This window comes from Callithrix jacchus, chromosome 5 (genome assembly GCF_049354715.1).
Source record: "Callithrix jacchus isolate 240 chromosome 5, calJac240_pri, whole genome shotgun sequence".
NCBI classification, from domain to species: domain Eukaryota; kingdom Metazoa; phylum Chordata; class Mammalia; order Primates; family Cebidae; genus Callithrix; species Callithrix jacchus.
This window is the reverse complement of record NC_133506.1, coordinates 55938283-56082461: the sequence shown is the minus strand read 5'-3', so window position 1 is coordinate 56082461 and position 144179 is coordinate 55938283. Positions and strand designations below refer to the sequence as shown.

At 42.0% G+C, this 144179-nt stretch overlaps 1 long non-coding RNA gene across 1 annotated transcript; it reads right to left on the bottom strand.

Annotated features, from left to right (window-relative positions):
- Nucleotides 1-34167: 34167 nt before the first annotated feature.
- Nucleotides 34168-131847, bottom strand: LOC108591712 (uncharacterized). Its single transcript, XR_001911551.4, has 4 exons — nucleotides 131587-131847; nucleotides 54904-55063; nucleotides 45032-45120; nucleotides 34168-37750 (listed from the first exon to the last, which is right to left on the bottom strand). It is a non-coding gene; the product is annotated as an uncharacterized LOC108591712 (long non-coding RNA).
- Nucleotides 131848-144179: the final 12332 nt, after the last annotated feature.

Here is a 144179-nt window from a genome sequence, read left to right as displayed (position 1 = left end):
GGCAAAAAACCATAATTCATGACCCTGGATAGTCACAGAGGTTCCTGGTGCAACAGAATTTGACAATTTCCATCTGGCCAGACACAGACAAAGAGAAGAATAAGGGAGAGACTCTAACTGAAATGAGTCTCCTCTCTCATTTCCCAGCAGGTACCAGTGTGGCAGACTCATGCCTCATGCTCACAGATAACTAAAAAGGAACACATTTCAAGAGGGTAAGAAGAAAAATCCCAGTTGAGCTCCAGGAGGGACTGGGCTCTGTGAACCTTTAGTCCTCCCTGAATTCACCTGCTTCCTAGAAAACAGGCATAGCTCCCAAAAGTTTCCAGAGGGAGGCTTTTGGTGCTTTCAAGACAGAAACCAGCGTGGAATATGTTCACTAGGAATTGGTTAATTGCATCAGAGATCAATGCAAACACAGCATCCTGGCCTACACTCAGCAATGTCCTCTGGCTTTTGCTGCTTTCTGAGTTCAGCACCTGATGTGGGGTGGGATGGTCCACTCCTGCTTGCTGAGTCACCTCTAGTCTTTTGCTAACACTCCCAGTGCTACTGTGCTGAGAGGAAAGGCTCTGGGAACAAGGGCAGAAAGTTTCTGTGGGTGGTGACACTTCCACCAGAAGGTCAACTTGCACCAGTAGAAGAAATTCCTGGGCAAGAAATGACTGAGTGAGCCACTCGATGAGGACAGTCTGTTCTTTTGGAATAATGCACTGGTCATTGTGTCCCAGATCACTCAGTGTGCTTTTCCTCCCTTCTGGTTAACTTACTTAACTCTGCTGCATTTAGAAGAGGTTCTTTGCACTTGTCTTTGCTCTGGTAAACAAAGAAGGAACAAGGTATCCCAGCTGACAGATGCTGGTTTGAACTGTGTTCCCTTTGATGGCAAAGGAACAATCCTTCTTTATCAAGGCAGTTGTATTAGTTCATTTTCATACTGCTATGAACAAATACCTGAGACTGGGTAATTTATAAAGGAAAGAGGCTTAATGGACTCACAGTTCCACATGGCTGGGGAGGCCTCAAAATCATGGCAAAAGACAAAGGAGGAGCAAAGGCACATGTTATATGGCAAGAGGCAAGAGTGTGCAGGGGAACTGCTCTTTAGAACCATCAGATCTTGAGACCTACTATCATGAGAACAGCATGGGAAAAACCCACCCCCATGATTCATTTACGTCCCATGATACATGGGGATTATAGGAGCTACAAATCAAGATGAGATGTAGGTGAGGACACAGCCAAGCCATACAAAAATTATCAAAAGAGTAGAAGGCTGGGGGAATGATCCAAGATGGCCAATCACTAACATCTCGGGATTGCAGCTCCCAGTGAAAGCTCAGACAACGAGAGGATGCCACACTTTCAGACAAATTTTGGTTGCTCACGGAGCAGAAGATTCCCAGTGGAGGAGCTCCATGGGTCGCCAGCGCGACTCTTGTGGCCGGTGCAGCAGTTTCATTGGCACCTCAGCACGGCAGCTCTCGGTGCAGAGTAAACAGGACTGGTTCCCCTTCTGACCGAGGTTTAGAGGAGCCACACGGGTCGCCAGCGCGACTCTTGTGGCCGGCGCAGCGGTTGTGCCGGCACCTTGGTGCAGCAGCTCTTGGTGCAGAGTAAACGGGACTGGTTCCCCTTCTGACCGAGGTTTGGAGCTCCAGGAAGGCAGAGTCGCCTATTACGGACTCAAGAAGGAAGCCAGACTGGAGATTCCCAGGCAGAAAAGCACCATCAGTCTTAACGCCGCTGTTTTGGCTGGCGCAGTGGGTTGCTCATATTTCAGCCCTGGGAATTAACAACTTGGACATCCACTCAGAGACCTAATTTGAAAGTTGGTAATTACAAAGACGACAGGTGGATAAATTTACAATGATGGGAAGAAACCAGCATAAAAAGGCTGAGAATACTCAAAATCAGAACGCCTGTCCCTCTAAAGAGGATCACAGTTCCTCATCAACAAGGGAACAAGACTTGATCGAGAATGAGCGCATCCCATTAACAGAATCAGGCTTCAGAAGATGGATAATAAGAAACTTCTGTGAGTTAAAAGAACATGTTGCAGCCCAATGTAAAGAAACTAAGAACTTTGAAAAAAGGTTTGACGAAATCCTAATGAGAATAGACAACTTAGAGAGGAATATAAGTGAATTAATGGAACTGAAGAATACAATGCAGGAACTCCGAGAAGTATGCACAGGTTTAAACACTCGAATTGTTGAAGCAGAAGAAAGGATATCAGAGGTCGAAGTCCAACTTAATGAAATAAAATGAGAAGACAAGATTAGAGAAAAAAGGATAAAAAGGAATTAGCAAAGTCTCCAAGAAATATGGGACTATGTGAAAAGACCAAATTTACATTTGATAGGTGTACCTGAATGCAACGGAGAGAATGAATCCAAGCTGGAAAATATTCTTCAAGATATTATTCAGGAAAATTTTCCTAAACTAGCAAAGCAGGACAATATTCAACCCCAGGTAATACAGAGAACACCACAAAGATATTCCTCAAGAAGAGCAACCCCAAGGCACATAATTGTTAGATTCACCAGGGTTGAAACGAAGGAGAAATTTATAAGGGCAGCCAGAGAGAAAGATCAGGTTAATTACAAAGGGAAGCCTATCAGACTTACAGCAGATCTCTCAGCAGAAACCCTACAAGCCAGAAGAGAGTGGGGGCCAATATTCAACATCCTTAAAGAACAGAACTTTCAGTCCAGAATTTCATATCCAGCCAAACTAAGCTTCACAACTGAAGAAAAAATAAAATATTTTATGAACAAGCAAGTACTCAGAGATTTTATTACCACCAGGCCTGCTTTACAAGAGCTTCTCAAAGAAGCATTACACATTGAAAGAAACAACCAGTATTAACCTTTCTAAAAATATACCAAAAAGTAAAGAGCATCAACATAAAGGGAATTTACATCAATGAATGGATAAAACAGCCAGTTAACATCAAATGGCAGTAATCCTAAATTTAAATTGACTAAATTCCCCAATCAAAAGATACAGCCAAATCCCAACGGCATGTTATATCCAGACCCATTTCACTTGCAAGGATACATAAAGACTGAAAACAAAGGGATGGAGAAAGATTTACCAACCAAATGGAGAGCAAAAATAAATGAATAAATAAAAAGCAGGAGTTGCAATTCTCATATCTAATAAAATAGATCTTAAAGCAACAAAGATATAGTGGTAAAAGGATCAATGCAGCAATAAGAGCTAACGATCCTAACACCCAGATACATAAGACCTATAAAGAGACTTAGACACAACAAGACAGAAAATTAATAAGGATATCAAGGACTTGAACTCAGATCCGGAACAAGTAAACTCAATAAATATTTATAGAGCTCTCTACTTTAAATACACAAATATACATTCTTGTCAATACCACATCACACCTACCCATAGGTTTAAATGAAACATTGATTGGCCATTATTAATACCCATTATTTTTAGAATAAAGCAACATTTTCCTTCTCTCTCCCTCTTTTTCTTCCTCTTTCTTCCTCTCCTTCACTTCTTATTTTTCTTTCCTTCTCTCAAAAAAAGAAAAAAAAAAAGTAGAAGGCTGAAGCCAGGATCACTGAGGTTCTCTAGGTCACAAACCTCCCCGCAGAACTTGAGCACCATGACCTGCTTGTTAGTCCTACCTCTTGGGAAGCTTCCTCCCTTCAGTGGTTCTCCTATTTTTCCCCGTGGCCAATTTCACATAAAGGAAATTCCCTGGGTCAGTCACAAGGAGAAGTCTTTCATGGGAGAATTTTCTGGACATAGATATTTTGACCTTATCTCCTCTACTTATGTATTTATTCCATAAAGTTCATCAGTTTAGTCAAGACATACTGGGGCTATACAGAAATTCTTCAGTAACTGGCACAAGTCATGACAAAGCATTTTGTAAACCTGTGAATGACTTTAGAATGTCTTCCCTTAGAAGGGTGACCAAGGGGCTGTAGATACACGTGTCTAAGCTTTGTGTTAGCTTTGATTAGGAATAAGATTGTATGAAGTTCAGTGACTGGGAGTCCATATAAAATGAAGTTTTTACCACTGTAAGCAAGTGGGACTTCTTTTTATGCTTTGTTTTCAAAGAGAGAATATGCATTCTGAGTAGTCATCTGTTTTTGGGAAACACAAGGTTTTATCATTTATAACTGGTGGCCTTGAAATAGTGTTCATCTCCCTACCTCACACCAAATATATATATGTGTGTGTGTGTGTGTGTATATATATATATATATATATATATGAAACTAAATCTAGGGTGGCTAAGAGAGCTAAGTAGAAGAGGGGGCACTCTTTATATACATGTAGAAATAAAATACTAAGAAATATTAAAAATGAATACTAATGTTGAAGATGAAAGGACTTAGTAATTAAAACATAAAGGCTAAAAAGCATATTAGAAATCAATATTTCACCTTTCATTCAGTTGAACAAAATTTCACTGATGTTTAAGCATCCAAAATATGTGTTATGTATCTTATGTACCTCAAGGAATGAACATATTTATTTTTACCCTATGAGTCATCTGGATCTTAAGACATTGTTAGGTAATATCCTGATTTCTCTCATTCTGACAGGAAATGAAAATGAAAAAGTAAAAGACTGCTTCTCATGCCTGGCTCACATCCCTCTGGAAACACAAAGGGAAGCTCAGCAGAGCATGACCGAATGACTGGATGTTCTCATTCTGTGAACTGTGGGTAAGGCGAAGTGCTGCTTCAATACAGGAGACATTCATTGCTGTGGGCTCTGCTACTTATTCGCTTCTCTCTGAAGGCATTATCCATTTTGCATGATGGAACTGTCATCAACAGATTCAATGCAACCTATTTTGTGGTCTTCCATATCTATTTTCAGAAAAACAAAACCATCCAGGATAGAATTTTGATGTTTGGGCACTATTTTACACCTGGCTTGTTCCCCCTCCTAACCGCCCCCACCACCACTATTTCTATCTTTTAGGTTCCTGAATGGTGAATCCAAAGCCCATACAACACCCAAATCCAGCTGGAAAGTGGAAAATTAACTGTTTTCAAAATGTGAATGGTTTTTGTGTGCCATGTGTTTAAGGCTTGCAGCTATAAAGCTCAGGAAAGAAATAAGTTGGACACGATAATGTGTGTGGTGTATTCCAACTCTAAAATGTTAGAATCCATCCAACAATAGACATTGGCTAAATAAATTATGTTCCATACATAAGATAGAATATTAGCTGGGCATATAATGTGATGTGGGAGAATACAAAATGACAATGGGAAAATGCTCATGATATAGGAAGGGGGAAAACAGATTATAAGGCATTATGTACTGTATAATAACAGTTTTGTCAAAAATGAAAATACTGTCTGTGTGCATACACCATATGCACATGACAAAACAAACTGAAGGATTCGACATTTTAAAAAATCACTGTAGTTAATTTTTAGAATACAGGTACATTTCATTTTTCTCTTACTCCTTTCATGTGTCTGAAACCTTTCACAGGGAACACATAGTGCTTTTATAAGCAGAAAAACACACAGTTCAGTGATATTAAGTATATTCACATGTGCAACCATTATCACTCTCTAGCCCTAGAACTTTTTATTGTCCTAAAAGGAAATCTGTACCTATGAAGTTGTCACCTACCATCACTCTCTACCCCTAAGTTTCGAGTAACCACTCATCTACTTTGTCTCATTCGATAGGCCTGTTCTGGACATTTCATGTAAATGAAATCCTGCAACATGTGGCCTCCATGTCTAGCATCTTTCACATAGCATAGAGGATTGGAGGTTCATTACTGTTTCAGCTTTTATCAGTAATTCCTTTGTTTTTATGGCTGAATAGCATTCCATTTTGGGGATACACATTTTACTTATTCATCCATTAGACATTTGGGGTTTCTGCCTTTGGCTATGGTAAATTCAACAACTGTAAATATTTATGTACAAATTTTTGTTCAAATGCCTGTTTTCAATTCTTTGGAGTTTGTACCTAAGAGTGGTTTTTCTGGTTCGTATGGTAATTCTGTGTTAAACTCACTGAGAAGTTGCTGGACTGTGTTACAACAAAGTGACTGCATTGCTCTACTTTTCCACCATCAAGGTATGAGAGTTCCAGTTGCTTCACATTCTCACCAACACTCGTTAGGTTTTTCTCACCATTACTATTATAGTTGCTACCTTAGTGGGTATACAGTGGTGTTATCTTATTGTAATTTTGATTTGAATTTCCCAGATGACATCGATGGTGAGCATTTATTCATATACCTGTGGACCATTTGTACATCTTCTTTGGAGAAATGTCAAGGCTTTTGTCCATTTTTAATTGGGTTGTTAGTCTTTATGTTGTTGAATTATAATAACTCTTTGTATTCTGGGTGCTAGACAGTTATCAGATATATGATTTCAGAATGTTTTCTCATTCTGTGGATTATCATTTTACTCTTGATAGTGCCCTTTGATGCAGAAAACATTGTGAAACTGATAAGGTCTAAATTATCTATTTTATGTTTTTGTTGTTTGTACTTTTGATGTCACATCTGAGAAACCATTGCCAAATCTAAGGTCATAAAAATTTACTGCCTTGGTTAAACTGATTCCAAAGTATTTCATTGTATTGATGCTATTGTAAATGGAGTAATTTTTCTTAATTTCCTTTCAGATGATTCATTGCTATTCATTATTTCTGTGTTGATCTTAATAAGTTCATTAATTAATTCTAATAGTTTTTTTGTATATTCTTTATTTTTAAAAAATATATAATATTATATCATCTGTAATTTGAGATGGTTTTATTTTTCCGCTCCAATTTGGGTGTCTTTTAATTTGTTTTTTCTTGCCTAACCTCTCAACAGAATTCCAGAACAATGCTGGAAAGATAGTGAAAGTGGGCACCCTTGTTTTGTCCCTATTCTTAGGGAAAAGCGTCAGTCTTTCACCATCGAGTATGACGTGAGCTTTGGTTCTTCATAAATGCCCTTTATCAAAAGTTGAGGGAGTTCCTTTCTAGTTCTAGATTAAGTTGTTTTTTGATTTTGTTTTTATATTTTCCTGACAGGGTGTTGGATTTCATCAAATGTTTTTCTCTTTTTGCATCTATTGAGATGATCTTGTTTTTCTCCCTCCTCCTTCTACTAATGAGGTAGCTTACATCGATTTCGTTTGATATGTTGAATCTCCCTTTTTTTTCTGAAATGAATCCCACTTGGATAAGTGGATAGCCTTGTCAATATGTTGCTAGCTATAGGTATTTCATGTCTATATTCATGGAACATATTGGTCTGTTTTCTTTTCTTTTGATGTCTTCCCCTGACTTATATATCAAGGTGGTTCTGGCCTCATAGAATAAGTTGAGAATATTCTCATATCTTCAATATTTTGGAAGAGTTTTAGAAGAATTCGTGTTGTTTCTTCTTTAAATGTTCAGTAGAATTCACTAGCAGAGCCATCTGGTCCTGGGCTTTTCATTGGAGGTTTTTGTTTAATCATTCACATAGTTAAACTTTTAAAAAGAATGTATCAAAACAGAAACTGAAGATTTTACTTCAAAGGTACAATTCAATCACTTCTAACTTTGGCCATGACTCTAAGCTCAAATTATTTTTCCCTTTGGATGGACAATCTTGTCATCCAACCAAGCAAGCTTCCTTATCAATCATGAATATTGCCTTTTCCAACTAGTTCATCAGATTTTGGAAATACAAGTTTTCTCTGGCTTTTCATTTTACACTTAAGTCCTCTTCATTCTGTGGACCTGTTTTAGAGTAAATAACTCACTAAGCAAGAAAAAGGAAAGATAAACAAAATATGAATCACATATAATGTCAGGGATTGAAGATAAATGAATAAAAATGTGATTCCAACTTTGAGAAGTGAGGAGCGAAAAGAAGGCCAAAGTCAAACTTCAAACATTACTCCACTCTGTATGTCAGTATGGGATATAACTGTTTATTCTACTGAGTACCACAGACACTGTGCTGAAATGCTTGTGCTATTTATAATCCAGTGCAAAGCTGATATGTCCTTGGCATCTTGAACCAATCACCACCACTCATCAGATCTTTACACACAGGAGAAAACTCACACTCCTGAACTATTAAAACACCTCTTAGCAATGCTGCTGCTGTTTGTCATTGAAATCATTTGGTTATTTTGGTACTTATCAGTCCCTCTCATGCAGTTTCTGATTTTATAATTTTATAATTTTCTTAGCAGTCCAATACTAGGGCATTTTTTGGTGCAAATATAACTATTTTGAAAATATGTCTTATATCTTTGGTTGCAATAACATTTGTGAGAAATCCAATTCCAATACAGAAGGCTAACTTCCTACAAAAACAACCATTCATCTCACTACCTAGTCAATTTCTCAAAAAGAAGATACATTTTCCTTCAAAGCAAAATGAACTAAAGACACGATTCTCAAATAGACAGATGAGATAATACATTTGTAAGCACAGGGATTAAAATGGTGGGCTCCCCACGGTCCACTTCCTAGCTGTAGACTCCTAGCCAGTCACTTGAACATTCTCAGACTCTGTTTATTTCTTTGTAAAAGAGGTACAACGATAGAACCAGCCATATTGGATTGTGGAGAGGATTCAATGAGAAAAGCCAGATAAGTCAGTTTGTTTTGTATGTGGCATGTGGTAAACAGTCAATACATAACTAGCGGGAGGAGTATCAGCAACAGCAGCAATAGGAACCTCAGAGCTTAGCATTTTCTACATAGCAAACCTTCTGCAAAGGTATTCCAGCTGTGTCCAGTGTCTGGCGTTAGTGCTCATCTTCTGTGCCTGTGTATGCAACAGTCATTCATTCATTTACCCATTCAACAAATAGCTAATAAATGGTTACTGCTGGGTACCGTCCCAGGTCATGATGATGAAATAGTGCTGGGGTGTCTGACCTAATTGTTGCTAGCAGAGATCAGCAAACTTATTCCGTCAGTGGTCAGATAGTAAGTATTGAGATTTGTGGGTCATATATATCCTGTCACAACCACTCTGCCACAGCAGTGCAAATGCAGCCACAGATAACATAAACGGGCATGGTGAATATGAGTTTACAAAAATAGATTTGGCTGAAGTCCATAACTTATAGACTTCTTTTTTTTTTTTTTTTTTTGAGATGGAGTTTCACTCTTGTTACCCAGGCTGGAGTGCAATGGCACGATCTTGGCTCACCACAACCTCCACCTCCTGGGTTCAGGCAATTCTCCTGCCTCAGCCTCCTGAGTAGCTGGGATTACAGGCATGCGCCACCATGCCCAGCTAATTTTTTGTATTTTTTTTTTTTTTTTAGTAGAGACGGGGTTTCACCATATTGACCAGGATGGTCTCCATCTCTTGACCTCGTGATCTACCCGCCTCTACCTCCCAAAGTGCTGGGATTACAGGCTTGAGCCACTGCGCCTGACCAACTTATAGACTTCTATATATAGCCTAATAAAAAAAGATAATCAGATAGGTATAATAAACCATGAAAAATACTCTGATGGTCTCCATGAGGGTCAGGGAAGGCTTCTCAGGGGAAGTGACATTTAATCTGATTCATGGTGGATTAAAAAGGAGACAGCCAGGCAAGGAGGAGAAGAATGGGATTCTAGGCAAGGGGGATAGTGTGTAGAAGCCTGGGAGATGCAGGAGGAAACGAGACAGAGAAACAGAAGGAGATGGAGACAGAGACAGAAAGAGGCAGAGAAGAACACAGTGTTCTTAAGGAGCTAACCAAATTGACTAAGGCTTGAGTGCTGGGAGAACCAAATCAGGGCATCCCAAGATGAGGTTAGTAGCAAGTAGGAGTCAGGTTGTGAGGGACCTGGGCATCGGGGTTAAAAAGTATAGACTCAGTCCTAGAGATAATGGAAAGTCCTTGAAGGCTGGCGATGGAGCAGGGCAGGATGAGTTTTGTATCTCTGACTGCCACGTGGAGAATGGGTTAGAGAGCAGCAAGTGTATAGGAACAGAGACTGGAGAGAAGGCTGCTTCAACTACCCAGGAAGGAAGGAGTGGTGGTGGCTGAGCCACGATGCGGGAGGAGGATAGTTCACAAGTAGGTGTGGTCATGAGATGCTTGAGAAGTAAAAAGTTAACAGATAAACTGGGATGGGGTGAAAAAGGAACATTTCTGCCTTGGGCAACTATATGTGTTAAGTCTCTCTGAAGCTTGCCTGACCTTCAAGGCCATTCTTTGGCTCTGCTTTATCCCAAGACCCCTCTCTCGGACCTCTTTTGCACAGAGAGATGAACACTCATCTGGACCACTTTGCTCCTTCCCCTCACTCCTGGGGTAGACCTCTGACCAGTGGGCAGCACCTCTCCAGGTGTGACTGTCATGGTGGTCAGGAACCTGCATTTTTAGCCCTCAGTAAATGGTTGGCTATCATATCTTAACTTCTGTAATGGAGAATGAGCTTAAGTAAAAATTAAAAAGAGATTAATTAAAGGCTAAATATTCAAGAAAGCTGATTCCAGTTTCAACCAAAGTGTAATTTTTGACAGTGAGATAATTGTATGCCATAATCTTTTGGTTTTACAGGACCACAGACTAAAAAAAAAATCTCATTGTGCTCATTAAGGAAAAGAAAATAGATTTGCAAGATTAGCATCTTCTACTTTCAGATGAATCATTTTCATGTTCATTATTGGCCAACACAACAGTTCATTCCCAAGAAGGATTAAATGGTTTACTTGATATTTTGAGCTAAAGAAGTCTCTGAATATCAAGCCTGAGGAGACATGCATTGCCCTGTCACTTGGAACCGGGTTAGCTTTGCCCTCAGTGTACAGGAGGCCCCATAAGTCATCTTAGCTCTGCGGTGAGCCCACGTGGCCGTTGTCATTTATCCTTTTCACGGTCCCAAAGCCTGAGAAAATGCGGGTGGGAACATGAAGATGACGAGGAAATTTGAAGGTAACAATAATCAAAGCTGGATTGAAAATATTCTGGTGGTGGTGATGAAACCGTGCTCACAAATAAACCTCAAGAATACAAACCTATGAACAACCCACAAAAGCAGGAAAGAGGGTAAATTCCAGCATGGGAAACTGACTTTTCTCCTGAGGCCCTCCAGACCACCCCAATTGGATCATTTTCCCAATGTATATGTAGGCCTATTCTCTTTACCCTATTTCCCTGAATTTCAAACCTAATTTAATTTCTAGATCATTGTAGCCAACTCATACATTCTAACAAAATGATGGAAACAAAATCACTCCAGAAAATACTTCAGTGACACTTCCACATGTAAAGAGCTGTAAGTACATCAGAACTAGCCTAACCTTTTATTCTTCTAATGGCATCCATGCTGAATCTGGATAGCAAAAAGTCAAGTAAGAAATTTTGTTTTCATGGAAACCTATTTCTGATGCATGACATTCATACAAGGCTAAATAAATACAGCATCACTAGAAAATAAATCCAAATTTAAAGTCTGAAAGGGCAGTCATATATCCTGAATATTCTGAATGTCAACTTTTTGATAGAAAAAGTAATACAATAGCAGTGACTGCAGACACAGGTCCACTCTGGGTGTCTCTGGCGCATGTTACAAAGTTTAATTTGTTGAATCCTTATGTTTTCTGCTCCCTGGTGTCTAGTGGCATTTATTATGTTCTCCTAAAACTGAAGCTCATGAAGGCACCGGAAAGGTCACTGTTTCCTGGTTGTTTTTGAAAAGAGGATAAGTTAATGTATGTTCTCCAATAAAAGATGATCTTTCATGTGCATTTCTTTCTGAAATTGAAATGTATCTTGTTCATGTTCTCTGGAAGCCATTGTTCATCCTCTGAGTGTCTCTGAGAGCTTCATACAGCGGCAAGTGCCCCTGCACATCTGTAACGAAGGCCGGCTTTGTTCCCACTTTTGTCTGCTGACAGGAAAATAGCACTGAGGCTCCAAGTGGTCTGGGTCCCCATGAGACTCTCTTCTGAACGCAACTGCACTAAAGGCCCCTGTCGCGAAGAAAGACAGAGGTCATGTAAATTAGTGCCTCACAATCCTTGGTTAAGAAATAAAAGAAATCATTTATCTTCTTTAAGTTTTGTGGGCTTATGATATTCTTTGGCCCACTCTGAAAAAGAGAACTCCACCATTGAGCTTTACTGCAACCAGGAATGTTGCTATTTATTTTGTATTTTAAAATTCTGCTGAGATGGTATTTTTACATGCTGGTCATTTCGGTTTTAATTGTTAGTGGGTTTTTTTCTTCCTTAACATGGGGGACGATGACCATCTGTCCTCTGGTTTCACTGAAAATGGAGCAGGAAAAAAAGAGCGTAGTTTTTGCAGGCTGGCTTTCTTCTCAAGAGGAAAAAGTTCTGTGAAATGCCACATCCCACTGCTAGATGGGCAGCAGGACAAGGCCGCTGTGGGAAAGGCAGTGCTGACAGAGAAAGGACAGTAGCCAAGAGGGCTGTACTGTCACCAGGTAGACCAGCTGTCCCGTACAAGAACACTGATGAAGACGAAAATACCAAAGGAGGCTTGGGGTCTGATCTGGGTGCAAGACGTGGGCAAGGACAGGATCAGGGAATAAAGAGGAGATCAAAGGGGTGGAGTCAGACACAGGGCTCAGTCACAGAGAGGACACAACAGAGGATGGAGAGCCCATCCCTCCAGGAGTGGAAGTAGGTGGGAGGCCTGAAGCGGGCCAGGTGGAGGCACTGAAAAGAAGTGGACTCGAAGTCAGGTGGTGAGGTCCAGATACGGGCAGGGTATTTTACAAGACCTGCCTTGGACCCCTCAGCTCACATCAACAGCATGCAGACAGTGCCCTCTCACGGGGCTTCCGGCATTTCTAATGTGTCTCTTGGGTCTGAGCTCTGACATGCCTGCTCCCTCCATCTGGAGCACTTTTCCTTGTTCACCTTCATCATCTCAAAGTTCTTCAACACCCACGTGCAACCTTTCCTGAAGGCCCCATGTACTCAGGGACTTATCTTGGGCATTGTCCAATTCATCATTCAGTGCAAAGGAACAGGGATGGAGAATCGATGTCGCCACTTCAGATCAGCTCAGGGACACCTTTGAAAACATGTATTTATTGAAATAACAAATGCGATGAATTTTCTCAAACTGCACAAACCCATACAACCAGCACCCAGACCAAGCAACACAACATTACTGGCCACCCCTAAAAACTCCCCTCAGTCCACACAAGGACAGCCACTCTCAACTTCAGGAATGAATCAGAGTGGACACTTGCAGACACCCCATGGCTCCCAGGACCTTAGAAGCATAGGCTGTTGGCTGGAGGCGGAGACGCCGGACCAGCTGGGATCCAAGCTGAGCAAGATCCCACCATGAATCTGGCCTGGAGCAGTGTCCTCCCTTTCATTACAGTGCTCTGGCTACAAAAGCAGGTATGCAAGGCTGAGCTTCAAGAGGAGAGGAGAACAGCTGGGACTTCAGTCGTGCTCAGCTGGATAAAGCCAGGGGCTCGAGCGCAACTTTTTCTTCAGGCTTCAAATTGCTCATGACAAAGCTTACTGCAGCTGCCCCTAAGCCCACGAGCAGATTCTACCAATCCTCCTGCATATGATTATGTGTTGCTTGTTTCTTGATTTAGCCCCTTAGTGTTCACATTCAAGAGGAAAAGACAAAGTTTTGCTTTTCTCCCATCTCAAGCAAAAAGATACAGAAAGCACCCTCAAGTGCTTGTGTTTATTATCTCTGAGGCAGAGAACAACAGAGCTATTGCCTCCCAAATGTCAAGGAGCCCTGGAAGACTGCGGGCCTCTATTATGCAGCAGCCTTTGGTCCAAAGAATACTTCAGACATTCTGAAAACGAACACCAGATTGCAGGTAAACACACTGCACTCAGAGAAAGGTGCTTTGTTCTCCAGGTCAAGGCAACTCCCACCAGGCACTTTCGTCCTTCAGGGAAGGGACTGTCATGGCCATGGTTCCTACAAGCCGCTGTGCGAGTGGTGAATTCCAAGGCACCTGCAAATCTCACTGCCCTTGGGCTGGGAGAGCCTCTCCAAGGACTGTGTGTGCGCGCATGAAAGCCAGCTCCCGTGTTTCTGAAGCTGACGTTTGTGGCCCATGGGGAATTGGTTGAACAAAATCAGACCTGCCACAGGGCCCTGGGAAGCAGAAGGCATCTGCTAGGGAAATTATGGAGGGGGGAGTTTGGGAAGGTCCCTCAAGACCATGTGCTTATTCCTACTGCCCTAGTGAGTACCCTGCATGCTCTGCAGCTATGCGGGGCACAGCACAACCCTGACCTTTACCAACAGGATCTCTGTGCCATGGCAGAGCACTGTCCTGTGAGGTTCCACTGCCTGCGGGCTCACTGGGAATGTGTCAGGCACAGTGCTGGGTCTTTACATACCTGTGTTCCTAACCCAAACAACATTAACAAGAGGAAGATTCTGCCTTGCAGTGTGGAAAACGAGGCTTGGAAAAGCCTAGAAAGAACTGCCTGTCTGGGAGGGGCCTGGGCTGGATCCAAGCCAGAGCCTGAGCTCTCTGCTACTCTTGGAGGTGATACCATTGGCATCGATCCTTCGTACTCGTCCCTGAAGGGCCCACTTCCACTGACAAGTGGCCAATTCAGACCCCAAGTCAAAATTTGCAGGGATGCCCACCTGGTCCTGTTGAAATCTCACAGGGTGGCAACAGGTTAGAACATGGCCCAGGCCTTGCCAGTGCAGAGAGCAGTTGGCCTTACTTCTAACTGGCCAGATTAGAGGGGAGTTCTATTGGTTTCCTTTTTAATTGAGGCAAAATTCACATAACATAAAGTCAACCATTCAAAGAGTAAAATTCAGTAACGTTTAGTATATTAGGATATATAGTATATTAGCATGATCTTCACTTCTACATAGCTCCAAACATTCTCACTGCCCCAAAGAGAAACTCATACATTAGCAGTCCCCACCCATTTCATTTTCATCCAGTGCTGGGCCACCACGCACCTTCTTTCTGTCCCTGTGGATTTGCCTGTTGTTGGTATTTTGTTGCAATGAAAAAACACAACATGTGACCTTCCACACTGGCTTCTTTTACTCAGCATAATGTTTCCAGGGTCCATGTGCACTACAGCATGCATCCACACTTCACTCCTTTTATGGCTGAATAATATTCCACACAATCTGCTTTCTTAAAAGTGAGAGACAATGTATCGTCGTGGAAAGAATACTGACCCCAGAACCTGTGGAATTCTTGTCCTCATTATGGGACTCCATGCTCTACATCAGACAGAACTGGGTCCAAATATCAGCTGCCCTACTGTGTGGAGTTACTGAAGACATTTAATTGGTATGTAATCAGGATACATAACATAATAACTTTGCTTCCCCTCCCACTCATGAAAAATTAATTTCTGCTTCTATAGATGTAAATTGGGCATTCAGCTGTACACAGTAGATGTGTGCCTGAGTTGCTCATGTAAATTGACTTTGAAGGAATCAAATCACATTTCATATGCACTCAGTAAATGAATTCTTAGGTGGACAAAATCTATTAACTAAGGAAATCTACTGTCAATTCAAGATGCAGATTAGGGACTTGAATAAACATTTTTTTCCCCAGTGTCTGGCACAGTGACTGGTGCATACAGGTGGCCAACGTGTGTAGAGGGGAAAAAGGAAAGCTGGGCTGATGAACCTGCTAAGCTTCAAAGGAAACTTCTCCCAAGCCCAGATCCTCAAAGGTCAGCACTGCCAGACTATGGGGAATGTGGTGGGTAGCAGATACAAATCTCTTTCTAATCAAGCCAACAAAGATGTACATTGAACGTCTGCTTTATGCCTGGCACTACAGGGTGAGGTTAGAAAGGGAGCAGGAGCTGTGGCTGTTTGTTGCCCGCAGTTTTACTCCCTTTGGAGAAGCAGAAGTGACAAATAGACAATGAGAGGAGAAAGGCTCTTATGGCTCAGATCACAAATTCTGGCAAAAGCTAACAAGTCTAGACTTGATCAGAGAAGACCCAGCAGTGCCACAGGAAGTCAGCTGGGGATAGGCCACCCATTGTGCCTCTTCCATGGCTGGAATAATCAAGAAGACACCGTTGGAGACTATTAGGCTTCAAGCATAAGTGTTCCTCACAGCCAGGTTGTCCTCACTATGCAAAAGCCAAATCTTTGTTACAGGTGTCACCAAGCCTCTCTAGGGGCCCTTGGGTTCTGAACCATGGACTTGGATATTTTCTGTCCCCATCCAACACCCCCACTGAGCACACTGAGCAGTGGTACTTGAGACCGTTCTGGAAGATCATGGGCCTGCCTCTTGCTCAATCATAATGCAACATTTGGTTTGGAATTCACACCAATGATAACCCACACATATAATTCCTGAAAGAAGTGAACAGGCTTTCTTTCTATAGAATTCAGAATATAAGTACACAAAATCTTAAATACATCAAAATATAAATAACTGAAAAATAGTGGTGTGATTCAAAGCAAAAAAAAAAAAAAAAAGTACCAGATAGAATTTGACATGTAAGGAAGACTTTATCAAGGCTATCACAACTGGGGAGAGGCCAGAACTCAGTATGAGCTTAACCCAGCTGAAACAAAAGGCAGGAGGATTTTTGGCACTGGGCTGCCCTCGTGGAAAGGTGGTGGTGGAAAGATGGTGTGGGAAAGAGTTGATCAATGCGATGTGTCCAGCACGTTGACTTATTCCTGAGTGTACGTGTTTTTTTTCTAGGATTAGGCCATCTGTATTGGCAAATTGGAACCCATTGAATGTAATCATTGAAGTTACATTCATACTCTCTCACAGAAACTGGGAGACAGGGGTGCCATCTCCTTCCATGGTTCCCCATCCAAAGGATGGCTCCCAGGTTCTTGGGAAAGGCATTCCTGGGTTGTAAAATTGGCAAAAGACTTTTAAAAATATTTACATCTCAATGGGAAAAGAAAGATTTTGCAATTATGAGCTGTCCACAGTAGATGCTCTAGAAAAACAGGGAGCTCAGGACCTAGTGGTGTGAAGAGGCCCCTTAAATGTCTAGTCAAGCTGGGGGAAGGTTAAGGCCCTCTTGCTTAGGGGTTTCCAAAGCCCTGTTTCTGACAATAAAACTCTTTTACAAAAGCACTTGCTAGATTGTATGGCATAAGTCAAAATGCTTCTTCAAAAAAAATGACTTCCCCAAAATGTTTAATTTTTTCAACAATCCCCCTGAAAAACTGAGAGGAGATAAAAGCTCTTCATTTCCAGATACTTATTAATGCTATAAGCTCTGGCTAAATAAAGTTGTCTAGACACCACCGCCGGTGGAGGTACTGCATATTTCAACTTTCAAAGTATTTCTAAAGGCTACTGAACTGTGTTAAACAGAATGAATAAATAAGCATTGCCTTTGCAGCTCAGAGTCAGACCCCAAAAACCTCTGAGCATTGTCGGTATCCGGCATTTATAGTCTTTGTTTGGGATCTCTGGTCAGCAATTCCTAATTTCTGAAAATAAGACACTGTTTCCTAATGATGCCATGAGAGGGTCAGCCTGGCTGGGCTTCATAGCTTTGCATACAGCTGCGGGATGGAAATGTTCTTTTCTGAAGTCACCAACAGAATGCGAAGCAGTGAGAGGCGAGTGAAAAGCGGGTTGGCAAGAGGGCATGCTTCTCATTGCTTGGACTCTGTTGCATCCCAGCATCAATCAGGAACTAGCTCTCATCCCAGGAGTAGCATGCAGGCAGTGCATGGGTGGAGTCCAGCTCACAGAGATTGTGTGTGGCTCATCCCAGTGTTTCCCAAATAAGGAAACTGTATATAGTTATCTGGATTTCCGGTTTCTTTGGGGCAGTGACATCCTTTGATGAGCAGAAGAGCACACCTTCTGTGGGCTCCCACAGTCCCCACTATCCTCTCATGTCTCCTATGCCTGGTTCATCGTACAGAGCTGCTGGCTGTTTGCATACTAAGCCAACCCTAACTTAGTGGTATGAAATAATACCAGTCATTTGTTGTTGTTATTATTATTTTTATTATTATTATTTTGAGACAGAGTCTTACTCTGTCACCCAGGCTGGAGTGCAGTGGCATGATCCCAGCTCAGTGCAATCTCTGCCTCCTGGGTTCCTGGGTTCAACCCATTCTCCTGTCTCAGCCTCTGGAGTAGCTGGTATTACAGGCATGTGCCACTAATCCTGGCTAATTTTTGTATCTTGAGTAGAGATGGCATTTCACCATGTTGGCCAGGCTGGTCTCGAACTCCTGACCTTAGGTGATCCAGCCACCTTGGCCTCCCAAGGGCTGGGATTACAGGCATGAGCCATGGCACCTGGCCTATTATCATTATTATTATTTCTCACAAGTCCTGGGGGTTGGTTGGAACCAGCCAGGTGTTCCTCACATGGGGTTTCTCATGTGGTCACAGTCACAGAGTGGCTGGGAATGGAGGAATCTGAAGCTTCCTGGCTTACAGGTAATGATGGACACATGTCCTGAACAGGAACCTCAGCCAAGCCTCCTTGCTGGAGCTGCTGCACTTGGGATCTGCACCAGCCTGGGGTTGTAGGATAGCAGCTTGGTTCCAAGGGCGATCTGTCTTTAGAGAGATCCAGGAAAGCTATATCACATTTTCCAACCTAACCTCAAACGTCACTTTGACTACATTTTATTCACAAAAGCAAAGGCCCTAGCCTAGTTCCTATTAAAAGGAAAGGGATCAGAATCAGACTCCACTGCTTGATGGAAGAAGCGTAAAGAATTTGGGAGCATGTTCTAAATCCTCCCCAGTGTTACCTCTGGCCACAAAGCATTCATATTTCTCCCACATGCACAATTCATTCATCCCATCAAGACCTCCAAAGGGCTGTTGTTATGCTCCAGGTTCAAGCTGGAGAAAAAGATGTCAACTTCTAAATAAGTTCAGGTTCCAATGAGGCTGCTCCTGGGTCACTCTTGAGTCCAGCTCTTGAAGCATCCTTACCCTCAATCTGAAGACCCATGAATGGAAATAAATACATCACTGGCCACCCATCCACTCAACACAGGGGTGGGCAGGCATAAAAACCACCACTGGAGACATTCCTGCTCCAAAAGAAGGAAAGACCCAGGAGTCACTGGTACACATCAATCCTGAAGTCCAGCCAGGCATGTGTGGCAGTTCTTTGTGCAGGGCTAAGGCCAACTTCCCGGAAAAGCTTTCCATGGCTCTTGGCTCGGCCCTGGGCTCTGGAATTCACTCTCTGAACGGTCCTTCCTTCACCATGTATATGTGGTACTTGTCTGCATCAGGACTGTTTTCTCTTCTAGCTTCTTAAGTGTAAACATTTGAGAATCTAAACCCTCCTTTCATTCTTTATTGTCCCCATTCCCTTTAGTCCCAGTGGACAGTGTTTCTCTCAATAGGATTCTTTAACAACTCTGCAGGTATCTTCTAAAGCTTAGCGGATTTCATGCCATTTGATGAAAGCCACACCCACATGTCTCCTCTATGCCAGGCTTCCCAGGATGCTGCTGAGGAACAAGATCCCAGAGATGGCTGGAGATGCCACTCATCCATAGAGACGGTCCTGGAGATGGCTTAGATGACCTCTGTCTCTTTGAAAGCATCTTCAGGTGCTACCCTAAACATTTCTGAGATTCTCAGAGGCTACCATCCGATCTGTGCTCTCTTCTTCCACCAAGCTTTACCCACAGAGCCCTGGATCGGGGCACTTTGCCCAGAGGTGGTTCCATTATTTGAGAACCATTTGCTCTCTCAACAGGCTGGAATAAGAAACAGTTTAATTTTCAGACTCATCATGTACTGACTCCTCTGTATTTAACAGACTATTCTTTAGCTCCTCTATTTCCTCTCTCATTTTATCATAGGCAACTAGAAAAAGGCCAAGTGGCACCTTCAACACACTGCCCAGACATTTTCTTAGTAAATCATCTCCTTCATCATTGCCTATTTTTCTGTGAGCAGCAATGAGGCCAAACCTCCTGCCACCTCATATCAAAGGTCTCCTTTCTCCAGCTTCAGGCATTTTCCCTTTAACCCTCACAGCTCCCTCAAGTCCTCCAGCCTCTGCTGGAAGCCCACGACCCTTCCTGGTCCCTGGCCCCTAGCTCTGAAGCCAATGACACATGTACTTGGCTTCCCTGTGCCAGCACTCCATGCTGCCCATTACCAGTTCTGTTCTAGCTACCTTGCTGCATGACAAACCACCACAAATGCAGTGATGTAAAACAACAGTCATGTGCTATGATGAGCTCTCTGGCTTCAATGTCAACCTGGTCAGCCGGGTAGTTCTCATTGGGGGTTCCTCATGAGTTTGCACAGTGTCTGGGGCTGCAGTAATCTCAAGGACCTCCTCCTTTACATATCTGGTGGTTAATGTTGGGACCAGATAAAGGGTGGTCTGTTGTTTTGCAAAGAAAATAATCACTTCTAGTTGTCTTGAGATAATTTGAATTGTCATGTGTTTGCCAGGGTGGTTCTTCTGAACCACCAAAGTATGTCCTTTTCATTGACTTGGAATCATCCAAAGTAGATTGAATTCCTCAGTCGGTCAATAACGCAATGTGCAACCACAGATGTAACAAGCTAACCCAAGTCCTTGTGCAGATTGCTCATTAGTTTGTCATTATTATAATGAGGCTGACAGACATTGCTCAAGACCATGACAAGGCTCCCGTTCTAGGATTTTAAGATAATTGGTTTTGGGTACGAGGTTGTGCATTGGTTGCCATAAGCACACGTTTTTAAAGAACATCTAAGAGCATCTAAGTCAGCTACTGTTTTAGATGCCAGGACAGAGTGATGAAGAGAAGTCTTGCCCTCACAGAGCTTAAATTGAAAACAATGTACTTTATATAAAAGAAATGCATTTGAATAACAATAAAAACAACAACAAAACTCTACGTTTTCTCTGAGTTAAGGGTGGAGCAGACACAGAAGATGGGGACAGACTCCTGGTGAGAACACCCTAGACAGCAAATCCTAGGCTCCATAATAGAATTTTACTATTAGTATGTATGGTTTATGTCCAGTCATGTCAGAGTAATTGAAATCTAAAACAAAATAAAACAAAGACCAAATGTTCTATGAGCCCAGAGACAAACACGGTATAATGTATATTACTCAGGAATCTTTATTAATATTAACATGGATTTTCTTAGGAAGATTGTTTTAGTGACCTTCGCAGGTGGTGATGTTAGAATGTCACAAAGACAGCTTTAAATGAAAATGTTTGCAAATACCATAAAAATAATTGTCTTATTACTGTTCAAATTATGTACCATATAAAATATTCACAAAAACTGGGGTGCTTTGCAGTAGAGTATAGAATGGAATAGGGGCTTCACATTTCCTAGTAAACACATCAGCAGACACTTCCCAATGCATAGTACCACTTCACTACACATGCATTTGATATTCAAATCTATCTTTGCCAAGCATTGGTATTAGTGTATGCCTTGCATCTAACTTTTTCTGAAAAAAAAAAAAAAAAATGAATCAAGATTTCAAGATTGATCCTATTTTTAAGAAGAAGTTAACTAGGTAAAGCCACAAAAATAGAAATATTATGAATATCAGCATCATTCCTTCATTACTTCTAAACAACTCTTTGCAAACAAACTTACTGAGATGAGATGTTGTGGGAAAACCAGTAACTTTGACATAATGTTGAGCTGAGATATGTGTGTGTTATCAACACTCTGTCCAGTGCTTAGCAGGGACAGGGAAGAGGGACTCTTCATACTGCATCATCTTATTGGTCATAATATTTGTAAATGCAGTGGGCTTCTGTGTTTTTGCCTGGTGGACATCGTTCTTTCTCCTTTGTATAATAGCACTTCCATCTCCCACTGGGAACCTCATACACTGTTGGGGCATTATTGATAGGATTATCAATCAGTGTGCAGAGTAGACCCTACTCAAGGGATGAGCCCATGATCCCAGCTAGGACTATGGACTTTCTGATCCTTGATGATCAACACAAGAAGAAAAATAGCTTAGTGATTGTGACCCCTCATTACTAAGCTCAACAAAAACATACATTTAGTTCTATGTTAATTTATATTACTGCTTAACTCCTACCTTTCTGCAAACCATTACCTTCGGTATTATATTAGTCTATTCTCATGCTGCTATGAAGAAATACCTTAGATGAGGTAATTTATAAATATAAGAGGTTTAATTGACTCACAGTTCTTCAGGGCTGGGGAAGCCCCAGAAAACTTACAATCATGGCAGAAAGGAAGCAATTCTTCTTTACATGGCTGCAGCAAGAAGTTCTGAGAAAAAGGGGAGAAAGCCCCTTATAAAACCATTGGATCTCAAGAGAACTCGCTATCACATGAGGGTAAAATGCCCCAAGGATTAAATTACCTCCCATAACATGTGGGGATTATGCAAACTACAAGTCAAGATGAGATTTGGGTGGGGACAAAAAGCCTAACCATATCAGGTTAGACCATAAAAGTCTAACACCTTTACAACCCAGAGGATCAAAGTTACTGTGGTGGGGAGGAAGGCACTTCCATTTAGAAACAGTGATACCTTTTACCAGCTTTGTTATTGAAGCCCTTTTCTATTATCAGAGAAATCAACTGACAGGCTTATTAAGAAGGGGTGCCAGCTTTCAAAGTCAAAAGTGTATTTGGAAGGATAGAGAGGGAGACAGAAAAGAAGTACCTACCAGCAACGGAAAGTGACCTGGGTTTCCTTCCCTAGATTATGAATTTCCTGAGAATGGGACCTACACGATCTATGTGTTCTGTATCTACATGTTTCATGTGCCCAGCATAGTGCCGCATGCACAGGATTTAGACTGAATCTAGAGATCAAGAGGCAGATTTCACAGTCAGAAAATCTTATTTTTCTACCTACAGGATTTAAGTGTGAAAGCAATGTGAAATATTTAGTTCCAAAGAAATATTACATACAGGAAAATAAAGGTAAGATGATGGCAGTTTTCTCACTAAAAGACAACAGGTGAGAAGACAGTGGAAGAAACTCCGCTGAGGGAAAACAAACAAAAACCAACCTGTCAACCCAAAATTCTATTCAGATCCAAAATGTGCTTCAACAATGAGAACAAAGATTCTTTTATACATAAAGAAGCTGAAATGATTCATCATAAGAAGAGTTAGTACAAGAACTGTTAAAGAATGTACTTAGGCAGAAGGAAATGATAATGGATGGAGATAGGATTTTCACAAAGAAATGAAGAGCACCTCAAGTGGTAAACATGTGAAAAATTATACACTATTTCCTTATTTTTTAAATATTTTCGAAAGGTAATTATCAACAATCTAGAATGTAACAGCAATGGGGAATGGTGTTTACAATATATATTAAAGAAAATGTAAGATAACAGCACAAAGGCCAATAAAAGAGAAATGAAAGTATCCTATTATAACATGCTACCTGTAAAAAGGCATCATTTTGCTTAAAGGTAGATTGTGATAAGTTAATTTTATACAATATAAATGTAAAAAGCAACATTAATGTAACAAAAGAAAGAATTATAGGTAATAAGCCTTTAAAGGAAGTGAATTGTATCATGAAAACACATCCAATGCAAAAGAAGAAGGAGCAGGAAGAAAAAGAATGAGACAAAAGATGAAGCAAATAGAGAACAAATAGAAGGTGGCAAATTTAAGCTTCACTTTATCAGTAATCACAATTGATATAAATGTTCTACGTATACAAATAAAAGGCAGAGAAGTCACATTTGATTTAAAAAGTAATATCCAATATATGTTGCCTAGAAAAAGTGCACTTTACAGACAGAACTAAGTTTAATGTAAATATCAGAAAAGATACATCATGCTAACATGATCAATAAAAAGTTGGAGTATCTATATTCATGTCAAATGAAGTAGATTTTCAAGCAGAGTATTACCAAGGACAAAGAAGCTCATTTAATAATGATAAGGGTTCAATTCACTAAAAAAAAAATTCTAAATATTCATACATTTAAATAACAAACCTTCAGAATACCTAAAGCAAAAACTAAAAGTCATTTTAGGAAAAAATAGAAAGATCCACAATTGTATTCAGAAATTTCAGTACCTCTCCCTCAATAACTGATAAAGTTTACAGGTTATAGAAAAGGAACAATACTATCAACCAATATTACCTAACTGGCATTTATAGAACATGTCACCCGACTACAACAGAATGCATGTTCTTCTTAAATGCACACCGATTTATCAAGTTGGACTATACTTGAGGAATAAGATATGTCTATATATGTTTAGAAAGAATCAAATAATACAAGATATGTTCTTTGATCACAATAAAATTAAACTACAAACCAATTAAAATTAAGCCACAAATCAATTACAGAAGATATCTAGAATGCTTCACATATTTGGAAATGAAACACTTCTAAAAGCACTTCAAAAACACAAAAGGGAAATCGTAAAGCACTTTGAACTGAATGAAAATTAAAACAACATTACAAAATTTAGGTGCTGCTAAAGTGGTATTTAGGGGCAAATATATAGTACTAAATGCCTCTATTAGAAAAGATAAATGTTCCAAATCAATGGCTGTAGCAACACCCATTTTAAGAAACTGTAAAAAGAATTACTTAAATCCAAAGTATACAGAAAAAAAAAGAACAGAAATTTTAAGAACTAGAAAAAAAATAGAAAACAATAAAACCAAAACCTGATTCTTTGAGATCAATAACATGATAAAACCATAGCCAAAATGAGCAAAAAGAAAAAAGCAAAGATGCAAATTACCAATATCAAAACTGAAAGCAGTGTTTTCACTGCAGACCCTACATATAGTAAGAGAATACTGTGGATAACTTTGTCAATAAATTTGGCAAATTAGGTGAAATTAGCAATTTAAAAAAGAAACATACTATAAAAGCTCAGTCAAGAGAAAATAAATAACCTATATAGCTATATATCTTTTTTAATAAATTGAATGTGTATTTTAAAACCTTTCAACAAAGAAATTCTAGGTCCAGAGGGCTTCACTAGTATACAGCACAAAACACTTAATCAAACCTACACAAAATAATCCAGAAAATCCTAGAAAACACTTTCCAACCCATTCTCTGAAAGCAGCATGACTCTCATAACAAACCCAAATACATAATAAAACTACAAGCCATCATCTAACAGCATAAATTATTTTTATTTTAGGAAATCAAATGTAACATTACATACAAAAGATAATACATCACTACTAAGTCAATTTTATCCCAAGAAAGCAAGAAAGATTTAACATTTAAAAATACATCAACGTTACATTAAACATTAACAGTCTAAAAGACGAAATCCATGTGATCTTTGTTAGGTGAAGCAACATTTGACAAAAATCTAACACCCATTCCAGACAAACAGTCTAATCAAACTGTGATACAAAGGTATCATTGAAATCTTATAGCTGACATCGTATCTAATGGTGAAAAAATGAATAGGTCTCTCATAAGACTAGGAAAAAGGCAAGTATGTGTGCTTTTCCTATTGTTATACCATGTAGAAAATTCCAAGGAATCTACAAAAGTCCCCTAGAACTAGTGCATGAGTTCATCAGGTTGCAGAATACAAAATCAACAACAGAAACCAGTTTCATTTCCATATACATACTACAGACAAACAAGTTTCCTAAATAAAAAAACACAGTACCATTTACAAATGCTTCAAGTAAAATACTTTAGGTATGGTTCTCACAAAACACACCCATGTGCTGAAAATTAAAAAATATAATAGAAGACATCAAAGACCGAAATAATTAGAGAGACATCTATGTTCATGGATTGGAACACTCAGTGTAGCAAAGGTATGAATTCTTTCCACATGGGTATGCAGGTTCAATATAATTCCTGTCAAAATTCAAGCATGGCTGTAGTCATAATAGACAAGCTTATTAGAAACTTCACATAGAAAGGTAAAGGCTTTAGAAAAGCTAAACCAAAATTGAAAAAGAAGAGTAAAGGGGGAAGAACCATTCTGCCCTATGGTAAGTTTTCCTGTATAGCTACAGTGACAAACACAGTGTAATATTGGTGTAGGAGCAGACATACACATCAATAGGACTGACTGAGTATCCAGAAAGAGACCAATACACTTATGCCCAATTGATTTTTGGTGAAGGTGTGGACACTATTCAATGAAGGTATTAGAGCATTTTCAAAAAATGGTGGTGGAACAATCGGACATCCATAACCAAAACTCTGAACCTCAACCTAAGTTAAACAATTTATTTTAAAAAACAAAAAATGAAGGACATAAATGTGAAACATAAAACTATAAATTAAAAAAATACACACACATAGGTGAAAATCTTGGGGATCTAGGGTTATGCAAAGAGCTTTTCCACTTTACACTAAAAGCACTTGGTGAACCTCATTGAAATGGATCATTTTGCTATGCAAAAGGGCCTGTCAAGAAAATAAAAAGACAAATTAGAGAACAGGAAATATCTTTGCAGATTATATTTTTTTAAAGGCTCATATTTTACATGTATAAAGAATCTGTAAAACTCAATATCTTTTAAAAAAAATCCAATTAAAAATTGGGCAAAAGACATGAACAGACATTTCACTGAAGAGGAGATGTGGCTGTCAAATAAGCATCTGAAAAAATGTTCCGCATCATTAGCCACTTAGGATATGAAAATTAAACCACACCCAGAATTCACTACACACCTCTCGACAGGGCAGAAGTTTTTAAAAATAATAATTACACCAAATTCTGTGAAGCTGGAGAGAAACTAAATTGTTCCTACATTGCTCATGAAATGTAAAATGGTATAGTTATTCTGAATAATAGTTGGAAAGTTTCTCATAAAACTCAAAATGAATTACCAAAGATCCAGCAATCATACTCTTGGGCAATTTTATGCAGAAACGTGTGCATGTATCTCATGACCTGTGACAGCCAAAAGCTGAAAACTACCTAATGTCCTTCAGTGGGAAAATGGTGAAAGTAACTTCAGCACAACAAAAATGGAAAAAAGCTCATCATCACTGGTCATTAGAGAAATGCAAATCAAAACCACATTGAGATACACCTCACAACAGTTCGAACAGTGATCATTTAAAAATCTGGAGACAACAGATGCTGGAGAGGATGTGGACAAATAGCAATACTTTTACACTGTTGGTGGGAGTGTAAATTAGTTCAACCATTGTGGAAGACAGTGTGGCGATTCCTCAAGGATCCAGAAATAGAAATGCCATTTCACCCAGCAATCCCATGATTGGGTATATACCCAAAGGATTATAAGTCATTCTGTTATAAAGACACATGCACACATATGTTTATTGCATCACTGTTTACAATAGCAAAGGCTTGAAACCAACCCAAATGCCCATCAGTGATAGACTGGATAAAGAAAATATGGCACATATACACCATGGAATACTATGCAGCCATAAAAAGATGAGTTCATTTCCTTTGCAGGGACATGGATAAAGCTGGAAACTATAATTCCTAGCAAACTGACACAGAACAGAAACAAAACACTGCATGTTCTCACTCAGAAGTGGGCGCTGAACAATAAGAACACATGGACACAGGGAGGGGAACATCATACACCAGGGCCTGCTGATGGGTGGGGGGATAGGAGAAGGATAGCATTAGGGGAAATACGTAATGTAGTTCACAGGGTGATGGATGCAGCAAACCACCATGGCATGCGTATACCTATGTAACAAACCTGCATGTTCTGCACATGTTCTCCAGAACTTAAAGTATAATAATAAAAGAAAAGTAACTGTGGCACATTCATTCTGTGGAATACTACTCAGAAATAAAAAGGAACAAACTACTGACACATGCAACAATTCGGACTAACTTCACAGAATTTATGCCGAGTGAAAAAAAGTCAATCTTTGAAGGTATAAATCAATACTGTATAAATCAATTTTTATAATACTCTTGAAATAAAATTATAGAAATAAAGAAAAAAATTGTGGTTTCCAAGATTTAAGGAGGTGATAGGAGCAGGAAGAAAGTAGGTGTGGCTATAAAGGACAACATGAGGACCCCTGTGCTGATGGAAACATTCTGCATTTGGTTTTAACAATATCATATACTGGTTGTAACGTTGAAATTTTGCAAAATGTTACCATTGAAGGAAACAGTAATGGCTACACGGAGTCCTTCTGTGTTATCTCCTACAACTGCATATGGATCTACATTTATCTCAAAATATAAAGTTTAATTTTAAAATGAAAAATATTGGACTTCAAAGTTAAGAACATTTGTCCTTTTAAAGGCACTATTATTAGAAAAATAAAAAGGCAAGCCACAGACTGAGGGAAGCATTTCCAAAACATTCATCTAATGCAATGCTTGTATCCAGAATACATCAAGAATCCTTACAACTCAATACTAAGAAGATATTTAAAAAGAAGTAAAAGACACAATCAGGTACTTCACTAAAGATGATATATATTACTAAAGGAGCACATAAAAGAGTGTTCAATATAATTAATCATTTGGGAAATACAAATTAAAACAACAATTGACAACTTTGTGCAACTGACACATAGCTTAAATAAAAAACACTGAGAATATCAAGTTTTGAATGGGAGTGGAATGAATAAAACTCTTATATATTGTCAATGAGATAGAAAATGTTTCAGCCACTTAAAAATTTTTCTTGGGAATTTTTGGAAAATTTCTTGGAAATTCTATAAAGTCAAACTTACACTCAATGAATGACACAGCTATTCGACTCCACAGAAAGTTTTGTACACAAATGATTAATAGTCAAAAAATATAAGTGACCCAAATGGAGAAATGAATTGCAGAATATTTATATGGTAGAAAACTATTCAACAATACAAAGGAACTACTGATATATACAAAACATGAAAGAATTTTAAAATGCATTATATTTAATGAAAGAAACCAGTTTCAAAACACTACATACTGAATTATTCATTTATATAAAATGTTTTAAAATATGTAAGTTTCAAAAGAATTAGATCTTACAGTGTTCTCTGATCACATTGGAACTAAATTGGAAAGTAATGCTAATTAATATCCATAACCCTAGAAAAACTGTAAAGATTTGGAAATGAAAGAATGTACTTCTATGTAAGCCAGAGGTAAAAGCAGAAACACAAAGGAAATTATTTTGAATGAGATACCACTTCACACTCACTAAAGATGGCTAAAATTAAAAAGAATGTAACAAGTGCTGGCAAGGATGTGGAGAAGTTGAAATCATTTACTTGTCTACTGTGATTATAAAAGGATGCAGCTACTTTGGAAAACCTTTCAACATTTTTTTCAAGATAGTCACTTATGACTCAACAATTCTACTCTTAAAATCCATATGCAGTATTTCTAGTGCAAACCACCAAATGTCCATTAATTGATGACTGGAAAGATGAAGGTCTATTCATACAATGGAATATAATTTGTAATAAAAAGAAATGAAGTGCTAGTATATGCTACAATGTTGATGAACTCTGAAAACATGATGTTGGGGGAAAGGAAAGGCCACAGATTTTGTGACTAGCAAATAAAATGTCCAGATTAATCAAATCCATATAAATATAAAGTAGATTGGTCAGTGATTGTCAGGGACTGGGAGGTGGGAGGAATGGGGAATAATGAAGGAAATTACTTTTATTACTTTATGGAAATTTTAAAAGCAGTAATTGGTGACATAGGAAATGGACAAAAGTAGGAAAAAAAATGAAAAAAATCCAAAAGTTATGTATTTGGAAAGAGTAACACAATTTTTATATCCCTAATAATACTAAACAAGAAAAGACAGAGAAAAGATAAATTACCAACAAAAGGAATAAAACAATATATATCCTCACAGATTCCCACAAGCATGAAAAGAAACTATTATAAACAGCTTATGCTGATTAACTTGACAACTTAGATGAAACAGAAAACACAACTTACCAAAACTGATGTGAGAAAAGACAGAAAATCTTACGGCAAAGATGTTAAATATTTGATGTGGATAGACTAATTAGCCTGATTTGATATTTCCACAATATGTACATGCATTGAATCATCCACAAAATACATACAATTGTTATTTGTCAATTAAAAATATAAGGAAACTTATTTTAAAGGAACTGGAGAAAAAAGAGAAAAAAATCTGAATGGTCTTGCTATTGTTTACCTAGGGTGATGAACAAGTTCCAGTATCTTCATGCGGTTGTTACACATTTGTCAAAGCTCATATAATTACATATTTAAGATAGATAAATTTCACTGTAAATCTTACTTCAGTTTTGTAAAAATAGAATATAGTGAAGGCAAAACACCCAACAGAAAGCCTGGTGCACTGTATCAGCTCTATGAATACACGGTAGCTCTTGCTATTATTAATAGTGTCAAGACCTAGCATACAAAACAAAGGCTTGGAGGCTTGTCCAGGCCCCCAGGATACTGGAAAATTTCAGCAAATATGTGTGACATTCAGAGTTTTGAAACTGTAACAGCTCAACATTTTTCAGTGGGAAGATTAGTTTGCTGGGAGATAGGTTAGACAGGTGAATGAAGAGCGAACTGTCCATCATGGAGATAAACAGGCTTCCCTGGGAGAGTGGAGGTAGAAAGACCTTGTCTCTTCTTGATTATTGCATTTCTTGCAAAGGACCAAGTTCACAAGTGCCTCAGTTCCAACACAGGGCTTCGTAGCTTCAGGCATCTTGTTAAGGAGTTGTGCTCAGCAGGAATAAATAGGACATTGGAAGATTAAGACACCTAGTCCCTTGCAGACGGGAAAAAGGCCCCCCAAAGGGCTCTCCACATGCCTGAGATTCCACATTTTGTATCCCTGCTCTGTGTGATGCACTGATGACACTTAACTGACATCACCAGGCACATGTGACCACTTTCAGCTTAACAAGCTTCATGTAACATGAATTATGATATGAAACATAGTCTTCTGCAACATCACAGGCATCTGAATGCATCCCTCTGTGCACTTCGCATTCACACAAGCTCCCCCTGGAGCTGTTTTCAATTGGCCAATAGCCCAAAGGAAGATGTCAGGGGAGAGTCAGTCCAGAGTCAGCAATCCCTGGATTTATGGCCACAGGGTCAACACCAAGCTTCAGAAACAGGTTCAAGTGCCCTAGAATCCACTTGGAGAGACTGACAATAGCACCCGACTACTCTGGGGAGGTAACAGTAGTCCCCGAGTGCTTTCTTCCAAAGTAAACTCTAAATACAGTGAAATGCACAGTTCTTAAGTGTTTGACTATGTGTATCTTATTACATATGCATAAAGCCAACACTGACGTCATAAGCCCCTTCAAAACCCTGTAGACCCATGTTTCTGGGCAATGTTGCACCACACGTGAAAGTGTGGTTGCTCAGGAATCTGGTGTGTTTTCTACAACTATAACAACACTGAAGGGCAACACAGAAAAGTTTATGTTCAGCACAAGGACTGCAGTTTTATTTTTTCCATCCAAGGCAACTTTGATGACTCCCATTAAAAGTTTCTGCTCAGCAATGTTCTCAGAAATCACTGCACATTCAGATCACCTGGGAAGCTTTCAGAACTACAGCTGCCTGGATCTCACCCCTAAAGATTCTGATAGCATGGATGGGATGGGCTCAGCTGTGGTAATTTTACATTTTTTTCTCAGGTGATTCTAATCTGCAGCCAGGGCTCACAACCCAGCTGTATAAAAACTCCCAGCCTAGAGGAGGCAGAGCAAAGGCTGGGAACAGAAAGCTCCAGGTACCAGCCTAGGTTCTGCCACTGATTGCCTGTATAGCTGAGCGTTTTCTGTTCCTCAGATTTCTTATCTGTATAAAATCATAGTGTTGGATCCCATCAGCAATTTTCAACCCATTACAAAGGTTGTCTGTGCCATGAGACTTAAAAACATGCCAGCCCTGGGGACCCCATTATGGAAAAAGGAAAAATTGGGAGCTGCTGTGATTAAGCAGAAATGGCAAGCCCTGGTCCCATGTTTCCCTTCCCCTTCCCATGTTCCTTGGAAGCATTTTTGCAGGCTGTAGGGCCCTTAGAGAGTCACTGCCTTATAGCTTTAAAGTCCTTGTTGCATTGTCACTAAGCATTTTCTTCCACTGGTGGGGTCCCTCTTATGAAATGGGAACACGCACCTCTGGCCCACCACACATGGTCACACACATCCAAGCTGCAGTGAGACCAGGCTGACATCTGCAGCCAGGTGTTGGCATCTGTGACTATCTCACTGTGTTAGACTGTTTTCACACTGCTGTAAAGAACTGCCCGACTGGGTAATTTATAAAGGAAAGAGGTTTAATTGACTCACAGTTCATCATGGCTGGGGGAGCCTCAGGAAGTGTATGATCCTGGTGAAGGAGAAGCAAGGAATCTTCCTCACAAGGCATCAAGAGAGCACAAAGAGCCCCTTATAAACCCACCAGATCTCGTGAGAACTCACTATCACAAGAACAGCATGGGGGAAACCGCCCTCGTGATTCAATTACCCTTCCTGATCTCTCCCTTGACACGTGGGGATTGTGGGGATATAATTTAAGGTGAGATTTGAATTATGTAGACGCAAAGCCTGACCATATCACTAACTGCAGATAAACAAGAGACTTCTCCCTTTTCCTTTCAGTGACACCTGCAAGCCAGAAACACTCAGAGCGTGTTTCAAAAAAGGAAGACAGGAGTTGGCTGGAAGTCCAGTAAGGACACGAAGGTGGCCTTTCCAGGCCAGCTGTGAGGTTAGCTTGGCTCTGGCCAGAAGAGGTGAGGAGGAGAAGTCTGTCTTTGTGGCCCAGTGAGGCCCCTCTTGCTTGTGTCTCATTGACAGCGTGAAAGTACTCAAAATCAAAATAGAGTCACTTGTGTTTAAAAAAAAAAAAAAACTGAAAAAGAGAGCCATGGAAGGCCATGAAGAGTACTTGTGCATAAAGGCCTGATGACAGGAACCATCACAAAAGACTCTGCAAAACCCGCAACCTTGCCCAGAGGCCCTCGTAACTTCACACACAAAAACTAGTTCTGCAAGGACGCCTGCCCAGCCACTGTCTGCCCAGCCTCGCACTGGCATCACCCTTGCTATTCATCCTCAAAGCCAAGGATAAGCCTCTGAAAACAGCTATGTAATCCGATTCATCTTTCCTTTAAAAAGCCCTTGTCTTTTTTGACCTCCCTGAATACGCACATTATTAAGATGAGCGTATTTCTGTTCCAACGACCTATTCCCAAGTAACTACCATTGTCTTTTAGAGAGCCTCCCTCTGTTACTTAGATTGACAAAAGGTGTTCAAGCTCTGACCCAGCAAGTCAAACTCTTATTTATCATACAGAATGTCCACACCTGTATGCAAAAGCGACCATGCAAAGATGCCTGCTGCATCACCCTGGCCTATCCCCCATCACCACCATCCCACACTTACCGTGCACTTTCTCCACCCTGAGCCTTTGCTGTTTTGGAGCTTGAGAACTTGTCCCTCCTCTCCATGATTAATTGACACCCCTCAGAGTTCATGTCACTTCCTCCAGGAAGCCCTCCCTGATATCCCTATAAGGCCATAGCCAAAGACATGTCCAACCTACAGGAAATCCTGTGAGAATTAATCTGTGGCTCCCTGTCTGGGTGGAAAATTAGAAAGGGCATTTCCCTCGGCCAGCACAGTGCTGAAGGTTTGCAGCCTAAGGAGGGGAAGGGGTACCCCCTGCCAGGCAGGCACAGTTCTCCAATCAAGTGCAGTTGGGTCAGTGAAGTGTGGACCAGATTTCAGGTCCCTCCCACTGCACCTCACAAACACAGGGTGACCCCAGTCAATGAAGGGACTGAACAACCACGCAGGCAGCCCCATGACACATCTCCACAGTACCCTGGGCTTTGCCTCTGCAGCAATTCCCATACTTGTCAGTTGACATGTTATTTCTGAGGTCCTTTGATGAAAATCCATCTCTCCCTCTGGACTGTGGGCTCCAGGAGGGCAGAGCCACATTTGATCTTGTCACCTGATATTCCTAGACCAGTCCTTGGTTACTGGTAAGTGCTCAAAAATACATATTGAATTAATACTCAGCAGGCAGAGCATTGGAAGACAATGGGGCATGTTGTCACCTGGTCTGAAAGAACCACTGGCATGGGTGCTAAATGACAGTTAGACTCAAAGGCTTGGATGTGTCATGAAGAGGTCTCTCAAAGGAGAGCCACTTTCCTAGACAAGAAAGTTCATTTTACTTTACTTCCAAAGCCTGCACGCCTCTTGCTTGCAAAACATACCAATACTAACATAAGATGCATCAGTTTAAACACTGGAGAGACACAGAGGCCGCACTATCGGTGCCATTTAAAAAGCAATTTTAAATTACTGAATGAAATCAGACCTTCTTACATTATCATGAAAATGAAACAGTGAGAATTTAAATAACAAAGGATTCACACATACACATATACATGCATGCATACCACCAGCATCTTTTTCAAAATAGAATGCCCCTTGCATTTTTTTTTTTTTTTGAGACAGAGTCTCTCTCTGTTGCCAGGCTGGAGTGCAGTGGCATCCTCTAGGCTCACTGCAACCTCCGCCTCCCGGGTTAAACCAATTCTCCTGCCTCAGCCTCCTGAGTAGCTGGGACTACAGGCACTAGCCACCACGCCCAGCTAATTTTTGTGTTTTAGTAGAGATGGGGTTTTACCATGTTGGCCAGGATGGTCTCCATCTCTTGACCTCATGATCTACCCGCCTTGGCCTCCCAAAGTGCTGGGATTACAGGTATAAGCCACCACGCCCAGCCCTTGCACTTTTCACAAAGCAGCTGGTCTTAGTGATCTTCCCATATTGACAAGTATAGATTCATCTCTTTTCAGGTTGCTTGTTTATTTATGTGCCTCACTTCATTCTACCTGAATTTATTTACCCTGTCTCCAATCCATGAACATGCAGAAGGCTATTACAGACCACGCTGCAATGAATATTGTGAAATATGCATCTTTGCATACATATGTGAGCATCTCCTTAAGATAAACGACCAGAAGCAGAATTTCTGGGTCTAATTGTGCACTAGCTCTAAATGAAGCTACAGTAGCCAAAATCTGTAACACTAAGCCACTAGTTTGATCCACACATTAATGTATTGTTTGCATGTTTATACATGCACATAAGTGTGTATGCATCCATAGATACACTTACACACACAGTTTATTTTCTCTTTCCCACAGGTCCTAACACTGAGGTGCTCATGATCACAGCACACTAAGAATGGCGTGCTCTCTCAAGAACGGGGATGTGGCAGCCTCCAGGGCTCACAGTGCCCGTTTACACCTTCCTGAAAGGCCAGGGCATTCCTCCTCTCTGTTTCATCTTCCACCATTGTCTTGATGTCTTCAAAAATCACTCTCCCTTTTCACTGGACTTCTTGATCTTAAGCTGTCTTGCCCCCCTTTACTCAACAGACTTCCATTTCCAAAGGAGAACAATAACTGCATGAAAAATCCTATAAAAGTTTCAGGAGGGAGCAGGTGGAGAAGAAAGGAGGAAAGGAATAGGGAGCTCTCATTTGAGAAGGCTGCATGAAAGGAAAATAAAGGAGACTCCAGCTAAAAGGCACAGCCGGGACCGGTGAACTGGGTGTTTTTCAAGCCACGAGAGACCTGAACCTATTCAAGTACAGACTGGGGGAGGCCAGGGCATGGAAGGGGCCAGGGACCACGGAGGAGGGGACACCTATGCCCTGTCCTGCCTCAATGGGCTGATTCCAGTTGTCCTCAGAAAGAACTCACATCTGCCTCCTTTGGGAAGGCCCCTGACCCTCCTGGCCAGAGTTAGCACCTCTGGTTAAACTCCATTTGTTTATTCATTCATTAATTCCTTTACTCATTCACTTATTCAAGTTACACATGTATATTGAGCGCCTGCCACTACACATGGAAGTTAGACCTATACAAAAGTGAGGCACCTGTCAGACAGGGATGAATAGCAGGTGGGGTAAGATCCTGGAAGGACAGGCTGGGTGGTGGGAAGAATACAGGGTTTGGAATCTGAAAGACCTGGCCTTTGCTCATCCAGCAGATACTGGCTGGCACTAGCTCAGTGGCAGGGTGTGGTGGGCACTGAGGATTCCAGAAGTGAGCTGGCCCCTCCCCACTGCATGACCTTCAAGTTATGGACACATGCAAAGACAAAACGGCTAGACACCTGCAGAAGGACATGGTGAAGGTTGACAGGGATGAAGTGATTGGGCGAAAGGGCCATTCAGAAAAGAGTAAACAAGGAAAGATTCCATGAGGGGTGACTATTGCAGTGATATCAGAACAACTATGCGAAGCCACCTACAGGAGCTTCTGAAAAAAGCATTCCAGGAAGAGACAGCAGCAAGTGCAAAGGCCCTGTGGTAAGAAGAAGCCCAGTAGTGATGTTTGCTTCCAGAACTAGATGAAGGTATACAGGTGGAGGGGAGTGAGGCTGTGCAGCAGTGAAAGAGGCAGGAGGGAAGAGTATGGAGGGGAGAGATGATGAATGAGGAGATCACATGGGGTCCTGCAGGCTGCTGTGAGATGGGGCTTCCACTCCAGTGTAAAGGGCAGGCCATGAAGGATTTTGGAGCAGAGGAGGAAGGTGTCAATCTCATCTATGTTGTAAAGGACCACGCAGGCTGCTGTGCTGAGAACAGGCAGTAGGGGTGGGTTGGGAGGTATCTTCTTCCTGATCTGTGGTGTCAGTGGGTTCTGAGAGTCTCTGATTATTAAACGCCAGCTTTTCTAGACATGGAGCTTCAAGGTAGCAAGTGTATCTGGTTCATCTCAAATTCCTGACACTCAGCACACTGACGGCCAGGTGGTGAATCTGGGTTAAAGCTTTGCTAAAGGGGGGAGAGAGGAAGAAGGCAAGGACTCTAGGGAATTAGTAAAGGGCAGGGTCAGCGGCATTGCATTTATTTCTTAAATTCTGTTTGGATCTGCCTGTGGACTTATCTTGCTTATTTTGCACGTGACAAACTGCTGGCCGTTTAGCTAAAACTCAGTTCTATTTCGGGCAAGACTAGCATATAGCAGCAGGAACTATTGCCAAGGACTGGCTCCTTCACCAAGCTCCAGCAAGCATGAAAAATCTCAATTCAACAACAATTTGTTAAGAAAAACCGGATCACTGATGGAAGAGGGTGGCATGGCCCTTCCCATCTTGAAGTTCACAGTTTTAATTGCAGGGCGTAAGGGCAGATGCAGCCACCAACACATGGTCACAGCATCAGTCCTTCCACTCACCAGGTATACCAGTGTCACAAGCATCAGAAGCAAACCACACACTTTGCTTTAGGGAGTAAGATTTGTGCATTTTAATATTTTTGTTGATACATCTGTGCTTCAGTGGGAGGCAGAGGAACTGGCACTGAAAAAATTCCAGACTCTCTCTCCAAAGACTGCATATTATGGCCACAGACTTTGCATAGCATTTCCTAAGGCATCTGAAGTCCTTCTGTGGATCTCTGGTGAAGAACGTATTCCTTCAGGACATTAAGGCAGAGAAACTGCGGCAGTCAACAGAATCCATGGTGCAATTTCCCAGAAACACAGTGTTTCCTGGTGGGAACTGAAAGAACATATAGGTCTTGGCTAAACAGAACAGCAAAATAGCAAGCTTGACTTTGGTTTTATAGATGCTTTGGAGAGCTGACCTCTTTGTTTGATGGAGAAATCCTCTTGCTCCCCTTTGGCGAGGCTAAAACACACACCTTAATGTCAGAGCTGAAGTCCCTGGGCGCGGCTGTCTAAATTTCAGCAACTAAGCTCTGTGTAGGGAAGGCGTGTGAGTCCACACCGATGGATGGTTGGCATGGTCTCACAGTGTAAATGGTCAGTGAAGGGAAAGTTCACAGTTCAGCTCCACCATGCATACTGAAGAGGACAGGAAGGCTTAATTTTCATAATTCACAACTGGAAAGATGAGAAGATGTATTTTTTTATTTACATGAAACCTCAGAGTCTAGAGAACACAGACAACCAAGACACAAATATGCTAGGAAGGCCCTACATGCCTGGATCTTTTATTCTCTTTATGATGTCCACAAGTTCATGGATAATTCTCATTTTAAAAGGTGGAGGCTAATTCCTCCCACCTCAAGTATGAGATATACTTAGTGCTTTGCTTCTAACAAATAGAATGTAGTAAAAGTGACATGTGTAATGTCCAAGATTAGAACCTAAGGGGCATTGTGACAGCTCTATCTCTCATATCTCTCCCTCTTCCCTCCTTGTTCTCTCTTGGGGAAGTTGCCAGCCACCATATTGTAAGGACACTCAAGTAGCTCTGTGGACAAGTCCATGGTGCTGTGGAGCTGAGGCCCCCAGTCTACAGCCATGTGAGGGAGTCATGGTGGAATTGAGCCTCCAGAGGACTGCAGCCCCAGACAACATCCTGACTGCAGTCTCCTGAGAGGCCCTGAGCCTCAATCACCAGCTGAGCCACTCCGAAATTTTTGGCCCACAGTAACTGTCAGATACTAAATGTTGTTTCTTTAAAGTAACTGAGTCCTTTAAAGTAACCGAGTCCTACAGTGGTTTTTTTACACAGCAATAGAACGTTCACTCTCAAAAGTCCCTCTCTTGGAGGTAGAATGCTGCTCTTTCTGAGCATTTGCTCCATGCTAGACCCTGTACCAAGTATTGTATGAAATGTTTCTTCTTGTGACAACTCTACCATGTAGACAAAGTTAGACCCATCTTAGGGCAAGAAAAGTGAGTCTAGGTGATGCCAAGAAACATGCCCAAATATCATAGCTCTCTGTCTCAGAGCCTGATTGCAAGCTCATGACTCATAAAAAATCTCAAGGGTTCTCTTTCTTCGCTTGATGGTTGCACTTGGCTTATTTGCCCACAGGAGAGCAGAGACTGGATCTGCCTTGCACTTTCCTTCATCCTCAGTGCCCAAATAATATGGGAGGCATCAACATGCCTGACAGAATGGATTCATGGCACAGGTAAGTGGTGGAAACAGGGCTGGCACCACACGGCCTCCTCCAGCCAAGGGTTTTCCTACACTTGAAATTAAATCCACATGAGAGCTAGATGTGTTAGCAAAGTAAGAAGTGGGATTAGATGCAAACAGAATCCGGTAGCAAGGAGCACTCAGGATGAACGGAAGTAGCTGGGTTCAAGAGCTGCGCTCCCATGGGCAGGTGATGGCCAGCACCAGCTCTCCTGAGTAAAAGCTCATTGCATCAGTGAGGCGTACCTGCAAGGGATAGACCTTGGATACCTCCTTTCAGTCATGCTGAGCTAATCTTGGGGATATAGTGAGGAACAAAATGAAAGGAGGGTTGAAACCAAGCACTGCTCCTCTCTCAGGGGAGGACTTCCCACCTGTGTCTTCCTACTCTCTGACCCCACTCCCCTCCATCTGTCAAGGACTCCCTTTCTTCCCCTGTCTTCCCCATCAACATTGTATTAAGATTTTCAGAGGTTCTAAGGACAGAGAAGACTACGGTGTCCCTACCAGATTCATAATTCAAATTAAATCCCTCCAATAAACTGTAAAGTAAGTTTAAAATATCCAACAAAGAGCTCTGATTCTTTTCATAAGACTCACCTGGATGCATTTTTGAAAATTCTAATATCTTTTTTCTTTTTCAACAAGTGCTTATAGCATAATGACAGCTAACACATCAATGGACACTATTTTAAGACCTTACATATATTAACTCAGTGCATGCCCCTAACAGCTTAGGAAATGGGGGCTGTTATTTGCATTTTCAGATGTGGAAACCAAGGCACAGAGAGGTTAAACAACCTGGTGAGTGGCAGAGCCGCAACCAGACCTCAGCAGCCATGCTGTGGGGGAGGGTATGCTCTTGACCACCACTCTGGGCCCACTGCCCTCCCCTGGCCTCCCCTTCCACCACCCTCCCTTCCTTCCCAATCAGGATTGGAAGCCTGAAACACTATTTAAAATGTGAGAAGTCAGAAGTTTGAATTGCTCTGGAGTTTCAGGAGGCCATCCTCCCAGTGTCAGCTGTCCAACAGCAGCAAAGGCACCAGGGGATGTTGACTGCTTCTTCCTGCCTCCTGGAATCTCCTTCCCTCCTCATGAGAAATGACCTTAGCAGACATTTATGGAGGACCTGCCCTGTGCCAGCAGCTGTGTTAGGTTCTTCACTGCAACAAGAACCCTGCCCTCCAGAAGGTATTGAAGGATGAAGATAGGGCAACGGTCATTGCCGGTCATGAGGCAGATGTCTCAGGCAACCCCTGTGGGCCTAGAGGATTTATATCTCTAGAGGAAACAGCACATGGTTATCTTCCTTTTTTAGGAGCAATGGGCAAAGGACAGCCCAGAAGCAAACACTGGACACAAAGGGAATGTTTTCTGTGCAGGAGCAGGTGGACAACTCTGGTGAAGAGTAGTCATCAACACCGGACAGGGAAAGCTGGGTCCTGGTGCACAGAAACTGACTTCTCACATATTGCACCCTAAAAAGAAACTCATCTCATGGAAGCTGCGTTTACCCCAATCATCTGGGCAGACCACCCAGCCACCTGCTAGAGCAGCCTGAAGAACAAATATTTCTGGCATTCAGGGCTATGAAAGAGAGGGGAGAAGACTTCTCTTCTTTGGCAGAGAAGACTTGAGGTACCCCAAGGGAAAAGGGGAACACTATAAAGGATTCCACCAAGGCTCCCTGTCACTGACTCAGGACTGAAACACTGGCATTGCTCGTGGCAACTGGTGACTTGGAGTTCCTTTCAAACTCTGAGGTTCTGTTTAAGTAAGTGAAATTCTGACTCTGCCTGGCTAGGATGTTGAAGACGGCTTACCAGAGGGCAAATTAACTTCACCAAACACTAAGGGAAGAGTAAATATGTGGGGCCTGGGGATGGTCAAGAGAAGAGGGAGATGGCAAGTGGAGGTCTAGGCTGGGGAGCACGGGCCACATCTGGGAACAGGTGTTCAGGATGAGACAGGGCACACGTCCACACAACACCTCCACCACTCGCCCAAACATGGCACCATTCTAGGGGATTTTCTCAGCAAATCCTTCTGCACAAGAGTAGTCACTGTCCATGCAAGTGAATAGCCAGAAGCATAGGAGTCACACCTGCCAGCTTGCTCGTTCAACCCTCAAACTGCAACTCCAAGACCTTGGCATCATAGCTCTGAGATGTCCCAGGAATGCATCCATCCCTCCCTTTGCCACCACCACCATCATTCCCTTCCCAACAGAATTCAGATTGGTCCCCTGTCTACTCTGATCCACTGTCCTGGGAGGAGCCAAGAGGTTTTCCATTCATGCCCCTGACCATGTCCTTCTCCAGCAGAAATGTTCCTGTCTCTCATTGCTCGTGAGATCCGAGATGCTGCCAGGATGTCCAGGGGGGTGAAAGGGCTGAGTGATGTGCTGCAGATGGCAGGAGGTTGTGCAGGGAGTGCTGCTCTGATGGGGAAAAAGCTTTCCTAGTCCTATCATGGTAGGGGGATTTCTCTTGTTGGCAATCAGGGAGTTAAGTTGGGAAGGAGAGATAGGTTCTACCTCTCAGCCTTTTGGTCTCGCACTGCTTGGGGTGCTTAGAGTGAAGTGCATAATTTCCTGTCATTGAACTCTCCCCCTAGGCCTACCCTTCAGCACAGAGTGATCTTCTTCCACTCCAAGCCTGCAAGTTTTGACCTCTCCCACCCCACTCCCCACAGCTCCTGGAGCAACCAATCATCCTTCATGTAGGTCCGTCTTCAGTTTCACAGCCTCAGCTGAGCTTTCCTTGGCCTCCTGGCTGCACCAGACCCTGAGGTATTTGCATGGGTATCACCTGCCCTTTCTTCTCCTCTGCAGCTCTTTTCCCAGTTTAATTTCACAGTTATGGGTGTATTTTTAAATTAATGCCCCTCAGCCAGAAGCATTGGCTCATACCTGTAATCCCAGCACTTTGGAAGGCCAAGGCAGGAGGATTGCTTCAGCTCTGGAGTTTGAGACCAGCATGGGCAACATAAGGAGACCCCATCTCAAAAAACAAAAAACACCTCTCCCGCACTGGACTATACACACTGCAAAGGTAGGAATGAGGTTTGTCTGGTTCACTATGACAAGGCCAGGCCCAGCGTGAGCTGAAGATGGGGCAGATGATCAGGCATATATTCTAGAACATCCTGGAGAGTCACTGTTGAGTGCCAGGACCTTGACATAACCACACGTGACATGTGGCATCAGGGGAAGACAGGGATTCTGTCCCGAGGACCCTAGCAACTTCTCTCTATGTAGCTCAGGCTTGGTGGAAGAGGCGGCTCTTGTGCCTGGGTTGGGGGCCCACAGCTCTGTGGAATCTAAGAATTGGGCAGAGCAGAAGGGCACCCTGTCATTATCCAAATTGTACCTTCTTAGCACTGGCTCATGGTGAAGTAAGTGAAAAAAATTGAAATCACAGGCTAATTTGCCATGCATTCAAATTGGGATGCAGGCCACAGAAGTGATAGATGCAAGCATAGCAGGGAGGTGTGGTCTGGCCTCGGGTTAGAGACAGTGAAGTCTTGATAATCTACCCTGTTACCATTGTTCAGTGTCAGGGCTGTTTCAAAGGCCAATAAGCTCTCCTTCTACTTTCTCACTGAAGCTGTAATTTGGAGATATGTTCCTTTTGTTTGAACTTTTAAAAGGAAAAATAACATAAATTAGGATATAAATTCTAGAAACTGTGAACTTCCTCCAGGGTTGATAAGGGCTTTCAATGAGTGTGTGATGGAGGCACTGCTGTTTTCGAGAGGAGAAAACTAAAGCCTCAGGAATGTAAGAGACTTTCCAGCTGCGGAGCTGGTAGTTGGCAGGACAAGGACTCACCCTGCAGGGCATCCAGGGCAGAGCAGATGTGTGTGCACAGCAGGGGCTGCTGCTGCCCTGTGCTGACACTGAGGAGCCTGCAGTCCAGAGAGGGAGACCAGAGGAACAGTTACGGACGCTTCTCGCCCAGCGGTTGTCTGTCGGGAGTCGGAGGATGGGGTTACTATCCTTGGAATTGCAGGATATTTAGCAGCATTCCTGGTTTCTATTCATTACATGACTTCACTCCAATTGTGACAACCAAAAACGTTTCCAGACATCTCCTAAGCTCCCTGATAAAGAGGAGGAAAATGTATGCAAAATTCACACCCCACTGTGGGAGATGAAGGAGACGTAAGTAGAAACAAACCTCTAGGGTTTTCTACGAAACAGCCCCTGCTCAGTCTCCTTAATACAGCTGTTTTGAACTTGTGATGGTACAAATTTTAACTCAAAATTTGAGCTTTCCACGACTTACTGAATGTTGAAGTGAAGAAACATGATTTTGGGTAAAAAGAGCTATAAAAAGGAAACATTATTTTTCTACATCTAGAACCAATTTCCCAGGGAATCCTCCATGCTTTCAAGAATTCAGCTTAACAAACTGCTCCTGGGAGCTACTTCCCATAAGATGCCCATGCAGAAGTACTCGCGTGCATTTTTTATGAATCATGCATGCAAATGGTTCTGAGTTTAATTTCCATCTCTTCTGGAAAATAAAAAGTTTATGAAGGCAAGAACATGTCTGCCTGATTCATCTTCAGATACCCCAGGTCTAACCTGGGTCCTTGCATTTGTTAGCGCTTCAATAAATATTGTCAAATAAATTTTTGTGTATCAATCCTTACAAAATCCTTCAAAAATTATCAGGGTAATGTACAACTATTATGTATCCTTAATAAATAAAAATATATTTTAATTATAAATTGAAATCAGGTGCGTTGGCTTCTCAGGTGATCCACCCTCCTCGGTCTCCCAAAGTGCTGGGATTACAGGCATAAGCCACTCACTGTGCCCGGCCAAAAAATAATAATTTTTAAAAAATAAATAATTAAAAATTGAATCTTTTCATTACCCAGGACAACAGATAAGATGTCTGGGAAGGGATACATCTCTTCTTCTGCAGGCTTTAGCCACAGACTCCCAGACATCTTGGTAATATGAAGTTGGATGTCTAAAGCTACAGGAAAAAGATTAGAGTTTTCAGAACCAACACAGGAACTTAACAGAAAACCTGAAAGAAACCACACAGCCTTTGAAAGGTAGTGGGCAGCAGGCTACAATGTGAACTAGGCAAAAAAAATAACACCGTGCTCAGGAAGGAGAAATCCTTTGCACAACCTCAGCTATTGCCAACGCCTGCATTATTACCCTGGCTGAACAGGAGATCTTGAGTCTGTCGAGGTACCCAGTACATTAGGACTACAGCTGGAATTTGAGACAGCTAACACACTAAATCTATTTATAACCAAGAAAGTCTCACAAAGTTGATGCCATACCACTCCCATCCCATTAGAATTGGTGCTGGTCTCCACTATCGGGAGACTAGAGGACAGGTCTCATCACTGGATCCCTTGCAGACATTTTCCAGCATGAGCCTAGAGGGTGGCAGCCCCTTTGGGTGGCTAGACCCAGGAACAGCAGGGTTCACAGTGATCTGGCCCTCAGGGACTGCTATTCCCAGGCGTAGAGGGAGTGTACAACATTAAGGGAATACTCCCTGGGACAAAAGTAACCAGAGTACAAGCCCTGAGTCCCTGAACTTTCTGCCTGTGGGAAGTTTCTTTCAGCAGAGACACAGGTACAGTGCTGAGCTCAGTGGGGAAAGTCCTCAGCTCTACAACAGTCAGGCAGCCCTGGTGCTCATGAAGGATCTTGGATAAGGGGGCGTCTTCTCCCTTTTGCCCACCACTACAGACACAGCTGGGGCATCGCTCATGGGAGCTCCATGTGAGTGTGTTCATAGACAGTCTTTCTGAAAAGTCTCAGAGTGACTGTGTCTTCACAGGAGGGTGCCCTCCAAGTTCAGGCTTATATGAGATGTGGAGTCATGATCCCTGTCTACATGGAACATCAGTGTTCCTGCAGATGAAAAGAGGTGCTTGTCTGATCTGAGTAGCTGCAACGCTGGGTCAGGAGTGACTGGGACATGAATAGCTTTCCTGCTGGCCTGGAAGGAGCTGTGGTGGCCCCCTCCCCTCCCCCAAAAACACACTGGTGCATTTTACTAAGAGGTTATGCAGCTGCTTCTGTCAAGGCTAGGACCTCTACACACCACTGGGCTGCTGCATTTGCCCACCTGCTTTAGCTACAGCCAGTTTTTACCCATGGACACCTCTCACTGGCCTAAAGTCTGAACTGTTCAACCCAGTGAGTAAAACACTGGGGCAAAAAAAAAAAAAAATTAAGTGCATACCACTGGGGAGCAAGATGTTTCATGAGGCCTCTTCCATTCCAGCCCATAGGAGACAGCACATTGCAGCACGTTGTTACCACAACCAGCATCTGAGAAAGCAATTGCACAAAGATTCTCTATAACCACGGAACTCTTACACAGTCTTCACCACTGAAAACACCCAGATCCAAGCTAGGTGACAATAAACTATAAATGCTGAAGTCACATCCCTAAAAGGAAAAATAAGAAATAATTTTTGAAAATCCAGTCAAATAAAAAATAAATATTCAAAATAATTAGAAGAAATAATCTTACCAAATGAGAAGAAACGAGACAAATGATTCTGGCAATATAAAAAAACAGGGTTCTATAACACCCCCAAAAGATCACACTAAGTCTCCAGCAGTGGATCCCAACAAGATGAGATCTGAAATATCAGATAAAGAATTTAAAAAGTTGATTATTAAGTTACTCAAGGAGATACAAGAGAAAAGTGAAAGCCAATAAAAGAAATTTAAAAAAATAATTCAGGTTATAAATGAAAACTACTCTAAGGGATAGATATTATATGAATGAATTAAAGGAGCTGAAAAACACAATACAAGAACTTCACGAAGCATGCACAAGTTTCAATAGCCGAATTGACCAAGCAGAAGAAAGAATATCTGAAGTCGAAGATCAACTCAATGAAATAAAACGAGAAACCAAGATCAGAGAAAAAAGCACAAAAAGGAATGAACAAAGTCTCCAAGAAATGTGGGACTATGTGAAAAGACCTAACCTACGTTTGATAGGTGTAGCAGAAGGGGACGAAGAGAATGAATCCAAGCTGGAAAATACTCTTCAGGACATTATCCAGGAAAATTTCCCCCACCTAGCAAGACAAGCCAACACTCAAATGCAGGAAATACAGAGAACACCACAAAGATATTCCACAAGAAGAGCAACCCCAAGGCACATAATCGTCAGATTGAACAAGGTTGAAATAAAGGAGAAAATACTAAGGGCAGCCAGAGAGAAAGGTCGGGTCACCCACAAAGGGAAGCCCATCAGACTCACAGCAGATCTCTCGGCAGAAACTCTACAAGCCAGAAGAGAGTGGGGGCCAATATTCAACATTCTTAAAGAAAAGAACTTTCAACCCAGAATTTCATATCCAGCTAAACTGAGCTTCAGAAGTGAAGGAAAAATAAAATCCTTTGCGAACAAGCAAGTACTCAGAGATTTTGTCACCACCAGGCCTGCTTTACAAGAGCTCCTAAAAGAGGCACTACACATAGAAAGGAACAACCAGTATCAGCCATTCCAAAATCACACTAAATGCTAAAGAGCATCAACATAATGAATAATCTACAACAACTAACGGGCAAAACAGCCACTTAGCACCAAAATGGCAGTATCAAATTCACACACAACAATATTAACCCTAAATGTAAATGGACTAAATGCACCAATCAAAAGACACAGACTGGCAAATTGGATAAAAATCCAAAACCCATCAGTGTGCTGCATCCAGGAAACCCATCTCACATGCAAGGATACACAAAGGCTCAAAATAAAGGGATGGAGGAAGATTTACCAAGCAAATGGAGAGCAAAAAAAAGCAGGAGTTGCAATTCTCATCTCTGATAAAATAGACTTTAAAGCAACAAAGATCAACAGAGACAAAGAAGGCCATTACATAATGGTAAAAGGATTGATACAACAAGAAGAGCTAACGATCCTAAACATATATGGACCCAATACAGGAGCACCCAGATACATAAGGCAAGTTCTTAATGACTTACAAAGAGACTTAGACTCCCACACAATCATAGTGGGAGACTTTAACACTCCACTGTCAATATTAGACAGATCAACCAGACAGAAAATCAACAAGGATATCCAGGGCTTGAACTCAGACCTGGAGCAAGCAAACCTGATAGACATTAAAGATAAACCAATGAGAATTTCTAGGAAAGCAACACAGATTGAACGAACTACAAATGCAGTGGAAAGTTTTAATGATATACTATAGGCAAGTAGAGGAAAGAAGTTTTGATCTGGAAGACAAGGCTCTCAAATTAACCTAATCAAACAAAATTTTAAAAGAATGGAAAGCAATGAACAAAGTCTCCAAGAAATGTGGAATTGTGTAAAATGACCAAAACTAAGAATCACAGGTTTTTATGAAGAAGAAAAGGCAAAAAGTTTGGAAAAAATATTTGAGTGAATAATCAAGGAAAACTTCCCTGGCCTTGTTAGAGATTTAGACATTTAAATACAAGCAGTGCAAGGAACTCCTGATAGATTTATTGAAATAGAACATCACCACAGCTTCAGGCTGCCTAAAGTCAACATGAAGGAAACTGACTAGCTATGTGGAGAAAGCAAAAACTGGACACCTTCCTGACACCTTACACTAAAATAACTCCAGACGGATTAAAGACTTAAACATAAGACCTAACACCATAAAAACCCTAGAAGAAAATCTAGGCAAATCTATATCCATTCATAGGAGTAGGCAAGGACTTCATGACCAAAACACTAAAAGCATTGGCAACAAAAGCCAAAATAGACAAATGGGACCTAATCAAACTCCACAGCTTCTGCACAGCAAAAGAAACAGTCATTAGAGTGAATCAGCAACCAACAGAATGGGAAAAAATTTTTGCAGTCTACCCATCTGACAAAGGGCTGATATCCAGAATTTACAAAGAACTAAAACAGATTTACAAGAAAAAAACAAACAAGCCCATTCAAAAATGGGCAAAGGATATGAACAGACACTTTACAAAAGAAGACATATATGAGGCCAACAATCATATGAAAAAATGCTCATCATCACTGGTCATTAGAGAAATGCAAATCAAAACTACATTGAGATACCATCTCATGCCAATTAGAATGGCGATCATTAAAAAATCTGGAGACAACAGATGCTGGAGAGGATGTGGAGAAATAGGAACACCTTTACACTGCTGGTAGGAGTGCAAATTAGTTCAACCATTGTGGAAGACAGTGTGGTGATTCCTCAAGGACCTAGAAATAGAAGTCCCATTTGACCCAGCAATCCATTACTGGGTATATATCCAAAGGATTATAAATCGTTCTACTATAAGGACACATGCACACAAATGTTCATTGCAGCACTGTTTACAATAGCAAAGACCTGAAATCAACCCAAATGCCCATCGATGGTAGACTGGATAGGCAAAATGTGGCACATATACACCATGGAATATTATGCAGCAATAAAAAATGATGAGTTTGTGTCCTTTGTGGGGACATGGATGAACCTGGAGAATATCATTGTCAGCAAACTGACACAAGAACAGAAAATGAAATACCACATGTTCTCACTCAAGGCAGCTGTTGAACAATGAGAACACATGGACACAGGGAGGGGAGCACTACATACTGGGGTCTGTTGCGGGGAATAGGGGAGGGACATTGGGGGGTGGGGAGTTGGGGAGAGATAGCATGGGGAGAAATGCCAGATATAGGTGAAGGGGAGGAAGGCAAGCAGATCACATTGCCACGTGTGTACCTACGCAACTATCTTGCATGTTCTTCACATGTACCCCAAAACCTAAAATGCAATTTAAAAAAAAGAATTCTAAGAGCAGTGAGAAAAAAGCATTAGGTCACCTTTAAAGGAAAACCTACCAGACTAACAAAAGACTTATCATCAGAAACGTCATAAGCCATAAGAGATTGGGGTCCCATCTTTAATTTCCTTAAACAGAAGAACTGTTATTTAAGAATTTCGTATCCAGCAAAACTATGTTTCATAAACAAAAGAGAAATAGTCATTCTCTAACAAGCAAATACTGAGGGATTTTTGTCAATACTAGACAAAAACTGTAAGACATGCTGAAAGGAGTACTGCATTTTGTAACTGAAGGTTGATATGCAGCAGAGTAGAAACTCCTGAAAGCATAAAATTCACAAGGCATATAAAACACTTAAGACAATGAAGAAAAACAAAGTCACTAGGTAACAATCAACACTATGACTGAATCAGTTCCTCACACCTCAATATTAATGTTGAATGTAAATGATCTGAATGCTCCACTTAAAAGATACTGATTGGTGGAATGAATTTAAAAAATCGCAAACCAAATATCTGTTGTCTTCAGGAGACAGACCTAACACATAAGGATTCTTACAGACCCAAGATAAAAAAGTGGAATAAGATATTTCATGCAAATGGAAATCAAAAGTCAAAAGGAGTAGCTATTCTTGGATCAGATAAAGCAGACTTTAAAGCAATAACAGTGAAAAAAGAAAAAGAAGGTCATTATATAATGACAGAAAGATCAATCCAACAAGAAGATATAACAATCCTAAATACCACATGCTGCTAACTCTGGATTCATAAAACAATTACCACCAGACCTAAGAAAAGAGAGAGACAGCAACACAATAATGGTGAGGGGCTTCAACAATCCACTGACAGCACTAGGCAGATCACTGAGGGAGAAAGTCAACAAAGAAACACTGAACTTAAAATGCACCCTAGAACAAATAGACCTAACAGGTGTGTACAGAACATTCTGCCCAAGAACCACAAATTATATATCCTCCTCAACACATGGAAAATTCTTCAAGATAGACCATACGATAGATCACAAAACAAGTCTCAATACATTTTTTAAAAGTGAAATCATATCAAGTATCTTCTCAGACCACAGAGGAATAAAACTAGAAATCAATTCTAAGAAGTCTCTAAACTGTAGAAATATATGGAAATAAAAAAATATGCTCCCAAATGATTTTTGGGTTAAGAATGAAATCAAGACAGAAGTTCAAAATTTTTTTCAAAATGAAAACAGTGACACTACATATCCAAACCTCTGGGATACAACAGAAGCAAAACCAAGAGGAAAGTTCATAGTGCTAAACATCTGCATCAAAAAGTCTGAAAACTCACAGATTGACAACCTAAGATCAACCTCAAGGAAGTAGAGAAACAAGTACAAATTAAACCCACAGCTAGCAGGAGAAAAGAAATAACAAAGATCAGAGAAGAACCAAATGAAATTGAAACCAAAATCAATGCAAATGATCAATGAAATAAAAAGTTGGTTTTTGAAAGATAAACAAAATTGATAGAACACTACCTAAATTAACCAAGAAAAGAAGAAAGAAGATACAAATAGCTTAACTAGAAATTAAAATGGAGACATTATAACTGACACTACAGAAATACCAAAGATCATTCAAGACTTCTGTGAACATTGCTGTGTACACAAACTAGAAAATCTAGATAAAATGCCCTTAGCTTGAATCAGAGAAAAAGAAATAGAAATCCTGAATAGACCAATAACAAGCAGTGAGATTGAATCAGTAATAATAATAATAATAATAACTACTAACAGAAAAGCTCAAGGCCAAACAGATTTACAGCCCTTTTCTAGCAGGCATTCAAAGAATTGGTACCAATTCTACTCAAGCTATTACAGAAAGTTGAGAAGAAGGGAATCCTCTGTAACTCATTCTACAAAGTCAGTATCACTCTGATACCAAAGCCAGGAAAGGACATAACAACACGACAAAAGAAAACTACAGACCAATATCTTAGATGAAAATAGATGGGAAAATCCTGAACAAAATATTAATAAGCCAAATCCAACAGCATATCGAAAAACTTTCACCATAATCAGGTGGATTTTAACACAGGCATGCAGGAATGGTTCAACATATGCAAGTCAATAAATGTGATTCATCACAAAAACAGAATGAAAAACTAAACCATGTGATAATTTCAATAGAGGCAGAAAAGCATTCAATTCAGTCCAGCATTCTTTTATGATAAAAACCCTCAACAAACTAGGCATAGGTGGAACATACTGCTAAATAATAACAGTGGTATATGACAGATCCACAACTAACAACATACTGAATGGATAAAAGCTGAAAGCATTCCCCGTAAGAACTGGAACAAGACAGGGATACCCAGTTTCACCACTCCTATTCAACATTGTGCTGGTAGTCCTAGCTGGAGCAACCAGGCAAGAGAAAAAAAAGTAAGAGGCATCCAAATTGTAAAAGAGGAAGTTAAGTTATCTCCCTTTGTCAATAATGTGATCTTACACCTAGAAATCCCTAAACACTACTCCAAAAGACTCATAGATCTGATAAATGAATTCAGTAAATTCACAGGTTATAAAATCAATGTACACAAATCAGTAGCACTGCTATACGCCAACAATGTCCAAGCTGAGAAACAAATCAAGAACACAATCTCTTTAAAAATAGCTACAAAAATAAAATAAAATACCTAAGAATATACTTAACCAATGAGGTATTAATAAAAGCTTTCTACCAGGAGAATACAAAACACTGCTGAAAGCAATCATAGATGACACAAACAATTGGAAATGCATCCCGTACCTATGGATCGAAAGAACCAATATTGTGAACACATAAATTTACAGATTCATTGCAACTGCTATAAAAACACCAATATCATTTTCCACAGAATTAGAAAAAACAATCCTGAGATTCATATGGAACCAGAAAAAGAGCCTGAATAGCCAAAGCAATCCTAAACAAAAAGAACAAATAGAGAGGCATCACATTACCTGACTTCAAACTGTACTAAAAGCCTATCATCACCAAAACAGCATTTTACTGGTATAAAAATAGATACCTGGACCAATGAAACAGAAGAGAGAAGCCAGAAATAAAGCCAAATACTTACAACCAAATGATCTTTGAAAAAGCCTACAAAAATATAAACTGGGGAAAGGACACCCTATTTAATAAATGGTACTGGGAATATTGGATAGTCACATATAGAAGAATAAAACTTGATCCCTGTCTCTCACCATATATAAAATTGACTCAAGGAGAATTAAAGACTTAAATCTAAGATTTGAAACCATAAAAATTCTAGAAAATCTAGGAAAAACTCTTCTACATGTTGGCCTAGGCAAATAATTTATGACTAAGACTCCCAAAAGCAAATGCCATAAAAATAAAAATAAATAAATGGGACCTAAATAAACTAAAAACCTTCTTTACAGCAAAAGAAATAGTCATTGGAGTAAGGAGATAACCTAGAGTGGGAAAAATATTTCCAAATTATGCATCCAACAAAGGACTAATATCCAGAATCTACAAGGAACTCCAACAAATCAGCAAGAAAAAGATAGCCCCATTAAAAAGTAGACACATAACATAGACATTCTTTAAAAGAAGATATACAAGTGGCCAAAAAATATGAAAAAATGTTCTATATCACTAATTATCAGGGAAATGCAAACCACAATGAGATACCACAATTAAAACCACAATGAGATACCACCTTTCCTCAGCCAGAATAACCATTGTTAAAAATTCAATAAACAATAGATGTTCTCAGGGAAGTGGTGAAAAGAGAATGCTTGGACACTGTAGGTGGGAATGTTAGTACAATCTCTACGGAAAACAGTATGGAGATGTCACAAAAAACTCAAAGGTTTATTTCCCTCATATTGACATAGTATTTCCCTCATATTGACAACAAAATTAATACATACTATCACTATAGATGCCCAAGAAATAGAAACTGTGTGGACTATCTTGCCCACTACAATCCTAATTTTAATTGCCTCCCATCCCTACGTATCCTGTACATAACAGATGAAATTAACAAACTCTCTCTCACTGTCAAAACAATTGGCAACCAATGATATTGAAGCTATGACTATATAGATTATGAAGACGTAGGCTTCGATTCTTATTTAGCCCCTACAACAGACCTAAAAGTAGAACAACTACGACTCCTCAAAGTTGACAATTGAGCAACTCTCCCAAAAGAAATCCTTATTAGCATATTAGTCTCATCAAAAGATGTTCTGCACTAACAGACTGTCCCATCCTTGGGCTTCAAAACAGATGCAATCCCTGGGCACTTCAATCAAACTACACTAACTGCCACATGACCAGGCCTTTACTACAGCCAATGCTCAGAAATCTGTTCCACCAATCCCACTACTGCGTATCTACTGAAAGGAAAAGAAGTCACTATATCAATATGACACCAGTGTCTGTATGTTTATCACAGCACAATTCACAATTGCAAAGATATGGAACCAACTGAAGTGCCCATCAACTGATGAGTGGATAAAGAAAACATTATACACACACCATGGACTCGGCCACAAGAAAGAACAAAATAATGGGCAGCAATTTGGATGGAACAGGAGGCCATTATTTTAAGTGAAGTAACTCAGGAATCATGAACCAAAAATCACATGTTCTTATTTATAAGTGGGAGCTAAGCTATGAGTATACAAAGTCATACAGAGTGTTATAATGCACATTTGAGAATCAGAAAGGGGAAGGGAAGTGAGGGATTCAAAACTGCCTGTTGGGGACTATGTACACTACTTGAATAACAGGTGCACGAAAATCCGGACTTCACCAATAAACAGTTCATCTGTGTAACAAAAAACCACTTGTTCCCCTAAAGCCATTGAAATAAAAAAAATTAAATACAACAAAATAAATGAAAGCCAAAACAATAATCAAAATAACAATTATAAATATCTAGGTATCTATACTCAAGAGTCACTATAAGGTGAAAATTTGCAGAGAAAGTGATGTGAGAACCTCATCAATGTAAAATGTGGATAAATTTAGCTCTAACCTAATGGCCATGTCATTGATTTTTGTCACTCTGCATCTCTTCTATTTTAAAAATAATAGTCATCAGCTTCTGTAATCAAAAGTCTCCCTGTAAATTTCATGATTTGGGGAGTATTGGTTGTTTTTGTAATAACACCTGCAGAACAATCTTTAGAACCTTGATTAATTCTGTCTGACACACAGGAAAAAAGAGAAAAACATCTTTTAAAAAGCTGCAGAGTTTTTAGTGTGAATAATCTGCTGAATATTCTAAGAAGGGATTATAATTCTAAATATGTAACAGTACGAATATTAGAGAAGATTCTGTGTGTGTATGTGTACTTATGTGGGCATGTGCCTTGAAATACGTACATTCATGTTTATCTGTGTAGTCTGCATATGTGCATATTTGTATGCATGTTTATGTGTGTATTCTGTGTATGTGCATATTTGTGTGCATGTTTATGTGTGTATTCTGTGTATGTGCATGTTTGTGTGCACATTTATGTGGGTATTCTGCATATGTGCATGTTCTGTGCACATTTACATGGGTATTCTGCATATGTGCGTGTTCATGTCCACATTTATGTGTGTATTCTGCGTATGTACCTGTTGCATGCACGTTTACATGGGTATTCTGTGTATGTGCACGTTCCTGTCCACATTTACGTGTGTATTCTGCATATGTGCGTGTTCATGCCCATGTTTATGTGTGTGTTCTGCATATGTGCATGTTTGTGTCCACATTTATGAGTGTATTCTGTGTATATGTATGTTCATTTGTATGCATGTGTGTATGTTTACAAAAAAGTAGATAACTAAACTATTGCAGAGAAAATCAGAAAACTTGGCATTTTGCAAAAATGACGAAACTTACATTTTTCTATATGGGCTCCAGAGTCACTATCTGGATTAACTTACCCAAATGCTGTTTTCAAACCGTTGCAAAGGGAATAATATATAATAGTTAAAATAAATGACAGAAAGCCCTTGGTAAGCATGGGTACAGTTATTAAATGCCCTGGTTGTACCTCAACTCTTCCAGGACACATAAAACCCCACAACTATAAACAAAATGCTTGGAGGCAGGATCACCCACTGAACGGGATGTCCCAGATCACAGGCTTTCTAGAGGAGGGAGCACTTCAGCTGAGACGTGGATTCTGGCAGGAGGAGGACAGGGAAACGGCCTCTGTCTCCGTGATGCTGTCAGAGCACTGACTCTCTCTCTGCAATACTTAGGCCCGTTTGGTGGTGGTGAAGAGTATGGCCCATGTCCAGAAACAGATGCTCACCAAAACCACCTGATCCTTCACAAAAGCGATCCTGTAGTACAACGCAGTTGGTCCTTCTTCCAAATTGATGTGCTAGGTCAATAGGATTTCTACGTGTGCAAAACTGGGTCTGCACTCCACACAATATGCAAAACTCCATTCCAGTGTACTATAGACCTACCTGTGAAAGGGAAAAATCACAAAACTCATAAGGAAAATGTAAGAGAATGTCTTCATGACATTAAGTTCATCAATGATTTTCTTTTTTTTTTCTTTTTTCTTTTATTTATGTATTTATTTAGAGACAGAGTCTCGCTCTGTCGCCAGACTGAAGTGCAGTGGTGTGGTCTCAGCTCCCTGCATCTCCACCTCCTGGGTTCAAGCAATTCTCCTGCCTCAGCCTCCCTAGTAGCTAGGATTACAAGCACCCAGATAATTTTTTATTTTTAGAAGAGACAGGTACACCATGTTGGCAAGGATGGTCTCAATCCCCTGACATCATGATCTGCCTACCTTGGCCTCCCAATGTGCTGGAATTACAGGAGTGAGCCACCATGCCAGCCTCATCAAGGATTTTCTAAATGGAGCACAAAGAGCACCCATGGTAAACAAACACTGATACAATGAAAAAGGCAGACAATGCAGCAGGAAGCCTTGACTCGGTGCTTTCTGGATTTCCAAATGGCCAGGGAGCATGGAAGGGAGCTTCCCTTCATTTTCTCTCCAGAAAATGCAAACTACAACCGTGCAATACCACCACACACCCATCTGATGAGCTGAAATGAAAAAGGCTGACAATTCCAAGTACTGCTGGAAGTGTGGGTCTGTGGAAGCTCTGACACACTGTGGGCTGAAATTCAAACAAGAACAGCCCTGTGGAAAACTGACAGTATTTTCCAAATACCCAGTGACCAAGTGAGTCCACACCTAGGTATATTCCCAGTGGAAAGGCAGGGTTGCCTTTACCAAAATCTATAGAAAAAGTACTCCACAGCAGCACTGTGTGAAAGAACCCCAAACTGAAAACAATCCCAAGATCCATCACACACATCGGTATTAGGGAGTACTGCAAACGCCCAATTTCCATGTGCAGTAACCTGCTGGAATCTCACAACGATGTTGAGCAAATGGCAGACACAACCCATGTGTACTTTACTAAGTGTGGAATTTATTCATGTATATTTACAAACAGCCAGAGCTAATCTATGGTTTAGCAATAAAAAGGGGGTGCTATGAGCTGAGTAGTATACCCTCCAAATTCATGTGTCAAAGTTCTACCTCCCACGCAGTTGGTATTTGGAGATGGGGCTGTCAGGAGGTAAATAGGTTTAGATAATGCCATGAAAGTGAGGCCCTTGTGATGGGATTAGCATCCTTATAAGAAAAGATCAAAGAGTACCTATTCTGTATCTCTCTCTTTCTCTCTCTCTCTGTCTGTCTGTCTCTCTCTATGTTTTTCCTGCCATGTGTGGATGCAGAGAGAAGATAGCCATCTTCAAAACAGGAAGAAGGCCTTCACCAGAATTCAGCGCTTCTGGCACCTTGAGAGTGAACTTCCAGCCTCCAGAACTGTGAGAAATAAACTTCTGTGGCTTAACTTACTTGGTCTGTGATATTTTGTTGAAGAGCCTGAACAGACTAATACAGAGGGTTACTCTGAGCAGGAGGTAAAGCCTGGGACTCAAGTAAGTTTATTCTTGATTGGAGGTGGCTCCATGGCAGTGTCAGGGTGAAAATTCACTGAGCTGTGTGCACTTAAGCTCCATGTGCTTTTGTGCATGTGTGCTGTGTCTCAGTACGTGGTTCATATGCACTCACAGGCACACACACACACACACACACACACACACACATCACCACTTACTAACTACAAGACATTAGGCAAGTTAATAAAACTCTTTTTCCATTTTTTCTCCAGTAAAGGGAAAAGTGTTCTTTCCTCAGAGGTTGCTAATGAGGATAATAGAATTAATGCATGTAGAGCTCTGAAACAATGCCTAGCACGGAGTAAACACACAACCGCTGTGAACTGTTGCTGGTGTTACGACTGCATGTAGTATACATACATATGCACATATGCATGTATGTACAAGGTATATTCTTTCCACCCCCCTCTCTCTCACACACCGATTTTTGGGTCTGTTTTGTTCACTGCAATAATACCAAATTGGAAGAAAAAACCCAATCAGTATCTTGTCTCGGACACATCCTTTAACAGAAGATTCCCACACCATTCCACAGTCGCCAGGAATTTCTTCTACAAAGTGAATGCAGAAGTTGTGCCATGGGGCCCAGCTGGCTTCTGAGTTCAGCTTCTACCCCAAGTCCAAGGAGCCTGAGCCGCATAAGTAAGGTCAAGAGGGACTAAGATTCTGGCCATGGGAAGGGGTGACAGAGCTACACAGAGATTCATCTTAGTTTTACCAAATTCAGTTTCAATCAGAACACCATTTCTTTATCTGTTCCAGACAATTTTTAAAAAGAAGCATATTTTTAAAATCACCAAATGAAGGTTTCATGGAACAAGTATATGATCCACTCTGACCTTAGGCACAATTAACAGATTTTGGCAATAATCAGGGAAGTTCATCATAATGATAACATGCAGCCATATTAGAGGGATGTCATGGGTTTAATTTGCCTGGAAAGCTTGTGCATATCCGACTGGAACAAAAGGTGTGACGTTCATTCCCTGTCTCAGAGTTAAGATGATTATCTCCTGCAGCCCAGGCCTCTGATACTTGAAGAATGCGTGCTTTGTTCTTTTGTCAAATGAGTTGATTTTCTGCAAAATCAAAAGTGATGAACTAGGTCATCTCGCCAAGATGTAAAAACACACAGTGCCATGGCTCTGCTCTCTCTGTCCTCATCTGATTCACGTTGTTGCTAACTCATGGCTTTCATACTGTGGGAATACCTTCTCCTGGGGGCAACAGTCCCATTTGGGAGGATCCAGCAGGTCCTCTAGCTCTGCCAACCTCAAAAAGCCTCACATTGTGTGCTCCAGCATCTAAAGGCCCTTGGTGACTCAGCATCAGTGACTGACGCTCTATCTCATCAAGACTGGGGTTGCATTGATGTTTGGCTCCAGGTTGCTTCTCACAAGCCGTGGATATTTGTTCCACAAGATGCTTATGGAGCAATTAGTGTGAAGAGCAGCTCTCAGCATGCAGTCCATGCACAGGGGAGCCCTCCAGCTTAAAAATACTGGAGCCTCCAGGGTATGAAAAACAAGAGTGTTTATGAAAACTGGTGGAGCATCAACCATCTGACAGGAGTTTGGTTTCAACAGGAGCTGGGCCTTCTGACTTGGGAGTTCTGAAAGTGCATTCCCAAAGACAGGGCGGGGAGCTGGCTATTGATCCTTTCTTCTTTTACACAAGCACTTCTTCACCGACGAAAGAAATCGACCCTCATCTACTCCTCAGAGCAATTCACTGGCACATCCAATTCTGTGCTGAAAGAAACAGAGTAGAATGGGCCTTCCCTTCTCAAGGGGCTATGGTGCTCAGAGGCTGTGAGACTGTGGCACTTCCTCCCACTTCGTCATCTGCAAACACCGTGGGCAGCTAGCTGCTGCTGTCACTTTTCTCCTGTCCCCCTGCTTCTGGAATCTGTACCTGAGTTCCTATCGACTTCAGGCTCCTTAAACTTCCAGTCTAAACATCTGATAAAATGCATTTTTTTTCATGACTACTTTCAAACAGCAGGATGGTGACTTTTTCCTGCTATACAGATGCATGGGGCACCTGCCATGGGCACTGCCTGGGCACTGGGGGACACTGGAGTCATGGTGATGACAAAGGAGTCCTTGTTTTTAGGGGGATCTGGGGCTTGTGAAGAAAACAGATCATTCTCATTGTCATCATCATCATCATCATGGTAGTAGAAATAATGGTGATTAGCAATCACTGAGTGCTGTTTGAGCATCGATCTATTGAAATAAATAAACCATAAGAGTTGCTATGGTAGAAGGCACACCGGCTTCTAGAAGAACTAAGGAGCACTTTGCACTGAAGAGTGGACAAGCAAGGGAGGCTTCCCAGGGGAGGGGTGCCTGTACTAACCCTTGAGAGACAGGCAGTGGTGGTGCTGCCCAAGGGAATGTCTTGGTTCTTAGGTCCAGAGAAGAGAACCTGGGCCATCATGGGTGTGAGCAGGCCCAGACTTGCATGGGGAGTGTGGGGACTGGTAAGAGAAGAGACCAAGCACTGGGCAAGAGGCAGAGGCCCAGCCAGGAAGGCCTCGGTTTGCCATGAGAAACAGCCAAGGGACAATGGACTGGCCTTGGGGAGATTTGATTGCAGAAAGGACACCTTGAGGCATGTCACTCTGGCCGCCGTGGGGATGAGTGAAGGGAAGACTAAGGCTAGGTCAGGGAGCCGTGTTGGCACAGCTGACATTGTGTAATAATGTTTAACTTTAAATTACCTATCTCCCTTTATTTTTTCAAAACAGTCATCATTTATTTACAAACAAGTGTGGGTTTTTATCATATTTCCCCCAAAAATGCTGCAATATTTGCTTAGAATACATGCAATAATCAATCCGTGCTGAGAAACAACAATAATTTTTGAAGTAGCTTCCTCTTCCCCGTCTTCTTCTCTGCCAGTTAGCCCCTCTCCCTCCCACTTCTCCAATCCAAACCTGTGTGTACAGAACTCTTCCTGAAGTCAGCATGAAATACCAGCTGCTAACTGATTAATCTGAATCAGCTACTCCTTCAAAAAACAGAGTCAGCATTCCCACCTGCAGTGCCAGATACGGTGGCTGTGGCTGTGGCTGTGGCCGTGGCCCACGTGCCTGCGTGCACCTTGCCTTCCGAAGGCTCCCATATGATCAGCTCCTGAAAGAAAGGCTGAACTGGAAAATGGCAGACTTCCCCAGGGAAGAGGTAAAGGTAAAACATGGAGACCAGACTGGGGCAGGAGGGGAGTAAATATAGTTAAACACTTAAAATGCCAGGCCAGCCACCTAAGAACCATTGTGGACCAGTCTTCCCCAGTGGAAAGAGTGCCTCAGAACTAAAAGGGAAAAATATTCTAGGCACATCAGGGGCTTTGGCTCATTTCTAAGCATATGACAGCAGGGAGTCCAAAATACTATTAGTCTTAGCACAGTGGCTCATGACTGTAATCCCTGCACTTTGGGAAGACTGCATTGAGATGTACCACCCACAGATGTGCACTTCTCTGCAACTTGGGAAAGCTGCACCTGGGTGTGGGGCTATAGGAAGAGCATTTTTTTGGGTCTTTTTTTTGTTTGTTTGTTTTTTGAGATGGAGTCTCACTTTGTTGCCCAGGCTGGAGAACAATAGCGCAACCTCAGCTCACTGCAACCTTTGCTTCCCAGGTTCAAGTGATTGTCCTGCCTCAGCCTCCTGAGTAGCTGGGATTACAGGTGCCCACCACCACACCCAGCTAATCATAATTAGGGTTTCACTATGTTGACCAGGCTGGTCTCGAACTCCTGACCTCAGGTGATCCACCTGCCTCAGCCTCCCAAAGTGCTGGGACTACAGGCATGAGCCACTGTGCCTGGCCAGGGAGAGCTACTGTAAACAACCTTAAAACAAAGTTGGGGCTTTCATGCATCCTGAGGGTGGTACTCTGGAACCAAGGGTGTGTAAATGGGGCATATCCCCACTCTTCATGGCCTTTGGCCAGACTCCAACAAAGAAACAGTGACCAGCCTTCCTGCATTCTAAGAGGTCAATCAAGTTTTTTTCAAATGGGCAAAAACAACAAAAAATTCAAAGTGGCTGCAAAATCCTCCCACAGGTTCTCTGTTGATGGGTACACAGGAGGAACCAAATGGTGATAATGTATCTTTTTTCCAAGCTACATCATTAGCAAAAATATTTCTTAAATTTTATCTTTTAACTTAAATAGTTATTTCATGGCGATCAAAAGCTTCTCAAGCACTTCGTAGAGATGGATTTTGTCTGAGAATGAAATTTCATGCTTCATTATCTTATGATGATTGTAACTTTTAGATGATCATTATTCACTTTTTTTTTAATGGGGGCATTGGGGAGAAAGCAATATTGTAAAAACACTGGGTTATTTCCATTATGGATGGATTCAGAGTGAGTGTTTCTGAAGATACAGCTATTCCATTTCTGAAGTTGGTATTTATTGAGAGTATTGTTAAACAAAGGTAGAAATTAAAAATTCAGAATATATTTTACATAATTAGTATTTTAAAGTTGCGTGATTTAAGCATCGTTTTAAAGAATGATTTGCTATACTGTAATTCCCACTATAAATCTCGCCTGTAATATATATATTAAAGCACTCTGAGATTGCTCTAGAATGTGAATTACTAAGTGTTGATGAATAATTTTGAATAATGTGACTGCTTTCACCATTGAGTGGAAAATTAAGATTGTGGTATTGCTCTATTTAGAAATGATTGGTTTGTGAGAGTGAAACTAACAGCTGTTGGGCCCCCTCCAAATCACGGTGCTTCCAAGGCAGAGCGGAAACTGGGACTCAAAAGGTTTTTCATGCTCAAATGCTTCTTCTTCGTAAAAAAATGTTTTTCTTCCAGTTGCCTAGAATGACCAGTTCCTTGGAAATTACTGAGAAATGAATGAAAGCTTTACCTTTTAATGTGCTGGGGTGTGGAACGGGTGCTGACCTGGTCGCATAAACTCTGTAATGTAATGACCTAGTCCAGCTTATGAGAGCAAGGTAGGCAGACAAGGGAGAGCTCAACTCTGTCATGTTTTGTCTAGAACTCAGGTCCTATGCCTAGTATCCGAGACTTGGTGCTAAAACCAGGAAAGTTTAGAGCAAACCAGGACTGTTGGTCACTTTACTTGGTGATGATAAAGATGATAATGACGGTATGATGAAGGTTATAATAGCATTATTACAAACAGCAATAGCTCACAGGTGCATGTCACTCGCTATGGGCCAGTCCTGTTCTAAGAACTTATAAATGCTGCCTCTTCAACCCTAAGGATGTGCTGTAGCTATTACTGTCCTCATTTTCCAATGAGTTGTGTGGTTCAGGTAAGTTAAGTCACACACTTGAAAAATAAAGGGGTTTTGATTCAACCCCTGACTGTCTGGGTCCCACATTAAGCCTCCTGACTATTCTGCTAATATGAAAACCAGCAAGAACAATAATCATTTATTAAGTGTTTAATGTGAATCAGAGATTATGCTGGATATTTGGCATACTTTACCATTTTTAACATTCACAAATGTTGTTCAAGGTGACTATTTACAGCCCTGTATTACAAATGAGGAAGCAGAGGCTTGGAGAGAAGAAATATTCTACCCACGGTGACACAAGTTCTAACCAGCAAGGCCAGGATTAGAATCTCAGCTCCTTGTCTTGAGCTCTTGAGCTTACAGCTCTTCGCTTCACCACTCTGCCTTGCTGTATGTAGCTCTCCAGAGAAAAGACTTCTATATTTGGACTTTTCCTACTTGTGGGGAATTGATATTAAGGAGTGAGTTGGGGTAATCTGCCCTTACTAGACTCAGATTGATGCCGCTCTTCCGTCTGCTCTTAACTGCTGAGCGCCTGGGGAGGCTGGAGCTAGGGTGGTGTGAGGGCCTGCAGTCTCAGGCCAGGTGCAAACTCCCAGCCTGCCTTCGGCATGTGGCAAATTTGCTTCCCCCTTACTGCCAATCTCCTAGTATTTAGAGAATATTTGCATACTTAAAGACTGAATAACTAGATTCTTCTCTGTGCCTAGATTGGTCTTCCTAACAAATTTGATTTCTTCACCCTTGCTGCATTGTACCCTGTTAAGATGATTTTTGAAACTACATAAGAATCAGCTGAGAGTAATTTGGAGCAGAGTCAGGGTTCAAGATAACAGAAATGTTGAATTTCTGGAGACTAGATTATTGAAATAATCTCTTTATTCAATGTTTCTCACATTCTGGTCCACAGACTTCTCCCCTGGGTAGAGTCCTCAAGGTAATCTGCAAAGACAAAGCTCTTTTCATTGCCTTTTTTTTTTCTGTACTGTCATTTGCACTGATGGAGGCACAGCCATGGTGGGGAAACCTTCTGGAGCCCTGAGCATGCATCAAGGCACCAGCAACTAACTCTGCGAGCAGTCATTTCATTCCTCATGACCACATGCTCACAGCTGAACAGCAACACAAGAGCACAACAGCCAATCTCACTTAAAAACGTTATTGATACAGTGCTAAAAATTATTAATTATTGAATGTATTAATTGCATTAAGTCTCAAAATTTGATTGCCCATATTTTTAATATTCTGTGTGATTAAATGAAAACTTCTCATAAAGCATTTCTACTACAGAATAAACAATGGTGTCTGTGTCAAAAAGACACATTTTTGCAGTTGTTAGAATTGCTAACGAAACTAGCACTTTTTTCATGGAACATTATCCTTGCTTGAAAAAAATGACAAACAGGCAAACTATGGTTTTTTAGACTTTGTAACTGGTATTTGAATTTGAAAAGTTTGTATTTTCCACCATGATTCCCAGTAGTTGACAATTTTTCTGATGAAATCAGTGGTGATATTAATATGTTTTCTTTATATAGTAGAATAGAATATGTCGACATTTGAAAGATCTGCCAAAGACTCCATTGTAGTAGTTCACACAGTGTGCAACACAGGACACTGAGCTGAAATATCTCAGATACCCCTGTGAGTTCATTGCAGTACCCCAGGAGTCCTCAGAGCACCATTTGGGAATTGCAGAACCATAGAAAGAAATAGAGACATGGAAAAGGATGAACAGCACTAGCAACTACCTTGACCTAAATGATATTGTAGAGCACCAAACTTGACAACTGCAGAATGCATTTCATCTTACACATGCTTTCCAAGTGCACGTGATCAATTTAACAAGATAGATGATACACTGAGACACAGAATATCAATTAATTTAAAAGTATTGAAATTATACAGAGTATGTTACCTGACTGTAGTGTAATTAAAAATCAATCACAACAAGATATCTAGGAAAAAACAAGTATTTGGAAATTAAACAGCGTACTCCTAATTGATCTATGGGCAAAAGAAGAAATTAGAAAGCATTTCAAACTAAATCGAAACAAAAGTGCAACTTATCAACTAAGGGGGTACTTGAGGGAAATTTGTATCCTTAATGTCTATATTTAGACAGGAAGAAAGGTCCAAATCATTGAAAGTTTCACCTGTAGAAACTATAAGAGCTAAGTAGAAGAATTAAAATAATGAGGAAAACAATAGAAATTAATGAAACAGAAAACAGATAAATGACAGGGAAATATAACAAACCCAAATTAACACAGCTCTATCTAAACTGATCAAGGAGAAAAAATCAGGAAAGGAAAGAAAGATTAGAGAAAGAGAGAGAATTCCTAATGTCAGGAATGAAAGATCTCAATGTATATTCTACACAGTTTAAGTGGAAAATAAAAAAATACTTAGACTAACTTTACATTAAAAAATTGAAAATTTAGATTACATGGACAAAGTCCTTGAAAAAGACTATTTTTATTAAAACTGACACAAGAAGGAACAGAAAGTCTAAATAGACTTCTGTTCAAGAAATGTATATGCAGATTTGAAAAATCAGAAAAAACTGGAGGACTTACACCTGACCTCAAAACTTAGGATAAAGCTCCAATAATCAAAATCATGTGCTGCTTGGATAGGAGTGACACATCGACCAATTGGCAGAATAGAGAGCCCAGGACTCTTGAAACTCAATAACGAAAAAAAAAATCAACAGTATTTACTAGCTGGTCAACACATTTGAAAAGACTTCACAAAGATACATGGCTGGTCAATAAACACACCATTAGATATATCGAAAAGGAAAATTAAAACTCCAATAAGAAATAAGCAGACCCCATCAAAATGATTAAAATTAAAAAGACTGACAACATTAAATGTTGGTAAGTATGTGGAGAAGCTGGAACTCACACATAGTTGGTAGAAGTTTCTAATAAAGTTAACACAGACCTATACCATGACCTACCAATTCCACTCCTAGGTATTTTCCCAAGAAAAATAAAAGCATGTGCCAATAAAAGATTTATACAGCACATAATTATTCCTAGGAGCTTTATTCACAATAGCCAAAAAGGGGGGGGGAATTCCTCATGTCAATCAACAGGAGAGTGGATTATTGCAGTCTGACAGACTCAGCAATCGAAAGAACCAGTCTATGGTACATACATGAGTGAGTCTCAAAATCATGAGGCTTTGTCAAGGAAACTTACACAGAAGAGCATATAGTGTATGGGCTCATTTATATGCATTCTAGAAAAGGGAAAAATAATGTAAGGTAGGAAATAATCAGAAAGGGGCTGCCTTTTGGGATTGGGTGGAGAATAGCTGATAGGGAAGGGGCTGGGGAAATTTTCTGTGGAGATGGAAATGTTCAGTATCTTGACAGGGTTTTCCATTATGTACGTGCAGGCATTTGCCAGAATTCATGACATGATATGCTTATAATTTGTGCATTTAATCTTATGCAAACATTACCATAAAGGAAAATATCTAAATAAATATTGAAGTCTAGTTTATGTTATATATGTTGAAGTGTTCAGGAAAAGGTGCATGATTGCCTGTAACTTACTTTTAAATGTATATAAAAAACATGATGGATTGATGCTTGGAGAGAGAGGAGGATGCATGAATGAACATGCCATAACATAAGACTCTTCAGCCCGGGCATGGTGGCTCACACTTGTAATCCCAGCACTTTGGGAGGAAGAGGCAGGTGATCACCTGAGGTCAGGAGTTCAAGGCCAGCTTGGTTAATATGGTGAAACCCTGTCTGTACTAAACACACAAAAGTTAGCTGGGCATGGTGGTGCACACCTGTAATCCTGGATACTCAGGAGACAGGCAGGAGAACTGCTTGAACTCAGAAGGCAGAGATTGCAGTGAGCAGAGATCTCACCACTGCACTCCAGCCTGGGCAGCAGAGTGAGATGCCATCTCAAACAAATAAACAAATTAAAAAAAAAAAAAAACCTCTGTTTTAAAGAGTTTTCCAAGCATGGAATATTTGCTCACACAGGACCCCAGCCCCTGTCACCAATGCAAGAATGTCACTCAGCAATTGTCACTTCTCTTTTCTGGATCATCAGCTTTCTCCCCTCTGCAGACTCATCCCCCTCTGTGGATAGTATGCTGAGATTCCTCCCATCTTAATGAACTTGAGCTCCTATCCTCCCAGAGCTGCCCGTTTCCCTTCTCCCTGTATGGAAACACATCCTGGAGGGGTGGCTGTACTTGATGTCTTCATTTCTGTTCCTCCCATTCTCTCAGTTGGATGCTCCTACCCTCAGCCCTGCATTAACTGCCCTGGAAAGATCACAAGGATCTCCACGTTGATAAATCTCACAGTCAGCCCTGAACCTCACTGTGTGGATCCATCTTACCCTTTCCTTACTGGGCTCCCCTGATACTGCACTCACCTGGGGTTCTTCCGACCTTCTCAGCCACTGCGTTTTGTTCTCTTCTCTCTCTACTCCAACCCTCCTGAGGGATCTCACCCCACTCCCTGCTTGCCAGTACCATCCATGTGTCTCAACTCCTTCTGGAACTCTATCTTCAGCTCACTGAGGACACCCACTTTTATTAATTTATTTGGTGACATAGCACAGAGTGACTTAGCACCTGCCATGTGCCAGAAACGCCTCTGGATGCTAGAGATGCATCAGAAAACAAATACAATTTCCCACTAACAAAATTCTGGCTGGAGAACAAAATTCTGGTAGAAAAGACAATTAACATAAATGACTAAATTATGGAATACATCAGAAGATAAGTAGTAGTATTGAACATGTGTAAATACCATATATGAGTATATACCTCTATATTCTGTATTACTTCTGTGTTCTCTAATCTACATTGTACAAACCATATATGTGTCATTTACTTTTAAGATAGTATTTGTTTTATTTTTTCACAAGTTATTGGGGTACACGTGGTATTTGGTTGCATGAGTAAGTTCTTTAGCGGTGATTTGTGAGATCCTGGTGAAGCCATCACCCAAGCAGTGTACACTGCACCATGTATGCTGCCTTTTATCTGTCACCCCTTCCCACTCTTCCCTCCAAGTCCCCAAAATCCACTGTATCATTCTCATATTAAATAGAAACTAAACATAAAAATCCACATACAACAACCTGCAGAAATAATCAAAATGATAGTAAAAGTTTGAATTTCTTTTTTAGGTATAAAAATGCCATTTATTGAACACTCGACTGCCTCTGCTAGACTCTTTACTTCCAATAACTCATTTTAATTTTAAGATATTTTTTGCCAGTAAATATTGATGACAACAATCTTACAAATTGCCCTATGTTGCGGTTGGGACCCTGTGGAGCTATGCCCTCTCCTGTTGCTCCTTCCCATGCAGGGGACCCTGAGCAGCTAGCTGTGTTTGTCCCCTGGATGTAATATCTCAGGACGAGAGCAGGGCAGCTGCTCTGTGCTGGCCTCTTGCCAGGCTGGGATGAGGCCTGTCAGGGTCTCTTTATGTCCAGGATACTATAAAGCCCCATGCTGGGCTGGAACTTGGCATCCTGGCTACGTTTGGCTCATTGAATGAGACCTCAGGCCAGAAGCCATTGACTCCACTAATTTGTTTCATAGAAGGCTAGGGGGACATTAGAGTGGTCATTTCAGATCATGGGTGTCATGAATACAAATGGGAAAATAAATTCCAAATGTCTTCAGGTTGTGAAGCCTCTCATGCTTGGCTAATGAGGAAGCAGAACTGAATTTAAAACCAAATCAGACCTGCTAATTAACTACGTACTGCCAATGATTTGAAAAAGCAAACATACTAATATGACTTTGATTTTTTTACAAGGTTTTTGTTTGTGTAACCAGATGGGAATGTGCAGAGTAAATGGAGAATGCTTGTGGAGGAGAGCAAAGGTTTACAGTTCAGAAAACATCAGATAATATATTGTTTGAATATTTAATGTTTTCTACCTCTCAGAGACAGCTGCTTAACTTTTACAGAGACTCTCTAATACTTAATTAGAACAACTTTTCCAAATGTCTGCCATCCCATTCAGAAGGCTGAATAATAAAAATAATTTTTAATGATGCTGAAATTAAAAACAAAAGCAAACTTTGTTTTTACAATTCTTGGCTTCTTGGAAGGGCCTTTACATGGGACCATGTTAACTGGGTCACTAATTCAATAGCAACCTGAAAAGTCATTGTATCAAGGCATTCATAAAAGAAAAAATGATTTTGAACCCATTATAACTCAACAGAGACCACAAGGCTACGGGAATGAGTTCTTAGGAGCAGTGTTAGCTATTTGCACTCATCATAACCAATCTTTCCAACAATGCTGCAAAGTGAATTTCTCAGGCCCATTTCACAGATGACAAAAGAGACTCAGAGAAGTTAATCAAGTGCTTTGGATAACCCAACTAATGCATATCCAGCTGGGATGCAAAAGCAGGAATGCAGTTCGGCCTGTACTCCTCACAGAGGTCCACACTGGCTTTTAGCATGGTCCCCGAACACCTTGCTTTTCTTTATGGAACATTCCAGAATTGATGTATACTCCTTTGGCCCTGTAAAGTTGGTAAGTTCCGGCCCACAGAATGACAGCTTCCTGAAGACACCTACAGCCCTAGCTTTACTCTCTTGCTCAAAAACTAAAGAAAACCAGTGTTGTTCCAAAGCCCAACTTTGTGTAACTAGTAAATCAATTCAGTTAAACCAACATTGGCCTCACTCCCGACACTTGTCTTCCTCCTCCTTCTCAAATTAAAGGCATCACTGCCAGTCTGTGACTCCAACCAAAAACTGGGCAGTCACTCTCCATGTATTCCTCAGCTCTTACCCAGTTGTGTCTCGCCAAGCCACTGGTGCCTCTTCCTTCCTGCTGTCCCTACCCTAGCTCAAGCCAGGCTGCTTCACACCTTCCACAAACAGGGCCTTGACGTGGGTCTCCTCAGGCCCCTCCCTGGTGCTGCCACTCTCTGGACACTATCCCATGTTCATTTTAAACACAGCCAATTTGCAGGCAGATCAATTTCCTCTGCAAAGATGTCCACGTCTGCTCCCTGGAACCATACTGGGCCGGATGGTAAAGGGATATTGAGGTTGAGATATAATTAAGATTGCTGATCAGCTGGCTATAAAATAGGTAGAGAATCATATTATCCAAGGGCTCCAGTGTATCCACATGGAACCCTAACAGTGAAAGATGGAATCAGAAAGAAGGGAAGGAGTGAAAGTCTTGGCCCACCATTGCTGGCTTTGAAGGTGGAGGAAGGGGCATGAGATAGGGAGTGCAGGGGCCACTAGAAGCTGGGAAAGACAGAAACTGATTTTCCCCTAGAGCATCTGAAAGAAATTCAGTCCTGCCAACACCTTGACTTCAGCCCGGTGGAATCTTGTAGGACTTCTGACCTTCAGAGTTGAAAGAGAAGACATTTGAATTGTTTTAAAGCACTGTGTTGGTGGGAATGTGTTAGAAAAGCAATACGAAATTAATATGCCAGGTGAAGTCACTCAACTCTTAAAATGCCACAACACTTCTTCACTGCTTTCAGTTGAAAATCCAAGCTCCTGCCTATGATCTAGTGTTTCCCGTGTGAATTGGACCCATCTGACTCCAAAGTAGCTCTCTATGACCTTCCTCCTCATTCATTCTACCCCAGGCTCGTGGGCCACTTGTGCTCCTTGACTGGGTGACCCCAGCCTCCAGGACTGGGCCCCTGCTACACCTCTGTCTGAAACTTTCTGCCTTTCTCTGTCTCCCCCAGGTCTCAATGGAAAATCTCAGCATGTTCAGTTCAGGCAACAGCATTGCCTCAGAGCTTGTTCCATGCACATTCTTAGGCCCATGCCAGACTTGCCAAATCAGAAATGCTGCGGTGGGCCCCCATGACTCCTAAGCTCAGCTGAAGTCCAGGAAGTATTACACTGATTATCTTCAGGGCCCAGCTGCAAGCTGCACATACCCTAACAGTTGTCTTCCTTGTTTACTAGGCTTCCTCCCCTGCCCTGACACATCCAGGTAACTTGGGAGGGCAGGGGGCTCACCTGTCTTGTCCCCACTTGACCTCCAGTGGTGAGAGTGAGGCAAGCCACGTGGCAAGAGTTCAGTAAACATTTGTGGGATGAATTACTGAATTTACTTTTTGGAATCCACCTCGCAGGCACCATGATATGAATGAAAAGATCAAAATAGCATGTCCCCATCCCTGAAAGCCTACGCTTCAGTGGAAAGGTCTTAGTTCATTTGATGTGGTGCATGCTGTGACAGGAGCACTGTGGGAGCTGGAACGAGGGCTTCTGGGCCTGGGCAGCACGTGGCTCTTCCCAACCAGAGAAGGAATAACTAAACGATGTCACATCAGGTTATTAGGTTGGTGCAAAAGTAATTGCGATTTTAACCATTGAAACTATTGCACCAACCCAATAATTACATTGTGGCCTCCATACTAAGCTCTGTTTTTGCTAAAATCTCATCAGTCTCCTTGATAACATCCTCTATACCTGGTACCTGGGACAGTGCCTCACACCTGGAGGGTATCAGAAGCAACTCATTGAGTGAATGGACGTAGTATACTCAGAAGATAGTGAGATATAAACAAGTTGACAAGATTTGTATTCGTTCAGGTCAGCTTGGGTGTTCTAGACAGAGCACAAAGCAAGAGAAAAAGCATTGAGTGGTAAGCAATCTGAGAAAAGGTTAGCAAGGTGAGAGGAAGGTGGGTCTGAGACCACCTTCCTCTCTGAAGAGAATGGGGTTGGCAAAGCTTTGGTTCCAGCTGAGATGTATAATCCGAAACCCAGGCAGAAATCTGCTGGGGGCTTCCACACCACCTCATACAGAGACTTCACATTCACAGTTCCACTCAGAGGATGCAGGATCCTGGGGACAGGTGAGGGGCTACATGGGATCAGTGGGGGCCCCACCAGCTGCCTGAGACTGTGGAGAAGCCAAGACCAGCTTTCCCTCCCCACACCCAAATGACAGCACTTTGCAAGAAAAGACTTCATACAGAAGGCTCATTGAAACTTTCTACTTTAACTCCGAAAATACGGGACATGTTGGTTTGAACTCTGCTTGAAACCGTGGAATGGGAGACATTTAGCACTTCCTAGATTATGCGCTAAATCATTTGAACCCTTTTCACAGAGCAGTGAGTAACTGGAGATAGAATCATCGTCGTGCATCAGCAGCTGGGCATTTGGGTACTAATGAGATAACACGTCTCCCTTCAGTGAATTTCCAGTAAAGGATTTTCTAAATTTCTATTTCTTTAAGGTCTACAAAATACAATAAAATTCTTTATTACCTAACATATCCTAGCTCAATAGAAGGCCTACAGGTAAAATATTCATGTGAGCACATGTGTTAACAGACATGTATATTCCATGTGTAGATACAGAATGAGCAACCTTGTCATGAATAAAATTACACTAAAATCCATAGCGCTTTTTACCTCCTTATCAAAAATGCACTGAGCCGTGGCTCCGTGAATATATTCAGTGATCTAAGCTCTTCATTAAAGGTAATAGAACAGAAAAATAACTTTTGATACACAGTCATTCCAACATGTTATGTTTTAGAGTCATTGCTAAATCATATTGTCAGAGTTCACTTTATTTTACTATTGAGTCAATGGAAAAGAATGAACTCTCTCTCTCTGAAATTTCTCTCTTTAATACTCGGGACCCGCTCTGCTAGGTTTAATACCTCGACCGTTCCAGGCTTAATTTACCCCTCGGAACAGGCTATTAAGCATGCATTGCTGCTTTGCGCCTTCTCTCTGAGCCGTTTCCTTTTTCAAATGTGCAACCACATAGTGATGGTCTCCTAGGAGAGGATTTTATCAGGGTTTGGTAGTTAACAGGAAATCATGATGTCTAATTTGTGCGCCCATCCAGAATCCCTCCTATGACATGCAGGTATTTTGTATCCATTAAACAGTCAACCATATGGCCATACAGATGATCCTCTCACCTGCATAGATGGATTGAGAATTAGTAAAAATGATTGCATTATTTAACAGACGCAGTAACTGTATCATCACAAGGTGAATGCAGTCACTTTGAGGTCAAGAAATGACAAGGTCATGGAGGACACCCTGGCCAGCTATATAAGTAGACTTCGCTTTTCTGAGAATTTTGTGAAGATCTTGTGTGCATCACTGAATGCTGGGGCAGCTTCTACCGGGCAAGCTTCACTCACCTTTGGAAACAACTTATTACTGTATTCTGACTCAAAGGATCCCTGGGAAGCAGGCTGATTCTAATTTAAAAATGCGGAAAAGAATCAATAAAAATTAATTTTTAAAATGCAAAATTGAAAAACACAAATGAATAATGAGCAAAAAAAGCCCTCTTTACTTCTTAGTAAATTTTATTTTAGAGCATCAAAACATGCATTTTTTTCTCAGATAAAAAAAAACAGAGTTCCCAAGGTTAGGAAATTTGGCATAAAATAGGAGAAAAGGATATAAAATTTAGAGGCATGTCAAACATAGCAAATACAAAAACTAAACTAAACAGTCAGGAAGGGCCTCAAAGCCCAAATCAAAGTGCTACCCCCAGCATGCTAAAGGCAGAGACGCAACCGTTTGAGCTCTAGACAGCATTCTTCCTTTCATTCATTCACTCATCACCAGCTAATGGGGAATGTGCCAGGATCTGGAACAGACCATAAGAATCTCTTGTGAGAGAATGAAACACAGCCCCTTTTCCCATGAGGTCCACAGTCATAAACAAAAAAGCACACCACTGCAGTGTCCTTTGACATCTGCCAACACCCACCAGCAGCTCTACACTGCAAGTAGAATAAAATCCGTGGCTTTCCATACTTTTCCTCCATCCTAACCTTGTCCACTCTTTCTGCCACTCTCTCCTCCAAAACACTTATCTTCTTTGGCCCCCAACACCAAACTCTTTCCAACCTCAGGGCCTTTGCACTGGCTGTTCCCTGTGCCTGAAATGCTCTTTTCTTCATCACTGTAGGACTGACTCTCTCTTAATCATCTTACCCTGTTTTATTTCCTTTTAATTCTTTTCACCATCTGAGATAACATTTGCATGTTTACTAGGTTTAGAAGCAATCCCCCTGCTCCTCTAATCTCCATGAAAGCAAGGAGTCTGTCTCTCCTATGCTCTATTCCCACTGCTCACAACTGTGCCCAGCACATAAATGGTGCTCAATAAAGGGAAGGAAAGGAGGAAAGAAGGAAGGAAAGGAGAGAGGGAGGGAGGGAGGTAGAGAGGAAGAAGGAAGGGAGGAGGAAGGGAGGGAGGAAGGAAGGAAAAACGGAAGGAAGGGAGGGAGGAAGGAAAGGGAGGGAGAGAGAAAGGCAGGAATGAAGGGAAGAAGGGTAAGGGAGGGGAAGGGGAAGCAGAAGAATGGAAGGAGAGAGAGACTTAAATAGATATGTAATTACCAAATACAAAACATGGATGAAATTAATCAGGTGCTTTGAGAGCAAATGAGTGTAGATGGGGGCAAGAAGTAAAGAGACAGGGAACCTACTCTCTGAAAAAGTTATATTTATGCCACATCCTGACTAATAAAAAGGAGTGATCCATGATCTTTGACCCAATCTGGGAGAAGAGCTCCCTAGAAGACAAAGTAACAAGTCTCCAAAGCGGGAAAACCTCGTGACCCCAGCATCTGAATGGGAGCGGCCTCCAATGCCCTGTTACTCCAGCTCTGGGTCCTCCTCCCTCCACCTTCCCTTCTCTGTTCTGCTGAGCTAGCACTCTCGAACCCTTCCGCTGACCTTGTCACCATCCCTAACTGCGTCGGCTACAAAATCGGGTCCTTGAGCTTACTGCCCACTCTTTGACCACCTCTCTATCTAGCATGTTTGCTTAATTACTCAACTATGACCCCTCTTCCACTCTCCAGACTCACAGCCATCTCTTCGTTTCCTTTATTATCAATTCTAGGACCTGGGAGCTGGACACTAGGCTCATCACCCGCCTTGTCTGAATAAACTGATCCTCGTTAACTGAACCGTTTCATTTCTCCATGACCACACCCAAAAAGCCAAACCTTGTTGGAGAAAGTCACATAGGAGGGAAAATGATGTTATCATCAATTTACAATCATCAACTCAATTGCTCTCAACGCTGCTTAACGGCTGGCTCCTGCCCCAACCTCCACAGTATCTATTTCTAATGTTCTCCAGTCCCCCAAATGTCCATGCATTCCACCTTTTTCCTCTCTTAAAGACCTCATCTCTGGTCTTAAAGACGAGAACAGAAGCCATCTTCCCCATCATGTCTGTAACAGCATCCATACTCATTCTTCCTTTCTCTCCTGTTGTTTAAAACTGAGATGTTTCTCCGAGTATCCTAAAACTTTCTCTGAGTGTATTCTTCCCTCTATAGGCAGAGGGATTTGTTCCAGGACTCCTCAGATACCAAAATCCACCAATATTCAAGTCCCCCAGGCATTCCTCCTCCACATCCTCAAATGTAGAACCCTGCACAGGGGCAGAAGGTATATCCTACATCAGTTTCTCTACACCTTGGATTCTATCACTTCCTGCTCATTCAGAGACTTGACAGGATTGACCAGCTTGGATGCATGTGTTTATTTTTTTTTTGTCTTCTCTACATTTTTTTAATTAAGATATAACTCACATACCATAAAATCACCTTTGAAAATACACAATTCAGTGACCTTAGTACATTCACAAGGTGTGCAACCATCACCACTATTTAATCTAGAACATTTTCATCACCCCATAACAAAACCTGTATCTGTGAGTAGTCACTCCCATTCTCTGCCTCCCCACAACCCCTGGAAACAAATAATCTATTTTCTGTCTCTATGTATTTTGCCTATTCTGGACATAAATGGAATTATATAATATTTGGCTTATTATGTCTGGATTTTTTACTCAGCATAATATTCTGAAGATTCATCCATGGTGCAGCATATACTAGGATTGTATTCCTTTATTCTTGGTGAATAACATTTCAGTGTATGAACATCCATATTTATTTATCTATCCATCAGTTGATGGACATTTGGAACATGGGTGTGGTTTCTGGATTTTGGCTATTTTTAAATAATGCTGCTGTGAACATGTGCCAGTTTTTGTGAGCATATATTTTCATTTTTCTCGTGTATATATCTAGGAGTGAAATTGCCAGGCTACACAGATGTAACTATGTTTAACATTTTCAGAAACTGCCAGACTGTTTTCCAACATCGTTTGTACCATTTTACATTCCCATCAGCGACATATGAGAGTCCAGTTTCTTCACATCCTCGCCAACATTTGTTATTTTCCATTTTGTTTTGTTTTGCTTTTTGAGAGTCTCCCTCTGTCCCCCAGGCTGGATTGCAGTGGCACAATCTCAGCTCACTGCAACCTCCACCTTCTGGGTTCCAGTGATTCTCCTGCCTCAGCTTCCCCAGTAGCTGGGATTACAGTGGCACAGTACCACACCCAGCTAATTTCTGTATTTTTAGTAGAGACCAGGTTTCACTATGTTGGCCAGACTGGTCTCGAACTCCTGACTTCAGGTGATCCAGCCACTTCAGCCTCCCAAAGTGCTGGGCTTACAGGTGTGAGCCGCTGTGCCCAGCCATTTGTTCTTTATTATGCCCACGCAGTAGTTCAAAATGGAACCTCATGGAGACATTGACTTGCTCTTCCAAAATGACTAATAACGTTGAGCATCCTTTCCTGTCTTAGTTTGCCACTTGTATACTTCTTTGGAGACATGTCTATTTAGATATTTTGCCCAAATTGTATTGGAGTGTCTTTCTTGTTGAGGTTTAAAAGTGCTTTATATATTCTGACTACTAGATTCTTATCAGAAATAAGAATCATAAATATTTTTATCTTACTATATGGGTTATTTTTTCACTTTTATAATAGTATTTTTGACACATAAAAGTTTTAAAATTTGATTAAGTCCAACTTACCAATCTTTTATTACTTGCTTTTCTGTTAGGTGTTACATCTAAGAAACCATTGTCTAATACAAGTTCATGCATTTTTTCCCTAAGAATTTCATAGTTTTAGCTCCATAAAACTCAATAAGCTATATATATATATAAAATATATATATATATATATATAAAATATATATATATATATATATATATATATATATATATATATATATATATATATATATTTAAGTTAGTGGGTTTTTGTTTGTTTTGTTTGGGACAGAATCTTGCTCTTGTCACCCAGGCTGGAGTGCAGAGATGCGATCTCAGCTCACTGCAACCTCTGCCTCCTGGGTTCAAATGATTCTCCTGCCTCAGTCTCCTGAGTAGCTGGGATTACAGGCACACATCAACACGCCCAGCTAATTTTTGTACGTTTAGTAGGGATGGGGTTTTGCCATGTTGACCAGGCTGGTCTCAAACTCCTGACCTCTGCTTATCAGCCCACCTCTGCCTCCCAAAGCATTAGGACTACAGGCATGAGATACTGTGCCCAGTCTTTATTCTTTAGTTTTTAATTTACAAATAATAATTGAATATATTCACAGAGTATATAGTGATATTTCAATTCATATAACGCATGGCAATCAGGCCAGGGTAATTAGCATATCCATAATCTGAAACATTTGTCATGCCTTTGTGTTAGTTAGGAACATTCAATATCCTCCCTCTTGCTGTTTGAAACTATGTAATATATTATTGTTAGCAGTAGTCACCTTGCAGTGTTATGGAATACTAGAAAGATCCTTCCTATCTAGCTGTAACTTTGTGTCCAAAGTTACAAACAAATCTCTCTCTTTTTTTTTTAATTGCATTTTAGGTTTTGAGGTACATGTGAAGAACATGCAAGATTGTTGCATAGGTACACACGTGGCAGTGTGATTTGCTGCCTTCCTCCCCATCATCTATATCTGGCATTTCTCTCCATGCTATCTCTCCCCAACTCCCCACCCCCCACTGTCCCTCCCCTATTTCCCCCCAACAGACCCCAGTGTGTAGTGCTCCCCTCACTAACTGTGTCTCTTCCTTTCCCCCTTCCCAGTCTCTAGTGTCCTATCTTCATCTGATCTCTATGAGATCAACTTTTGCTTAGCTTCCACCTATGAGTGTCAACATGCAATTAAACAACAGGCTCCTGAACAACCTATGGGTGAAGGAAGAAATTAATGAAATTTAAAAATTTCTTGAAATAAATAAAAACAGAAGTACAACATACCAAAACCTATGGGACACAGCAAGGGCAGTGTTAAGAGACAAGTTTATAGCAATAAATGCCAACCTCAAAAATCTAGAAAGATTTCAAAAAACCAACCGACGATGCACTTCAAGGAATTAGAAAATCAAAAACAAACCAAACCTAAAATGAGTCAAAGGAAAGAAATGATAAAGACAATTAAACCATCTTGAAGTAATTTTTGTACATGATTTGACAAGTAAAGGCCCAATTCATTCTTTGCCTGCAGTTATCCAGTTGTCCCAGCATCATGTGTTGTAAAGATTATTCTTATCCAAAAACAAATGAACATAGATGTATGGGTTTACTTCCAGAGTCTCAATTCTAGTCTATTGATCTATATGTCTATGCTTATGCCACACTGTCTTGATTACTGTAGTTGTGTATTACGTTTTGGAATTGAGAAATGTGAGTTCTCATGCTTCCTTCTTCAAGATTGTTTTGTTTCTTGTCAGTCCTTTGAATTTCTATATGAATTTTAAGATCAGCTTCTCAATTTCTGTATGAATGACAGTTGAAATTTGGACAGGGATTACATCAACTCTAAAGATCAATTCAGGGAGTATTTTTGTCATAACAAGAGTAAATCTACAGGTTTATGAGCATAAAATATTTATCCATTTATTTGCATCTTTAAATTATTTCAACACCGTTTCATGATTTTCAGTTCTTTTGTTAAACTTATTTCTAAATATTTTTATTGTTTTGATGCTATTATAAATGGAGTTTTCTTGATTTTACTAATTGTTTATGGTAAATGTATAGAAATACAACTAATTTTTAATATTGATCTTATATCCTGCAACATTGTTGAAGTCATTTATTAGTCCTAAGTGTGTGTGTGTGTGTGTGTGTGTGTGTGTGTGTGTGTCTGTGTTCCTTCGGATTTTTTGTTTATAAGATCATAGTATCTACAAATGGAAATAGTTTGACTTCTTTCTTTCTAGACTGGATGCGTTCAATTTTTTTTTTCGCCTAATTGCCGTCTCTAAAAACTCTAGTTCAATGTTAAATACAGATGATGAGAGTGGTTATTCTTGAGAGAGAAAGTTTCAGTCTTTCACCACTGAGGATTTTTAGCTGTGGGCTTTCATTAATGCCTTTTATCTTTCTGAGAAAGTTTTCTTCTGTTTCTAATTTCTTGAATGTTATTATTATAGAAGGGTGTTGAATTCTGTCAAATGCTTTTGCAAATTTAGTGAGATTATTTAGTGAGTGGTTTTCGTTCTTTATTCTATCAAATGGTATATTACATTGATTAACTTTAACATAACAAACCAACCTTGCATCCTAGGATGAATCTCACTTAGTCATGGGATATAATATTTTTACTATGCTGCTGGATTCAGCATGCTAGTATTTCTTTGGTTTTTTGTGTGTATATGGTCATATGGAATATTGGCATATCAGTTTCTTGTCTCTTTATTTATTTTTCTGATTTAGAATCAGCATAATACAGATCTCATGGAATGACATGGGAAGGATTACTTCCTCATCTATATTTGGAAGTGTTTGTGTACTAATGTCAATTCTTCTTTAAATATTAGGTAGAATTACCCATGAAGCCATCCAATCCTGAGCTTTCACTTGTAATAAGTTGTTTTTTATTATTATTACTGCTAATTAAATCTCTTTACTTGTTAAAGGTATACTCAGATTTTACACTTCTTACATTAACAGTTTTATTGCAACATTATTCACTTAGCATAGAATTCACCCACTAAAAGTGCTCCAGTCAGATTTTGAGCATATTTGCAGACACATGCAGCCAACACAATAGTCAATTTAGAATATTTTCATTGTGTCCAACAGAAATCCCACAACCTTAACCCATCACTGCCATACCCTTTCATTCCCAAGCCCTAAGCAATCATTATTTTATTTTATGTCCCTATAGATTTCCCTATTCTGGACACTTCAAATGAATAGCTCACAATATGTGACATTTTCTAACTAGATTATTTCACTTAGCATAGTGCTTTCAAGTTTCATCCCTGATTAAGAATGTATCAGTGCTCCATTCCTTTTGATTGCTGAATAATACTCTGTTGTATGGATATGCCACATTTTATTTATCCATGTGTCAGTTGTTTACTCCTTTTTGCTATTATGAATGATGCTATGCTAAACATTTGTGTACGAGTTTTTGTATGGATATACGTTTTTAGGTTTCTTGGGCATTCACTTAGGATGGAATTGCTGAATCATAAGGTAATTCTATGTTTAAGTATTTGACGAATTTTCAGACTGTTTTCCAAGAAGCTGCACTGCACCAGCAATACATGATGGTTTTATTTTTCCCATATTCTCAGCAACACTTGTTATTTTCTGATTCTTGATTATAGTCATCTTAGTGGATGTGAAGTGGTATCTTATTGTGGTTTTGATTAGCATTTCCTTGATTACTAATGATGTCAAGTATCCTTTCATGTCCATATTGGACATTTTTATATCTTCTTTGCAAAAATATGAGTTTACATACTTTGCTCATTTTAAAATTGGGTTATTTATATTCTTATTCTTGATTATAAGTGTTCTTATAAATTCTAGATATAAGTCCTTTATGAGATATATTATTTGCAAATATTTTCTCCCATAGTGTTTATTGACTTTTCACTTTCTTGATGGTGTCTTTTGAAGAACAAACTTTAAAATTTTTGATAAGTCAAAATTATCTATTTTTTTCTTTTGCTATTCATGCTTTTATTGTCATATCTAAGAATATTTTGTCATATCTGGGATTGGGAAGATTTCCCCCTATGATTTATTCTAAAAGATTTATAATTTTAGTTCTTATAGTTAGGCCTTTGAACTACTTTGAGTTCCTATTTGTGCTTGGTGAGAGTTAAGAGTCCCATTTCATTTTTTGCATGTAGTTTTCCTTATGCCATTTGTTGGTGAGACTCTCTTTTCCCTCTTGAGCAGTCTTGACATCCTTGTCAAAATTCACTTGACCGTAGACGCCAGGTTTTATTTCTGTACTCTCACTTTTACTCCATTTATCTATATGTTTCTCCTTCATCCTTATGCCAGGACCATACTTTCTTGATGACCATTTTATTGTAGTAAGTTTTGAAATCAAAAAGTAAATCCACCTATTTGATTGTCCTTCAAAATTGTTTGGGTTTTTTTTTTTGGTTTTTTTTTCTTTCCGAGATGGAGTTTCGCTCATGTTACCCAGGCTGGAGTACAATGGCGCGATCTCGGCTCACCGCAACCTCCGCCTCCTGGGTTCAGGCAATTCTCCTGCCTCAGCCTCCTGAGTAGCTGGGATTACAGGCACGCGCCACCATGCCCAGGTAATTTTTTGTATTTTTAGTAGAGACGGGGTTTCACCATGTTGACCAGGATGGTCTCGATCTCTTGACCTTGTGATCCACCCACCTCGGCCTCCCAAAGTGCTGGGATTACAGGCTTGAGCCACCACGCCTGGTCCAAAATTTTTTTTTATATTTCGGATTTGTCACAATTCCATATGAAGTTTAGAAACAGCTTGTTAATTTCTATATAAAGTATGCTGGAATTCTGACTGGGATTGCTTTTAATCTATAAATCAATTTGGGTCATATTGCTATCATAACAATATCAATTCTTCCTTTCTACAAACATAAATTTTTGCCATTTGTTCGGCTCTTCTGAAATTCTCCTCAACAAAGTTTTGTTGTTTTCAGAGTATGAGTTTTACGCTTCTTTTGTTATTATTCTTAAATATTTCATTCTTTTTTGGTGGTACTGTAAATGGAATTGTTTTCTTAATTTCATTTTTAGATTGTTTATTGCAAGTATACAAAAGCATATGTGTCTTTTGTGGGAACGTGGTTGGAGTTGAAGGCCATTATCCTTAACAAACCAGCACAGGAACAGAAAAACAAATACTGCCTGTTCTCACTTGTGGATGGAAGATAAATGATAAGAGCTCAGAACACAAAGATGAAAACAGCAGACACTGGGGCCTACTTGAGGGTGAAGGGTGGGAGGAGAGACAGGAGAAGAAAAAAATAACTATTAGGTACTAGGCTTGGTACCTGGGTCACAAAATAATCTGTACAAAAATCTCCCATACCATGAGTTTACCTATATAACAAACTTGGACATGTACCCCTGAACCTAAGACAAAAATTTAAGAAAAGTACAACTGCTTTTCATATATTGAGCTTGTACTCTGAAACCTTGCTTAACCAGTTTATGAGATTTTTAATGGACTCCTCAGGATTTTCTACATTTAAAATCAAGTCATCTGTAAGTAAAGATACTTTTACTTCTTCCTTTCAAATCTAGATGTCTTTTAGTTCATTTTCATGCATAATTTTCCTCTCTGGAATGTCTAGTAGGATGTTGAATGGAAATGGTGAGAGCAGGCATCCTTGTATTAGGGGGAAGGTCCAGTCTTTCACCATTAAGTGTAATGTTAGTTGTGGGTTTTTCATAGATATTCTCTATGAGTTGGGGTGGTTCCCTCCTATTGCTAGTTAGTTGAGTGTTTTTCATCACAAAAGAATGCTAGATTTTCTCAAATGCCTTTTGCCATTAATTGAGATGACCACGTGATTTTGTCTTTTATTTTATTTGACTAGTGTATTACAAAGATCAATTTTCACACATTGAACCAAACCTTGCATTCTAGAATAAATCCCACCTAGTCATGGTGTGGACTATTTTTGATGTTGCCCAATTCAATATATAAATATTGTATTAAGAATTTTTGCATTTTTATTTATAAGAAATATTGCTTTGTAGTTTTCTTTTCTTATGATGCCTTTCCCTGTGTAGTACTGGTGTAGTAATTGCCTCATAGAATAGTAATTGCCTCATCTATTTTTTGAAAAAGTTTGTGAAAAATTACTATTAATTATTATTTAAATGTTTAGGTCTATTGCTTGTTTTAGGTCTATTTAGGTGTCTATTTTTTCTTAAGTCAGTTTTGATAGTTGGTGTCTTTCCAGAAATTGTTAATTTCATATGCATTATCTAATTTATTGGCATACAGCTGTTCATAATACTTCCTTATAATCCTTTTGATATCTGTAAGTTTGAGTCTTTTCTCTTTGTTTCTTGCTAGTCTAAGTAGAGACCTATCAGTTTGTTAATATTTTTTCAGAAAAACATGTTTGGTTTTGTTTTTCTCTATTTTTTTCAGTAACAAATAAAATTTGTACCTATTTATCATGTATAACATAATGTTTTGAAGTGCATATAATAAACACTATGGAATGACTAAATTTAGTTAATTATGACCTATGTTCCTCACGTAGCTGTCATTTTTGTGGAGAGAGCAGTTTACATTCACCCTTACATTTTCTTAATACTACAATATATTGTTAACTATAGTCATCATGTTGTACACTACATCTCTTGGACTTATTTCTCCCTTCAAACTGAAATTTTGTATCCTCTGACAAACATCTCCCCACCACTACCCTTCACCACACCCCCTGATAACCACCATTCTACTCACTACTTCTGTAATATTAACTTTTTTTAGATGAATATGAGTGACATCATGTACTTTGTCGTTCTGTGCCTGGTAATTTCACTTAACATAATGTCCTATGACCCATTTTATTTACTTTTCCTCTTTTATTATTTCCTGTTTTGCTTGCTTTGTGCTTAGGTTTTCTAAGCTGTAATATTAGGTTATTGATTCCTGTTCTAATGTAGGCATTGATTTCTGTAAATTTTTCTCTAAACACTACTTCAACTACATTCCATAACTTTTGGTATGTAGAGTTTTAATTTCCAAGTGTTTTCTAATTTCACTGTGACTACTTCTTTAACCTATTGATTATTTAGGAGTGTATTGTTTACATTTCTTGTTTAATTCATTGTGGTTGAAGGAGATGTTTATTATGATTTCAATTCTTTTAAATATATGGAGACTTATTTTATGACCTAAAATGTTATCTAACCTTAAGAATCTTCCACCATACACTTGGAAAGAATGTATGTTCTGCTATTTTCGGGTGGACTCTTCTATACATGTCTCTTATGCCTAATTGTTTATAGTATTGTTCAACTCTTTTATTTCCTTGATGATCTTCTAATTGTTACATTTGTTATTGAAAGTGGAGTATTGAGGTTTCTGACTATTGTTGAATTTTATATTTCTCCCTTCAATTCAATCAATTCTTCCTTCATATAGTTTGAAACTCTGTTATTTTGTTCGTACATTTATAATTATTACATCTTCTTTTTGGATCCATTCTTTTATCATTATCAAGTATTTTTCTTTACATCTACTACAAATATTTGTCCTAAACTCTATTTTAGTGTTAATATATCCACCTCAATTCTATTTGGTTCCTGTTTGCCTGGCATATTTTTTCCATTTCTCTTTTGCTTACTATTTTCGTGGTATAGGCTTTTCCGGATCTCCTTTTGTTACTGTTTGCATTATAGATCTTTTTTCATCTTTTTATTTTCAACATGCTTTTGGCTTTGAATATAAGTTGTTTCTTGTAGAAAGCAAATAGTTGGATTATGTATTTTATTCATTAAGTAAATCTCTGCCTTTTGACTGGAGAATTTAATACATTTCCAATTAGAGTAATTACTAATACTATTGGATTTGCATCTGCCATTTTTCTATTTTCTATATTCTCTTTTGCTCTCTTCTGTCTCTAGGGTCTGTAGTTGCTGTTTATTGCAGTTGCTGGGTTTTTCTTTGTTTTGTTTCGTTTCGTGACTTTTCTGAACTAATTCTGTACGGTCCGTGTTCACTGTTGTGTTTGATCACTGAAGTCTTTAGTGGTTAGCTAATTACTGGACATAGATATATTTAAATAGATGGAGCCAATATATCTCCAGGTGTTCCTAAGACTACTCCCTCCAATGACCCCACCTGCCAAACTACTCCCCCCACAACTACCCCCTCCAATGGCCCCACCTGCCAAAATACAGGAGTCTTCTCCATACCCTTACTTGACTTCTCAGTGGTAACTTCCTTCTGGAAACATTCTCTTCCCGTGGCTGCAGTCAGCAATATTCTCCGCCCACTGTTTACATATAGGGGCATGCCTTCAACACTCAGCCAGGTAATTCACAACTCTGCCTTAGCCTTCACTTGCTGCTCACACATATTCTCAAGATCAGCCAGAAGTGAGACCTCAGGGCCTTTTTAAGTCTTTCCTGAGCATGTTATGCTCTATGTGTGTGCATGGTCCTCTATTTTGGGGGGAATATGTCAAAGTTTTTCAAAACCCCTGTGGCTTTCTCATTGCTCCATGTTTTCTTTTTATGTTTTACTTAATAGGCTTTATTTTTTAGAGCAGTTTTCCATTTACATAAAAATTGACCAGAAAAGTCCAGAGAGTTCCGCATACTCCTCCTCCCTCTTGTCACATAGTTTCCACATGTATTAACTTTTTGCATCAGTGTGGTAGTTTTGTTGCAATTGGTGAATTAATATTAATACATTATTTATTATTACCTAAAGTCTATAGTTTACACTATAAACTCTAAAGTCTAGAGCTTACCTTTTATATTGTATTGTGGTGTGTTTCTATATGCCATAGCCATAATGTAAAATGCATAATACTATGTATTCACCATCAAAGTATTATACAAAATAGTTTTACTTTTCTAAAAATTCCCCATGCTCCACTTACTGATCTTCTTCTCTCTTCATCCTGCCCCAGCCCCCAGCATCTACTGTCCTTTTTACTATCTCCACTATTCTTCCTTTTCTAGAATGTCATATGGTTGGAATCATATGGTGTATAGCCTTTTTAGACTGGCTTATTTCACTTAGCAATATGCATCTAAGATTCCCCCCTCACCATGTTTTTATAACTTAATAGCTCTTTTCCTTTTATGGATGAATGAGACGCCATTGCATGGGTGTAGCAAAATGTTTTGTTCATTCAGCTACTGAAGAACAACTTGTTTTTTTCCCATTTTTGGTAATTATTAATAAAGTTGTTATAGTCATTTGTGTGCATGTTTCTGTGTGGATATAATTTTTCAAATCAATTGTGTAAATATTTAAGTCCTCGGTGGTGTGACATGACTGTCATATTGCGTCAGTTTCTTTTTTTGTGTAAGAAACTGCCAAATGTCTTCCAAAGTATCTATACCATTTTTTTAACTCTCATTACTCCCAGGAAATAAATGAGAATCCATGTTACTCCATAGCCTCACCAACATTCTGTTTGGTGTTATTTTGAATTGTAACCATTCTAATAGGAGTGCAGTGGTAACTCATCATTTTTTCATTTTCAATTCCATAATGCCATATAGTGTTCAACACCTTTTTGATTGCTTCTTTTCCATCTGTTTATCTTCTTTGGTGAAGTGTCCAAATCTTGTGCCTTCTTTTTAATTAGATTATGTTTTCTCAGCGTTGAATTTTAGGAGTTTTAGCATTTCCTGTCTAAGTTTTTTGTTGGTATGTTTTTCATAGGTGGTTATCTGCCACCTTAGGCAGCTACAAAGGTTAAAGAACAGCCAGTAATTATTTTAAACGATCACCCCTAGAGAGAAGGCTTTTCCCACTGCGTAAGCTTCAAATCAAATCACATACAGACAGCCTTGTAAGTAGGGTCTTCCAGGGAATTACCTGACATGTCAAAAATGACAGTTCTTTGAGAATGAGGCTTTGAAGAGTTCTAGCTCCCCTCTGCATTCTCTAGTGACTTTCAGTTTGCACTGGGGATGTGAGCTGCTATTTTTTAAGATCATTATGGAGTTGGAGAGCGGGAGATGAGACAAGGGAAAATTAAAATGCCACAAAGCTTATTGTTCTTACTAAGATTCAGCCACTTTTCTTGGGGAAAAAACAAACCCTTCCTGCATTGCTGCAAGCTTTGGTTAATTTCTAGAATTCTCAAAAAGCTTATTCTGATCTTTCTACAAGTTTCTTTTTTTATGGAGGAGGGAATTTTCAGAGGTCTTTACTCTGCAATCTTCAAGTCTCTTTCTTTTTTGTAGGTTTTAATTTGATCATTTTCATCAACTGTTAAATAGCTCAAGTATTTTGTTTTTAAAATGTCTCACATTTTACTTGAATGACCAATCTAGCTTTCATCTCTCAAAATATTAGACTATTCCCCTGATCCATTTTCTTATCTCACATTTACTCCTCACTCTACTCTGCTCTACCCCTCAGCCACAACAACTCCATCCAATAGCCCCACCTGTCAAAATACAGGAGCATTATCCAGCCCCTTACTTGACCTCTCAGTGGTAACTTCCTTCTGGAAACATTTCTTCCCTTGGCTGCAGTCAGCAATATTCTCTGCATTTTTTTCTCCTTCTGGGTTTTATTTCTCATTCTCCTTTTAGGGCACATTCTCTTTTACCCAGACAGTACATGTTGTATTCACAGAAGAAAGGGGGAGAAGAAAAAGAGAAACTGGAGACCTCATTCATAGGTGAAGTTTTTACTTTCATTCTAGGTAATCTCCTCTCAATTTTACTTATACCTGTATGATTCTGAAATGTATATCTTCAGCCAAGATCACTCCTCTCATTTCTTTTTCTCTATTCTTTTTTAAAAATGGAAGCAGGGTCTTGCCCAGGCTAGGGTGCAGTGGCATGCTTATAGCTCACTGCACACAACGTCTTGGGCTAAAATGCCTTGAATTCCTGGGCTCAATTGATTCTCCCACCTCAGCCTTCCAGATAGAACTACAGTCACACGCCACCATGCCTGCCTAATTCTTTAATTTCTTGTATAAATGCAGTCCCATTATGTTGTCCAGGCTGGTCTCCAGTGTTGGGGTTACAGGGCAGAACCACCATGCCCAGACACTCCTCTGACTTTTAGCTGGAATATTCCACCACCTCCTTGACCCATCCTCTAAGACATCTTACAAAAGCTTGAAATTTAATAGGCTTGCAAAATAATCATAATAGGGTTCCATCCCTGGTTTAAAAAGAGTCAGGGAGTTCTTGGTAATGTAGACCTAAAAATGTTAACACACAGTTTGGATTGATACACCATCCACTCAGCCTCTGCGTCCCGCTTCAGATTGCCAGTTCCTGATAACTTTGTCTAATACACTATAGTTAGATTCACAGATCTTTTCCCCCCACGTCTGTTCCTCTTCATTGTTTCTGTTTGTGGAAATTTCCACCATTCATCCTGTTCAGCAAATCAGAAGCTACTGCTCATTCTTGGCACCTCTTTCTCTCCTTCATTCCCCACATCCAATTTATCACCACGTGTTGCCCTTTTCCCCTGCTAAGAGAGTGCTGTGATGAAGCCGGCTCATTCCAGCTTGCGTAAGCCTATTTTGTGCCTCTCTTCTGAAATCTGCATTCAGTGATGTGAACTTGGTTGCTTTAAATTAGTAAATGCCACAACTTGCTATCTTTTTTCCCCTTAGAGAAATGGTTGTTAACATTTACCAGCATGCCACTGCTTCTGAATTTTTTTTTTTTTTCAGATTCACTCACCTTCTTCCCTCTACTATTAACCTGCTACCACTTCTGGCCTGGTTTGTACTCCAGAAGACATTTAAGGGATTCTTCTTCCTCTTCCCCTGCCACATCCACCTTAAAGCCATCATGTCTTTAAATAAAAACAAATTAGACAGAAACATGCTCCTGATTAAGATAGTTTAGTTTCCTCTTTTTTTCTTTAAATCTCCACTGTGACCAATGACGTCCCAAATGGTCTGGATCCTACCTACATCTTTAGAGTATATCACACTGTCCTCTTCTCCCTGGTCCAGAAGAGGAAGATGTTACAAAAAGGAAGAATGCCCCCATACTTAGGTGTGGTACCTCAAGAAATATCAAGGAAATTTGCAGAATGGTGGCCTTTGGGGTCCTAGAGCAGAGCGGATTCTGATGGCTGTGTCCATCATCAGAATGCAAGCCCTGTGAAGGTAGGAAACGATTGCCCACTGCTTTATCCACAGCACCAAATCATGTACAGCATGCAGTTGGTGCTCAATAAGCATTTGCCAATTGAATTAATTAATTAATTAATTAATTAAGATGGGATGTGAACAGACCATGTTGGAGAATGCCCAGCAGGATCCTATCACCACTCTGACTTGTAGGTAGAACAGTTCACCCTAAAGAACATCCTAAGTTTCTTAGGTCTTCTCCATACATTGTGTGAATTAATTCAGGAAGCATTTGATGTGGTTGCTTCTTTTTGTGAATGCCTTCTTTGCTTCTTAACCTTATGTTTCTATGCCTTGCAATATATTTACGGGGAAGACCTTAGATAATTCTCTTTTTGTTTTTTTTTTTTTATGATACATAATAAATGTACCTATTTGGGGGGTACTTGTGATAATTTAATGTATTCATATAATTTGTAAAAACCAAATCACTATAATTGGGGTATTCATCATGTTAAATATCTTTTAATTATGCTAGAAATATTGGAATTATTTTCTTCTAGCTATTTTGAAATATACAATAGATTACTGTAAACTATAGTGACCCTACTGACCTATCAAACAGTAGGTCTTATTTCTTCTGTCAAGCTGTGTATGTACATCTATTCATCAATATCTCTTCAACCTTCCCCTTCACCACCACCAGCCCTTCCTGGCTTCTGGTAACCACCAATCTATTATCTTCATAAAACCTATTTTTGTAGCTCTCACATATAAGTGAGCACATGCAGTATTTGTCTTTCTCTGCTTGCCTTATTTCACTTAACATAATGACCTGCAGTTTCACTCGTGTTGCTGCAAATGACAGAATTTCTGGTGCTGGGGATGGGAGGAAGGGTGTTTTTCTTGTTATGATGCTCAGACACAGTTCAAGTCTTTTCATATTCATGCCACATTAAAGAGACAATGATGTTAAAAAAAATCATGGGATATAGGCTTGTAAGGGAAGAAAAGCAGGGCTTCCTAATAGACTCCTTAGAGGAATCTTGTAGTTTTTCAACATCCACCTTTCACAGTTCATGATTAATGTAACCAACCTAATGGGTAAACAGATGGGTGCATTTTCTGGAAGATTCCCCAAAAACCAAGCATGCACTGGCTAACTCTGTAACTCGGGAGAGTATTAGATGTTGAACATTCAATGCCTTATAGAGAGGGGAGGCTGCACTTTAGAAATCATTGTCAGTGCTTATTATGACAAAGGGCCAACCATCGGTCTCTAAGAGCAATGGTTGTATTTAAGCACAGAAAAACAACAGAAATCAAACACACATGACCTAATAATGGAGATATCCACTGTGTTTTTCTAAACATGTAAACATAAGGTCACTGTTTCAGAGGAAGGAAGAGTTGGAATCTCTCCTCTCACTATCTGTGCTTGGAATAACAGTGACATACCAATGCTTTTTACCCTTTTATGCAGCGTTCTTTTATAACTTAGAAAGAGTCTGATCTCCTAACTGATATTTTAACTATTGCCAATGCTTTGTCAACAGCTCATATGGCATAATAGCACCTTATATCAACTGTATTTTCTTATTTTCTGTATTCTTGATGTTCTGGCATCTGAGGCCTTGGGGACCTGAAAAAGGACCACCCTTTTTAGGGTTGGCTAATTCCTAGATAGCAAATACCTTGCCTGAATGCACACCTTGGATATGCAAATTAGTCAGAATTCATATACATACCTGTCTTATTTTCTTAGGCTCCTGAAGTCTGGACACATTCTCTTGCCCTAATCATTCCTAGAGCGAGATACCAAACAACTAGGATAAGCTCCTCATATTAGTCTGTTCTCATACTGCTAATAAAGACATACCTAAGACTGATAATTTATGAAGGAAAGAGGTTTAATGGACTCACAGTTTCACATGACTGTGGAGGCCTCATGATCATGGTGGAAGGCAAATGAGGAGCAAAGTCACATCTTACAAGGTGGCAGGCAAAAGAGAGTGTGCACAGGAACTCCCATTTATAAAACCATCAGACCTCATGAAACTTATTCACTACCCTGAGAACAGTATGGGGGAAATTACCCCCATGATTCAATTATCTCCACCTGGCCCTGCCCTTGACATGTGCAGATTATTACAATTTGAGCTGAGATTTGGGTGAGGACACAGTCAAACCTTAACACTCCCATAGCTCAGAGCCTGCCGGAATTATTCAAAGCCTCCAATGGGAAGGCTACCCCACTTGCTCACTTTGTTTTTCCCATTCCTTCCTATGAAAACATGTGAAGGTTCCCACCACAGTGCCCCTTTCCTGCTGCCTGCTCATCTGCCTTTCTGCATCCCCCCATGGCCCTGCACGGTGAGTCTGCTCCCTGCTTCTCAGGACCATGAGCATAATACAACTTCTTTCTTAATGACAGACATTTTTGTGTCTGCATGTGCTACCATACCTGCTTAAACCAAATCTGAGGCACATTTTAAAACCGACCTGCACATCAAAGTCCCCACATATTTCTAGTGTGTTCACTCATTCATAACACTGGAATACAGTCTTGTGCTCACTTTGTAACAATGTTCCAGGCAGTTTTATGTTACCAAAATGGACATGCAGGTTGTGGAGGTTAAGAGCTGGACTGTGGTGTCAGAGTACTCACCACCTGCATAAAATGTTTCATATCATTGAACTACTCTGGACATTAGTTTTCTTTTAAGCAGAATAATATAGAAAAGCATAATAACATAGAATAAATATGGTTATTTCGAGGATTAAATAAGTTAGTTTTCTCACAAATCCTAGGCTATAGTAAGTGCTGAGATACTGGGATATGATATTTGATCCTCAGAAGTCTCCCACTTTTATAAAAAGGCAAACTGGGAATGTGCTAGAAGACCTCTACACGTTCTTACCCTCAACACTTGTTCATTTTCCAACGCCAACTCCACCAGCTAATTTTCTGGCTTTCCATCAGGAGCCTAAAAATTTTGCCTTGAGCGAACTCTCAGGAAAGTGAAATTAATTTTAGTCCCTGGTCTACTATTGACTACCTGGGTAACCACAGTGGGCTATTTTACCTGCTGTATCAGTTTATTGCTGTGTAACAACTGATCACAAACAAGTTCCTTAAAACAACACATTTTTATAATCTTGTGGATTTGTGTGGGCCAGGAGTCCAGCATAGCTTAGCTGGGCCCCTCTCTGCTTCCAGGCCTCTCAAAGGCTCCAATCAAGGTGCCCATAGTAGCTCGCTTGTGGCAGGATTCATCTCTGAGCTCACAGGATTGGATGGCAGCCACACTCCTTTGCAGCTGTCAGACTGAGGTTTCCTTGCTGGCTGTTAGCCAGAGGGTATCCACAGTTCCTGCCACAGGAGCATCCTTAGCATGGCCCTGGGGGTAGGGGTGCGGGTGGGGGTGGGGGTGAGGGTTCCTCAAAGCTAGCAAGGGAGAGAGGGTCTTCTAGCAAGACAGATATTGCAACCTTTTGTAACACAATTACATAAATAACATTCCATCCCCTTTGCCATATTCAATTGCTAAAAACAAGTTACAGGTCACATTCACATTCAAGGGGAGGGATTACAATGAGAGATCATCTTAGAATCCAGTTTGTGCCTCTCCAGATCCCAGTTCACAGGAGGGCTTTGAAAAGGAAGAACCAAAAGCTCCCTCATCCATCTCACATTAAATCTAGGCTGAGTAAGAAACTCATTGCCATGAGTCTTTCATGCAAATACCAGTTCTAGGACAGAGCAAAGCAAACATTGTTACAAGCCAGTGCCTAAATCATCCAGATGTTTCTAGCCAAGTGCAAAGCTACTTATTTACCAAGTGAGAAATAAAAACAGTCCCAGCCCTTGTTAACTTTCAATCCAATGCCAAGTAGCACAATTCAGTATATCTAGTAGAACATCAAATAACTGAAACACAAAATAGCTACAATGACCAGTTTTTTTAAAGAAGGAATTTTGTAAATTCAAAGTTCAATATAGATGCTAATAATTGCTTTCATCACTCTGAATATCGATCATCATGCCAAAGACTTGGCTCATTTTGCCTGTCTGTTCTGTAAAGCATGTGTTTATAAATACATGTTGCAATTCCGGAAGAGCAGAATGTTCCAATCTTCATTCTGAGAGACAATTGATTAGTAGTACCTTGAAGCCATTTTTCAAGGAATAACTATCAATATTAACAGCTGCCAGCATTTCCTATTTAGAAGCAGCGAAAACCACCTCTTCTCCATGGGGAAAATATCTACATTTCGACCTGGAATTAGCTTGCAGTTCCCAGGGTAGAAATCAGGCATTATGTTGTGATTCCTTAAGGTTCAGCTGTCCAAATACCAGGTGACAAGGAGAGCTTATGTGCAGCTTTGGAAGGGAGCTGATTAGCATAGGCTTCTGCCCACCCTGCAAAATAGCATCTGCCTTCTGCAGGAGGTAGGCAGCAGTGCAGAGCAGAAAGAATCGAGATTTGGGGGCAGAAGCATCTGAGCTTGAATTCCAGCCCCACCACTTATGCACTTATGCGCACAGATAATCGCTCAAACTAAGTCCCAGTGTCCTTTGTGGAAACCAAGAAGAACCCTCGGTGGTCCCGTGGGGCACTGTGAGGAGTAACTCGGCTTTTGGCACTGTTTGTTTTTGAAAACATTTTAGTATGGAAAATTTCAAACATAGACAAAAGTACAGAGAAAGAATCATGAGCCCCGTGCATTCATCAACTGGGATTAACTCATGCCAATTTAGTTCCATCTATAATCACAGACTCTCCTCTCTCCAATTATTTTGAAATGGAATTCAAACATAATTTCATCTTTGAGTATATCAAAATATATCTCTAAAAGACAGAGATTCCTTTATACCCAACCGCAGTATGATATTCCACTAAAAACATAATATTTTAACACCATGAGATGATCAGTTCCTGTTCACCTCCTTAATCATCTGATACGCAGTGGACTTTGTATCTGTGTGGATTCTACATCCATAGATTCAAGCAACTGCAGATCAAAACTAGTTGAAGAACATTAAACATAACAATACAATAATAAAAATACAAATAAAAAACAATACAGTATATCAACTATATAACATTTACATTGTGTTAGGTATTATAAGTAATCTAGAGATGATTTAAAGTATATGGGAGGATGTGTATAGGTTACATGCAAATATTATGCCATTTTATACCAGAGGATTGAGCATTTATGGATTTGGGGGTTGGAGGAGGTGTGGGTGGAAGGTTTTCCTGGAACTAATCTCTTATAGACATTGAAGGGCAACTTCTTTAGTTTAGTTTTAACAAATGAGGTCTATAAATTGCAATTCATTGTTATGTATCATAAATCTTACTTTCTTACAAGGTTGGTAAGGTCACATGTACCACAGACTTTTCCAAAGTCTAGATTGTGCAGATTGCATCCTCCTGGCCTCATTTTAACATGTCCTACTCATCTGTATTTCCTGTAAATTGGCAATTAAATCTAGAGGCCTTTGTGATAATGTTTTACTTTTCTACTTTTAAATTGATATACAGTAAAACTGACCTTTTTAGTGGATGATTGCAGGTTTTTGATGCTCAACTTTTTGTTTGTAAACTTCAAACAGCATTTCTCAATATTTGACCTATGAACAATTGGAGCCAGATAATTCTTTGTTGCTAGGGCCAGTCCAAGCAAGGCACTGTAGCACGTTTAGCAGCACCTCTGGACTTCACTCACTAGATGCCAAGAGGACCCCCCCTCCACCTCGTGGCAACTGAAAATGTCTCCAGATGTTAAAAAAATGTCTCCTGGTTGGGGAGGGGACTCGTCCCCAGTTGAGAATCTGTTTCTGAAGATTAGAGGAACCATATCAGAAACAGTAAAGATCATTGCCTGTCCCATCCTCCAACTTTATCATCAGTTTACTGGTGTATTAGCCCATTCTCCCACTGCTGTAAAGAAATACCTGAGACTGAGTAATTTATCAAGAAAAGACCACCTGTCATTCTGACCCACATATTCTAAATAGGAATTATCTTCCTTCAGGAATGAGAGCACCAAAGTAATTTATAAAGAATAGTAATTTATCATTGGCTCATAGTTCTGCAAGCTCTACAGGAAGCATAATGCTGGCATCTGCTTGGCTTTCTGGGAAGCCTCAGGAAGCTTTCAATCATGGTGGAAGGTGAAGTGAGAGGCAGACTTTACATGATTAGAGCAGGAGGAAGGACGCAGGAAGGTGCCACACACTTTTAAATGACCAGATCTCTGGAGAACTCACTTACTGCCAGAAGAGCATAAAGGGGGCAATTCAACCCCAGGATTCAATCACCTCACACCAGACCCCATCTCCAACACTGGGAACTACAATTCAGCCTGAGATTTCGGCAGGGACACAGAAATAAAAGATCTCACTTGGCAGTGAGCTTGAACTATCCATATTTCCTCCATCATAATCCCTCCAACTACAGAGCATAGTAGTGGCTTGTAAGATCACTGGAAAGCTTGGTCAGGAGCAAACTCAACTCTCCTAGAATTTTCAGCTGTTAAGAATTGAGTTCACTAAATGTATGGGGTACAAGTTTCATAAAAGAGAAATGCACTTGGATGTTATGTATTATTAGTAAATATAGGATGGTTTTACTCAGTTTTCCCCTCTGGTCTGGTGACAGCCACCATAAACAAGCCGAGCTTAGGGCCCCACACTAGCTCACCTGTGGGAAGACATCCCCTTGGTGGCTTTGGGATTACATGAGTTGCTTGGCAACAACTGTAGTGAGCCATTGCCTTGTGTGGTATCTCTTTCAAGAGCCACCAACAAGAAAGTTCAAGTTCACTTCATGGGGGCAGGAGACGTGGACCTGGCAGCCCACATGGCTGAATTTGAGAAATGCTGTTGGCAAAATAGCTGACATTCTAATGACCTGTTTCCAGACCACCTGTCATCTTGACCTATGTATTCTAAATGGGGATTATCTTCCCTCAGGAATGAGAGCAGCAGAGAATGGCAGAGAAGCTGGGAGGATGTTTTAAGCTTAAGGAGGACCTTGGTTTTCAAGCACCTTGCTTCAGAGCCTAGTTTGACTCTTCTTCAGTGGCAACCCTACGTGGATTACCCAACCTCTTGAATATCAGCTTATCTATCTATGAAAATCTTCATAAGAACATTCAAACCACACATACACAAACCTCTCATAGAAAGTCATTGTCAGCAAGGACTGAGTATGTGTTAGTTCTGAGCACATAACAAGCAAGTTCCAGGCAAGTTTTGTTTTTAAGAAATTCAGCAAAGTTTTCAGAAAAAAAAATAAAGAGACACATGTTATCTCTGCCTTGTCCCCAAACTGGTTTGTGATTAACAGTAAAGGTGAGAAGGAACACTCTTGAGCATAGAGTATCCATTGAATGTTGAGGCATTTGCAAAATTGCACCTGCCGAAGAAAGAAAAAGCAGAGACAACTGCAAAGTAGCATTTCATATGTACTCAAAATAATACTCTGTGCTTTTTAGACTGTATTACATCATTTAATCTTCACAATCATCCTAAGAACTAAATATCCTTACTGTTCCCGTTTCACAGATGAGAAAATCAAGGCTTGGAGTTTGGGGCCCTTTCTCTCAGTCTGACAGCTAAGGAGTGAGACAGGAACTTGAATTCTCATCTGAGAACACTTCCGCTCTTATTTAATAGTTAGACTAACTTTGGAACTTGCACAAAAAAACGGCAGCGAGCAGGGCACATCCTGATTTATAACACATGTAACATAAACATCAATTTGATGGCAAGGACACCTCCCCCCATCCCCTGGGAGATCTAGCTTTATGCTTTTAGCATTTTCTCTCTTTTACCTGGAGGAGGGGAGACATTGGCATATCACTTGAAAAGCTTACAAATGACTCTTGCAAGCATAATAACGCCACTGATCAGTAGACTCAGAGACAGACACGCGCTGGGATAAAATTATTTTTTTCCCAAAGGGACAACACACTTAGCAATAAAGTGCCCATTAGCAAATCCTGCCCAGCAGTGAATAAACAGGCTACTGCCACATGACTAGCGCGTGAGTGCATGGAGTTCTCAGCTGGAATGCAGAATTATTTTATTATGAAAAGACACTTGAAGCGAAATTTTGCTGAGAGAAGGACTTAGCCAGGAGTGAGAAGCACTTTCCACTTAGATTTCTTTATTGCTCTGCCATTGAACTCAAAGCATTACCCAAACTGTCATGATCAACTCTGCGTTTCGGGGGTCAGAGCAAGCTATAAAAATGGACGTCATGCAGGCTGCAGCTTGATAATCATCCTCTAAATGGGTAACCCATTTCTTTCATCATTCCTAGTGGCAACTTAAAAAGTAACACTCTTTAGAATTCCAGATGTTCAAAAGAAAGAGGAAATAGAATTCTCCTTCCAGTCCCCTTCCAAACCCTGTATATTTCAGAAGCAATGAGGCTTTTAGATGGCGTTGAACGCGTGCCCCATGCCTTGTGTTCGAAACCCTTTTGTAGCTTGCTGCTGCCAAGGCCCTGCATGGCAGGCAGGGACTGCCTGGCTGACCAGTCCTGCAATTTATTCCTCCTGCCTCGGCTCCAGCCACACTGGTCCTCTGTAAGGGTCAAGGTTAAGGACTGCCAAGAAGACAATCTGCCTGTGGTTAACTTAAGGGGCTCTGGGAAGTTAATGCTTGGCTCAAGGCCATTGAAGAGCCCATAGGCCTGATGGGGGTGCTGCAGGACCAGGCTTAGGATGGGGAAAGAAGCCAAGGGAGCCCGGCTGGCACCAAGGCCACCAGATGCCATGACTGGCATCGTCATCACCTGGATGAACCTTTAAGTCCCTACTGCACTGAGCTGACATCTCTGCCCCTGCCTCAAAGTTATGAATGCCCCGTAACAGACCACAGGGGCAAGGGAGCCAGGGCCTGGCCTTGTCCGGCCTTTTCATGAGAGACAGGACCCCAATTCCAAAAGACTCACATGGGGTGGTTTCCCCAAATCTCTGGAGAATCTCAGGCTCCACTTCTGGGCAGTCTGAAGTGTGATAAATGACAGCTAAATCTTCTTCAGTGCTCACCCTCGTCCCTGCCTGGGACCTTTGCGCATTTGGCTCACTACCCCGGAATGACTCCTCCCCATCTCTGACACATTCCTACCCATCCTTTAGAGACCAGCTCAGAAGTGAAGACTCAGGCCAGGTCTACTGGGGTCCACTCCAAAAGTGCCCCAATTCCGTTTCATAGAAGCGACCGCAACGCAGTTCTATGCTTATGCACTTAGCTGTCAGTATTCCATTTTCCCAGTTAACATATAAAATTCATGAGGGCAGGGACCACGTCTTGCTCACATGGCATCCCCAGGGCTTAACTCTATAGCTTTTTATGATGGCTTCTTAACCCTTAAGGGAGCATGCAAACCTGGGCTCTGCCACGCTGAGAAGGGGATTGAAGTGATACCACCTCTTCTCAATTGGGATTAAAACACTAAAAATTAGTGTCATTGCTGATTATTCTTTCCTACTCATAAAGATGCCTTGGGTTCAGGAGCTGGTTATTTTGCTGTTCTGTATTGCCAGTCCAGTCACCTATCTCTCTCTCTTTCCATCTATCACATGTACACACAAAGGAAAATTCCTTCATAATGCAAATTTTAAAAATCAGTCACATATAAAACTCGAGTTTGCATAATTACTGAGTTAAAACGAAGATCAGAATGAGGCTGTGGTGGAAGATAGGGTAGTCGCCAATCATGCCATATCTGAAATTATCACCAGGTGTGTTTATACCAGGGCATCGCTAAACATATTTTGAGAAAACAACTTAGTGTAACTATGCGCTGGTGAAGTGGACCCCGGAGGCAACTGAAGACCCAGGCATGGGTAAAGTGCTCTGTGGGGGACATTGTGCTCATCACCTCATTCATTTGGCGCACGGGGACATGAAGCGAGTCCTCTGCACTGGTCACTGTTCCAGGGGCAGGAAATCCAGAAGTGACAGAGAGAGGGATGATAGAACCACATATAAAACTCCACTTTCTGTTCCATCCTGGGAATGTGGGTCTGCAATGAGCCAGAGCAGGGGCCGTGAATCTGTGACACCCACCTGAGCAGGTTCTGTGAGTCTGTGACTCCCCAGCTGAGTGGGCCCATGAGTCTGTGACTCCCCAGCTGTCCTGTTTCCCCTGTGCCTCTTCCAGGGAAATGGCTCACAGTCCTCTATGATTCCAGTGCTTGAAAACATGTGTTTTTCCTAGAATATGAGTCCAAGGTGCCAGCCAAGACCTGTCCTTTTTGAGAGAAATAGCACCAAATCCAGACTACTGACCCCACTACTGACAAGCTGTGTGGCCTGGGCAAGTTCCTTAACCTCTCTGTGCCTCAGCTCTCTCACCAATCCATGAGCATGATGCTGGCACTTTGCTCAGTGGGTTGTTGTGAAGATTAAATACATTACTTCGGGTATTTTAGAGTGCCTGGCACGTAGTCTGTGTTTAATGAATATAAACTTCTATCATTTTATATGGGATTCAATAAAGACATGATAATCTGTTCTCAAATTGGAAGGGATTTATTAAAGTTACTTGTATTTTCCAAAGTGATTTTGCCTCTATGAGATTTTTGCCTTTGTGTCTAACCACAAACTTCCTCAGAAGGAGGCCCCTCTGAGGTCAGCAGGTGCTCAACCAGCATGTGGGGGTGTCATGCAGAGAAAGGAAGGGTGTCATCCAGGGACAGGAGACAACCCTGCAGGCTATAGCTGCTGTGCCCTGCTTCTCTTCTAACCCCAGTTTTCAGCCAGAAGGAAGCTCTTTTCACTACCAGCATCATATGAAATATTCCCCCAAAACTGAGCATCCTCAGGGGTCCTCTGGTCACATGCAAATGGTCGTTGTTATCCACAAGGATGTGCCATGAATTCTGGGGATTAGAAAAGGGGTGGTGACCTCACTAGAGCAAGGAACCTCAGGAGACAAAGCCTGTTGAGAGGAGGTGTGTCTCTGGCTGCCTGTTGGAGACCTGACCTCTATCTCCCTTCACTCGCACTAACACCATCCTGATTTTCTTCAAGGCACAATGTTCCCAGTCTCAGATGATGCATCCTGATACGTTCACAGAATCGGCTTTTAAGTGCAGCCTTCAGGCTGGCAGCAGCAGCAGCCCCTGCAGACTTATTGGCCACCCAAATTCTCATCCCCTTCTCCAGGCCTACTGACCCAAGAGGGAGACAGTTCTGACTCTGCAGAGCTAAAAGGAAGTGGTCTTAGAGGAGAGTTGCATTAATGAGTCACTAAAAGACAGCAACTGCCAGTCTTCAGATTCTTAGGTGAGAAAAATAACTTCTCATTTGTTTAAACTGAATGTCTGTCCCTTAAATCTGGTCACACTCCGAATTTAAATGGAGTGAATGTTGGCGCACTTGTTTTCTGACATGTTGCTATGGAAGAAGATAAGAGTATGGTTGAGATCTATTAAACATGGGAGAATGACTGAAAATGAATTCAGATAAATAATACTAACAACAGCAAGCGGCACTTAGTCTTGGCCACGCAAACTTCAAAATGCTTCACTCAACCGATTTAACCCTCCAACAGCTCCATGAGGTAGGTGCTATAGTTCCGCATTTTATGGAAGAAGAAAACAAGGTACAAAGAGGTTAAGGAACTTAGCCCAGATCCTGCAGCTGGACTCCGCTGTGCATGCACTTGAACCAGGAGGGCTGCCTGAATCTCTGCTCTGTAACCACCACTTACTCTAATACTTCCTCCCCTGCCACTGCCCTCCAGTGCTCAAGGAGTCTCTCAAGGCATGGAGATTTGAATAGCCTTCATTTACATAATAGCATTCCTTCCTCTTTTAATTCTCAGCTAATGTAGAGTGGCTCTGTTAGCAGGAAATTTAGAGTCCTCTGTAAATAAGATTAAGGCGGCCAGTAACACGGAATGTGTATCCCAATGACTCCCAAACTGGAGCATGCGTCAGGATCACCTGCGGGCCGTGAAAGCGCTACTGCTAGTCTCACCCTCAGCTTCTGATTCAGGAGACCTGGGAGGAGCTGAGAACATACATCCCAGTGAATTTCCCAGGTGAACTGCTGCTGCTGGTCCAGAAATCATACCTGGAGAACCATGGGACTAGGTTTAAGAATTTGAAGCTCCCACTTGGAGCCCCAGAGAGTTTAGACAGTTTATTTGCACTACTGAAGAATAAACCTAGAGCACTCAGGACACTTTGTGAAGGTTGCCACTCTCTGCTGCTAACTGCTTCCCTCCATCCCCCATGTCCTTTGGGAATTGGTGGTGTTGAATGGGAGTGAATTGATGGAGGGGCCACGGGAATTTATATATAATTTCGAAACTTATGAAACCTTTGTCAAAGTCTCACTTTCTGACTCAGGCTCCGTCCAAGACATTGTTCAGTTCCTCTGGTGTGGGCATGATATGGCAATAAAATCAACTCGGAGGCTGCCAGCCACGTGGTTCCACCTTCATTTACTCGGTCCCAGGGCCCACAGACTGCAGTTGTGGAGAAAGACAAAGATCTGTAAACATCACGCTCATTCCAGTCTTGCATTTGCTCACTTTGGCTTCATGAGGCACCAGAATATACATGTGCACTTTTGCTGTGAACTATCCACCAGAAAGTTGAGTTCTTCATTCATCAGCTGTCCTGTTGAGATCGTGATGCAGGCACCGAGTCACTGGTTTGGCCTGTGTGCATGTAGGCAAGAACATAATTTAAAAAATAGTTTTATAAACAACAGAGGGTTTGGTTTTTATACTTTTTGACAATAAGCTCTTATTCCGACCCATCTAACCATGTCACCCTGCTCAAGCAATGAGATGCAATGATTCCATTCTGTTGAAAACTGGATGATCCCTATTAAATGAACACCGCTTCACAATGATGGTAGTCTTCGGGGATATGTGATAGCAGTCTCTGTGACTTAAGTAGACCCCCACTGTTTTTTTTTCTTTTCCTAGGATTTCAGTTACCTGCCGATAACTGAGTTTCGGAAATATTAAATAGAAATTTCCAGGAAGAAACAATTTACAAGTTATAAATAGTGCACCATTCTGAGTAGTGTGATGAAATCTCACAATCCTGCCCTGTTCCACCTGGGAAGTTAATCATCCTTTGTCCACTGTGTCGAGGGAAGGAGTCAAAGTCTGTGAAAAGAAGTTTATTCTGCCCAAATGTGAGTGACCAAGGCCCGAGCACAATCTCAAGAGGTCCTGAGAATGTGTGTCCTAGGTGGCCGGGCTGCAGTTTGGTTTTATGTTTCAGGGAGGCAGGCGTAAGCCATCAATCAAGGCACGTGGGTATGCATTGGTTCCATCCGGAAAGACAGGACAACTTGGAAAAGGAGACTTATAGGACACAGGTGGAGTCAAAGATTTTCTGATGGGCAAGTGAATGAAAAAGCTAAGCTGTTACTGAAAGGCCTGGAATCACTAGAAAGGAGTATCTGGGTCACAATAAGGGGATGTGGAGAGCAAGTCCCTTGTAGTATAGATGAAGCCTCACAGGTGACCACCTTTAGAGACAGTAGATGGCAAATGTTTTCTATTCAGGCCTCTATTAGGTGCTAGATGCTCAGTTAATCGCTTCAGGATTGGGCGGGCCTGAAAGGGGGAAAGATCTAACTGTTTTAATAGAGATTCCTTGCAGGGACAATGGTACCCTACAGGGACGGCATTGTGGGTCATTTCAAAATACAGCAAGTAAACATATTTAGGGGTAAAATATTTTGATTTCCTTCTTTATCTATCATGTGATATTATACCAGAGTCAGGTTGGAAAGTGAGCTGTGTTAGATAGGGTTAAATAAGACCCCTCTAAAGAGATGTTATGGTTTGTGGAACAGACTCCCCAGGCCCCTTCGGTGGGAATTTGGGCAAGAGAAGTAAAATATCAGAGTTGGGTCTTCCAGTGTGTCCACACTGTATACACTGCCCACCCATTAGTCATCAACATCCTCTATTCCTGACATCAGTCCCTCCACAGGACATCGTCATGGCTCCATGAGCCAAGATCCCTCAAAGCAGATGATCTTTCCTCTGTGGTCAAAAGGTCAATAGCAGCCTAACAGTGCCTTGCCATGCCTACACCATTCACTTCACCTCATCTCATCACCCGGGCACTTAATCAGCTCATACCACTGCAAGAAAAAGAGTGAGTACAGTGCAATATACATTGAGAGAGAAAGAAGAAAGAGATCACATTCACATAAATTTTATTAAAATATATTGTTATGATGATTCCATGTTATTATTAGATATTATTATTGATCTCCTTCTGTGCCTAATTTATAAATAAAATGGTCTCACAGGCATACGTTTGTAAGACAAAAGCATAGGATATATAGGGTTCTGTACTACGCTTGGTTTCAGGCGTCTGGTAAAGGTCTTAGAAAAGAATCCCCAGGAATAAGCAGGGACTACTGTAACACATTTATTGAGCACCTGCTATTTTAGTGGCCAAATGAGATTTACTAAGTAGGTTAAGGTGAGACTTGTGTTCCTAAAGAGCTCACAAGGAGCTGTGGCTGGTACCAAGAGCTGACACGCAGCAATCTGGCTTGGCTCACAGCCAGTGACCCTTACAGATGGAGTCTCCCTCACATGCCAAGGAGAAGCACATTCTCCAGGATTGGCCACCCTGCATACCTGCGCCGGATATATGAGGATGAGGGAAGTGAGACATGATGGCTCCACACAGCTCCCAGAACCATGAATCTATGTCAGGAGACCCCCCCCGCCAGATCCCAACACAGAGTGGCACAGTGAACTTCACCTCCCATCAGCACAATGAGTTATGATGGCGGCTGTGAGGCTGGTGTAACTGCCTATTGTGGGAGCTGATGGCAGGAGGGGGATGTGAACTCCCCTTAACATGGGGCAGTGAACTCCCCAGGAGGGGATTCAGGATGTGGATAATTCATGCTTCTACATACTCATGGCTCCAGGTACGTGTGCACAAAGAAGATTGCAACACAGAAACACAAACACGATTTTAGCAAAGAGAAGAATATTGATCAAAAGGGGCATGTATTGACTAGAGGAGGGAAAATCTTCATAGCTAGTGAAAATAGATTGATCTAAATCAACACACTTAGAGGAAAGGGAAACCTTGAAGAGAAGCCACCTAAATAACGAGGAAGGGGCAGCAGATCTGCAGAGGGTTTGTGTTCTTAGGGTACGAGCAGGAGGAGAGCTAGGAACAAAGTTCAGAGGCATGAAGTGCTGTCTAGACTTTCTCTGCTCTGGTAATTAAATACCTTCTTGATGAAAATAAAGTGATAATCAGCTAAACCTCCTGTTCATGGATCAAAATGCAGGCAAGGTGAGACCATTGTGGGGCTTGGAGGGGGCTGGTCACCAAGCAAGGGTGAGACATCAGGTCAAGTCTGGTTCCTCAGGCCCAAGCCACCGCCAGCTGGAAGACCTGCTTTTTGCTGAATTCATCCTAAGGAATGCCTTCTCATCAGGTAGCTGCCTGTGCAGTCACCAGCTCAGCCTCATCTGCACCTCTCTGGGGACTCAGAGCTGGAGCCTGGCTGAGCTCCTCATGGGGCTCATGTTAGGCTGCTGGGCTGTGCTATGAAGCCACTGCCTGCTTCTCCTGCTGTAGTAGTCCGTTTTCAGACCACTAATAAAGAAATACCTGAGATTAGGTAATTTATAAAGGAAAGAGGTTTAATTGACTCACAGTTCAGGATGGCTGGGAAGGCCTCGGGAAACTTATAATCATGGTGGAAGGGAAAGCAAACATGTCCTTCTTCACATGGCAGCAGAAAGGAGAAGTGAGTAAAAATGGGAAAAGCCCTTATAAAACCCTCAGACCTCATGAGAACTCACTTACTATCAGGAGAACAGGAAGACTGTAACTTCTTCCATGATTAAATTACCTTCCACCTGGTCCCTCCCATGACACATGGAGATTATGGGAACTAATACTTTTCAAGATGAGTGGGTGGGGACACAGCCAAACCATAGAAGCCTTCAGGCTCCACAGCCCCAGGAGCCTTCCTGGGGTTCCTGTCAGCCAGGAGAGTTGTAATGACCAGAAGGGAAGGGAGGTTTACAAAAGGTAGGACCTCACGACATAGCATCAGCATCTTTGCCTATTGATTTCAGGCCAGTGCTGGGCAAAGCTACTAACAGACAAACTTGATTGTCCTGTGGGGAGTTCTTCCTGCCCATACCCATCACTCCCTGGATAGCTCCAGACACCTCCATATCACAGATTAGATCTTCTGGGAACTCACACTTCCCCTATTACCCCAAGTAGCCTCTCCTTGGAAGGAGAAGAGGATAATTTGTTGTCAGATATGGATAAACACCTCTGTGAAGGAGAGTATATAAAACTTCATCAAAAGAAGTAAAAATATTTAAATGATCTGAGTTACTAATCCCCTTGCAAGACCCTAGCCCCAGAAAATAATCAGATGTGTGCAGACATATGGAGGTGAAGCAGCATTTCTCAACCAGCGGCAATATAATCCCAGGGGCATTCAGCAAGTTCTGGACAAATTTGAGGTTGTCACAATGGAGGGGAGGAAGGTGGGTGATCCTGGCATCTAGGAGGTAGGGACCAGCAGTGCTGCTACTAATCATACCATGCCCAGGGCAGCTCCTATAACAAAGCATTATCCTGTTCAAAGTGTCAACTGCTGGGAAACCTAATGTGTAAGGACATTCATCACAGCAATCTGACAGTAGAATAAAAAACTGAAAATGGCCTAAATGCCCAAGCATAGATGATGTGAGCATCAATAAAGAGTGTCAACTTGACTGGATCGAAGGATACAAAGTCTTGATACTGGGTGTGTCTGTGAGGGTGTTGCCAGAGGAGATTAACATTTGAGTGATTGTGCTGGGAAAGGCAGACCCACCCTCAATTTGGGTGGGCACCGTCTAATCAGCTGCCACATGGCTAGAATATAAGCAAGCAGAAAAACGTGAACGAGGAGTCTGGCCTCGCCTCCCAGCCTGTCTTTCTCCCATGCTGGATGCTTCTTGCCCTCAACATTGAACTCCAAGTTCTTCAGTTTTGGAACTTGGACTGGCTCTCCTTGCTCCTCAGCCTGCAGGTGGCCTATTGTGGGACCTCGTGATTGTGCGAGTTAATACTTAATAAACTCCCCTTTATATATATATATATATATAAAGTTTATTAAGTATTAACTCACAATATACAGTTCTGTATATATTCCATCAGTTCTGTACCTTTAGAGAACCCTGACTAATACAGATGGTTAAATGTGTTTTGTTTTTGTTTTTTAAAGACAAGGTCTTTCTCTGTTGCCTAGGCTAGAGTGTAGTGGTGCAGTCATGACTCACTGCAGCCTCAAACTCCTGGACTCAAACCATCCTCCTACCTCAGCCCCCTGAGTAGCTGGGACTACAGATGTGCACCACTACACCCAGCTATTTTTTAACTTTCTTTTGTAGAGATGGGGTCTCGCTATGTTTCCCAGGCTGGTCTCAAACTGCTGGCCTCAAGTTCTCCTCCCAAAGTGCTTGGATTAAAGGCATGAGCTGCTTTGCCTAGCCTGCATGTAACATACTCATGTAAAAAATCTTCACATGTACCCCCTGTATTGCAAATGAACATTGAAATTAAAATATACATATATCTTTTATATATATATATATATATATATATATATAAAATAACTAGAGAACATTAAAGTAAGTCTTTTAAAAGCTTATTTTAAAATAATATTTAATGGCATAAGAAAATGTTCATGGTATATTGAAAATGAAAATATCAGTGGTTGCCAAGAATTCTGGGGGAGAAAGAAAGGAAAGAACAGGCAGAGCACAGGGATCTTTAGGCAGTAATGACTCTCTATGATCCTGTAATGGTGGATACATGTCATTATACATTTGTCAAAACCCACAGATGTACAACACTAAGAGTGAACCCTAATGCAGACTATGGGCTTTCGTTAATAATAGTGTATCAATACTGGCTCACAGATTGTACCTAATGCACCACAGTACTGCAAGCTATTAATAATAGGGAAACTGGTAGGGGGTGAACTTGACATGTGGGAACTCTTTGTACTTTCCACTTATTCTTCTGTAAAACTGAAACTGCCCTAAAAGTCTATTAACTTACAAACAACCAAATAAATGAAGCAGGTCATATACAGCACCATGGTGGCTGCCCCACCATCTCTTTGATGGCATCAAGACTCCGGGCTTAGCCTCTTACTTCCTCCTCCATAAAAGTGACTTGGGACTAAGGGCACAACACACTGATCTATAGCTTAGAAGAACTGCCTAAGCTCAGGGGTCATGCCCTTTTAGAGGAAAACTTGAGAAAGTGACAAAGGTCACAGCACATGGCATCTCTTGTTTTTCTTCCATAGGATCTGAGAAGAAACTCACTGCCTCTCTCTTTCTTTGGATGCAAGGCCTCATGGGAAAAGTGGTCTCAGGGCCTCCCATTCTTCTGGGAAGACTGTGGCTCTGCTGCCAGAGTGCCCTGCCCCAGCCACCGCCTGGACTCCATCCTTCTCCTCAAACCAAGGATTTGGGGGGATTCACTGAGGACAACAGGGCATTCCAGAAAATCTTGACCAAGCAAAGAAGCCCACCACAAGTGTGAACCAGATCACTGGGATCTGTGTTGTTTTGTGGTGAAGGAGTGCCTGGGCTAGGGGAGGATTTGGGCATTCATGGGTTCCCTGTGAATTATCATCATGATTTCATGTTACCATTTCCCACTCTAAGAGAAACTTTCTATACACCTTATACACACACACACACACACACACACACACACACCCCTACACACATACACCCACAGTAGGAAGGAAACACTACTGACCAAAATTTGAACAGAACTAACAGTATTTATTTTTGGAAGATGGAATCATGGCTAAGTCTTCCTCTTTTTATCTTGAAAATTACAAACCTATAGAAAAGGTGAGAGAATGAACTTTCATTAAACACTCATTTGCCACATTGTGCTTTATGTATCTATATGTAGATATTTGTATAAATGATTTTGCTAAAGAATCATTTATGTGTGTAGACATGCATAGACTGTTTTTTCTCTTTTTCTTTCCTTTTTTTCTTTTTTGTGCTGCAGCATTTGAGAGCTGGTTGAGACACCATGGCACTTCACTCTTAATACTTGGGCAAGTACTTTTACAAACTAGAGCATTCTCCAGCAGTGTATGAATGTTGCAACTTCCCCATCTTGCCTCTGATGGTGACAGGATGGAGATATAGCTTAGACTCCAGAATCCACCTGCAGGATCAGGGAAGCCTGCTCTGCGTCTGCTGGGCTTTACCTGAGATCACACCCTGCTTGCTTCCCCCCATCCCGGTGCTGTTCTTACTCCCTCCTGCCAATCTCTCCCGGGAACACTTTCTTGATAAAGTCTTTGCACAGGCATCCTCTTACCAGGCTATGCTTCTGGCAAACCCATCATAAGACTCAGCATCACCAAGAAAGCAGCCACTCTGTAAATGAACTGCTGCAAGTGGAAGCATTTTTGTTCCTTAATCACTTTATTGCATTATCTTATTTTTATATATGTTGAATTTATGAAAGGAAACCAAACTGTACCCAGTAGTATGGATTCAGGGCTTCTGAGGGCAAATAACAAACATTACCAACACCTTCAAATATTTGAAGTCGGCTCAATAAACGTGGAGTTCAATGCCAACAGCTTTCAGAAACAGCTTAGATCACAAATTAAGAAGTTACAGGGAAAGAACACATGGCTATCTCAACATGATTGTAGACTCAGACTTACCATCAAAAATAATAGCAGGCAAGCCTAAATCTGAGGTGCAAATCCTTCTGAAATAGCCCTCATATGTTCCTAGCTCTGGAGGCAGCACTTTGCTTGTTGAGCTGCTGCCAACTGCCAGAAAAGCCTATTTTATCCTGAGCTGACTTCCTCTTCTATGACAAGCCCACCCATGGACCCCACTTCTGGTTTCTAAAGCCACAAGCAGTATACCTAATCCATCCCTTCACACCATGGCCCTTCAGAGTCCACAGAAAGCCTGCCTGCTGCATCAGTTCACCTCACTTCCACGCTGAGCACACGCAGCCTCATCCACACACCTTCATTGACTCTTTGAGCCATTATCCATCCAGTGCCAACCACGCATCGACATGGTGGCAGGTGCTGGAGATGGAGAGGCACATGAGGCAAGCAGACATCTGCCCTCATGAAGCTGGCAAATGAGCAAGGTAAACAATGGAACCGTGATTCTCATGCTGGACTTCCCAGGGCTACAGATGCACCGCAGGAGGGGAGAAGATCCTTTTGCATCCTCGTCCTGTTGGAAACAGATGCTTGGTGCCACACACACACACACACACACACACACACACACACACACAGCACTGAGACAAAGGATCTTTCATCAATGCAATTTTTACTTCCTGGACTGCAGCCATTGTGCCACGAGAGTACAATGAACAAAGGAAAACACACAAATTTATTCCTTACACATTTGGGGTCCTCCTTACTGCTGTGTTTGATTTCTGTTGGCTGGAGCCAGACCTCACAATTTAAACTAAAACCCGATTGGCTAACAACTTAAAACTTTTCTAAACAGGAAACAGCAATGGAGAGCTGGGCCATGCCTCTGAGCACATCCAGCATAGATATCTTGGTTAAAGTACAAGGACACAGAATGTACTATGTGCCTGTAAGCACGGCATGTCTAACAGCTACAGAGGATAGGGCTTAACAAAGTTATTAGCACACTTATCTTTTTAACAAGAAAGGAAACTTCAAAAAGAAACTTTTCTACTTCTCATAATCCTTAAAGCATTCCCAAGGAATGCTCTACAGGACGTTCAATCCCTAGAGATGCTCTCCAAACCAGGGTCCTGTGGGCAAGTCAGGTTGGCAGAGGCTGCCAGCACCTCTGCCTGGTCAAGTCATAGCCGTGTATGTTAGCTGCATCACGTTGCCCCAGCAGCACAAAAATCTACCCTACTCTATTGCAACCCATGTTTCCCAGCCTATTAGAACCACAATGCTCTGTATGTTGTGCAGAAAGAATTCTCTGTTTTATCATTCACACACTGGAATTCCTTGCAGCATACTTAATTTGCTCTATTTTTACAAATAAAGACAAAACTAAAACCCAGGCAGGCAGCTTCCTGGTCCTATTTCCACACAAGGACCTGTGAAGGGAGGTGCAGTCAGCCATTTGCTGGAGCCAGGACCAGCGTGGTTTGCAGAAAATGAATGGCAGAACCTCTGAACAGACCCTGAAGAGTCTCCAAGTAGAGTTCTCTGAAACCTTGGGAAGCAACAGGAGCTGGGGCAACCAGCTGTCCTGACTTTTGGCTCAGGGTGAGGCTCGTGGCACCATCTGCTGAGTCAAACCAACCACCTGCAAGAGATGATCCCTGGTGAAAGCATTTGGCATCATGAGTCTGTTGGCCCAATGTCACAGGAACAGTACCTGCAGAGATGCTGATCACCTTTTAGAAACACCACCATAAGCGCTGTGCACCAGGCCAGCATCAGAGATGACTTGTGAAATCATGACTGGAGAGTGAGACTCAAGCTGCACCAGGCAGGGGCTCTTTTGGTTCTAAGTGGCAGAAACCTGATACAAATGGGCTTATTAAAAACAAGAAAACAATTGACTCCCATAACCCAGAGACCTAGATCCAGGCAAAATACAGGTGTTCAAATGTCATCATTCAATTTACATTAATTCGGATTGACTTTATTCTGGAGCTATTTCTCCCTTTATTCTGGTGGCCACTAGCAGTACTAGGCTTACCTCTGATCAGCTTATTGTTCCAGCAAAGAGAGAGCTCTTTCCCAAAAAGAGTTCTCTAAGCACCAGTATCAAGGCTCCTTTGATTGATGAGTCATGCCCATCCCTGAACAAATTACTGTAGTCAAAGAAATGGGAAAAACTGGCTGTCTAGGCCAGGTCCAGGTAGGTTCTCTTATGGATAGAGATGAAGATAGCCTCTCTCAAACCTCCTGGACTAAAAACAGCAGAAGGGTGGTTCCACAAAAGGACAATGCATACTCCATTTCCCAGGTACAGGTGCCAGGCAAGCACAGATGTCCACTACGAGGGAAGGGACTTACTGCAGCAGTTCCTATCGAAGATAATGAACAGAGGAAAAAACACGTTCTTATAATCCCTCCTAAACTTGAGTTTCTTAGGAAATGCTGAAATTTCAACTAGACCTTTTTACTCCCTAGTCACCAAATGACAGCATCACCATAAAGGTTATCAGAGTTGAGCCCAGGACTGTGGAGATTTAATAATCACTTACAGGTACTTAATATTACACTACTGCCAGTTCCATGGGCCTCACCTTCAGGGTGCGTAAGAAACTCCTGAAGCTAAGTGTGCCTGGGTCCTGGGCCCCAGCCCCGGTGTTTCATCTCTGGGTCTGGAGACGGCTCAGGCATCTGAATGCACAACAAGCAACCCAGGTCATGTTCATGTCCATGGTCCTTAGACAACATTTTGGAAAAAAAAAGCTGTATTTAACCCATGGAGAAGTACCTGAGTCCTGGGAAATCATTCCAATCTAAAGAAGAACAAAATAGCCTGAGGATAAACACATAACCAAGGAATCAGAGGAAAGGAAGGGTGGGAAGACAGGCATAAAATGACTAATGCCTCAAAAGAACTGATGATATTTGAAATACCTTCCTGGGCCCTGCTCCAAGCATGGAAAGAAAAATCCTCCATTACCAGAAAAAACAAGAAGAATGGTGAGTCGTGGTGTAGAGGGACTTTCTGGGAGAACAAAGACTTGGTTTTTGTCCTGGGCAGCTCTGCTTTTAACCTACAAGACCTTGGGAGTATCAAGACCCTGCCTTGGGCTCAAATTTACTTACTTGACAGGTTAGAGATTTGCAAACCTAAGGACTGGCCACAGTGATAAAGTCTGAGTCAGGTGCATAGCTATAGAGGCCCCTTCCTTTGTCTCTTATGATATTTATGTCCACACATCTAAATAGACATACCTTTTTCTCTCTCTATGTGCACATACACACACACACACCCCTGGAAAAATATATGGGCCTACTTGGAAACATTACAAATCTCTTAGTAGTAAGAATTTTGGTGAGTTCAACTAGTTTCTGTAATATTAAAATATTTATGTTATACTTTATTTTTGCATAAAAAAGAAAATATTTTTTATTAGTCAGGGTGGGCAACCTATGCTATGGTAACAAACAGCTTCCTGACCACAGTGGCTCAAAACAGCAAAGGTTCATTTCTCCTCTAAGCAACATGCCCATCATCATTTGAGTGAAAGGACTGCACCAGGCGACTGTCACCCAGGCAGGACGCAGGCTGAGTGAGCAGCTCTTGCCTGGCGCCTTGTTGCTCCAGGCAACAAAGAAAGGGAGAGCGTCTTCAGGTCTCACACCAGAAGGATGTTCTCAGGCATGAAAGTAACACATGTCAATCCACTCACAACTCACTGGCTAGGACTGGTTTCATAAAACCACCCAACCATGGGGCAGGGATAGTGAGAACACCAGAGGTATGATCCTAATATATAAACAAGAGTCAGAAAGCTAGACAGTTTTAGCAATCCACACTACTGATTACTGCACTATTAATAATGTGTGTTATATGTATACAGGTCTCTGTGTGTCACATGCATGTATGTGTGGGTGAATGGTAAGAGCTTTCTCACAGAATTGGGATCTCAGTAAATGCTTAAAGGATTAAAAATTCCAGGCTCAGTAACATGGTGAAACTCCATCTCTACAAAAATACAAAAATTCCCTGGGCATGGTGGCATGCACCTTTGGTCCCAGCTATCCAGTAGGCTGAGGCTGAAGGATCCATTGGGCCCATGAGGCTGAGGCTGCAGTGAGCCATGATTGCACCAATGCTCTCGAGCCTGGGTGACAGAGTGAGACCCTGTCTCAGTCAATGAATCATCAATCAATATAAAAGATTAAAAATAAATCGTGACTTCAATTCATGGTCCCTTTGGCAGATTCCGGGTGGGGTCAGAGCCTCCACTCACTGGGAGCTCATCAATGTCATCAGCACTTGCACTTCCTTAAGGAGCAGGCTAGTGTGGATGAATGTTGGGTTTCAGAACCAGGTGGAGCATTTCATCCTTGCCCACTTGCTCACTCGCTAACACACAATTAATGGGAGTCCAGCGCTGTCCAAGGTACTGGTGGAAGCGCAGTAGATCAGTGGGAGTTCGCTTTCTGCTGGAGACCAGGTAGTGCATGAAGAAAATCATACAATAGGGCACTTTCCAATGGGGATAAAGGCTCTGAAGAAGATTAAAGATGGCGATGGGTAGGTGGTGAGGAGGGGCCAGAATGGAAAGTTATTTAGGTAGAAAGGCAGGAGGCCTCTCTGGGGGAGCTGGCAGATGAAGGAGGTGCCAGAACAGAAAGGCTTGCAGAGCTGCTCTGTATCTGCACCCGTCCCCAGGAAAATGGGCCCCAGAAGGATGCCCTCAGCACCCTGAACCTGGAGGAAGAACAGCCAGCTCTGCTGTGCTTGTGAAGTCCCACAACCTGTCTACCCAGGTGATTTCCCAACTGGGGGTACAACCACTTCCTGCCAGTTCTCGCCCTTCCCCTTGCTCCTTAGGACCCTGATCAAAGATGTGCAGGACCATGTGGTCAGCCATAAAGGAGCTTTGCTGGCCAGCTCCCCCAGACTTTGCATCATTGCTTCCCATTTATATAATAAATAACCACATGGTTTAGCCTTTTCCCAGGCAGCTTTCCTTTCTAAAGAGGCGCCGGCACATTAGAGCCTGTGATGCATGGCACGAAGGCTGCTTAGAGCTTCTTTATGGCCTCATCAGCAGTAACTGGACAATTACAAAGGCTTCTTCTGCTTTTAAAAACAATGATTTATTGGACCTCTTCAACTCTTCCTTCCTGAGTATGTGTATTCCATGGGCATGTTTTGCTATAATTAAATTCCTAGATTGCTGTCAAGCCAATTGTTTTACCCATCCAATCTGTAACAGCACATTTTATTGTCTCTTCTTATTTTTTAATTAAGATAGAAATAGATGTATTCTATGAGATCCAGAAATAAAATAAAATAGACTACTTCTCAAGTCAGTCAACTCTAGTCATAGGGGTGCTTTGGAGTCAGGAGTTAGGAACACTAAGAGTACTATACCTAGTGTGGGAGCAGCCAGACTTTCTGAATTCATTCCTCCTTCATTCAACAGGTATTTACTGAGCACCTACTGTGTGTCAGAGGCTGGAAAGGTCACCAGGGATTCAGTGGTGAACAAGACAAAACATGCCATTGCCCTCATGTGCCTACATTCTGCTAGGGAGATGTGCAACAAACAAGTCCATGTAATACAGTAAGATGCAATGTGTTACGATGAAGAAAAGCAAACACAGTGTAGGATAGAAAGCAATGAAGGATGAGGACCACAAAAATCAAGTGACTACGGAAGGCCCTTCTGTGAAGATGACAATTGAAACGAGGCCAAAAGGATGACACAGCCATGCAAAACCCAGGAAAGAACACCGATAGCACAGGGAATAGAAAGCATGAAGGCCTTGGGACAGGAAAGAGCTTGGCAGGTATTAGATGTGGGCAGAGGGTGAGAAGAACATGAAATCTGGAATGGAGTTGAATCTGCAGGACTGGGGGAAAGGAGTGCCTCCTAGGAGCAGACAGACGAGGAGGATAAGACCTCAGCTCTGGCTACATCTTAGGGAACACCTGTATGGTACTCCTCCCTGCCTTGCATCCCAGAGCTCCCAGCCAGTGATTCCTGCAGCCCAGGACAGGCACTTGCAGCAGAGCCCCTGAATGTCTCTGGTTTACTCTGGTAAACAAGCACCTTTGCCTGATGGCAATGGCCAGGACAGCCTCCTCAAGGCCTGGTGCTGCCCAAGACCCTGCAACTTCTGTGGGGCCTGCAGATGGGGGTTAATTCCTCAAAACAAGTGAGGTTGAGTTTTCCTCTTGCCAGGAAAAATGAAAGCTCAGAGTTTTCATTCCTTGATATAAAGAAAATAAGGACTTCTAATATTCTATGCACAAGTGAATATGAAGACGTTATTCAGCCCTGCTATATTCATAGCCTCAATACCTAGAATAGTTCCTGGCATATAGTAGGCACTCCATCAATGATGAATAAATGAAAGGCTGATCTGGAAGGAAGATGTGGTCCTTTCCCAGCCCTTTCCACCCATCCCAATGTGACCTCACAGTCCAACGTTCCTTCTCACATCCACCTGCAACAAGGGCTCTCTCAGAGCCCAGCACAGCACCTGCCCTTCTCTGGGTCCCTGCAAGGATGGCAACAGCATGCTTGGTGTCTGTCACTCTTCCCTCTGGGCCCCTCCCTTCCCTGGGCCCTCTTGCTTCCTTGCTCCTCAGTTCTCCCTTGGAATTTAGCTGCAGTCTCTGTACATGATCCATGGCAGGGTCTCCCTTTTATGTGCTGCCAGGTTGTTCAGAGATTCAGTCTTGAATCACAAGCTTCAGTCACTGCTAGGTCTGGACTCTTATGTTCAGAGCACGTCCAGCAAGGAGGCAGAATGAGGACCAGCACCTCTGGGTCACCTCTACATGACTCTCAGTCTTCATTATCTATCTCTGGGTTCACTACTGGATGGGGTAGGAGAAGTGAGTGACTTAACCCAAAGGGCTTGTGGTGATGCAGCTTCAGGGCAAAACATCTATAGACAGCGACATCTCATGCATATCCCTCTCCCCGTGTTGCCCACAGAATGTCTCTGCATCTCGGGCTTGATCATATAACTAGAGGACTTCCTACTAGCTTCAGTAGGTGCCTCCAGCAAGTAGGAGGGTGACCAACTGCACCAGTTTGCCTGGGACTATAAGGTTTCCCAGGACACAGGACTTTGTGCTATAACTGGCATTTTCTTTAGAGACAAGATCTCACTCTGCCATCCAGGCTGGAGTGCAGTGGTGTGATCACAGCTCCCTGCATCCTCAACTTCATGGGCTCAAATGGTCCTTCCACCCCAGTCTCCTAAGCAGCTGTAACTACAGGGATGTATCACCACAGCCAGCCTAGTTGGTCATCTTAATACATTTACATATTGTGTGTGCATGTTTGTGTATGTATTTATACATGCTAGTCATATCCTTAGGCAAATCTCCAATGCTCCAGGGTCTGCAGTGCAGATGAGTCAGTCCTGGCTGACTGATGTAGGCTGCTCTGTGCTCCTTTTCTCATGGAGAAGAGGTGATGGACCCTAAGTGGTCCATGACATAAAAGAACTGAAGCTTTTGACAAACTCACTGTCACAGAACTGCTCAAATGGTTCCAAAGAAAACTGGAACCTGCAGAATGTCTTTCCATCCCGTTCTCTGACAAAATATAAAGCGCAGAGAGGTGTGTGTGTTTGTTTTATAGTTTAAAAAATGTATTTGGAGCTCAACCTAAGTGTTCCTGTCTTCATGCTGGGAGGCAGTGGGAAGAGATTCTCTCCTTAAGTCAATTCTCATTTCCATTTAGTGCCTATGTTTGCTCTGGACATGGGCACTTTCAAGGACCCCACAGGCTTTTTTGTCAAAGTGAAGGTATGTTCTTGCTTATCTATGTTTTCTTCTATGTAGAAAGTTTCCTGGATTCTGAGCCATATTTTCTGATGGTACTCATCCTGCTTTTAGCATTGAAAATCTCAGGCATCTCATAAGAGGGGCCTTGTGGACACAAATGCTGACCCACCTGCATGAGGAAGAGTCAGGCTGAAAGAAGGAATTTGTGTCACTTGTGGAAATATAGATGACCCTGGAAGACATGATACTAAGTGAAATAAGCCAGGCACAAAAAGAAAAACTGCATAACCTCACTTCTGTGTGAGACCTAAAACAATCAAACACACAAGAGCAGAGAACAGAATAGTGGTTACCAGGGGCTGGGGTGTGGGGGAATAGGATGATGCTGATCGCGGATGCAGTGTTTTAGTGAGGCCAAAGGAGAAAATACACACTTGCAGCGATGGATGTGTCAGTGAACAGAATTCAAGCATTCCACATTGCATACGCATGTCATGACATCCCTTTGTATCTCATATATAGATACAATTAAAATGTGTTAATACCCAATAAAAATAAATGAAGAAATTAAAAGCTAGCCCTGTGGTGTCCAGGTCCTAAGGAAATGGGCACAAGCTGTGGCCAGGCTGAGGTCCCCACCCCAGCAGGGCCCAGCCTGAGGAACCTCGGGGTCATCTGGAAGAGGAGCCCCAGAGCCCAGCACCAACTGTAGCACCTTGAGGCATGAGGAGTAACAGCCTTATATGCTGAGGTCAGCGGGATGCTCTGCTCTGCCGTCCTTGAATAAAACAGATGGGGGTGGGGGCAGCCAGCCTGCAGCGGCAGAGGCCAAGCCTCAAGGGATTCTGACAAATCCATCACTCAAGCAGCACCGAGGTGCTTGATCATAAAGGGGAGATTTATCACAATAGAGGGACATGAGTATTTATTATTTAGATGGATAAAGACAAGCCCAGAAAGAATAGAAACATCTTAATTTTGGTCTTGCCTGAGCACAGAAGGTCAGGTATCCCCAGGGAAATTTCAGCCAGGTGGCTTGTTTGAACTTCCACAAAACTGTATTTTCCATGATGGAAAGCGATGCGTGAAAATAAACAAAGGAAAGAGTTTAGAAAGTTCTTGCCACCAGGCCGGGTGCGGTGGTGGCTCACACCTATAGTCCCAGCACTTTGGGAGGCTGAGACAGGCAGATCACAAAGTCGGGAGTTTCAGACCAGCCTGGCCAACATGGTATTGGCTACCAAAATACAAAAAGGAAAAAAAAGTATCCAGGCATGGTGGCGTGAGCCTGTGGTCCCAGCTACTCTGGAGGCTGAAGCAGGAGAATTGCTTAAACCCGGGAGACGGAGGTTTCTGTGAGCCAAGATTATGCCACTGCACTCCAGTCTGGACAACAGAGCAAGACTCCATCTTGAAAGAAGAAAGAAAGAGGAAAAGAAAGAGAAAGAGAGAGAGAGAACTGGAGAGAGAGAAATGGAGAGGGGGAGGGAGGGAGGGAGGTTCATTTCACCTATATACGTGGTGACTGGTCAGGGAAAGGAGGAGAAGAGGGTGTGTTTTCTATGGAGGTACCCTGTATGGCCCCAGCTGTATCACTGCAACGGGGCAGCTTCTGAAACTCCTGCTGGAAGCCAGGACTCCATACTGGCAGTCCTTGGTCCCCTCTGCCCCTGGCTCAGCTCTCTTGGACCCACTGTCCTTGTGCGTCAAATGGGAATAGAAATTCTAGAACTTAAAGTGGTAATTGTACAAAATAAAAGAAATAGTTTAAGTAAAGTGCCTGATACATTGGAAACATGTAATAAATGCTAGTCATTATTTTCACTCATTTGATCTAATATTTTTTTACTTGATGGATATATTTCATTCCAACATAATACTTATCTTGTCTATAGTTTGATACTCATGATTTATTTACAGAGATGTTTCTTATATCAGGAAAGAGGCATGCAGTATTCTTAAGTGTATCTCTCCTTGTTCTTAGGGCTTCTTGGAAACAGTTGCATTGAGATTTGAACAAGAATTTGTTTTGACCTTCATAAGCACATGGTGATCTCCTCCCTGGACTGCTACGGTCTAAGGCTAGGCAGGTCACGACACAGCAGAGGGTGTGACTGAAGCAGGGAGCATGAGCTAAGGTGAAATGTTGCTTTCCTACTGGAGATACAAGGGGAGAAATCCATGATTTATAAATAGAAAAGAAATATGGGTTAGCTGACAGGTATGCTTTCTTGTGTACTGTCTTGATTAGTTTCTGGAAAGCTCTTCAGATGTTTTATGTTCTTTTAATTGTAAGAACTCATTTCAAAGTACTCAAATCTTATCTTCCCCTTCCCTGCCACATGTCTTTCTAGGCGATTTCTCTGACATAGGTCTTTGTAGACAATGCAAACTCTTCAATGTTGCTATTCCCAAGGTCTTCAAAGGCCGCCATTTCTTCTTCCTTTTTTTTCCTGTGGGTTGTACCCTTCAGCATGCTGAGCTTTTGATGTCAAGTATCAATTTTTAACTTTTAATTTTGTCTCCACAAAGTAACGTAAAGAGAAATACCAAGGTTAAAATAATACTTCTCATAAGCATACAGCTACAAATTTCATGGCTAAAAATGGAAGATTAATAGTACTTTTCTCTTTTAACTCTTAATGTGGTAATCACTTCTTGATTTCTGCCTTTCAGTGAGGTGGTTTGGGAGGAGGATTTGACTGCAGTTGTATGGATTCAGCTTCTAGGACAGGAGTCCTTCTTACCTGGGACATAATAATGCTAAATAGAAAACACCCATTTGTAATGCAATGCTTATTTAATTTATTTACTGAGATGTACAGTTACATCATCATGGTTCACTGCAGCCTTGACCTCCAGGTGCAAGCCTCCCAAGTAGCCTGGACTACAGCCATGTACCACCATGCCTGGCTAATTTTTTGTATTTTTTGTAGAGACAGCATTTGCCATGTGTCCCAGGCTGGGTTTGAACTCCTGAGCTCAAGCCATCTTCCCACCTCAGCCTCCCCAAGTGCTGGCATTACAGGTGTGAGCCACCATGCCTGACCAATGCTTTTGGATGAATGTCTAACATCTCTGTTTTTCATCCTTTAAAGATTTCAAACAATCGGTGGGACCTCCTAGTGCCATCAGGGAGTGGTTAGAGAGGTGGGCAAGGAATATAGCCTGGTTGACTTTTTTGGAGCTAGTCCATCAAAGTTCCCAGACTGGAAAATGAAGAGCCTTCCTGCTCTCACCTCTGAATCACCATGTCTTTCTAGAGGTCTTGGGATTCCATGTAGGAACAGGCTCTGGGACCACAGAGGATGGAGAGGAGAGTGGGGCAGTGAGGCAAAAAGATAGGAAATGCAGGTACCAAGGTGGGGAGGCCCCAGGGCTTCTCATGGCAGAGGTGCCTGAGATTTAGTTATCAGACATCTAGGTCTCATATGGGAAAGCCCTCCAAGCCCCCTCCATTGTCAGTAAAGCCTATGACACACACAGATGTTTTGTGAGTGGGTGAGTGTGCATGTGTGTGTGTGTGTGTGTGTGTATCACACAAAAAGAGCCTGATTTCACATTTAAGTCAGAAGAAAGAGACAAGAGCAAGTGAGATTTGAAAAAGAGAAACCCAGCCTTGAACTGGACTGTGAGGAAGTAAATTCTCAGGGTGTGCAGACATTTCAGAGCTGACAAGAGCGCTAGGGAGTTTGGGTCAGCATCCGTGGTGGGCTCAAACAACCTCTGAGAATGGTGCGGGGTTGGGGGGCAAGATGACCAGTGCGTAGCCTGTATCCGCTGGACTCAGGTTATGAATATAAAGATAATAATCATGATAATGGCCATCATTAGTATGAAGAAAGCTGGACTTGTAATCTTCAGAACAGCTCTATGACATGCACTAAGATGACTCTCACTTCACAGACAGGAACATGAACACCCTGAGAGTTTAAGAAACTTTATAGGCAATGTTTCACACCTATAATTCCAGTACTTTGGGGGGCCAAGGTGGGTGGATCACCTGAGGTGAGGAGTTTGAGGTCAGCCTAGCCTGGCTAACATAGTGAAACCCCTTTTCTACCAAGTATACAAAAAATTAGCCAGGCATGGTGGTGCATGCCTGTAATCCCAGCTACTAGGAGGCTGAGGCAGGAGAATCGCTGGAACCCGGGAGGTGGCAGTTGCAGTGAGCCAAGATCGAGCCACTGCACTCCAGCCTGGATGACAAGAGTGAAATTCCATCCATCTCAAAGAAAGAAAAGAAAAGAAAAGGAAAGAAAGAAAGAAAGAAGAAAGAAGAAGGAAGAAGGGAAGGAAGGAGGGAAGGAGGGAAAGAGGGAGGGAAGAAAGGAAGGAAGGAAGGAGGGAAGGAAGGAGGGAGGGAGGGAGGGAGGAAGGGAAGGAGGGAGGGAGGGAGGGAGGGAGGGAGGGAGGGAGGGAGGGAAGGAAGGAAGGAAGGAAGGAAGGAAGGAAGGAAGGAAGGAAGGAAGGAAGGGAGAGAAAGAAAGAAAGAAGCCTGCACATACCATGCGGTGAGTAAGAGCCTGAGCAGGAATTCAAATCTGGATCTATCTGACCCCAGAGTTCCTGAGTTTTTGCTCTCTTTTTTTTTTTGAAACAAGGTCTTGTTCTGTCACACAGACTGGAGTGCAGTAGTGCCATCAGAGCTCACTGCTCTCAACCTCCTTGGCTCAACTCAAATGATCCTCCTGTCTCACCTTCCCAAGCAGCTGGGGACTACAGGCACACACCATCACATCCAGCTATTTTTTTTTTTTTTGTATTTTTTGTAGAGACAGGGTCTCTCTATGTTGCTCAGGCTGATCTCAAACTCCTGCCCTCAAGTGATCCTCCCTCCAGCCTTAGTCTCCTAAAGTGCTGGAATTGCACACATGAGCCACTACCCTCAGCTTCTTCTTAACCTCTTGCTTTACCTGAATGAAGATTAAAACCTCTGTCTTAGGTTAAGTGGATGAAGATAAGCAAAAAGTCTGCTGTATACCTTGTTAACATTGTGCATTTTATTAATACTGCCTAATGGGCAGGTTGGCTGCCACCAACAGATGTTAAATAAATAAGTACAAACAGCGTCCTGATATAAATATCATCTGCTAGCTTTGACAGTTGCTCTGAAATTGCTCTCAAAGTGCCTGGAGATGGTAGAAGACACACAAGAAAATCAGCAGAAAGCTTTCCGGGTTGAGCCTTTGATCTCAGCAGGGCTCAGATCAAGGTCCACCGTGCGTACAACGCCTTGGTTTAACCAGCGCCTGAAGGATTAACACAGAACAAAAGCTCGAAGCACACGACCTGCGTCATTTCTAAATGAACACATTTGCTGCTGTCTTTGTGTGTTGCAGCATTTACGCTTTGGTTCATTATTTCTCCCCCTTACTATACAGGGAATATTTAACTATCCATTTTTCAGCACAGGCTACTTCTCCTCTTGAACAATGATTCAGTAGAAAAACAGGGGCAGAGAAATAAATGAGAAAAAAATGTCTGTTTCGTTTTTATGTTCTGTTTTGAATAGATTTTTTAAGAATCAGCAAATTCTTAAAACCTAGAGAAGAAGGTGGGCCCTTTTGGGTCAGAAGGCCTGCATTTGAGCAATTCAGGACTCAGGTAACCCCATGCTTTTCACCCTCCAGCCCATTTCCTGATCTGTGGATTTTCAGCCCAGCACCGTCATTGCTACGACTTACTGCACAGATCTCTGCATAACTGTGTGATCAGACACTTAGAGAGCAGGGCCCTGTGCTTACAATAAGAGACTGAGAACCAACACTAGTGCAAGAGGTTTCTATTTTCTTTTCCTTTTCCTTTTTTTTTTTTTAAGACGGGGGTCTCACTCTGTCGCCAGGCTGGAGTGGAGTGGCACAACTTCAGCTCACTGAAATCTCCACCTCCCAGCTTCAAGCCATTCTCCTGCCTCAGTTTCTGATTACAGGCACGTGCCACTACAACCAGCTAATTTTTGTATTTTTAGTACAGACAGGGTTTCACCATACTAGCCAGGCTGGTCTCGAACTCCTGACTTCATGATCCACCTTCCTCGGCCTCCCAAAATGCTGGGATTACAGGTGTGAGCCACCATGACCGGCCTGGTACAAGAGGTTTCTAAGGGGAGAGAGCTCTGTGGACTGATGGAGACACCTGTGAGATCAGGAGCTCCATACAGGCCTTGTTTGCAGGTCCCCTGCCCCACCCACAAATCTGTGTCCCTTGAATTCTTGTACCATCCCAGCTGAGGGAACTGCCATCTTCAACGACGCAAACCAAACAGTGGCCAATGCATGGGCCTCAGGTTTCTCTTCCCAGCCAGCAGGGGGAAGCTGCTGGACCACACACAAGGCCTCCCAGCTTGGCCATGACTTCACACTTGTGGCTGTGGGATCAGCCCGTGGTGGGAGTATTTATATCACGGAAATCAGCAAACCCTACCACTTAGGGCTATGTTTATTCCAGAGAGCTGGCTTACTGGCACACCACCTATGTACCCCAAATTGCTTTACATCTCTCCATCCACCCTGAGATATGAGTAATACAGGGTGGTCAGGTGGTCACCAGAGACTAGAAACTTCCAGGCAGCAGTGTCACACAATTAGCAAAGGAAACTGCCGAAATAGTGGCAGAAGCAAGGGGCCAACGAGACCCCAAACAGCAGGATCTGGGCCATGCTGGCTAAGAGAACTGGACCCAACATCATGCTGGATTTGACCCAGGTTTCCCCCAGAACCTCATTATATGCTCATTAGCATTCTAAGTCCACACCCATCAGTGCCACGACAGCTCTGCAAATACACTTGCATGGTGTAAAAATACATCAGTTTTGAGAAATCTTCACATTTTTCTAGGAATTTTCATGAATATTCCACCCCTTGGTTAAAGAAGCCCATAAAGATGGAATTCCCAAAATGCCTCAAATGTGACTCTCTCGAGTATCCTTGCACTCCCGTCTTGAGTGCAAGCTTTTCTCTTTGCAATAAATCTCCATCGTTTAACCATTTTTCAACCCATCCTTGAATTCTTACTCATGAGGGCATCAAGAGCCTAGACACTGGCCAGAGTAGAGCTCTCACTGGCATTTGGGGACCTCCCCTAGCCCACTGGTCTCACCACTGCAGCCACCCAAGTCCAAGCTGCCATCAGCCCCACCAGGATAACTGCACTAGTTAGCTTTCCCCACTTCTGCCCCTTCCAGCTCACTCCACTACAGGTGAAGAGGAGTCTTAAACCTCAAATGGGCCATAGGTCACATCCATGCTTAGCTTCTTATCAGACTTAGAAGAAAATCCCAAACCCCAACCCGTCCTGCAGGACTCTGCACAATTCCGTTCTGTTCGCTTCTCCCCTTCACCCCTTGGATCCCTGGGAAGAACTACACTGGCCTCTACTCCGTGCTGGACCATGCCCAGTTCCTCCTGACCTTGAGATCTTTGTCCTCATCCTCTCACAGACTGGCTTAAATGCCACCTCCTCACAGAGACCATTCTGGACCAGCATTCTGAGTACATGACCACCCATGTCAGCACCAGCTCATTTCTATTAGTAATAATTTACGTTTATTTATAGCACCTGTGCATTTTATAACTCCCTACTTGTTCATTATTGGCTTACAGTGTGTTCTCTCTCAACAAACTGTAAGCCCCCAAAGGACAGGATCCGCCTGTCTTATTCACTCAGGTGTCACTAATGCTTGGTACCTAATATACCCTCAATTGGTGTGTGTTAAGTAAATCAGGGGATAAATGAGCATGTTGGTTTCAGAGCAGATCTGAGAGAATAAGAGCTCTGAACTTGGGGCCCAAAGTGAGGCTTCAGGAAAGATAGAATCCCTCTGAAATCACATGGAAAATATTTTATGTCTGTGGATCTTTCTTTCTCAGTCCTTTCAAACTGTTGTGCTCCAAAATCAGCCACCTATAGTGAAAACTGCACCAGGGCTCCTTTTGTCTGGACAGCAATTTCACTGGAATCAGCCTCCACATTGCAGTTTGCTGCGGTGTGGATGCTCTACTCGCTCCTGGGTGCAGCAACGATCAACAGCACTCCAACAAAGACCCCTCCCTACTGTTTTCATAACTGTTCCCTGTAAGTTGGAAGTGAGTTCTTTAGTCCTGGCCGGATGTCTCCTGGCACCTGCAACTCTGAAGACATGGGGAGAGGCCAACAGGACAAATGTGCTTCTGAAAAGACAGTTCAGGGTATGCACATCCCCTGAGGATGTCACCTTTTGCAGTCAGCAGGGCCAGAGAGATCTGAAGCTTTTCAGGCTCTTCAGGCCTGTGGCCATCCAGGCTTCATGGGAAGTGGGATGGGGATCCTGATGGCCCAGGGGATGACTTAAAGTCCAAGGGAACACTGGATAGAGAAGCAGCTGCCGGCTGGTCCCCTTCATGGACTGCTCTGCCTCTTGGATCGATACTTAATGCCCATATTGATTGTGATTTGTTTCCTGACTGAAATCAGCAGTTCCAAAATATGTGGTAAACATTACCAAATGAAAGGAAAGAAGAACCAGTCTGTGCAGAGGCACACGTGCGCATGCGAGCACGCACGCACGCGCGCACACACACACACACGAATGGTTTTCTCTGAAATCATAAAATGTTTTTTACAATAGCAGATAATGGAGTAGCATTATCTTCAGAACTCAAAGGTACCAATTAAATCTGCTGGGCAAAGCGTCCCCACTGCTAGGGATGCAGAAGCTCAGAGCAAAATCTCCGTTGTTCTGATTTCATACCCCTGTGATTACAGACACTGCAAAGACTTGACTGCGGGTGGCAGAGAAAGCTCATCTATTAAAAAAATACTTTTTAAAAAGTCAGAAAAATAGAAATCCAAACTCAGGAGGGATTAATTATAATGCATCTCCAGACACGGGTGGAAGAACAGAGAATGGATTTGGCCAAAGCAGCAGAGCTCCCGACCTGTCGCCTTCTGAGGTCCAGCTACGATTCCTTACGAACAGGTGAAATTGAGATGCTTTTCTAGAAAACATCATGCCACATCAGAGGTTAATTCTTCCCAGAAGAAAATAGATTTTCACAATAATTTAACTTTAATATTGTAATATTTCCTTCTGCAAACTGGATATTCTGAGCCTGAATTTCATGTTTTTGAATACTTGATGGGTATGAAGGGAGACAGGCTATTTTTAAGCTTGCAGAAATTTTTGAGTCCATCCTTAGGAGGAGTATCAATCCTCCTAATTTTTTTTTTCAGAAAAAAAAATTAACCAAAAAAAAAAATCACAAAGCACTTCAATGAACCTTTTGATTTTGCAAAGAGGAATCCCAAACCCTGCTGAGGAATGGAGAGATTCTGATCCATGAGAAGTGAAATCACTGCACCATCATCTGAAGGGCTGTCAGCACTGTGAACAGAATTCATCTGGAGTTGGTGGTGTGTCTGGAGAGCTGGACTTGTTTGAGTGTGTGTGCACTGCGCTAGAGGTGGATAGGTATTTCTGTTGGTTCCCAAAGATTTAAGGTGGTCAGACCCATAATAAGAGTTAGGATGACAGGTGGGACATGGGATGCAGTCTGGGAGGGCTGGTCAAGAAACCTGGTGTTCAGTTGAGGGTTAAGGAGAAGCACGTCTCGTGGAGACTGACCCCTGTGATGGAACTTGGCTTAAAATCACAGCCTTCCTTCAACTACTTCCTGTCCCTCCCACCTTTCCATGAGCTGCGATGAATACCAAAATAGCATGATTTTAATCCTATTCTGAGAAACTAGGAGAGGCACTTAATTCACATTTAGGATAAATAAATACAAGGATGCTACACACCTGCTAGAGCACCCCAAATCCTGAACATTGATGACACTGAATGCTGCTGGCAAGGAAGCAGAGCAGCAGGAACTCCCATCCTCTGCTGGTGGGAATGCAAAAGAATTCAACTGTCTTGGAAGACATTTTTGCAATTTCTTACAAAGCTAAACGCACAATAATCTCCTTTGTCCACAGTTTCTCTTTATGCTGCTTCAGTCAACCATGGTGTGAAAATAATAAATGGAAAATTCTCCAAATAAACAATCATAAGTTTTAAATTGTACCCCATTCTGAGTACCATGTTGAAATCTCTGACTGTCTGTTCTGTCCCGCCTGGGATGTGAACCATCCCTCATCCAGGGTCTTCACACAGCCTAAAGCTGCCTGCTTCTCAGCTCCTTAGTGGCTGTCTTGGTAATCAGACTGACTGTCACAGCCTCACAGTGCTTGTGTTCAAGTAACCCTTATTTTACTTAATAGTGGACCCAAAGGGCAAGATTATTGATGCTGGCAATTCAGATATGCTGAAGATAAGTTATAAAGTACTTTCTTTAAGTGAAAAGGTGAAAGCTCTAGACTTAATAAGGAAAGAAAAAAATATAGTATGCTGAGGTTGCTAAGACCTACAGTAAAAACGAATCTTCTATTCATGAAATTGTGAAGAAGGAAGAAGAAATGCATGTGGTTTTAGTCATCTGCTGTGGGTTGTTGGGACATGCCCCCCTAGGATAAGGGGAAACTATTGTAGTCTTACCATAAAATCTAGTAACCTCAATCTTTGGTAATTACCTAAATGAGATAAAAATGTGTGACTACACAAAAACCTGCCTATGGATGCTTATGATATCTTTATTCATTAGTGACAGCACTGGGAAGCAACTGAGATATTCTTCCGTTGGTGAATGGATAAATGAACAATGGTTCATTCAGACAATGGAGTTAGTGTTTGGAAGAAACTTTTTTTTTTTTTTTGAGATGGAGTCTCACTCTGTCACCCAGGCTGGAGTGCAGTGGTGTGATCTTGGCTCACTGTAACCACCTCCCGAGTTCAAGCGATTCTCTTACCTCAGCTTCCCAAGTAGCTGGGACTACAGGTGCATGCCACCATGCCTGGCTTATTTTTGTATTTTTAGTAGAGACAGGGTTTCATCATGTTTGCCAGACTGGTCTCAAACTCCTGACCTCAGGTGATCCGCCTGCCTTGGTCTCCCAAAGTGCTGGAATTGCAGGCATGAGCCACTGCATACAGCCTTGGAAGAAACTTAAATGCATATTACTAAGCGAGAGAAGCCAATCTAAAAGGATACATACTGTATTACTTCAATTATGTGGCATTCTAGAAAAGGCAAACCTTTTATGGAAACAAACAAACGAAAAGGATCGGTAGTTGTCAGGGCTTGGAGGGAGGGCAGGAAGCATTGGTGGCATACTGAGGATTTTTAGGGCAGTGAAACTGCTCTGCATGACACTGTAATGATGGATACATTTCATCATACATTTGTCAAAACCCATAGATGGTCTACCACCAAGAGTAAGCCCTATGTAGACTATGGTCTTTGGGTGATAACGACCTGTCAATGTAGGATTATCAATAGTAGCAAATACACTGCTTTGGTGAAGGATGTTGATGACAGGAAAGGCTGTGCATGTGTGGGAACAGGTTATATACGGGGAATCTCTGTATCTGTCACTCAATATTGCTGTGACTCTAAAGCTGCTCTAAAAACAGTCTATTCTTTAAGAGATAGGAAAAGAGAGGAGAAGAAAGAGTGGGAGGGGGAGATGGGGAGATCTGTAGGCTTCTGGGGAAGGTCATTGCAAAATGCTGGTGATCCAGGTAAGGAAGGCTGGAACAGCCATTTTCTGAGGAAAAAAAAAACGAGTGTGGTGGATGTCAGCAGATATAATCATCCTCTGCCACCTGCTCTTCCTTTATCCTTGGGCCTCTGAGTTTGTCTTTCTTGTCTGAACGCTTTTGTACACCAGGATTAGCCAATCAGAATGCTTTCTCCCACTGGCAACAGTGAAGACTCCATCCTGGCCAATCAGAACCTTCCCTAGGACTTTTGTTGAACTTTCACTGTTGGCTGAAATGGTTGCTGTGGAGGTGGCCTCAACCTGGAGGGGCTGCTGTCTGGCTTTGGCCCCTCAAGGGAGAACCCATCTGAGAATGAAGAATGGTTTAAGCATTTGTTCCTCTGGTTTTCTCTCTGCTCCAGTGCAGCAGGTTGTCCACATCCTTCTTCTGAAGCCCTGTTTCTATCAGGTGACTGGCTCCAGGGAGCTGTGGCTCCTCATGGCTCCCCTCTCTCAATTACCATAACTGCTACCCTCCTTGCTCCTACAGGCACTGGGGCAGAAGTGGTTCCTCCACTGTTATCAGCCAAGGGTTCTTTCAACCTGCCTACATCTGGAAAATACCACCTTACCAAATTCTTCATCACCAGTTCCAGTTCATGGTCAGTTTCTATCCTGAGCTCTGACGCACACCCAAGGAAAGGCCAGCCTTCTGTGGCCAAGAAGAAGCCTCTCCCACTGTCAGCTGGGCATTGACTGGGCTTTGAGCCCTGAAGAATAGAGAAATTCAGGCCATGTGTGTGGCTCTAACTCATAAGAAACAGGAGTTATCAGGTGTGGGCTTTGCTCACAGCACCTCCCAGGAAGAAGCCACATCTGCCTGGAGCTTCCCTGACTGCCTTTGTTAGGATGCCTACCCATAGCTTGCTTATGCCAACTCTGAACAAACAGAGCTGCCTGGGGGAGTTCTCGGGTTAGAAAGAAGCAGCTCGAGGGTAAGGAAAGCTCCTTCATTTATTAAAATTAAACTGATTGCAAACTCTTATGTGAGACATTTATGCATTGGGCCCTGTCTGGATAATTCACCTGTATTAACTCAGCTGATCCTTTTAACTCCATAAAGAAGGAATCCTTATTGTCCCCATCTTAAAGACCTTCAAAGTGAAACCAGAGATACTAAATGATTTTCGTGGGATGACTTGTTTGGTGGTACTTGCCACAGCCATGGTGCAAACCACTATGGCTGACACTGAACACCCGTACTATGGATTCCTCCTTCCTGACCCAAGTGCCTCTGTCTATATAGAATTCATCAACTTAAGGTGCTGATAAAGACTCAATCTCTAACTTCTCTCAAATATCTTCCTCTAACCTAGTTTGGGACCAGGGACAGCTTGCCAGTGTCAGCAAACTAGAGCCTGTGGGCCAAATTGAATCCATTACCTGATTTTTAAAAATAATTTATTGAAGTGAAATTCATGTAACATTAGCCATCCTAAAGCCAGTAATTCATTGGCACTTAGTACATTCCCAATGTACCTGTTGACCTAGTTCCAGGCATTGCCAACAGTCCACAGCAAAACCCTCCTATGGACTCATTGCTCATGTTCCTCTGAAATCCATATATTGAACCCTCATCCTCAATGTGATGATATTAGGAGGTGGGGCCTTTGGGAGGTGATTCAGTCATGAAGGTGAGGCCCTCATGAATGAAATGGGGACCTTTATGAGGGGCTGCAGAGGCCAGAGTTCTCCCCTTCCCTCATGCAAGGACGCATGCAGCATGGTCTCTGAGCCAGAAAGTGGGGCCCTCCAGACACCGAATCTGCCAACCCTTTGATCTCGGACTTGCCAGATGCCAGAATTGTAAGAAATAAATTCCCATTGTTTACAAGCCACCCAGTTTACAGTGTTGTGTTACAGCAGCCCGCATGGACAAAGACAGACCCTTCATCCATTACGCAGTCTCTCCCCATCCCATGGCCTGTCTTGTAAATCAAGTTGTGTTGAAACACAGCCACACCCATCTGTTCATGGATTGTCTGTGGCTGCTTTTGTGCTACAGTGGCAGAGCTGAATAATTGAGTAGATACAAGAGAGACCTGTGGTGATATTATGTTTTATATATTTACAATGTACATAATATCTAGGTAAGTAGGTAGATAGATGATAGATAGATAGATAGATAGATAGATAGATAGATAGATAGATAGACAGACAGATAGAGGTTTTCATTCATTATTGTATTGCATGCTTTAGGCCTCAGGAACAGGCCTAGAAACCGAATCTCTCTGACCTTCCCTTCCCTCCTTTCACTTGCTCCCTTTTCTCCTGGAAGCAGGAATTGTCCCCTGCCTCTGTTTTGGAGCTAGCAATAAAAATATTTTCTGACCTGCTTTGTCTAATTGTAACAAGAAGCCCATTTCAGAATGGGTTCTGTCCCATACTCTGGAAGAAAGAATGCTGTGAGGGGAGGTCAAGAAGAATCTGAACAGACAGGCCTCGCTGGGGTTCCCCACTCAATCCATTAATATTAGATCAGATTCCTTTTGTCCAGTCACATTTCTACATGGTTGTCAATCATGCCTATCTAACAAAGTCTCTATCAAAAGCCCAAGAGAACAGGGTTTTGGAGCTTCCAGGAGGCAGGAAGGTGAACAAGAATTCATCCACGTGCCAGACAGCTGATGCATCCCAAATCCACGGAGACAAAAGCTCCTGTACTCAGACCCTTCCAGACCTCACACTACCTGTTTCTTCATCTGGCTGTTTATTTGTATCCTTTGAAATACCCTTTGTAACAAACTGTTAAATGTGTTTCCTCAAGTTCTGTGAGTCACTCTAGTGAATTCACTAAGCCCACAGAAGGGCTTTGGGGAACTCCGATTTATATCCCCTCTGTCAGAAGCACTGGCAAAACAGCCTGGGGCTTATGATTGGCACTGGAACTGGGTGGGGAGCAGTCTCGGGGACTCAGCCCTCAACCTGTGGGACCTGATGCTGTCTCCATGAAACTGCATTAGAGGACACCCAGCTGGTGCCTGCTGCAGAATTCATTGCTTGCTTTGTGTGTGTGGGAAACCCCTCCCTGCCACATTTGATCACAGAGGTCTTCTGTGTTGAATGCTGTGAGTGGAGAGAATAGAAAAAACACTTTCACTGAGTTCATGTTTTCCACTCAGACCTGCCAAGTTGAAAATATTTACGATCTGGCCCTTTATAAAAATGCATAATGAGTCAGAGCACTAGCTTAGATGTGGGCTGGAGTCCTGGCTCCTTACGGCACCATATGACCTTGAACAGGTTCCCTTGGCTCTCTGCGCCTCCCTGCCCTCCAATGTAATATGGGAGCAAATCAGTGCCCCGCCTGTAAAGCACTTAGCATGGTGCCCAGGCACGGCAGGCACTCAATCCATGGCAGTCGATGCTGTTATCTTGACCTACACCACCTTATTTGATCTTCGAAACTACCCAGCAAAGCATTATCCACATTATCTCCATTTCACTGGTGAAGGCAGGTGGCTTAGAATAAATCAGAACTTGCTCAGGTTAAAAATGAGTGACTAGCACAGCCATGGCAAGGGGTCTTGGGTTCATTTTCCTGCTGTCCACACCCACAGGGCAAGCAGCAGACAGAAAGGAAACGAAGCCCACAAACCCAAACCCCAGAGAGCCTGAACCACGCCTGCCTGGCTCCATGGTGAGATTTACCAACCAAATGGAGAGCAAAAATAAATAAATAAATAAAAAGCAGAAGTTGTAATTCTCACCTCTGATAAAATAGACTTTAAAACAACAAAGATCAAAAGAGGCAAAGAAGGACATTACATAATGGTAAAAGGATCAATGCAACAAGAAGAGATAATGATCCTAAATATATACGCACCCAATACAGGAGCATCCAGATACATAAAGCAAGTTTGTAATGACTTATAAAGAGACTTAGACTCCCACACAATAATAGTGGGAGACTTTAACATCACATTGTCAATATTAGATTAACGAGACAGAAAATTAACAAGGATATCCAGGACTTGAACTCAGACCCGGAACAAGTAAACTTAATAAACATTTACAGAACTCTCCACCCCAAATACACAAAACATACATTCTTATCAGTACCACATCACACCTACTCTAAAAGTGACTGCATAATTGGAAGTAAATCACTCCTCAGTAATTGCATAGCATTTCACAGGATTAAATGAAATATTGGTTGACTGCTTGTTTGTTATTTTCCTCCCTTATTCCTTCCTGTCCCCATTACTAAGCACAATTATTGGCACAAAAGAGGTTTTCAATACTCATTTTTAGACTGCATTCTAGCCTGGGCAATAAAGCAAGACTCCCGTTTTCTCTCCCTCTTTCTCTTCCTCTTTTTCATTCTTTTTCTTAACTTTATTTTTCTTTCTCTCTTTCATTCTTTAAAAAAAAATTTAAAAAAAGAAAGGAGAATGTGCAATGCACTCTAGGACGTTTTTTATCTTGTTTCCAAAATTCCACAGATTTCACCTAGAGAGTGTCTGTCTTGGAGAACCGTGGCCCTGCTGGGGTGGAAAGATGGAGGGAAACAATACGTTTTCATTTCACCTATGCCCCGGTCTCAACAGCTGCCCCTTCCTTTTGTGCTATAGTTGCAATGCAAATTAAAGATAATCCTTACTAGAAAAATGTTCCCTCTTTGGGCTGGCTCTGTGCTGAGCTGGCTCTCACCCTGTTGGAGGTCTTCAAAGCCGCTCTTAAGCAGATCCTTCAAATCCTCTCCCATTTCCTTGCTGTCTTCACAGGACACGCACTCAGGTGCTCCGGGGTGATTCTGGCACTTTCTGAAGTTTAGGGGAAAAAGAGTTCAGCTGGCTTCGTAGGTAGTTACCACAGGATGCAGCGCCAGACCTGCCTTTGCAGGGGCTGGCAGGCAGGAGTCACGGGGAACTGGCTGGCTGATATATGACAGTGTTTATTTTCCTCATATTTGAAGTTTGGCCAGGGCTGGAGGAGACACAGTAGAATTTACTCTAAGAAAGAAACAAAGCAGCAAAATTCAGTTCTGCTTCTACTCTTTCCTAGGGGTATTTGCACACAGGAAAACAGGAACTGTAAGACTTAAAAGTTTGTCTAAAACCAAAGGTGCTGGGTTTTGATTTAAACTCAGTGAGCTTCTTACTTAGCGAATGATTTCTCATCCTCCCAGACACATGCCCCCTTCCGCTTTCTCTCAGGAGCCATGCTGACAAGTGGCTGGCCGGCTCACTCCTGGAGTTGATTTAAGTGCTTTGGTTGTTCGAGTTATAAAAACTGTAATTTTTATTATGTGACTAAGAAGAGCACAATGACTTCATGTTACTCTAAATTTCCCTCTGAAGACCCCAGTAGGGGGCTTGGTGACATGATTTGTCTTTTCTCCAGCGCCAGGTGGGCAGGCAGAGGCACACACAGAATCGCAAATCTCCATTTGCATCTCACATACAAAGAAAGGAAGCTACAGCCATGTGTTTTCCGTGGTGAAAGAAACACGGGGCTTTGGTTTTGGGGATCACATGGATGGAGCTGAGCAGCTGAGCAGATGGCAGGCCTGAGAGAGACAGCCTCCATGTTCCTGTGGCTACTGTGATGAAGGGCCCCAAGCTAGGTGCTGTAACAGCAGAAATCCAAGGGCTTGCTGTTCAGAGGGCCAGGAATCTGAAACCAGGGTCATTTCCTTTGGGGCCTTTGTGGGAGCATCCCTTCCACAGCTTGTTCCTTGATGCTGGTGGCTGCTAGCAAGCCTTGGCACTCCTTGACCTGTAGAAATATCACTCCAACCTGTGTCCGTCTCCACATGGCTTTCTTCCCTCTCTGCGGTGTCTCCCAACATCCCCTCGTTTCTCTTTTAAGTACATCAAAGAGACCTAAAGCTCTAAAGAGATTTAGGTCTCACTCTAAAGCCAGGATGATCTCATCTGGAGGTCCTTGATGATACCTTCAAAGGTCCTGTTTCCAAAACAAGGTCACATTCAGGGTTACCAGGGATTAGGACTTCGACATAATTGGAGGGACAATATTTATGCTACTGTAGCAGCCAAAGGGACCTGTTCAACCCAGTGCTAGTCCACCTTAGTTCACTTTTATGACCTCACAAGGCAAAAAGACTGTGAGGCTTGAAGAAATGTAGGGACAAAAGTGATTCCTATGAAAGATCCAAGGACCTGGGCTGGAGGACCCAGGCTGAATCCTTCATGCTCTGCTGCTTTCTGGCTGTGGGACCCTGGGCTGGTCACCCACCCATCTGCTGGTTTGTGTTGTTCAGAAAATAATAGAAACTAGCCAGTGAGTTCTTCAAAGGATGAGGGAATTCATGATGGTGTCTCTCAGAGAAGATGTTCAGCAACGGCTGATGAGTCTTGTTTTCTGGGTCATGAGGACGGCAGCGATGGTGCAGTCTGTGAAAGTGATGATGAGGTAATCTCTCACACCTTTCTGTTTATGAGCAGGTGAGGTCTTTGATTTTTGTTTCTGATCTGAGTTAATCATTTATTCATGAGCATTTGAAAATTAGACACAGGCTAATTGAAAGCTCATCAGAAGAATGGGTTCTGCATTTCCCATTAATTACCAGAAGGCTAGGAGGTATTTTTACAGACTGTGGAAAGAGAAAAAGATCACACTGGCTCTGAGGTGGGCCAAGGAATAAGCAGGCTTAACCACCCCGGGTCTGGGTCTTTTAGCCTCCCTCTGCAAGCGTTTCCTCTTAAAAGCTGCCTCCTTGTTACTCTTTCTCCTCCCTCATGTCCAGGGATGATGATCAACATATTTTTAAATGGACATTCTGCATGGAGTAGGGTTGCCTGATAAAATGTAGAAAAGCCCAGTGAAAATTGAATGTCAGATAAACACCAAATTTGTTAGCATAAGTATATCCCAAATATTGCATGGGCATAACTCTACTTTCAATCATTGTTCACATGAAAGTCAGAGTTAACTGGATGTCTTGTAGTTTTCCTTGCTAAATCTGGCAACCCTAGAATGAGGGTTGAGCTGGAAACCGCCTGCATTCCTGCTGAGGTCTGGGCTTGCTGGGATCCTAAAAGAATGTGGTGGATTGCTTTTCCAAAGATGGATGCCTCAGCCTCTCCAATCCTGCAGGCTCTTCTCAGTCCATGTCACTCCATCATTAGGAGATGAAATCCAATATTCCTCACTGTGAATTAGGGAGGTGGAGAGGATGGTAAGTTTTTTTTTTTTTTTTTTTGAGACAGAGTCTCTCTCTGTTGCCCCGGCTGGAGTGCAATGGCGTGATCTTAGCTCACTGCAAACTCCACCTTCTGGGTTCAAGTGATTCTCCTCCCTCAGCCTCCTGAGTATCTGGTATTACAGGCATGCACCACCATGCCCATCTATTTTTTGTATTTTTTTTTTAGTAGAGGCAGGGTTTCACTATGTTGGCCAGGCTGGTCTGAAACTCCTGATGTCAGGTGATCCTCCTGCCTCGGCCTCCCAAAGTGCTGGGATTACAGGTGTGAGCCACCACACCTGGCTGGTAAGTTTCTTAAAATCAACAGAATGATTCAACTTTTAAGTTGATTTTAAGAATCAACTTTCTTAAAATCGCAGAAATGTTGCGATGTGACCTCTGAGGCAATGCAGATTCCACCTCCATGGCTGGGACTAGACACCCAGCAACAGCCTTTGGAGCCCTCAGTCAACACACAGGAAGTTCCACTTCCTAGAAGTGGTCATATTGTGAGGACACCAAGGCCAGGTGGAGAGGCCAGCTGTAGCTGACCCAGCTGCGAGTCAGAAGTTTCCATCCAGGTCCCAGGCAAGCCAGCAACCACTGCCAGCCACACAGACAAGGTTCCTTCAGCAGGCTCCAGCCCCCAGCCGTGCAGCCACCCTCATGTGTGAATCTTCACAGCTGAGGCCTCAGATCTCATGGAGCAGGGACACATTGTCCCTGCCATACTCTGGCTGAAGTCTTGACCCAGAGATTCTGTGCACATAACAAATCAGTTGTTTTGTAACACTAAATTTGCGGATGGTGTGTGACACAGCAGAACCAAGGCTCAGTGGTGCCTCCAGCCACATCCCATTTGGTACCAGTTCTGGCACATTTCCCATGAGTCATCAGCCTTTGTTCTGCACTGATGTATAGAAGACAGAATAACAGCTCCAAATATGCCTAGAGCCGAATCCCCACATCTCATGGCTACGTTACTATACATGTAACAGAGGGCTTAGGGTTACAGGTGGGTTTCAGTTTGTTAAGCTGATTTTGGAAATGAGGCACATATCCTGGACTGTCTGGGTGGACCCAGTGTGGAAGATGGTAGCAGCAGGTCTCTTCCAAGACTTTAAGAATGGAGGATGGGGCTGTGAGCCCAGGAATGTGGGCAGCCCCTCAGAGCCAGAGACGCCAGGAAATGGATTCTCCTCTAAGGCCTTCAAGTGGGTCACAGACCTGACAACACCTTGAATCTAGCCAGGGATGCCCATTTCCACTGCCCATCTCTGGAACTATAAGATACTAAGTCCACACTGTTTGCCCCACTGAGCTTGTGGTCATTCATTATAGGAGCCACAGGAAACTGACTCAGGCCTGGTGCCCAACTGCCCCAGGATCAGCCCTTTCCCTCCCCTCTTTCATTGGGCTTAGGCCTCCACTTCCTCACTTCTCACCCAGTCTGTGCACTGGACATCAATATCTGCCCTGGACATCAATATCTGCTCCAGGTTCCCCTTTCTCAGTCTTGCCTCCCCTCAAGATTTCCAGCCCTTTATTTATTTACTTATTTATTTAGGGACGGAAGTTTATTCATGTTGCCCAGGTTGGAGTGCAGTGGCGCAATCTCAGCTGACTCCAATCTCTGCCTCCCAGGTTCAAGTGATTCTCCTGCCTTAGCCTCCCGAGTATAGCTGGGATTACAGCTGCCCACCACCACACACAGCTAATTTTTTGTACTTTTAGTAGAGAAAGGATTTCACCATCTTGACCAGGCTGGTCTCAAACTCCTAACTTCAGGTGATCTGCCCAACTCAGCCTCCTAGAGTGTTGGAATTACAGGCGTGAGCTACTGCACCTGGCCAAGGTGCACACCACCCACCTGCCTGTTGTGCCAACTCCTCTCACCTGTCACCAACCTTCCCAGGTGACTCACCTGGAGAGGCCTCCTCCGTACCCTTTACTGTGCCCAAGAACCTTGCCCACCAACTGTTCATATTTTCTGTGCTTTCTACATGGGTGCCAGCAGCTGTTATTCTGACAATTTCCATCAGCTGCTGATCTTGTGAGCTCTTATTCTGATATGTTAGGAGCAAAACAAACTGTCTCATTGAGAGAAACAAGTTGAATCCCGATGGTACTTTGAATGCGGCTGCAGGAGGAAATTGTTCTACTGCAAACTAGAATCCCTAACAGAAAAATAAAAAATAGCACCAAAGGACATGCAAACTTACTGCAAACACACAAACTTATTGCATGCAACATGCAAACACACAAACTTACTGCATGCAACATGCAAACACTCAAACTTATTGCATGCAACATGCAAACACACAAACTTATTGCATGCAACATGCAAACATGCAAACTTACTGCCTGCAACTTGCAAACATGCAATGTTATCCTCTGACAAACTCCTCTGAATCTGTCAGAGGATAACAAATACCCAAATTGTGCTAAGCAAATCTACCAATAAGACAGTTGTGAAATGTATTTATCTCAGAATCTGTTGGAGTGAACACATTTGGGTTGTATCCTTCCAATGTCAGGTTTAAATGAGGAGAAAGAGCTATTTTCAGATGAGAGATTCATTTACTGTGAACTTGCTCTTAATTTTGTCTATAAAATGTAAGGTAATGAAATAGTTTACAAATTCAGCTGCTTACATCCAGCAATAATTTACTAAAATGTGTTAGATGAGACCTCACAAGTGACTTGTTTCTCAATCTGCTTTCCATTACCTTGTGTCTTTTGAAAATAGACATTGAAGGTCAGTTTTTAAAAAATAGTTGTAAATATATTGCCAAGACTGCATATAACCAAAGATTCCTGTAAGGACTTGCCTTATATTATTCAACATTTTAAGCAGAGTTGCTGAGGTTAATTAGATTTCTGACCCTGAAAAATTTTAAGTGCCTCTGATGACTTATTTCGAACTGATAATTTTGTTAGAAACAGAAAAAGAATAATAAATAGACAGCGAACAAACACATTCTTCATATTCCTTCTTATAAGTACAGAGAATGTATTTCTGAAATTTAATTAAATAGCAAGTTGTCCACAGATCTATAATAAACCACTTTGCAAGACCTCTAAATGTCAAGGAAAAACACATTTTACATGAAACACCCCCTCCTCTCCAGTAAATCTGTGAAGATTCAAGACTTTTTAAAAACCTGCAGAATCCACAAGTACATATTTTATCTTGAAAGTACTTTTGCAAAGACTAGGGAGCAGCTACTTGTTTGCAGTATGACAGGGTGGAATGTATTTTAATGTATCACAGAGCGGTTTGTACCATTAGTTTTAGGGATCTGCCAGACGGTTTTAAAATAATGCAAGAGCTGTGGAGTTAAAGCTTAAAGTGATGTAACTTAGTACGAGGCAATAAACAATCACTTCAGTCACTTTTCCACTTTGCTGATACACCATGCTAGGTCCTCAGCGGATAGTCAGATCACATGGAAAAGCAGACGCTCCTTTGGGGGAAAATGTGTTTAAAGCAAAGGGAGTGGCCGGGCGCGGTGGCTCACACCTGTAATCCCAGCACTTTGGGAGGCCAAGGCGGTAGATCACCGGAGGTCAGGAATTTGAGACAAGCCTAGCCAATGTGGTGAAACCCCATCTCTACCAGAAAATACAAAAATTTAGCAGAGCATGGTGGCAGGCACCTGTAATCCCAGCTATTCAGGAGGCTGAAGCAGCAGAATCACTTGAACCCAGGATGCAGAGGTTGCAGTAAGCCAAGATCGTGCCACTGCACTCCAGCCTGGGCTACAAGAGTGGGACTCCATCTCAAAAAAAAAAAAACTAAAAGAAACAGACAAAAAAAAATAGCTGCCCTTAGACAAGTAATGGGCAGTTTTGTTCTGTGGGATGTAGTTTACTGACCTCTGGTCTAAAGTATCCTTGCAAATTGAGTTAAGCAAATCTACCAATAAACCCATTTCACTTAAAAATTGGAGCTTTTTTTTTTTAATATTGAACAGATAGTAGCTCTGGAGTCCTCAGGTATCCAATGTGTGTTGGGAAATGTGGATTTCCCTGGGTCAGTCAATGCTCTCACCATGGCCACTGGCAGGTTACCAGAGTGATTTTCCTGAACACAGATTTAAGAACAGATGTCACCATCAGCTTCCTCAAACCATGCAGAAAATCCTGAAAATGGGTCTCCTGTGTTGACTTTGTCCTGCCAAGTATCACGCCCACCCAGAATCTCAGAATGTGGGTTTATTCAGAAGCAGAACCTTTACAGATGTAGTTTAGAGGTCTTACTGGTTTAAAGTAGTCTCTGATCCAAGGACTGGCATCCTTCTAAAAAGAGAAAAATTTGGACACAGAGCATCTCAGAGGGAGGACAATATAAAGGAAGATAGGTGAGAAGGTCAAGTGAAGATGGAAGCAGAGAGTGGAGTGATGCATTTATAAGCCCAGGAACCCCAAGGATTGCTGCAGCCACCCAAAGCCAGAAGAAAGGCTGAGAAGTATCCTTTCCTGGAACTTTGGGGGAGGGGAGCTTGGCCCTGCTGATAGCTTGATTTAAGATATCTGACCCCCAGAACTGTAAGAATGACTGTCTCTGGCTTTAAGCCACTAGTTCGTGGTAACGTGTTAGGGCAGCTCCAGGGTGCTAATGCAGTGGGACTCTATGGTGTGTGGACATGGGGAAGTATGGGAATCACAGTGTAGGTCACATAGCCAGGAATTGGAATGCGCATTTGAGCTCAGACGTACACCCTCCGTGAGCCCAAGTCCTTAAGTGTTTGAAGGTCTGTCTTCTTAGAGAGAAATGTTGTGCACTGAATGTCAACAAGATTCCAAGGTGGAGGCCAGCAAGTCCTCCCTCAGTCTGGGCCACCCAGGACACCTTGAGTTGCTTGATCAAGTCTACATGGCACAGATGGGACCATCACTGTGGTGCCAATGAGCCCCACCTTCAAGTTCAGGACACCTCAACTTCCCACATCAAATTCCCATCCAGAACTTCCCAGACATCAAGAAGCTGCCACGTTTCTGCTCACAAGAGTTAGCTGCTGGGCAAAGTAGAACTCAAAGATGAGCAGAGAGCTGCCATTGAGACCATTCTGGCACTGCTGGGACTGCTCCCAGGAGTTCTGAACCCATGACCTTTTTTCCATGGAGTTTATTTTATTTAAAAAATTCTATGCCAACCCACATTAAAAAAAAAAAAAAAAAAAAAAAAAAAAAAAAAAAAAACCAGAAATAGTGCTTCTTTCTTAGTCTCTTCCTTCCTCCCTGTTCTGTTCCAGAACACTTGGCTCTGGAGGTTGTTACTTAGTTTGGAAGGCAAGAGGAAGGTTAATTAGCTTTTGTGACCCAAGAGCTCTCAGGGAAGATGTCAAGTGATTCCCTAATTGCTCCTCAAAGTTTGATACGGTTGGAGGGGCAAGGTCCGGGAGAGAAGATGCTAAGCTGGTTGTTAGGTTCACTATGAATTCCACCCAGCATGGTGGGAGGGACATTTGCAGGGTGCTGTTCTTTGTGAGGAGTCCAGATAAATAATTCATTCCTCTCTTGAGTTCCATCAGCTGGTGGCCTCCAGCCCAGCAAGCCATTGTGGACTCAGAGCCAACCATGGGCACTTCTTGGGGCTAAGTCTCCCACTTAGTCACAGAGAGAATCCAGCCCCCAAACCTGCATGGGTTGCATTCTGCTTCCTGAGCTCATGAAAAACATAAACAGTGCATTTCTCTGTTTGGCGAAGGATACCAAGGCAAGAACTCGAGATCTCCCAACCCAGCCTTCCAAGTTCTCAAATCTCCAGAGTGTGGTCTGCAAATGTGCATCATCACCTGGGAGCTCCTTAGACAGAATGCAGAATTTCTGGCCCACCCCAGACAGGCTGAATCAGAATCTCCGGGCATGGGGCCGAGCACTCTGCATGTTCACAGGCTCTCTAGGTAATTTTTTTTTTTTGATACAGAATTTCACTCTTGTTGCCCAGGCTGGAGAGCAATGGTACAATCTCGGCTCACTGCAACCTCCACCTCCAGGGTTCAAGTGATTCTCCTGCCTCAGCCTTTCAAATGGCTGGGATTACAGTTGCCTGCCATCATGCCTGGATAATTTTCATTTTTTTTTAGTAGCTCTGGGGTTTCTCTACTAAAAGATCCAGGCTGGTCTTGAACTCATGACCTCAGATGATCTGCTCGTCTTGGGGTCCCAAAGTACTGAGATTACAAGCATGAGTCACTGCATCTGGCCTTATCCAGGTAATTCTGATGTACACTAAGGTTTGAGCAGTGCCCCTTAGGACCACAGCCCTTTGTGACTGTTCAAAACCTAGCAGAGAATAAATCCACTCCCTGCCCTCTCTCCCAGACTCAGTCAACCAAGACACCAGCTGGGGGATTCTGATGAGAAGGAAAGCCTGCGTTAGATTCTCTTGCAGAAACTGGTATACACTGGTGATTTCCTTCAGCAGTTCCTGAAATCACTGAACAGGTGAATTTCTTCTTCCTGACTTGGCAGTATGTCTTCCTCGATTCACTTACTGTTTGGAATATTTTGCTGGCCATGATTGCAAGGTCCTTGTGGCAGGCAAAATGCATTTCATGCCATTCTTCCTTATTTGCATGTGGCTCTCAGGACATAAAGAGGATGCTTTAAAAAAAAAAAAAAAAAAGTGGGATATAAAGAATGGCCCTGCCAGGTCTAGGCTGGTGGATCACAAGGTCAAGAGATCGAGACCATCTTGGCCAACATGGTGAAAGCCTGTCTCTACTAAAAATACAAAAATTAGCTGGGCATGGTGACACATGCCTGTAGTCCCAGCTACCTGGGAGGCTGAGGCAGGAGAATCACTTAAACCCAGGAGGCAGAGGTTGCAGTGAGCCGATATTGTGCCACTGTACTCCGCCTGGTGACAGAGTGAGACTCCATCTCAAAAATAAATAAATAAATATAAATGAATGAATGAATGAATGAAATAAAAAGATCCTACCACCTGTCTACCTCAGTGGAGTCCTCTCTCTGGCCCCGGAAAGCCTCACCAGGGGTGTTTACTGTCATTGAGACTATAAAATTTGCATCCTATTCTTAATTATGTGAAATCCCATAAATGAAGGCCCAGGGACAGCTGCTCCAGGGTCACATTGCTAAGATGGCACAGAGCGAGCAGCCACACCAAAAAGTTGAGTGATGGTTTGGGTGAAAAGCACCATGGGGTGAACGTATTTTCCACTTAATAAGAAGAAATTGCCTCTCCAGCTGGATTATCAGGCAAGAGTGGGAGCTGCCCATCACAGCCCAGATGGTGACCACTGGGGAGAGAAAGGGGCTTGATTCAGACGCAGTTCATTTGGAGACAGACACAGTGACAAAGCAGGAGCTCCTGGGGTCGCAGGGGTGGGGGAGAGGGAATAGAGTATCTTCAGCTAATTCAAATCTCTTCTCATTTGACTGCAGGTGAAGTAGGATCAGAGGTAGAGTCACTGTGAGGCCCTCATTTCCATGGGGGCTCCTTCCAAGACTAGGAGGGGCCCTAGTCATGTGTTCCTGTGGCCACAGCTTTGCAAAACTTGCCAATGGGGAGAGATTTTCCCTGCAGCTGGCTTTAGGACACCATCTCCTCCTGCTCCAGCTTCCCAACCCTAGGGTTTCCCTCACCTCAGGAGCTATTACAGGGGCTGTGGCTCTTCTGGGATGCACTTATTTAGGCTTGAGTGGCAAATTTGTATGAAGCCCCTTCCATATCAAGTGCCATTGTGCTAGGTGTCCCAGGGCAGCGATGCTTCCAGAAACAGCCCTGCCGCCCATGGCAATAGTGCTTCCAGTGTCCTGACAGGAGTCCAGGGCCACATGAGCTTCCCATTGGTACCCAGCACCATAGGGTCTGGTGGAGGAGGAGAAGGAGCAAGTTTTGAAATGTGTGGAGCCACATGCCAGTCTAAGAAAAATCTTTTTATCATCAGATATGCTATTATCAGGAGAGGATTCAGTTCTCATTATCACCTAGTCAAAATAAATGTTCTCCCTTGTAAGGAATAATTCATAATGCATATACCCAAATGTAAATGTACCTTTTTTCTTTTCCTTTTTTTTTTTTTTTTTTTTTTTTGATGGGATGAGAAACAATCTAAGGGCGGGAACAGTAGCTCACACCTGTAATCCCAGCACTTTGGGAGGCCGAGGTGGATGGATCACTTGAGGCCAGGAGTTTGACACCAACCTGGCCAATATGGTGAAATCCTGCCACTACTAAAAATTCAAAAATTAGCTGTGTATGATGGTACACGCCTGTAATCCCAGCTACTCAGCTACTCAGGTGACTAAGGCACAAGGATCTCTTGAACCTGGGAGGTAGAGATTGCAGTGAGCTGAAATGGCTCCACTGCACTCCAGGCTGGGTGACAGAGCAAGACTGTCTCAAAAAAAGAAAGAAAAAGAATCTATCAAAATCCTTGAGTTTATAAGACAAAAACTTACCCAATGCCACAGTGAGTCTATCTGTGTGTCCATCTGTATGTTGCATGCCACCAAGTATCCATAACTTAAAAAAAAAAGTTTTGCCTGACCACACAAGAGGAATTATCTTTCTGTTCTTTCTGCTGAAAGCAATACCAAATTTTTTGTCATATGAAGAGGCAAAAATGCATGCAAGAGAAAAGTGAAGGAAGATGTATTATACAATCAGGTAACTAATTAATTAAAATATTCAATAATGTATAGTTTGTGATGTATTAAAATTTAGCAGGTTTTAAGAATTTAAATAAACCCTACTCCTAACCCATTTTGTATGTGTCATTTGCATGTTTTCTTCTTTAATTTAGCGCCCCACACAACCTGGATCTGAAAAGGCTCATTCATTCATGCATTTGTTCAGCAGATGCTGATGGAGCTGCCACCACAGGCACAGGTAGTGACACCACCAGCAAGAAAGCCGGTGGCAGTGTCAAGGGGGGAACAGCCAGGTGGGGGACATGATAGTCAGCATGTAAGCAAGCACATTCACAGGAAGCTGCAGGGCTGCAAGGTGGAGGGATGAGCAGAACCACAAGGAGGAAGGGGAAAGGCTACTTGCAATGGAACAATCAGGAGGAACTTTGAGGAGCTGATGCTAAAGCAGAGACAAGGATAACGGGTAGGGACCAAGCAGGCCAGGAGCTGAGAAAAGAGTGTGCAATGGGCACGGCAAGTGAAAATGTCCTGAGACAGTGCCAGGGCAGCTGCGGGGAGGTTATCATGTTCCAAAAAGAAGAGCAAGGCCAGTGGAGTCAGACGGATGACAGTGAAGCCTGGGTGGTGGGGGGAGATGGAGAAGGGCCCTGGGAGGAGACAGCATGCATTGGCACTCTGTCTCCATGGCTGTGATGAGAGACACGCGTGAGCAGGAAGAGTGATTAAAGGTGATACAGAGACTCCCATGTTCTCCGCCAGCAAACTTCCTGCTGCTTCTTCAGTCTGGTCTAATTACAAACAGACTCCCGTCTTGACTAGTCACCCCAGAACTCATGCGTAAAGCCAATATGCAGAAATGAGGCTTATCAAGGGGCAGGGAGACTCTTTCAATTAACCATCTTCTGCAGCAAATGGGAAAGGGGGCCCTTTAATGTTGACTCCAGCTGGTGCATTCTAAAAGAAAACCAGGCAGAAATACATGATGTCTGGACACTTCCTCCAAGTATCAAAGCCAAATACATTCTTTTTCAACTTCAACACAGCCATCCTTCTCTAAACAGCACCAGCCAATGGAAGTCACAGCTCTTACTCCAGAGAGTTATATAGAATCAGTCCCTTTGTATACATTTTTAAGCTGAGGAATTTGCATTCTCCTTGTTTTTCTTTGGAAATGGTGACTCAAGTCTTTTGCTGATCTTGTCCTCAAAGAACAGGAAGAATGACTGCTCTGACCAGACAGACTGATTCTTCTGAAGGGAGGATTGGGGGGATTCACCATGTCTCTGGTTTCACAGCTGCTTGAAACTCAATGCAGGATTCTCACAGTGGCCTGTTTCTGAGCAGCTCAGGGAGCCTGATGAGCGTCATCTCAAAGCTATGCTGTGGTTTCCTCTCCGAGCAGGACTGGACCAAAAGTA